Source organism: Hydra viridissima, unplaced genomic scaffold, assembly GCF_058129835.1.
Source record: "Hydra viridissima isolate aposymbiotic clone 2 unplaced genomic scaffold, HvirCarnegie_v1 scaffold_6, whole genome shotgun sequence".
Lineage (NCBI taxonomy): Eukaryota > Metazoa > Cnidaria > Hydrozoa > Anthoathecata > Hydridae > Hydra > Hydra viridissima.
Window position 1 is genome coordinate 15608459 of NW_028324305.1, and position 137096 is coordinate 15745554.

Sequence of the window (137096 nt, forward strand, 5' to 3'; positions counted from 1 at the left end):
ACTTTTATCTAATCGCAAACTTCAAAAGGCTAATCGGTAACTTAGAATTATGGAAGCTTGAGTATATTATATAAAACTTGATTAGAGAAATGCTTGTTTATTCTCGTTCCTCCCTCTACTCCTCCCCTTCCCCCTCTCCCTCCCCTTTCCCCCTTCAAACAACACTAAAATTTTCAATTAAGAATCTGAATTTAGAAACCACTTGCCCTTTAATATTAACTTTTTTCCATTTTAGAGTAACTAAATTCTGATTATTAATGTTTTAAACCACGATACGTTTTGTATACTTCATAATGGAGTGAAATGAATCAAATTTGATATGGATAGTGATAGTATACTATTGAATATATAGATACTTCATTTTAAAAAAGAAAATAAAAGGTAAAGAAAAAATTGTATTGGACGGCTGGTTAAGCAAGGACACGTCAATTAAACAAATTCTAAAAATGTGAATGCCTTTTTTTTCCTGTGTTCAACATTTTTAAACTTAAAACCCAGAATTATTTCAAGTATTAGAATCTTTTCAAGTATTTTCAAGATTTGAATTTGATTCTGTTTCATTTATTCCTCTCAGTATTTTGTTTATCAATTGTTCGACAGTGGCAGTGTGTGTTAGAAAGCATGGCAGGAGAAGATTCATCAATGTAGACAAGTTTCCCTAGTTTTAACATTTTCCCGCCTAATTTGTAACAGAATCACCTGATTTATATTTCACTGGAATTGTGATCAAATGCGCATTATCTGATTGGTAGGAAAACAACCAACGTTTGGGTAGTCGAGCAAAAACAATGTGGTTAGTCCTAACTGGAAGCTTCCATCACTTTCCTTTTGATCTGTTGAAGGATATATAACTGAGTTCGCTGGAGAACTAGGTTACCTTTACTGGATTTTTGTTGAAATGTATGTATCAGTTAAAAAATTCTTTTATACCGTTACCTCAAACTATCTTATTCTCTTTTTTAAAAATACTTTAAAAACTTAAATAAAACTTTAATCACAAATTTATTAAAGTTAATTAAAAGTTATTAAAACTGCTATTTCACATTTGGTATATATTTGTACAAATCGAAACATTGAATGTTCTTACATTTTCATTAACATATTACATTTGCATTAAAATAATATATTTACTTTTAAACATTTCACAAGTTAAGAAACCTTTTTAGAAATTTTGTCCTTGTATTCTTATTTTAATTTTTAAATTAGGGCTACCACAGTACCATTAGTTTTGTGGGCACAAAGAAAAGATCGTATCCTTGTGAGCATTCAACTTGAAGATGTATCCAGTGAACAGATTTTTGTTGACACGACTAAATTAACTTTCAGGTCTGAGCAATAATGTTTATAGGGTTTGAACACTTTAAATTGGTGACACTGTTACTGGTTTAAGATGTTTTAAAATATTGTTATTATTTAAAACAAAATCTTTATGCAAAATAAGTTGTACAATTACCGGAGTTGATTTTAAAAGTAAATTGCTTATGTTTAGTGGTCAAAGCCATGGAATATCTTATGCAATAGACTTAGAGTTTCATAGTAATATTGTGCCAGAGGTAAGAAATATTTCAGAAATAAATTGAAAAAGTGAAGTTTTGATAACATGTAGCTATGATTAAATTGTTACTTTTGTATTGCTCAGTATCTTTATCAATAATAGCTTAAATTTTCATACAAACAAAATATTACTACATGACAGTAAGACATTTAAAATGTTTTTGGTATAAACATAATATATAAACTTAATAAACATAACATTTAGTTGATTTGTCTTCTATTTAAACTCTTACCAGATGCTGTTGTCAAGGAGTGAAAAGTATTTATATTCACATAAACTTTAAAGTATTTAATATATTCGAGTTATTTCTAGAAAATGACCTTGAGGCTTTTGGAGCAATATTATTGTCCTCTTCTCAAAAGACTTGTAAAAGCTTAGATCTTTGAGTGAAGTGCTGGTTACTTTTTCTTCATTTGATTAAGTTGTGTGATTTATCTTGGAAAATGTTAATATTGTTTAAAAGTTAATATTGTTTAAAAGTAGAAACGATTGTATTGCTCTTATTCTCAAGAATATAGGCTCATTAAAAAAATAATAAAAACAAACCTCATACTTCAGTTTGTAAAAAATAAATTACTCAGCCTAGATTCTATTAAAGTAACTAGTTACAAAATCTGTTACTTAATTACTAATTTTTAGTTTTATTCACTAGTCTTTTTCTAGGGAATGATGGAAATTTAAAAGACTCTAAAGAAAGAATCACTTTACTATACCTTGTTTCTCTTTCTTCTTTCTCTTCTTTCTCTTCTTTCTCTTTCTTCTTCAAAAGAATATTCTACTTTTTAGACTTGCACAACAGTTTATAAAAAGCTTAATTTTCTAGATGCAAACAAAATACTTCTTTAACAGAATTTAGTTTACATGTTTTTCTTTTAAAAGGGTGATTGAAAATCTATTATTTCATCAACATTGATAAAATATTCCTTTTAATGAATCTTTTTGCATTATCTTGTTTTTATAGATAAAATTTGAATTAAGGAATAATTATTTAATGAAATAAAAGTTTCTCTCCAAACACTTCTGTGTAGTTCAAAATCCTTTAACGTTCTATGCAAAAAAAAGAGAGAGAATTCAGATTGAAAATTTTCTTCTTTAGATATCAGTTGTACAATTAAATAATATGCTGGAAAAAAAAAGAATTGATGTTCTTCATGGTCTTAGCTAATTCTATTCACAATAATTCACCTATTGTACCAATCACACCATCATACAAGCTTTTGTTTTAGTATGTGTTGTTTAGCTATATTTCATGGCATTATTTCATGATAAAAGATGTTTATATTAAATAGGCAGTAATCCTTTGTGAAAAATAATTTCCATTTGGTACTACACTTCCTCTTGATCCTTCTTTAACATAATGCTCAAGCTATTGATAGTATAAGGTTGGTCTGTTCCTCCATTCCTTTCAGTTCTCTCTCATGTTCTTCTTGGTAAGCTTTCTCATCCTTAGTTTGTGCTCTTAATAATCTTCATTTCATGTATTCTAATTACCCCCCAATAAAATTACAAAGTGAACATAAAGAGTTGCAAACAAAGCAAATTGAATTGCTTACTTTTTAACTTGTATTCTAACACCACTTGATCTCATTCTGTTCACATTATCACTTACTTGTATTTTGCAAGTTGTCTAATTTTAGTGGTGTCAATTCTTTTTTGTATAGATTCATCTAACAGACTTCTTGCTGTGAAAAGACTTTTTCTCTTCTCTCAAAAATTCAGGAAACCAAAAATTCTTTGGTTTTCCTGAATTTTTGTTTTTTTGGTTTGTTTTTTACTTTGTTAAAAGTAAACGTTGTTGAGTATACAGCAGCAGCTGTGCTCATGCTAGTTTTAAAAATACAGTTACAATCTTGCACATACTGCTACTCTTTTCATAATTTAGTTGTTTTTTTTTATTGAAGAAAGATTTTTACAAGTAAATATCAAGTATTTAAAAGATTTATGTGCCAGCAGCTTTTACGTTTGCCTTCATAGTTAGCAAAAAGTTTTTAAATCTTTTTGCTCTGAAAAGCCCACTAAAAATATTTAACAAAGAGGGCGTTAGTTTTGTAATGTTTTTTAAACTGTTTTTTAAACTGTTTTTTTTTTTTTCAAAATGCCTACCTCAACTCTACCAAAAGATAAGATAACAGTGTTTTTATAGAAAATGTTGAAAAGTAGTTATAATTTTCCAGTCTAAACAATAAATATTAGAGTAACATAACTATGCTAACTAAATGTTCTTTATTATCATAGAGTACGAAGTTTTACAAATTTTTTTTAGGAATCCAAACAGCGTAAAGGTGGTCGGGAATTCTATTTTGATCTTAAAAAAAAAGAAATTGGCCCATTTTGGCCAAGATTATTAAAAGATAAAGCTAAGGTAATATTCCTTCAAAAATATTATTGAATAATTTTTAAATTATATTCTCTGTGTTGTTAGTAATGTTATTTCTCTTCATTATTTATTGTCTAATGTTCTCTGCATCATGTGTTGCTAATTTTCTCTGTGTTATGTATTGTCTAATGTTCTCTGCGTTATTTATTGTCATGTGTTATTTGATGTTCTCTGCATTATGTATTGCCATGTGTTGTCTAATGTTCTCTACGTTATGTATTGCCATGTGTTGTCTGATGTTCTCTATGTTATGTATTGTCATATGTTGTCTGATGTTCTCTGTATTTTAATTGAGATTTTTTATAAAATCAGATAAAAATTTTATTCTAGCATGCAAATATCAAAATCGATTTTAACAGGTGGAAAGATGAAGATGAATCTGATGATGATACTAGTCGCTTTGATAATGGAAACTTAGAAGATATGATGCAACAAATGGGAAGCACTTCTCTAGATCCTGCTGAAATGGATGATTCAGAAGACAGTGATGATGAAGGTGAATAAAGTTTTATTAAAAAGAAGTTGGGTGTTTTTGCTGTTTACTGCAAATAACATTAGTTAAAAGAATAAGAAAGCATAATTACTTTTAAAATTTAGATTGATGTAAAATTGTTGTTTTAGGAATACCAGATTTAGAAGATGATTCAGGAAAGAAACAGGAAGAAGGAACACAATGAACCTCAAAATCAAGTAAAATAATCGATAACTTGGAGTCTGCTTCGTTTAAATATGGATTTATATATTAAAATGTTTTTCTTAGGAACTTGTTGAAATTTCATGTCTATAAAATTTTCTTTGTCGTTAATTACAATCCCATTTTTTTCAACTTTTCAGCTGAATTCTTTATGAATAATAGTTTTTAAGTTCCTTTTGCTTATTATGCATGTATATATCCGTTAACGAAATCCTGTAAATAGTTTTTCGATAAAATGTCCTTTATTTTGGTCATTAGGACGAGTGAAATTTTTTCTCTCTCACCCAAATTCTTAGTTTTGTTTCATCCAGTGACTTTTAGTGTTAAAGATTTGCTAATCTGACCTCTCCATATCACTTTTGAAAAAGATTCTGTTTGAAATTAAAGAACTATGCTGTGTCATACTCAGTAGGCTAAAGATGATCAAGAGCAAGTATTTTTGTTATTATATAAATTAAATATTTCCCTTAACACTATTTAAATGAATCCACACTGACCAAGTGATATGAAGTCATAATCCTATCTTCATTCTCGCACTGCATTTAAAACACTGCTCAACTAAATTTGATGGATACGCTCTTTATTTAGACTTGGAAATAAGAGCACTTAAAAAACTTAAATGACATCAATCTTAACCCTCCGTCGGGCGCAATATGCGTATTAGGTTGCTGTTCCTAACAACTCATAAACTATACTAAGTAATCACTGACCTTTATAAAGATGTATATAAAAATAATATTAAATTTTTTATGAAAAAAGTCAGTCTAATGATAAAGTACTGAGTAATACTACAATTTAAGTAATAAAACAAAAAAAAATCTAGTTTCAAAATAACCATATAAATAATACTAAACATCACGACTTTTCAAAATATTCCATTTGTAAGCACTGATCTCAAACATAACTGGATAGCGTATTCAATTGCCTTTTTCAAAAAAAAATTGAAGCTAAAATTGGCCTCCCAAGATGGCGGTGATCGATGTACATTTTATAAGGCTTTTTACAGAAATATTAAAGAAAATAGAGTTTTGAAAAAAAAAACTAGACTATGAAATAAAGTTTTAATGACTTTAGAGAAATGAAATGGTTTCTTAAAAAATCAGACAATTAAAGTAATTATTTAGATACTAAGGTACAAAATATTCGATATACTTTTTAAGTGCAATTTACGATTAAATAATATTTATGCATAATCTATGTACCTTTTAGTTCTTAGTTACCTAATGCAGTGTGTTAGAAGGTTGATAACATAACTGTATGGTAAGCGGCAGTGGTGTCTACTTATAGTTTTGACAAATTTTATATTTTCAATTTTTGTAGCAAGATACCAGATATGTACATGTTGCATGAACTATTAGCTGAGTGCTGTGAGTACACACAACTCAGGGGTTCCTTCTAAGATTATTTAATACATATATGTAATTAATCGATAGTATTTAATAAAAATATTAAGTACAAAGTATCATTTTTTAATATATGTTATTTTACTTATATATTATTCTTTGTAATATTTCAGCTCTCAATCATTGAGTCAATTGTTTTTAACTTGTTATTCAAAACAAATCATTAAGGGAATGTTTTGATAACATATATTTTGTATGTTATCAAACATTATCAACATTATGTATCTTATCAAAAAATTTATGGTACGTAAATTTGCAATAAACTATCTGCATTAAATGTTGGAATGCATTAGTACTTTCTTATCATTTTGAACAAACCAGTTTTTTAAAATTCAAAGACAGAGGAGGTTTAATTAAACCAACTAAAAGTGTTGCTATCATATGCGAAGAAACTGAAAGATGTTTCCAAAGGTTGCTTGCCTCAATAAATGGCAACCTTCCAAATGAAATAGGAATTCAAAATGCCATTTCTAGTGCTGATTTGAGATCAGTTGATTACTCAAAAATATTTAATGAACAAACATCTCATATGTTTGACTCAGCTATAACTGATAACCATTTATTTGCACTGATTAAACTTATTTCAGAAAACTATGCAAAAATATATCTTTATCACCTGGGTAAAAAACAAACTGCCAAAATAACTGGAAAAAAGCTTAGGAAGCAATTAACAAAACTTATCCTATTCAAAAACCAATCAAAAATATTTTTATGATATGATATGATATGAAATATATATATATATATATATATATATATATATATATATATATATATATATATATATATATATATATATATATATATATAAAATAACTCTAGAAGGAACCTCTGAGTTGTGTGTAATCACAGTGCTCAGCTAATAGTTCATGCAGCATTTATACTTTTTTAGTGCCTATCTGATGAACTAATGCCTAAAAAACATTTTATCTTAAAAATAAAATCAGCTGCCTACCATGCTGTTGTGTTATTAACCTTCTAGCACACAGCATTGGGTAGTTAAGAACTAAAAGGTACATAAATTATATAACAAATGCTAACTATTTGAAACTTGAGATTTCTGCACAAGCGAACAAATACTTTTTCTTTACTTTTATTAAACAAACTAAATTTAAGCAAATTTAAATTAAAGTTTGTACTTAGTTTTACTGAGAATTTTTGTTTTATTATATTTATTCTAAAAAACGAAAAACAGAAAGTTAATATAGAGCAACTTATTGTAAGAATATGTTTTGTTAAATAAAAAAATATTTATATTTGAAATTTATGTAAATATGTAATATTCCGTTATTTTTATGAAAAAAATCTTATGTTAAAACAAAAAAACTAGATTTTTATTAGAAAATTATATATTTATCCATATTTGAGCTTAAGATATGAAACTTGATTATCATCAGTTTTTTAATTTTCATATCACCATTCCTTAATTGCGCCGCCATCTTGGGAGGCCAAAACTGGCTTGAAACATTTTTTTCGTATACGCTATCCAGTTATATTTTAAGATCAGTGTTTGTAAGTCACATTAATGTACTTAAATCATATTTGTTCTTAACTGGATATTTCATGTTCACTTAAATTAATGCATTCGTATAAAGAAAGGCATGGTTGACAGACTAAAACCTGATGACTCCTGCAAAGTGACTGGTGGCATTTTCGACATTCGTATTGAGATAACCTTCTTACACCCGTTTCTAAAGTGCACGTGACACATCTACGTCTTTTTGAAGTTGTAGGAGATTGTGATTTTTCTTGATCAATTCTTGGAAGGAATCTTTGTATCCTAATAATCTTCTTCTCTGTAGGTGTTCCAATACCAATTCAAGTGACAACTCTTTTAGAAAAAATTTTCGTTTTTTTCTCGAGGTTATTCCCATTGTAAATTACTTGCAAATTGATCCCAGCAATATTTAGTATTGAATAGAAAATTACCATAGGCCAACGTCTGGTGTTTCGGCTCACATTATAAGAAGCGCACATTTGATCTGCTACATCAACTCCACACTTAGTTTGATTGTAAAAAGTGATTATTTCCGGTTTCATTTGCTCTCCAGATTGAGGATCAATGGCATCATCATCGTGCAAACTTGAAACTAGAATGACATTCTTTTTTTTGCGCGGGATGTAGGAGACCAAAACTTTATCATTATTAAAACCAAACATGTTTGTGTTTGGTTTTCTACCTTTGACATTTATAAATGCAATTAGTAGCTGTTTTTTGTTTTTTCTGACAGTGCCGACATATGAAAACTTCTTAGTTTTTAATTTATCTTTGAGATCGAAGCTAGTAAACCAGTTATCTGCTGTTATATTCCGACCAGATCCAAATAAAGCTTCAGCCATTCTCATCACCACATCATTTTGTTTGTTGCTAAAATAAAAAGGGCCTTGTGGTTGTTGCCCAGCATAAATTTCTATTTTGACAGTATAAAACATCCTGACATCAACTAGACTATAAAGTTTTATACCGTATTTGTTTGGTTTTGAGGGTATGTATTGCCGAAACTGACATCTATATCGAAATCCCGGAAGTATTTCATCAATAGTAAGATTTTCCCCTGGACTAAAACTTTTCTGACAATTATTGAAAAATGTTTCAAAAATTATTCGAACTGGGGCAAGGCGGTCGTTTTCTTTTCTTTGGTTTCGAGTTCTTCAGTCACCAAAACTAACACAACAAATGTCTTAAACCTTTTGAGAATCATAATAAGACAGAATTTTTCAATGCCATCACCTTCTTTTCCCCAAAGATCTTCTAAACTCATTCGATTTGCTCTCTATACTCCTGCTAAATACAATAGTCCGATGAATGCTTTTACCTCAATTATGTCAGTGGATTTGATATCTCTCTGCCGCACAAACCTATCTTTTACGGAGTCAATATAAATATTTGTGTATGTGACAATCAATTCAATTATATTGTCAGTAAAAATATTATTTCAACATTCATATGGAATTTTGGCATTTTTTACATTACCAATGAATCCTGGTAGATGAATGCAGATGTTGTGTGACTTTCGACGTCGACTTTTTTTTAGTGGTTTAGTTACCCACTCCGTTTTTTTTATCTTTGCCCATAAAAGAGTTTCCTTCTTTGTCATCTTCTGTTTCGTTTACAGATTACTCAGTTTCTGAATTAAGAATGTATTGTTCAACTTCATCTTCAGAGTCAATATCACTTTCTCCTGCAAAATTGTCAATTTGTGCGGGTTCTTCTTCAACTTCTTCCTCAAGTAACTTCCTTAGTTCATCAAAATGAGACGTCATAAAATTTTTCTTTAATAAATAAATTATGACATAATTAAACGCAATGTGCATATTAGGCCATTTGAAGATTTTCTATTTATTTTTATGAAATACGCACAGTTAATTTAATATTAGTAGTTTTAAATGTGCGAAATAAACAAATCTGAAAAAAAAAATTAAAAAATACCTACCTAAATAAAATGACTTAATCGGGCGAAATGAGCCTATCAGAACACGCAGGTCAATTAATACTCTTTACGTTATCTGTAAAGTAACTAAGTGAGAGGGTTTTATAAGTCTTATAAAGACAGGAAATTAATAGAAAGATCTAGATTTAAAAGCGCTCCGGTGTGGAGAAAGTAACAAATGAATGAAACATGTGCCTGTTAGATCAGTTGCGCCCGACGGAGGGTTAAATATGAATAGATTCCACAAGATCGTCTTCTATTTGCGCCTTTAGTGAAGCAAAATCTTTGTAGCTCTTAATCATCAACTTTTTACTATTGCAGTTTTTATTTTAAATTATTCTCTATCGTTTTTTTAATGAAAAGGGCCGTGGAAAGACCGGTTTTTTTTATAATAAATACTTGCGCTACGAGTGTAAACTTAAATTTCATTAAATGTCCGTCTACTATTTGTTGTAATAAATTGTCTCTGAGATCATCCAAAGGCTGGTGTTGATATTTGGAGAGATCTAATTCTTAAATGATCCCTGAAGGTTTCGTATTATAAGAACATTTTAATGAGAGAAATTTTTTAATGTTAAAAAAAAAAACTTTTCTTTTCACTAAGCCCAATATTTTACTTGCGTTTAAGAAATTTAATGGAAACTTTAGAGAAGCCGTAAAAGTCTTAGAAAAGTTGTAAAAATCTTATGAAATTTGAATTTTGAAAAATATTTTTAAAAAATCTATATTTCTTCATCTGCAGAGGAAATTCGAAGAGGGCAACACTCAATTAAAAAATCTTATCCTAAGAAAATTCAGATTGAAATTTTTTTAATGTAAAAACGTTTTCTTAAAATCTGTCTTAATTTTAATATACCTCAGCTTGAATCAAACGGAATCAAAATTCTAAAAAAATTATTTCTGTAACAAATTTTTTCCAAATTTTTTCAGAACTTTTTCAATTTAGTCTCGATCACCCATTTTTAGAACAGAAAATAGAAATACTGGTGGTATTATCTCACCATTGGAACTGACCAATCCAAAAACCATGATCTGCGAGGGATGTTCTGTCAAAGGTACAAACTTGACCTCGCCTGGGCTATCCGAGACCTTCAAAGATGAGATTTTAAGACCGGATTCACTTTAAAATACTTTCTATCCGAAAGGAGGATAGTCGGTGTCTTCTTGAGAATAGATCTGATCTTCTTACATTTTTCACAGATTTTCTGACCAAGAAATTACTTAACTCAAGATCTCAGGGCATGCTTTAATTGTCTTAGCTGGGTTGATCCAGATTCCCACGGACCTCTTTTTGATATTATAAACAGTCCTTCTAGCTACCTTGAACAGTCTCAGAAACTGACATCTCCGCGTAAAGAGCTCTGATAACCTCCAGTTTTTTTATTCGTCATTCTTTTTCATCAAAATTAATTTAAGGGTTTAGTTAAATTTATATTGTCGAGATCTTTTGGCGAAAGTTTTTTTCCGGAATATCGGTACAATCAAAAAACCTCACCAAAGTTGAGCGTCAAATTTTAACACGCGTACGCGTATTTAAACATTTAAAGTTTTGTAAATTATCAGAATGTTTTATTAACAGTATACAAGTTTAAATTTACAATATATACAATATTTAGGCAAAACATATTAAAAATGGCGTGTAGACTACAAATACTGACTATAAATGGTACATCAAATAGTGAATATAATTTACACACAAAATGCACACAACGACGAGTATAATTTAATCACACCTTGGATCTTTTTAAATAAATGGAACGTAAAACGGTAGAAGCGAAGATAATCAAAATGGCATGGAAAAATAATTTGAGTAAGGTGACGAGGACGCAATCGAAAATTTCGTCACAAAATCTGTAATAAAAACATTGATTTAGGTTTGATTTCTATAAAAAGTACATAAGTCAAATGATCAGTAATATTTAAAATCAAAACTTATGAACAAGCACTGGTCACAAAAGTGATCCAAAGTCTCAGTCTTGACAGACCTTAAAGGATAGTTAACTCATTCTAACCCGATATCCAAAAATAACATTTGTCATTGAAGAACGTTTCATATTAAAAATATTGCGCAATAGGAACGACCAAACGACTTCAGTCAAGCTACACGCGAGGCGTGAACAAACTTGCACTCAAGGGTTAAAATTCCATATAAGAGTAAGTTCGCTTAGACCACCGTGATCATTCCGTGCAAGAAAACAAAATATAATTATATAAACTTATAATATACCTCTCTAAAACAAACATCTTAATTTAAACATTTACGTACATAAAATACGAACGGTTAAGTGATTTTACGCTATAGTTTACACTATTTACAGACCAACGCAAAATTTTAGGAGGGGGGCGATTGGATAAGATCTTTTCCGAAAAACTCACTAGGTGTGAATGTTCGACAGAATTGTCTTTCGTTCATATTTTTAGAATTGTCTGGTTTTTCATCTGAAGCAGGAGCAGAGAATAAATCGCCAGATACAAACTTAGCACTTGCCGCTGCAAGCATGTCTAAGTCAGGAGAAGATACGGTCCCTCTTTCTTTTACTTTCGCAGTTTGAGGAGATTTTTTATTAATTTTTGTGTTTGGAGTGGCACTATGTGAAGTTTCATTTAACTTGGACAGCATTGCAGACAGCGGGTTAGAATTTTCATTGTCGTTATCGAAGGAAACAGATAAACGAGAAGTTAATCCTAGCAAACGATCCCGTCGTGTTTGGAGTTCGGCAAGTTTCTTTTCCAGTTTCATATTATCAGATTTCAAATATTGCAAGCAAGATAAGAGCGATGCAACTAAAAATGAGTTTTAAACTTTTTTTTTATTCATATCTATTAATGCAATTTACGTTTTACTTGAAAACATACAATAAATATACACACACACATACCATCAAAATGTTGCGCTTTCGATGTTATAAAATGTATGCTTTCATTCCATTGTTGTTCGAGAAAATCTTGAAAATTGTTTGCGGTTGGTTTTCTAAAATAGAAAGAAACCGTAGAAGAAAAAAAATAAAAAATAAAAAACACGAAATTAAAAACAAAATAAAAAAACTTTGTAAACTAAAATATTTCAAACTGAGTTTCATTATTTGTACAAGTTTTATTAATTCTAACTGATGAGAAGCTTACTGATTAGATACAAACTTTTCCCATGATCCTATTTTACCATTTTCAACAAGATCTATTTGTGATGGCTCGAATAAGGTATTTTTTTCTTTCTTAGTTTCTTCTATTTTCTTTTCTTCTTCGCTTTTCTTTCTTTTCTTTTTAACCAAATGTGCTTTAGAATTGCTCGCGTCAGACGTTTTATTTTGAAAAAAACTATCCTCCTTAGGTTTTCTTTTTTTAACAAAACTTTTGGTTTTTTGAGTTAAAGAATCTTCACTGTGACTTAAGGAAGCAGGTGTCGTAGGTGTGTTTAAAGGAGAGACGATTTTTGACTTTTCTTCATTAAGTAAACCATTTATACTAAACAAATGTCTTGAATTAAAGGAACTGGAATGGGTTGACTCATCATCAGGATTTTTTCTTGCTTTCTTTGGGTCTGCTAAACTAGAAGGACCATCACCTATTGAAGGAGACATTTCATCTACTTTCTCTGAAATGTTAGTAACTGTGTGTAATTCAGATAAACGATGCTTAGAAGATTGCTTATTTTTACTAGCGGAGTCAATCGAATTGGTGCTGGAAGTGCTTTCATTTCTAGAACGAGACTTTGTATCTTTGAAGTGTTTCTTGACATCAGATTCACTAACATAGGTTTGTTGAGAAGTTTGTTGCTTCAGCTGAAAACAAATTCAATTTATGGTTTCTAAACCAAGTTTTTCTTTTCATAGATTTTAAAAATTATTTACAACTTTGACTGAATAAGATTTTCATAAGTCTAAATAATTAAAAAAAAAACCCATAAAAAAAAAAAACAACCTTTTTACAGGAATGATTAGAGCAATAACCCACATACTGAACATTGCCATTGACACTAGCTTCCTCACACAGCAACCTTTTTGATTGAGCACTGAATAAAATTACAATATTAGATGATTGCATAATAAAACACTAATATATAGAAGATGGATGAGCTTAATTCAGAAGAATTTAAAATACTGCAAAAATATATATGCAGAATTGTTGATTTGAGATATGAAAGAATACTCTACAGAGTTATCCTTACTTTTGAAAAACTTCTTTTTATTCAAACTTTTTTATAAAGAATAATTTAGCATAATAACTGTTTTGAATACCATGTGACATGAAAAGATAGTTTGCATCCTACTTTATGACATGTCATACAAGCACCGCCTTTGCTTTCTCGCCCACTATCTTCACAGATGTAACATGACTAGAACATAAAAGTGTATAGATTACTTGTATAAAAATAAAAATACAGCAAAGTACATAAAGCAAAAAACATTTATTTTATAAGAAAGAAAACTTATTTTAATGAATGAAATTATAAAAGCACTTTTGATATTCAACAACACTTCTGTATTTGCTAAAACATTGATTTTCAATTGTAATTTATTGAATAGCTTGATTTATACTATAGTTGTAATTTTTCAACTTGTCTATTTATTTGTAACTCATTCATTGAATTCCCTCTATTTACTCAATTTATTTAACTCAATTATTCAAACAAAAAAAAACAAAGTTTACTTTAAGAGAAACTTTGTTTAGACTTGTACCTTGGAAAATCTCTCGTGGGGAACCGAGGTAAATATTATTGGTTCCATTGTCCCAACATCACCAAATCGTACTTCAGGGATATATAAAGCACAAACAACATGTGCCCAACCTAAAAATGTCAAACCAGCATTAAGAAAAAACATTTAAAAAAACTTTTCAGAAGAGAGATTTTTTAAGTATGAAGAAAAACTACTGATTGAGAATCAACACTACTGTTGTAAAGTTTGGCAGCATAAACTTTTCACTATAAGTTTCCTATTGATATAGGCATAAATCCAAGCAACTCAATTTTCTTTTCCAGAAACAAGTTAAATAAAATTAATGGCCTTGCTGACATTTGTGAGATTATATGGGTCAAAAAGCCAAAGAAACCACAATGAAGATATTGGTTGTAAGAGCATTTACAAGTAGCACAGCAAAAAACCCCCCCTAAATACTTAAAACAGGCTTGGTTGGGAAAGGCGTGCGATCGCACTCTGATCTTGACCACGCATACAATATTTAATTGCGAAAACTTGCCCATGGCTTCATAGATGTTTTGAGAACATTCAAGTATGTTTCCATGTTTGTCCGCATAACAAAAAGTTTTAAAAATACACGCAAAAAAAAAATAACTTTAATCTTTACTAATTAAATGATTTTATATTGGCGAATGCTTTAAAAACGTTCGCTAATATAAATTTATTTTATTTTAATACGTTGACTTATTGTTCGAGCCACACACACACAGATATTTAAAAGATTTAATAAAATGGCAGCGTATAAACTTTTTAATAACATATTTTGATCTATATTGTTAAAAAGTTTTATATATACAGCATATGATATACATATATTGGCTTATACGCTGCCTTTTTATTAAATTCAACTTATTTATGTAATTGTATAACAAGAATATGACAATCAAAGATATCATATATATAATGCTATATATGTTATGTATGTATAATATATATATATATATATATATATATATATATATATATATATATATATATATATATATATATATATATATATATATATAACAGTAGGCAATATTGTTTCGTCCCTCAGGACTCTTTAGTAATGTACATAAATATAAAATTATGTAAGATTAACATTTTATAATAAATTGTTTATCTGTCCGATTCAGATATAGAACTTATATCTTCACTGGTGCAGCTTTCTTCGCTACTATAATCAGTGGCAATGCTAGCATTAGCTGAATCAAGGCAAAAAACTCTTCGCTTATCTAAGAAAATATCCACAGCGTGACTTAAGATATCATCGCGTTCTTGTTGAGTGAAATTCGTGTCATTCCCTGCTATGATTATAGCGTCTTCCATTGTTGAGTGGTTCATCTTTAAACGCCTATCAGTCAAAATCACAGTCAAAATACTGAAAACGCGTTCGACAGCTGAATTAGAACCAGCAATACACATCAGAAGTTCAACTGAAAGACTCAAGTTTGGAAACTTAATTTTATGATTAAGAAAAATATTCTGCCATATTTGCAATGGTGTGAGTGCAATGGTGTACTGCGCATTTATTACAAGTTTTGCAGCTCTCCATTCCGAAAGAACCATTTTAAAATCCATTCCTAATTTTTCTAGAGGGTAAAAAAATTCGTTTAGTAACAAAGATATGCTGGCATCACCATACATGCTGTCTGCTGTCCATACTTGCGGATCTAACCAATCCATTGATTCGAATATGGGATTTAACAGCGAATTAAATCTATCATTTATCAATGGCAGAATGATTTCAATTGCTAATTTTCTTACTTTAATGGCAGAATGAATACATTCACAGTTAAGATTAGCCATATTGTTGAGTTCAATCTCAACAAACTCTGGGTTTGATTTTTTCAATTCATTTCCTTCTTTGAAATACGAAGAAACAAGATTGGTTGAACCATCTTTTTCATTGATTATAAACTTGAGCAAATATGAATCAATAATATTATCAATATCTTCATTGCTTAATTCCGCTAAGCTTACCTTTGTTTTATCCACTGCTGGTTTTAACTCATTCACCATTAACATTTGTTTTTCAAAAACCAATGATAATGGTGATAACTTTTCTAAGATGTCCAAATAACCACAAACCATACATAATAGTCTGTAGTCATGCAACCGTTTGGATAATCCAGAAAGTTTAGCACGCATATCTGCTTTAGTATCGCGATCAGCAAGAGCATTGTCGAAACCCACAATAAGTGAAGGCCAATTATGTAAAAGTTTTGTAAAGCCGCGTCTCCTGTGACTTATAAAGCGCGTTCCAAATATTTTAGGTAAGGTGTAGTATGTAATGTTCAAAGCCTCATTTTAGTTTTCCAGAATTGTGAAATAAATTAAATATGGAAATGTAAAAGCGTTCACACTCTTTATACTGGGAAATATCTTTCACAGCATCTTTTATTGCTAATTCTAAACGATGGTTTACGCAGTGAATTTTTATCAGCCACATTCTATCTTTTTTTAATTGTGTTAACACGCCATTATAAATTCCAAAATTAACGGAAGCTCCGTCGGCTGTAGCGCTTACAAGTTTGTATTTGTAAGCTGACGGAGTTAAAGGAACACTACCGGTTTCAATAAAAATGCTATCAATAGCCTTTTTAATGGTATTGGCACCCATACCACCCAAACTGTTCATATCAAGTAAAGAAACTACAAAACAGGCAGGGGTCCCCTCGCGTTCAACGCGCACAAGAATCAACTCTTTTTCATCCTTTGTTTTTCTAGCCTGAGAACCATCGGAAAGAATGGAGAAAAAGTTTGCTTCATTGACAATTTCAGCAACTTTTTCTTTAATGGCACTGGCAATGCATGAGATATATTCACGTGCTAAAAATTAAATTAAAAAACAATAAAAAAAAGAAAAAAAAGATATAACTAATATTTTTCAAATTTAAAAATCAAATGGATAAATCAAAAGGATAAGACCATTCGGATGTAAAATCTTGAAAAAAAAATTAAACTTTCATTATAATAGTAACGTAACTTTAATTTGATTTTTTCATTTGAATTGTTTTATCAAATTACGAAAAAGAAACTAAACCTAAAAATCAATAACCTGCTTTATTGTTGTCTTTTCCTTCTAAAAGGAGTACACCATTAAGTCTTTGGCATTTGATTAGTGTCTTGAAATGGCTATGTGGCATGCTTGGTTTTAGAGCCATTTTATAGGCTGTTCTAAGCATCTTTAATAGCGCTTCGCGGTTGTCTTGTGTAATAGGTAACGAGTTTTCCATATCGAGGTTAGCAACACAACTACTTCCGGGATCTTCTGAGTTACAATTATCAATCAGCACCGCTAATCTATGGCTTTGCCCTCTAAGATGGCGATCAACCTTTATTATTATTATCAAAGAAAAAATCACGGTTCAAATTAAGCAATTCTCTAAAAAATTTATTCACTTAGTAATATAGTAAATTATAAGATAACTACAATTAAAAGTTATATAATGGAAGAAAAATTATGTTTAAATTATTTCCTGGAGTCAAAAATTGAGAACAAGCTAATTATTTTAATTTTACCTGATACTTTGTCACCACACAAGTTCCCTCCGTAAACGCTGTCAAAGAATTATTCGATACTCCTTTAACTAAAGCATCCGTTAAAATTTCAGTTTTGTTCCTGGCACAAATCTTACACCATATTTTGACAACTAAGCCATTTTCTTCCGTGTATCCAATAACTGATTCTTTCCCCCACGAAAGAAAAGTTTTTAAGTTCTTAGATATTGGTTTACTATCTTTAATTATTTTTGCTTCAGATGTCATTCTTAAAAACTTAAACTTAAATTTACTTATTTCTGTTTTAAATACTAATTAAAATAAAAAAAAAAAAGCCCACTCACTTTTCATAATCAGAGGTAAAGCAGTTCCGCTTCCTCCTCATAATTTATTTTTACCTTTTGAGTTTAATCATAAAAAAACACTTTCATATAGTTTGACGTATTTAAAATTTGATTTTGGTTAGTAAAATAAAAAATAAAAATAAAATTCATTTGGAATGTAATTTGTTTGGATACTGATCATTATAGACCGCTAATTCAGGGGTCTAGCGCATTGCGGAATTGTTTTTAACATTTTTAAAGATACTGCTAAAAACGTTCTAACATTGTCATAGTAACTGAATGATTTAATTGTTTCTTTTGTTTGTCGTACTACAAAGAATTGTATGTAATATTAGGGAGTTTTGTCACGTGACATTTTATCGCTGAAAAAATATATTGTACATTTTTGAAAAACTTCGTTCAAAAAACACAACAAATGATTTTATGTAGGTGTCGAAGAATGAAAACCCACCCATGAAAATAAATAGTATATACGTATATATAGATGTAAGTTTTTTTAGAAAAAGTTGCACTACAATATTTTTTTGGGGACGTCGTTTTGCTTTAGAATTGATAAAGTTATTTAACTTTAAATGTTTCATTTTTGTTTATATACAAGTAAAATAAGCTAATTCTTTCGTCCCCACATAAAAATAGATTCTGCAACTATTTATTTATTATGTCAATCAGTTTTTTTTTTTTTTGGTAGTCTAATAGGGTGGGTTTTTTTGTTTTCTAAGTGGAGATTTTATAAATTTCCCCCATCTTTAGATATTTTATTGTAAACGCAACTTTTTACGCAAGAAAAAAAAAAAGGTAAAAAAATTTTTTTTTCGGTGCCAAACGTTTAACGAGATAATTTAAGGAAATATTTTATAAAATGTATATGAGTTGAAAATATTAAAACACGAATATCTATGGAACCAAATAAGCTACAGGAGTGGTTGAAACCATTTTAAAAATAAAATATATTAAGTAATGAAAAAGATTTACATTGGTTATAAAAATTGCCTAAACTCCCTAGTGATATGTAAAAACAAAACTCAGGCCAACTACGCAAAGCGCGAAATGGTTAAAAAAAGATTGACTTTTTTATTTATTAAATAAATCAACATAAAAGACGAAGTTTATCAATTATTCTAAACTTAATTTATAACAATTTAATCAGGCAGCTTTTAATTTTTGTAAGTGTCTCTCATCGGTCCAGTTAAACTTTTTTGCGCTTGACTATTTTTTGAAATGTTCTCAAAACATCTATGAAGCCGTGGGCAAGTTGTCGCAACTAAATATTGTATGCGTGGTCAAGATCAGAGTGCGATCGCACGCCTTTCCCGACCAAGCCTGACTTAAAATGATTAATAGATTGGAAAACTGTGCAAGGTGGAAATAAAGGAACACACCAAGAAAAATGGACAACAAAAAAGTTTATTACTTCGAGTGTTGCTTATATTGAACATTCACAATTTTGAACAAGTTCCTAGAGTTTATTTTAACAGCTATTTTTTGAATATTTCCCCCCTGGTAATTTTTTACTCACTTTCCTTCTAAAGTTTGAAGTTAAGGATGGCATTTTTGCCATCCTTAAATTAAAACTTTTGAAGGAAAATGAGTAAAAATAATAAAGTTCAAACTTTAACTTAATGTAGATCATTTCTGATATTTAAAATATAAATAGTTTAAAGAAATTTGAATGTTTAGGCATTCGAAATTCTATACATTTAAATGCTATGTACTTTGTGTGTGCATATTTTATAAAGCATATATATTTTTAAAGAGCAAGATGTTGGTAGTGGGACAAAAACATAAAAATGCCCACAAAACTCTGCAAGAAAAACTAATGATTGCATTAGAGCTACTTCAAAATTTTTCTTTGTTGCTGTAAACAGCAGAAAAAGTTCAAGCAAAATGTTCAAAGATTGAAAGAAGCATAAATACAGATTTTACTCAAAATAAAATTGAAGAATACATAATTTCATGTCTTAAACACTTTTTATCTTGTTTTTCTGCCCAATTTGTATGATTTTCATAAACCCTTGGTTGTTTCAAGCACTCGCTATTTTGAACAAATTCTTTGGTCCCTTGTGAGTTCAAAATAACAGACTTTTACTGTATATATATTAGGTTAAATTTATTGGTAATAATTGTTTTTAACCTTTGGACAGTTAGCAGTGAATAATGAGCAAAAAAAGAAGAACTTTTGATATAAATACATAGAAATATGCTAGGGTTTAAAATCACATCTACACATGTTATCAAAATTTGGAGTTTCAAATCATAAAAAAAAGTTAAAGACTCTTAATATACACTTATGTGGATTTATAGTCAGTTTTAACTCAAATTTTGAATTCACTAAATCCAAATACCCCTATTTTGGTGTATGACATATTGCATATTTAAAATCGTACACAATATGTATGTATTAAATACAGATATGATGTTTTCAATATAATGCAATAGGACAAATACATGTTTAAAGACAAAAATCATCAAGTTGAATTATAGATATGTGAATATACTAAAAATTGAAAAAGAAAATGTGATTAAAAAAATAAGTTAAAAAAGAAATAATACAAGTTTTTTTAACTTTGAGCTTTGATGTTTATATTAAAAGTCTTGCAGCTTTTTCTCCTAAGACTTTGACAATCGTAAATGGGTACACACTCTTTGCAGAGTTTTTTGAACAATTTGATGGTTATCAGTAACTTTGCAGGGTGTTATCACATAACCCGATACAAAAAGAAACAAAAAAAGTAAAGCCATCAGAAAAGGTTAAAGAAAAGAACGAGAAGCTATAAAGCAACCCAGTAGCAGTGCAATTATCATGAAAATATATAAACCTATAACATAATGAAATATTCATTTTTCATCACTAGGATAAAAACTTTGATAAACCTTATTACCAGATTTGATCATTTTGGTCACCTCTGGCCCACTGAGCTTTCCTTCAGAAACTATTTTAAAAAAAAAGGGCTAAAAAAAAATTAAAAATATTTCAATTATTACTTTTTTATCCTTTTGTTAGTATATAGTCCTCCACATGACTGCAGAAACACAGTCAGAACTATTTTTGTTACTAACATATTGCTGCTTCTATGGGTTTTTTTAAATTAGGACCAGGTTTATGCAATCTGTCACAATTTAGCCATGATCCATTATAAGATTGAGTTTAATATGGTCAAGAGAAATTAAGTTAAACTGTAAATTTTTTTTCATCTTAAGCTTCAATCATAAACTTTATGAAAAGATCCTCCATATATTCTCCTTAAGTCTTTCATTACCATTTTTTTTTGTTCAGATGTATTATGGCTATGAGTATTACTTAGAAAAACAGCTCTGTGATGAAAATTTTGAAGACTGTACCATTTTATGTTGTCAATACCACTGCTAAAAAATTTAGTATTAAGATTATGTCAAGTACTCCTCTATTACACATCACATCTTTTATGTTTACATAGTTCTCTTTTATGTTAAAGGAAATACTTTATTTCTTTAGTTTTTTTTTTTTCCTATGAAAATAAATTGTAACTCTATAGCAGCTTTATTAAATTGTTAACAATAAATTTATTGTGCAAAAAGATGGTTTCCAAACAAAACAAGAGAATCGACAATAAAAATAATAAACATTTACCAACAATAAATTAAAAAAATGTAAAACAATTAACTCACCTCCATTATCTGTTTTCTTTAGAGCTCCTTCTCTCATCGGACATAGCTCACATTTCTTAAAAGAGAAAAAACAATTTGGTTTAATGAACTTTTTTATGAACTGCTTTTCACTTTGATTTACTTTTGTAAAAGTGTATGGTTTCTACAACCAACAGAACAAACATTGTAGGCCATATGTAAAGGAATATTTCCCAAAGTCATTTTATCTTATGAAATTTTCAATGAAGTGGCACCCCTATCTTATTTTGCTAAAATTTTTAAGTTTAATATGTGTATGTAACTACTCCATGTTCAAAAACCTGAAAACTATTTATAAAGCCTTGAATAGGCAATTGACAAAACTGTATTTGTCATCTTTATCAAACTATTTTGAACTTTGTAAATAACTATTTGATTAACAAACAATCAAAAAGGACTATTAGAGTTAAACTTCTTAAGCATTGAATCTTGACAAATTAAGTCACCTCATTTTGAGCAAATGTTTGAGACGTTTGCAAATATGAAATTGCAAACAAAGCAGTTGTAACTTTAGATAATTTTTAAATAATTATCAATACATATTGTTTTTGTTGTCATTTTGATAGATTACATTTTTAATGGTCCCTTACACCTTTTTCATAATTTTTATCTTTTTACCAATAAAAAATTAGAACAATTAAAGGGTTATTATACATTAAGGTTATATTGTATTTTATATACTCAACAAAATTTTATATATTGATGCAAAGAATTAATTCACAGAACTACTTTTTTTAGTTTTTGAACCTACTTCCTTGCTTGTAACTAAAGCAATAGTTGAAAGATTCAAAAGTATATTAGGCAAAAAAAGGGTCATTCCATGTCAGGTGAATCAAGGCCCCCTAGGCTCCACCATCAAAGTTATATAAATTTACATATATTTTTATATTATTTATAAAAATTGAGTTTTTTTTTTTTAAGAATTGTTTAACATTATTGAGCATACACAATGATTCTTAAATCTAATTTTGACATAATTCTTTTCTGTTACTGTGACTGCAAGAAGTTTGTCATTTTAATGAGTCCTGCTCATTATAGCTAATAGTGCACTAAAAAAGCCCTGTTATGGTATTACTTGTAAAGAGCAAAATGAGGCTGGCAAATCTCTAGCATTTCTCATATCAAAACTAACTACATTTGCATTTTAGAACTCGAGGTATATCATTTTCTTTCAACTTCTTTCTGGTACACTTTAAGTTTAAGAACATCATCTAGAATGCACATGTAAACTTAAGAATTGCTGATGCAAATTTTATTAAGATTTAGCTTGCATAGCTCACTAAATTTAATTGGTGCCAATAAAAACTCTCTGGATCTTACCTCTCTGACATGAAATGACTTAATCATTTAAAAGTAATAATGATGTATATTTTAGTTTTGTCATCTTCAGTATAAGGATCATCATTTTCATAGCAATAATTCATCAAAAATCCATCTAGAATTATATTTAAAATGATCATCAAAATGTCCATTGTCATTTCATTATCAGCTATACAATAGTGACACAAAACATTTGGCTCATTTCATTCAAAATTGCTTTAAGCTTTTTACAAAAACTTCTGAATCTTCTTTGAGTTGCAGCTAGGAAGTGTATACTATTACAAAAACAATTTAAAATGAAAATCTTACCACTCGGGCAAGGCGTTCTTGAGATTGACATTTGCAACAAAACCATGATCCACTTGGAACTTTGTTAATACCATAACAAGCTATGGTTTAAAAAATTTAACAGTGCATGAAGCTTTATCTGTGTGTGTTACATATATATGTATACATATTGAATATAATTTTACTGATTTACATACTGTGTTATAACTCATCCTCATAATTTAAAAAAAGTTGATTCCTCTTTTTAATTGACAATTTTTTTTAAGTACTCTGATTTCTGTATCTTAACTAAAACTTATTCTTTGCTACCTTAGTTGTATCTTCCCTATTATTTTAAAAACAGCTATCAAGTTCTTTATCAAAAACTTGGTTTATTTGGTCTTTTATACTGAATAAACCATCCTTGCCTAACTCACTCTTTAAAACGTTTAGACATTCTTAATTTGTCAATTTCTTTACACCTAAAAAGCTCTGTGCACATTAAAAGGTGCAACAGAATAAAAGAATCTAAATCTAAATTTAGGTAACTCTTTAACAAAAAGTCCGGTAATTTGTTTAACAATTTTAAACTAATGAATTTCATGCCACAATTTGGGGATAACAGCTGGTTCTATCAATAATGACACCATGGGTATTTGTAGGTAATACATAAAAAACCAACTTAATAATGCATATTAGGGCAAATTTTATATCATTAACTTGCTTAAGTATGCTACAAAATTACAATCACATGATGTTAAAGAACTCTAATTTAAATTTAGTTTTAACAGGAAGATAGAGAGGAAAACAAGAATAGTTGGTTTTGTGGAAGACAGACCTTGGTGAACGGCAACGTTGCACCCGGCACCATCGCAGTAAACTAAAGGGTTCTCAGTCCATCCTCTCTCATCCAAACACACGCAACAACCTCCTATCATTTCTCGAACCATTTTTCAGCATATTTACAGCTGCGGTAGAACGGAAGAATTACATGCATCATCGCATTGGCTCAACTTTTTAACACCTGCGACTTCTTTCATAGTCACACCAGTCTAAACTGTCTATCATACGATTAAAATTTTTGAATACGAAAATCAAGTATATTAAATTTGTGTATAAACGGCAATTATATGCGAAAAAGTATAGGAAAATATTTCAGGGTGTCAGACATTCAAATATTTTATTGTTATAGTATTAGATTGACTAAATGATAAAAAAGAAATGAAATAAGATGCAAATATTTCTATATTTATACTTACTAAAGTTGTTTGAGTAAGGATAATAAGTATTTTTTGAACCGAATGCAGAAAACATCTTACACTAAAAACTCTTTTTTAAATACATAACCCCGATATTGAATTTTGAAAGGAACTTTAGTGTAGAGCTACTGTACGTATGGTTCTGAATTAGAAATTTATTTGAAGATGAAGAATTAGGCTACTGTGTTTAAAATTTGTATACTAGTAAAGTTTATGGTTTATTACATATTTATTTTTTCCTATTACAGTTTATTCATAATTTACTCTGAATAGTCATTTATCAACCAACAAGGTACGAAACAATGATGGCGATTCCTACAGCAAACGGTAGTTTTCCTGCTTTGCAAGATTTTTACTCAAACTACAATTTTCAAATGGCACAGCAGCAACATCTAGTTGCAAGCCAACAAAATATAAGTAGTACTGTTTCAAATAAAATGGAGCATGATAAGTCTTCAGATAGATCAGGTAGGTCCTCAAGCGATAGAGAAAAACCAAGAAATGGGGAGCAGAGACGTGAAAGGCATGATTCAACATCTCGTGAAAAAACATTTAGTAATCAAGTTGATCATGATAAGCCACCATTCTCACGTGTATTTGTTGTATGCAGTAAATCTCATTCTAGTGAAGACCTTAGGAAAACCTTTGAGGAATTTGGAACTGTTGAAGATGTTTGGGTTGTTAAAGACAAGCAAACAAAAGAAAATAGAGGTGTTGCTTATATCAAATTTTCAAAAATGTCAGAAGCTTGTTTAGCTGTAGAAAAAATGGACGGAAAAAAGCTAACAGAATATGATGATGCAAAACCTTTGAAGGTAAAACATTTTTAATTTTAAAGAAAATATTTTAATTCATTTTAAGTACATTAAAAGGTTTTAAGTCCTTTTATTTTGGTTTATAGTTTTTTTTTGCTAAAACTCTTATACATTAAGTTGTTTTCTTTACATCAAAAATTTTTTGCTTAACTAAATGTATACTGCTCTATTTTACAATATTGAACACTTATGTGTTTGCGTGTGTGTGTAATCTATAAAATTCCCCTCCCAAAAATAAAGTATAGTTGTATAGCTGTTTATGCATGCATATATACATACATGTATATACATGCACAGTGATGCTCCTAAAATGCTTTAAAAAAGAAATAAAAGTTGTTTTGGCCAAATTTCTGCTTCAGTTACTTTGATGCTGTAAAGTTATGAATTTTTTAATCTTATATGTAATCTAATATAGAAACAGACATCTAAATATCATTTATATGTGCCTATAAAAACTATGTTTCTATGTTTTTATATTTCTATGTTTCTATGTTTTTATTGTTTCAGCATTGTTTTGCTGTGAAAATATGAAATGCAAATTTTAATTTAGGTGATAATTGCTCAGCCTAAATCATCTAAATCTACAGAGGATTTTAATGATGAGTCTGCATTGACTCGGCTTTTTGTTGTTATTCCAAAAGGAATGGATGAAAAAGATCTCCAAGAAGCATTTGACAAGTTTGGAGATATAGAGTATGTTCAAGTTGTTAAAGACAGGAAAACAGGAGAAAAGAAAGGATTTGGCTATGTGAAGTTTAAGCATGCTTATAATGCAGCCTTAGCTGTTGAAAGTTGTGATAAGACATTTAGAGCTGTAATGGCTGAGCCAAAATCTGCTAAACTTAAGAGAGACATGGCACATTCAGAAAATTTGGTTGCCTCAGTCAATACAGGAGGCATCACCAATGGTTTAGAGTTTTCTCTTGGATTAAGTAATAGCAGCAGTCGATCAGATATTCCATCTTCTTTTAACAATGTTGGTGCTGTTTTTACTGATGGTCGAACATCTTCAGCAATTGGAAATCGTCTTCAAGTCCAGGTTGCTCAAACTATTACACAAGAACAACTTGCACGTTTATTTGACTTAATTCCTGGGATGGAGTTGTGTGATCTTAAACGAAATTATTCAACTGGGGAATCAAAAGGTGTTGCTGTTGTTGTTTACAATTCAGTTGGTTCTGCCATATATGCAAAAGAAAAGTTGAACAGTTTTGAGTATCCACCAGGTTCTAAGCTGGTTGTTCGTTATGCCCCAGATGAAGATGGTCAGATAGAACTCTCAGCACATCAATCAAGTCTACAAGTTAACAATATTCCATATTGTACAGTACCACTACCAACTGCAAAACCTTTATCAGAAGCAGAGTCATGTGCTGAGCGTTTATTTATTGTATGCCAACCTTCACCACCTCCTGATAATGTCCTAAAAGATATCTTTTCACGCTTTGGAGATTTAATAGATGTTTTCATGTTAAAAAATAAAAACTTTGGTTATGCTAAATACTCCAGCATTGAGTCAGCTGAAACTGCCATTCAAGTACTCCATGGTGCTGAGATATTAGGTAAAAAATTAAAGGTATTGCAAGCTGAGCCACCGAAATCCACTGAAACTGCTAGAAAGCGTCCAAGAACATGAGCTTATAAAATATTGAGCTTGGTTTAGGTAAGACTTTATATTGGTTTTATAAACTACATAAAACAGACACTTCTGATACAGAATCCTGCACAGCAACTGAAACCATGCAAAAGTTATGACAATGGTAGAGTAATATATTATTTGTAAAGCAAAAGTAGTAATAAATAAATATTTCTTGACAACTTAAACTTTTTTATTTTACACTTGTTTAGTTTAATAGTTTTTTTATTTTCAATTTCAATACGTTAAAAAGTTATAGTTTAAATGACTGAACTAAAAATTGAAATTATTTTCAAACACTGAGCAATGCACCTTTGCACCTTTAAAATATTTTAAAAATGCACCCAACAACTTCTTGTAGCAGTTTCCGTAAGGTTTAAATTTTATGCACATGAAGAAAAAACAAAACATGACTGAAAGACATTGCAATACTGAAGCCTGAAGACAAGATGACAACTTACAACTACATCCTTTTTTCTAGTTAACAGGTTAAAAGTTTTTTCCTGTTTATATTTTTTAAATTAGATATATAGGATCAATTCTTAAGTAAGTTAATGATTTTTTGCAAAAAAAAAAAAATTTAACTTTGACTGATTTTTTGCAAAAAAAAAAAATTTAACTTTAAAAAAGCTCTTTTTTGTCCTTTGGCCATCTGTAGATTGTGTTGGATGATTTTTCTTTAAAGAAAGAGTGTAATATTGTTAACCATTTCTTTAGCGTGTCTTAAGTTTCAATTGATTGCCAGAAAAGAGCTTTTTTGCTGGTAAGTAAAACCAGGTAGGTTTTGAATTTTTTTTGTCACCTTTAACTAAAGTTTATTCTTACTGCAGATACGAAGCCACAGAACTCACTGTGATAAACATTCTACGAGGTGATACCCGACAATCTTACATAACAGAATTAATGCTGTAGATTAAAGGAACTCCTTCACTTAAATGACATGCTAACACACATATAAAGGCAAACCCCTAAATATGAAAGCACGCCTCAAGTCACGTACGTAAAACAAATACAATTTCAGTTATGCATAACTGTATAGTATATTAGTTTATGCCTTTGTATTTGATTGCATGCACAGGGATAAATAGGAATCTTTATTTCCTGTTAAATTCTGTTTGTGTGTTGCTGTTTTTCATCACTCTTCCACTTGCATCTTTGTCCAGTTTTTGTTTGTTGTTGCTTTTTCATTGTTTTTTTTGTTTTGTTTGTTTTTTTATTAAAATGAACTTTGTTTTTTTGTTGTTTCAACGCTGTCAGCTAATACTGAATTACCTGACTTTTAACGACTTTTGTATATATGTTTTCTGATAAATGATAATTATAGGATATAAGATTCTATTTAAAAAATAAAATATATGGTTCTGTTTTATGAGCCTTTAACTCATATTTGCTATTTAAGTTTATTTACATTAAAAAAATCCCAGCTGACATGATATCCTTCCAAAATGCTCGGCTACAAACTTACAAGTCAGCAGTAGAAAATCATGTTCACGACTGATGTTGATGTCTCTTTTCCAGGATTTTAAAAATTGTATAATGCAATCGTTAAATTTATCGGTCGCATAATTTACCAAAACATTTTTTTTGTTAAGACTAACTTTTTATATCTTTTAAAAATAAAACTATTGAGGGGAAATTGCAAAATATTCCTTAGTTTTGTTGAGCTTCATCTCTTCGTTTACTTCACAGCTTAGTCGAGTAATGCACCGAAATATATCGACTATTTAAATGTTTTCTGCTGTTTTACAAAACTTTTCTGTTGATATGCAAATGAACTATTTATTTTAAAGGTGTTAGCAGCGCCTTTTTTTTTATATTTTGATTATTTATATTTGCCATTATGTAAAGTTGTGTTTCAAAGAGGCATTGTATTTAGGTATTATAGTATGAGAAGAGTCTTATAGAATATCAGAAATCTTTATGTATATATGCTTATAAATATTAAACTTAATAGATATTTGATTTTCTTTTTTTCCCTCCTCAAACTAGCGAATTGGTCCGAAGTTAATATTCATAGAGAGTAGAGAACTAGTTAGCTTTTGAAATTAATAATTTTGAAATTTGCAATTATAAAAAGCGGTTTTGGACCGCATGAGTATCAATCAAAATTTCTGACAATATTCTGATTTATTTTCTATTCTTGTCAAACAGAAATAGTGTTTTCTTTATGCCTAATGCAGAATGCTTTAAAAAGTGCTAATGGTGTACTAAAATAACTCTAATTGTTAAGAAAAATTACCGAATGATCAAGATTCGTAGTGAAAAACAAAGTTTGGCATATCGATCAAGGTTTTAAGATTTATAAAGAATTCAACAATTTTGAGCCCATGTAACAAGACCTTAGTGTGAACAATAGGTTCCTACTATCACTAATTATTCCCCTCCCCTTTAAATTCGGCTTCGATAACCCCACTAAATTGTTCCATTCTCCAGTTAAAAGTTCTCAAAAAGTCGTTTTTTTTATGTTAGTCATTCTCTAAGTATTCCATGTAACTTTTCGTGTAACGTTTAACATCGCCACATTGAGAAGCAAAAAGTGTTCTCTCTTAACTGTAGACAAATATTTTAATGGAAACATTAAAAAGACCCAGAGAAGCCAGAAAAATAATGTTTTTGAAACTTTTGTAAGGTGCCATTAAAAAATTCTTTCGTTTGATGAGGCCGGGTCCATTAAAAGATAAAAAAAAAATCCATCGCAGTAAACGTTCCTTCGTTTAAACAAATGTCATTGAAAGTTTTTGCAATCAATGTTAATTCACAAGATCCATCTGTTTAGGTGAATATATAAGAACTTTAAAGTAACAATGTACCATCTAAAAATGGATGAGAAGTCTTCTTTTTTTTGTTTTCAAAAAAACTTTTAAAATTTACAAATACACTTCTGTGGAATGAAAAATTATTTAAAAAACGAGCAAAAGTGTTAAAAATTAGCTTTTTGAGTAAAAGTGAATTACTACCTGGCAATCTAGAACAATAAAAAAAAAAGCTTCGTTTATATTTATATCTAACGAAATTGTCGCAAAGTATCCGAATAATTCGGTGCGGGTGATTTGCCGGATGAACAATGTTTACATAAATAACCGGACAATTATTATTAGTGACTGTTGAAAAAAAAACAAACCCCCGTTTATGAAAAAAATAATTACCGAAATGAAGAGTTTTTACAATTATTTTAAAATAATCATACAATGTTATCTTTACATTTCAACTTATTTATTTTTTTATAATATTTGAATGTTATGTCTAACTTATTTAATGTTTTTAAAATTGCATCTTAGTGTATGAAAAGACAATAAATTTAGAAATGGTAAATATTAGCCCATAGGTGCAGATCGTTAAATGCAAATGAATTTTCTGCTTCTGCTTGTGGTACCCTCTATTGTACTATGCTCATTAGGAGACAAAGACACAGTTTTTGTCAGTTGTGTAGATAAATGCATTAAGAAAGAAGGACAAGTAAATAGAAGTAGTTGGTTTGAATGGGAATTAAATCGAGAATGCCACTATAATTGTATGATGATCATTACTGCAGCAAGACAGAAAAACAATTTACCAATTTTTCAATATTTTGGAAAGGTTAGTTTTTTAAAATATTTTAAATATGTTTTTAAATTTGTAACACACACACACACACACACAGATATATATATATATATATATATATATATATATATATATATATATATATATATATATATATATATATATATATATATATATATATATATATATATATATATAGTTTGAAAAGTTTGGGGTCTCATCTTCCAAAAAGTTTCCTTTTGTTGAGTTATGATCATTTGCAAAAAATAAAGCGAATCAAATGATGTTCAGAGGTGCCTCAAAAGGACCAAAGTTTTACATTTAATCTCCAGGCCCAAATGTTTTCAATTGGATTAAGATCTGGTGATCTAACACACCAGTGCATCACGTAAATTTATCAGTTAGAATTCTACAATTAACATAGGATCTTGTCTAACCATTCAATAGAGATGGTGTTCATCTCTATTTGTCAACTTTTAAGGCCTACCAGACCTTGGTGAATCTTTGACCTCGTCTGTCATGTTATAATTTTTGATTTTATTCTTTATACAATACTCACTCATAAAAGTTTTCTTATTTCTCATTTACTCTTGTTGCCTTTAAACCAATAATTTGTCATTTGATGGCTTCACTTGCTCTTTTTCTTCCCATTTTACCACAATATTGAGAAATAAGCTAAATACTTGACCAATGTTATTATTATGCAATTTTTTTAGGCTTTTTCAAGTATTTATATTTATTTAAATAAGTTATAATAACAAATACAAGTATAAAGATTATTCAAAAAAAGACCAACTGGAAGTTTATTTTGAAAAAATTCTGCCAAAAAAAAGTTCAAATATACATGCACTTTAACTTTTTTGTCACTTTCTTTAGCATTATTTTTTATGACTTCAAAAAAACTAAATAAATTTCCTTTTCTGATTATCACTTAGATAAATATTTTTTTAAATTATAGCTTAATGTGATTAGAATACATTTCAAAAGAAAGTTTTATAAAATCTTTTATAGCTTTTATTTTATGCGACTTAATCTCCACAAATGTTAAAAATTAACAAATGCACTTAAACTTTCTTGCACAACTTTAAGTACCATATATAGTTGTTGTTTCTTTGTTTTATATTTATATATATATTTCTCTATTTATACAAAATATTGAGCACTCTTATACACACATGAGGTTTTATATTTGAAAATAATACAACTTGATATATATATATATATATATATATATATATATATATATATATATATATATATATATATATATATATATATATATATATATATATATATATATATATATATATATATATATATATATATATATTGCTATATGTTGTTATCCAATAATAATTACCAATAACTTTTATACTAAAGATAAAAAATGAAACAAAAATTAATTGAATTATCTATAGTAACAGAAAGCATAAAATTTTTTTTTCAAAAAAGTTTCATTTCATTTCAAATAAGCCTGCATTCTATTTCATTCAGTTCTGTAAGCTCAAGACATAATTCTAGAGTTAAAGCCACAAACTCTTCAATAGTTGCTGTCTTTAATTCCATGATGTTTGTGATTTGATATTTGTAGGCATTGTTGCTGTTAATGATGCCATCAATATGAAACATTGATTTATCTGACCAAATTATGTGGTCGATCAGCTGTGGGTCATTATGGAAGAATATGAGGATTTCTTTACAGAACCAAACCCTTCAATCACAATTGTCTTCATTCAGAGATTGTCTAGGTATAAAATGGTGTAACTTAAGCTCTTTAAGAATTTGGTGCAATAAAAAAGAGCTGATGCCCAACTGAGATGAACCTTGCCTAAGTGAAGTTTGCAGGTGATCTTCATAATGATGTTTGGCCAACTAACAATTCTCATTTGTCCTAATTGATAAAGGCCAGCCAGATCTAGCTGTATCAATAACACTGCCTGTTTTTTCCTAATTATCAATGGTTCTTCTTGTTGGGGCAAGCAAATTAAAGTCTCTCTTTCATTTTCTTTGGATTGAAACTGGTTGTTTCAACAAATATTTGTGTTTTATTATCCAGATCTTTTGTTGTAAATTGTAATGCAGTTCACTCATTTTTCAAAACAAGGAATATATTAAAATAAACTTTATATACAAACATAGTGATAAAATTTATTTGATTATTTTAATTTGCCGATCTTTTTTCTTACCAATTGATATCATATAGCAACTTGGCAAACTTTGTATGTACGTATGTATGTATGTATGTATGTATGTATGTATGTATGTATGTATGTATGTATGTATGTATGTATGTATGTATGTATGTATGTATGTATGTATGTATGCATGTATGTATGTATGTGTGTGTATGTATGTATGCATGTTTATTAATTGTTTTTTGCTGCCTCTGTGGTGTGTTTATGTTACGTGGTATTTTATAAAATTGCATTCTATAAGATTATTTGCAAATAAAAACAATCCTTTAAGTTTATATTTAAAGGATTAATTTTATTTGCAAATAAACACCAATTCATAGAGATTACAACTCCAACAGAAGACATTCATATAACTTATCATACTTTTTTTAGAACTCACACATCTATTTTAGTCTCTGCAACAAACAACTAGTAGTTAACTGTACCTTACATACTTTTGACAAAAAATGTTTAGAAAGTATACCACCTAAAACCTATAAGCCTTCTTCTGAACTAAAAAAAAAAAAATAGATAATAGATAAATAGAACCAGTTAAAAAGTAAAAGTAGATGAGCCTGATCAATAAAAGTATTTTTAAGATGATTTTTATTTCACCTAAAACAAAAATGATAAACTTAGTAAAAGTTTTCTTTGAATAATTCTATTTGAATTAAAAAAGATGATTAATTCTGTATTAGAATACATTGCAGAAATTGTAAATGACTAACTTTAATTTTTTTTAGTGGCCCTTTTATCGTGTATTAGGGCTTCAAGAGCCTGCTGCGGTAGTATTTTCCATGCTGAACTGTTTTGCTCACATTCATGGTTGGTTTAAGTACAAGATTTCTGTAAAGAAAAGCTTTCACTTTTATCGTATTGTACAAATCAACACCATAGTAAGTATAAGTGAAAAAGAAAAAAAGGATGAATCTAATTGAAATTTTTTGGGCTTTTTTAAATTTTTTTGGAAGTTCTATGGATAAAGCCTTTAACTCTATATTTCTTTTTTTTTTTTTTTTTTTTTTTTTTTAAACAAATAGGTAAATATATTTGGCTGGGTTTTCGCAGCAATTTTTCATGCCAAAGATACAATATTAACTGAGGTTTGTAAAATATATGTGACTTTTGTAAAATATATGACTTTTATAATTAGATTTATCTTGTAACAGTACTTTATTTATAAGATAAAAGATACTTTCACATTGCACATTGATGTAAGTGTCCAATATGAAATATCTTTTTTTTCTTGATCAATTTGAATGGGATTTTCTTTTAATCTTGCTATAAATGAAAATTCAGGACAATAGACACTCAAATTTACATCACAAATTTTCTGATCAGCTTTTTTGTGATGAGGCCATGTTTGACTGCTTGAGTTTCACCATTGTGAATCGAATTATCTAAAATAAATTGACCCAAGTTGTCATCTAAAATCATCTGCTCCTACCTCTTGTCATTAGTGTGAAAATCCATTGATCATGTGGTTAATCAAACCCAAAAAATTTTATTAACTGCATGATCCTAATTGCATTTCACACTAATGACAAAAATCTTAATGAAAAATAAATTTTTTTATCTCATTATGAGCTGCATGCTTGAAGAGTAAAGATGTTGTTGAGACTTTCGAAGAGTGTCAAAATCATTTTTAAACAAGTAATAACTGAAGATTATGATATTTCTTTAAAACTTTTTTTGCATAATGAAAACAATTTATGTTGTGTTTTGGAAATTAAAAATTCTAGGTTTTGAAAATAAACCCAATTTTCTGTAATATCATGTGCTGAAAATGTTTAGCTCAGTTGTAGTAAAACATTAAATAGTATTTGGGACTGAAAATTTGTCATCTATGACCTCTTGAAATTTCGTTGAAGGATTTTAGGTAAATCATTTCTAAAGCAAGAGTTTTACTAGAAGAATTACTGTACAGCTTCTTTGATTCTCAGTCTCATCTTGGCTAAAATCTTCGTGGCAACATTCACTCTGGCAACATTTTGTTTCGCTCTTGGGTAACTTCATTAATAAGCTTCTTCTTCTTGCCACACTTTCTGGACTTCAATTGATCTGTTGTCTAAAGTTCAATAGGTTCGGTAAAGCAATTTAATCACCAATACACTTAGAGATTATTAAAACAATACTTGAATAGATATCAATTTTAAAAATTCAAATATTTTAGTGAACAGCCTATCTTTTTGAGGCAATTTTTAATATCATGGATATTTTATTAAGTCTATGATTTTTTTTTTTTTACATGCATATATACATATGTATGTAAAAAATTTTTCTTCATTTAGAGACTGGATTATATTGGTGCATCAATGATTATGAGTTTTTCTATTTTGTTAAGTGTAGCAAGGTTTTTATTTTAGTTTTAACATCTATTTTTCTGTAGTTTTTTAACTTTTTAATATATAATTTTTTGCCTCATTATACTTTATTATATTTTTATTTCCTTTTAGATTTGCTGGCTTTCGGAATTTGTTGTAAGATTTTTATTGCTTTAGAGTTAAGTTTACTGCAAATTAATTTTTTTTTCCATTAGTGAATTTTTTTATTTGGAACTGGCATATCATATTATTATTAGGTATATTATTTGCTCAAATAGAATTTTTTATATTATCTTTTAAAATAGAACGTACATATCAGGTGCACTTCTGCTTTTGGTCTTAGTTTATCATACATACACCATGAATTTTGTAGACTTCGATTATAGCCACAACATGAAGATCATGATAATTCTTGGTAATTTTTCCATTTTTCTGTAGTCAAATTTTAGTTTTTAACTTTTGATCTGAACTTGTTAATTCCTCACAAACGAGTTTTTGATTTCTTTTTTGTTTTGTCCTCTTTACATTACTTTTGTTCCCAATAAGTTATGAATAACCCAGCTGGTCTTTCAGTTAAAAAAAGCTTTGGTCAAATTTTTTAGTGAAATTTACCTTTATTTATATTTATTTAGTTTCAGATTCTAAAAAAAATTAAGATTTTTCTTATTCAAAATTATTTTCTATTTAAAAATAAAATCTGACAATCAAAAATATATTTTTACTATTAAAAACAAACTTTTTACAAGCATAAGTGTAAAATTATGTCCTAAGTAAATAATACTTTTACTGATTTAAGCCAATGGGTGATTATTTACTAGATTACTCTTGCTTCATTTATAGGTGTGATAAACATTTTTTTTTGGCTACTATGGTGCTACAAGGTTTGTGCATTTGAAATCCATTCTTTAACCTATTTTAGTTTCTTTTCATTAAATATAAAGTACAAATTCAATAACTCCACACTGTTGCTAAAGACTTATTCACTGTTTTTAATATTTATTAAATTTTATAAATTTTAATATAGTTTGATAAATATTAACAACATATTTTTAGCATGTTTAGTAAAGCTTTTTTAGAAACTGATAGATCTTTTGAATGATTTAGAATCGCCATCGTAGTTATGTATGGAAATGTGCTTTGACTATGATTGGAACATTTTTATTTGCATCTTTGGAGGTAACTTCGCATAAAATAGTTTTTCATAAATTTCTTCTAAGATTTTGGATATAAAAGTTTTAATCAAACTTATCCATTGATGAAATGCAACTCTTTGAAATATGAGTAACTTTTTGCCAAGCATTTTTACAAAGAATTGTATATATGTTATTATGTTATAAATTATTTTAAAAATTTTTTGATATCCAAATGTTCCAAATAATTTAGATTGTTCTGTGTAATTTCGTGTAGTTTTTTGTTTGTTCTGTATAATTTTTTTTATTATCCCATGTAATTCCGATTTGATTTTCTCCGTGTAATTTAGATTTACAAGTGTTCCGTGTTCTGTATAAATATTTTATGCAATCGCTCTGCAGTTTAGTAGTAAATGTTTCATTAAATTAATGTTTCACTTAGTTGCTCCATGTAAATGACTTTTATCTTCACAGTTATGGGATTTTCCGCCGATATGGTTAACCTTTGATGCACATTCCCTTTGGCATTTATCCACTGTTCCGCTTACCTATTTGTGGTATAGGTAAGGTTGACATCTAACCTCTAAATTCTTTTTTCCTTAATTAATTTTTGTGTGCGTGTCTTGCTATAAAAATAATATATTTATTTTTGCTTTATGATTTAAAAAAATTTACAATCCTTTATCATTATTATTGTTATTACCAGAGTGAGGTAAAAAGTTAAAATTTCTTTAATATTAGGACGTTTCTTTTTTTTTTTTTCTTTTTTTCGTGCATTATCAACATGAGAATTTCTCAGGCTTGTTTGTAATTTTCAGATTTTCATGCTATTTTATATTTCTGTCAAGAGATATTTTTTTATGCGAAACATCCGTATTTGTTACGGCTCACGTAAAAATGTGGAAATCCTATAACTTTTTGGATAACAGAGAAAAACATTTGTAATTTTGTTCCTCATTCAATTTTTTTAAACGGATTATTGGTTTATGGAAAATAAATATTCTAGAAAGAATTTATAAAAAAAAAAAAAAAAAAAACTACCGAAAGTCACTAACTATTCATGTAAAAGCAAGCAAATTTTAAAATTTCGGAAATTTTTTTTTCTGGGAACAGAGCCACACATTTGCTTTTTTAAAATATTTGTTTAGGTTTCTCTCTGAGGATGCATGTTATGAACTTTATCAACGGTTTAAACTTGCATAAAACCAAAAAAGTGTTGCAGTTGAATGCAGCATAAAACGAAAAGTGTGGCCGCTGAGTGTGACAAAATATTTTAGACTATTTTCTTAAAACGTTGACATAAAGTGGAGTAGATGATCTGCAAAAGTCGCGAATCTTCGATATTTTTTATAAATAAACTGTTCCTGGTGTATTTTTTAATCAAGTTGTAACTATATTTTTTCTCAAATGAATAACGATTGAATTTTTCCCTGTTCTATTTAAATGTATATTTTAATGTATTTTTTTCCAGCATGTAATTTTAACATGTTTTAAATATTTTTGTAATTATTATTTTTTAGTATTAAGCGTTCAAAACTAAAATTGTCATACTATCTGGACCCCCAGTCGTTTTTTAATTCCCAAAGCTACTTGTTGCTCACAGACTCTTGATACTAATGGATTCTTTAGGTGTTAAAAAAAGACAAAATAAATCATTTTTGATTTTACTTACAGGTTACAAAACAATGAATACAGAAAACATAACAGAAAAAATTGAAGACAATCGCATCGAACCCCCCTCTGGTTTAGTATTTTCAAATCTTTCACCTACAATATTTGTAAAATCGAATCAAGGCGGTTACGAGATCATAGAAACGCCACATGGTCAAGAGACTTATCTAAAGTATGAGAAAAAAAAGCACAAAAGGTTGCGTTTTAAAAATCAGCATGTTTATGATTTATATCACGATGAGAGGCGTTTACGTATCATGGCTAATTCGGATTATGTTGATAATATTAGGCAGTTTTTGGAAACTTGTACTCACGTAGAGCAAATTATAAACGCATGTGACAGTAAGAAGCGAACTGCCCTTCATTTTGCTGCTGCTAGAGGATCGGACGAAATTGTTCACATATTGTTGCAACATGGCGCTGATCCAAACGTGAAAGACTTTAACGGTAACTCTCCTCTCCATTTATCCGCTTGTACGCATCATATACGAGTCATAACACTTCTGCTCAGATTCGGTGCCGACCCAAAAGCATGTGATTCGTTCGGGAAAACGCCATTACATTTAGCTTTATCCAGGTTAAAAACATTAAAGCTTAAAGACTACCAATCTTATAACGCCATGAAAATGAAAGCAGAAGTTGGTGAAATCGTTTTGATGTTGGAAGAATATTTTCAAAAATCTGGTCGCGAAAGTGAGCGCATGGATCTGGATAAGATAAGCACTAAGCTGTGGGAAGTTAATACAAACGAAGATGTAAGTTTTGTCATGCGCGCTTCTCGTTGTTTTGATAAAAACAAAGATATAATTTTTGTCATGCGCGCTTATCGCAGTTTTAATATAAACGAAGGTGTAAGTATGTTCTGTTATGCGTACCTCTTAATGATGTGAGACTGCTTTTTATAAGTAGATTGTACATAAAGTAGAGGGGCTTTTTAAGTTCATTGTGTTTTTATCGATATTTCAGATGGATGAAGTGGGATCTTTGCTTACGGATTTTACTCAAATGACTATTGACGCTGCTGCAAAATCAAAAATGGCTGAAGAATAGCAACGAACTGAGCAACGAACTGATATTTTAGATCAAACAAGTTGTCAATCTACGTTTACGACTTTTTTTGCGTGTCTTTAATTGTTTAAGCTTCTCAAACTAAGTAATAAAATTGACCGCTGTGATGACTACAAAAAAAGCGCCAAAAGTTTGAGGCAGTAAAACTCTCGATTAAGGAAGTTTTCTTGTTTCGTTCAATAAGTCTGATTAAAAAAAAAAAAAAAAATCTTATTATAAACAAGCAATTTTATGAAATAAACAGACGTTTAACGTGACAGAATTGATAAGCTGCTTAGCTGAGATGTGGAAAAAAACTGATATTTGTAGTAGAAAAATTCACCTAAACACTGATTGTAAATTAATTAACGTGTAAATGTAAAGAGCATGATAAATTTTTCTTTGGAAATTAAAAGAATTCAACTCGTAAGGTTTTCACATCAATTCGTTCTTATTAATGATGACGGCATACAATCCTCAATTCTTAATAATTTTAAAAAGATTATATCTTTTTAAGATATAATCTTTTTAAAATTATTAAGGGTTATTTCTATCCAAAAAAAAATCATAAATATATTAATAATATGTAAGAGTGTTACAAGATGATTTGAAATATTTAAAGGCTTTTCCCGAGAGGATAATATCCAAGAAGGAAATTTGCTTTCTTTTTAGTAGTTTTTTGTGTTATGTGATGAACATAAGTGACGCTTACGTGTTAAAAGGTAATTCGCCTCTTGCTTTGACAAACTATTTTATCTTTTCAGCCTTTTGACAAGTGAATGTAATACGAATAGTAACCGGCTTATCTAAGTAAATATTTAAATATGTTGCTTCAGTTACTTTGTGCCGATTGAAGCATTAGCAAGTGGTCGTAAAGTTTTTGTACGGTTTTTAAAACTTCATTTGTGAAAGAATTTGTTTAATGACGAAATGAAGAAATGTCTTTAGTTGATGAATACGATATCATTACAGTTGCAGGTAATCTTTTGTTCACTTTTTTTTTTTTTACGAATATCATTTGTTCTTTTTTTTTTCTTATTAATTCTTTGGGATGTTTTCCTTTGCATAGATGTTAAGCAAAGTTTGTACTTAGAGAGAGCTGAAAAACCTTTTGAAGATATTGCGGCATCTTTTGCTGTTTGTATAGAAAAGATTGTAGGAAACGCATATTTTTGCAAAGAACACTTTAAGCGCAGGGATATATTTCTATGCGAGGCATATTGTCTACTTGTTAACAGTGTTGGTTTAAGAGACGCTTCAAAGTTGCTTCAAGTTGAAAGACAGCTTAAAACAGGTTGACTTTATTTTCCAATACTCCGTTTTTCTTTTCTGGCTCCTACTTTAAAAGTTCGTTTTTTTATCGCAGATTAGTCTCGATTCCAGTCAAAAGTTATTCAGAGAGTTAAGGCCTCTTAAGAAAATTACAAAAATGACCAAAATTCCAAAACAAACTCACGAACTTTTTTCATACTTTGTTGTAAACAAACTTTGAAAATCAAAAAAATGTTGTTTTTTTTTTGCAACTGTTCTTTAGAACTCTTTTAACAATTTCGAGACAAAAAAAAATATCAAAAAAAATTATTTTTTAAGATCTTTTTGTTAAGCTGAAGTCTTTTTAAAGTTTGAATTAATTGCAATGTTTTTAATACCGTGGTTACACGGGAAAAAAACTGAAACATTTTTTGCGTGCTTGTAGTAAATGTGAAAAAAAAATCTCCGAAAAAAAAACTTGTGCAATGCGCTAACCAATAAAGCTTAATAAGTGAAATTAAATATATTTCTCTTTCCATTACTTTATAAGTATACTATATGATAAATAGGAATCTTATTGTCAATAAATCAACACAAAAAGCAAGAACAGGTCAAACTGATTGGAAAAACAACGTTCATCACGTTGAATAATGTTAACAAAGTTAATTGCATAAATTGATCTTACACGCGATAAATTCATCTTACATACGATGAACATTTTCATTTGGTTTGCATTTCTTCCGATTGACTTCCCACTGTTTAATTAAATCTGGATTATTTTCTAAAAATCTAATAAAATGCTTTTCAAGAATTATATATATATACAGGCGCGGATCTAAGGGGTGGCCATTGTGGCAATGGCCATATAGTTTAAATTTAACGGCAGCCACGTTAGTCTTGGGTTTTTTCGCTTTAGGAATATCCCTAAAAATTTTAATTAGTCTGCTGTAATTTACGAATTTTGGCTATAGAGATTCCTGCCATGGCCACAACGGTTCTTATTATACGTTACCGACGTTTTATTCAATCAATAAATGCCGTGAAAAAATATTAAAATATCGATCTTTTATCGAAGTTTAAACCGTGAAAATAAAATTTGGCCTCACAGTTACAAATTCCTGGATCCGCGCCTGATATATATATATATATATATATATATATATATATATATATATATATATATATATATATATATATATATATATATATATTGACTTTATATAACTTTTTTTTCTACTTAATTGGTGTGATTCTTGATATATTTGAGTAATAGCAGGTTTACACTCTTCAAAAAAATACTTAATGTATTTGCTGTCAAACATTAAATAAAGTTAACGGCTTAATATAAAAAAAACACGGTAGAATTATGAAGCTCAAATAAATTGCAAGTATAAACTGAGTAATTTTGATAAGTAATATAACAATTCATCTCCCTCATTTTGTGATGAAGAATTATCACTGTCTCTTCTCAACTCTTTTCCGATTTCATTCACCTATCCTCCCTTCCTCCCTCCCAACCCTTTTTACCATTACGGATTTCCAGATATATTTGTATTTTTTAAAACTTCCTCCCCCCATACACACACAAACACACCTTCCCCTCCTCTTTTCCGTAAATTTTCTTTCGGACGTTGGAAAAAATAAATGTCGGATATGACATTGGAAACGATAAAGTTTGGCGTGCTGATACTTCATTCTTTTTTACGGCGTTAAACAGCTGAGTTTGGTTGCGTGTTTTGATTTGATTTTAACAAGCGTAAGTTGAAGTTTGTGAATGTGGAAGGACATATGCAATAAACAATGTAGAACTTAATAAAGAAAATTAAATTGTTTCATAAGGTATAAAATAAAACGAGATAATTGTGTTTTTATTTTTAGGTGTTTACGCAGCAGTGCTCCTCGATTTGTATGCTGCTGGAGTCATAGATTTTTATTATGACAATAAAAACAAGAGACTTGGAGAACGAAAACTTGGCTTATGTATCCGCCCAACAGATTCAAATTCATCGTTTACGTTTATGAACGATATTGCGTTCAAACATTTATTTCTTCATTACGACTTCTCTCGAGAAATAAACCAGTCTGTTTCTGATTGGCTAACTTCAGCTCAAAACTCGTCTTGTGCAACAACTGCAATTATGAACAATCTAGTTGCACGAGGAATACTTTCAAGAACTGAATGTATGGTTCAAGAAAACTTTTTTACCTATAGAGTTATGAACTTTTGGCCTGGACAGGAGTTAGAACGAGAAATAATATCGACCGGTCTTAGAGAGCTCAAGCCAGATTCCTTCCTACTGTCTTTGCTAACTTTATCACATGTTTGCGATATGGATTTTATAAGTATTCGTCTAGATAAGTTCTTTAAAGGACGCGAAAACTCAGTAGCGAAGGAAAATATACGAACCATTGTGGAAACTCAAGGGCATGTTTTAAAAAGTCCTAAATTTATAAGAAAGAAATTTAGTTTTGAGGTTTCCCCATAATAAACGGGAATATTTAAAAAAGTAGTCCCCATCCCCATAAAAATAGTCACCCATCCCATAAAAAAGATTTTAATGAAACCTCTAACTACGCATTTAATCTAATTATTTTTCCATTAAGCGCGAACTTTCAAGAAAGTTTTATATGATGTTTTGAACACTCGAAAATGTTCTGCAAATATTTTTAATAAATTTTATTAATTTGAATGTAACCTTTTAAGATAATGTAAAATTTTAAAATTACTATTCTATAATAGCAATATTTATGTTAAGCTCATGTTTGTTTACATAATTCCTTTAAAATATAAACGTAGAGTATTAAAAATATATTTTAAATATATTAACCTTTGATGATAAAATTGCTATTACCGGGTAAAGGAAAAAATTTAAGGTCTTTATATTGCTGCGGACAGGTTGCTAGAAGTGTTCTGCGTTGCTAGAAGCGTTACATCAATTGTTCATAATTTAGTTCATACTCAGATTGCTACTAACATAACTATGTTAATTATGTTAACAGTATTTTCTTGCATTTTTATTAAAAGTAATTTCTTATATATCAATAATCATGAATATTTTTTATTGAGTGTACTAAAGAAACCTTCAATTCCGCCCCCCCCCCCCCCCTCATTTATTTTTGAAAGCCCTCATCTTTCTTTCTTATCATCCAGAATCCTGAATGTCTTATACTTAATCCTTCAATTTTGAAAAGTTCAATTTTTCACAACTTTTGATACTTTAAAAAAATAAAATGTATAATTTAAATAATAAACTCGATAAGAGGTATGAAGTTTGAGCAACGCGTCAATATTTAAAGCAATCGCATTTATGCTCAAATATAAAAAAAAATTTTATCTCTGAGAGAAAAATGGCATGTTAATTTTTATCACACTTTCGCTTAAAAATACATTGGGTTCTATTTTAAAATTTTAACCTTCAATCCAAAAAAAAAAAGATTATTAAAAAGAAAATCAAGTGAATTTCTTATGAAAATCAATTTTTTTTTTTTAAAACAATAAAATCAACATTTCATTTGCTGAAAAAAAAAATTATGCGAAGTTAAAACGCACGACTTAAGCTGAATTCAAGACAATGTAGATGCACTTAATTTTTTCTCATCTACTAAAACAATTTCTATTCAATTGTATTTATCATCGTCAGGTAGGTGGGAATAAGTAATCATTTCTTTCGGAATTACTTGGGATCATAAAAGATTCTATTTTTGGCAATTTATATTCGTAATTCTTTGCACAGTGAAACATAGGATTAATGGCGTGCCACTCATTATCATTTTGGAGTAATAAAGTTGTTTCTTCGCGTTCCATCTTTTATGAGTACAAAATAAACTTTTGATATGTTTAATCAAAATTTTCAACAAAATTCACAGAATTTTTTTTTTTGAAACTTTAAATGGGCCTTAGATTCAATCTTCTCTTAGAAGACTGAATCAGTTTTGTTGATCACGAGCTGATTTTCAACACACACTAAATGAGGGTAGGAATTTTAACAACAACTGCGACCCAAGGGATCCTTTCACGAAAAAGTTTCACTCTGGAGCAAAGAATTGCACAGATGGAAGTCAACAAAGACAGAATAAAATACAAAAGATTTAATCAATCAAAATTAAATTTAAAGGTTACTTTAGGTGGTCTCATAGCTTGCATAATCTAGTGCAATAAAACGATTGAGAAGCTGCCGAAACTGCTTTAGGTAACCAATACCGATATTTCGGTGAAAATGGTATCTCGATTCCGGCATTATCGGTATCGGATAAACTAATGTAGAATGACTATACCAGTCATGAATCGTAATGTGTGCGGTTTCTGAATAACTCCGAAAATAATGAAGTGCAGTTAGCAATTGAAATACGAGCTTCATAACTAGACTGATTATAACAGATTTTTATGCTTCCCGTCACCCCTAATCTAATTATGTAATCGTCTTCCGTATTATTAACATAAACCAGTTCAGAAAACATGGAGTTGAAAATCTGAGTGGACTCTATCAACCTATTTGAAGTATTTGTACATAAACATTTATGCATAAATCTGCATAGAAAAATCAATATATCTGTTAAAGGTCAAATGGTACGGTCATGTGTAAAAAATGGGTTCAGTTTTGTTATAGACTTCATAAATGCATTGGAAATCTATTTCAAAGATGGGGAGTGTTTGTTTGGGATCACCCAAAACTTGTGATACTATGCAGTCTTATTATATCATTTATCTTTTGCTCTGGATTTTTACGCTTTAATACCTATGGTCAGTCTGAAAGGATTTACTATCCACAGAATTCTAGAATATTTAAAGATTTAGCAAAGGTAGAAGATACATTTAACTACTTTGTGCAATCTGAAGAGTTTGTTCTATTTTCAATCAACAAAGAAAAATCCATCGTAACAGCTGAAATATTCAAGTTAATGGAAACTTTACATAATGCAGTATTGGAAATACCAGGTTTTGATCGGTTTTGTCTAAGAGTTAATAAATCATGTTTAACCAATAATGCTTTTGATAATTTTTTTCGAGCAAATGATACAACTGCTGAAATTAATAAAAAGCTAGTAGCTGGTTTTTTTAATGAATCATTTCTTATGAACAATGGAATTCCAGCAAAGTATAACTTTCCTGTATTGTTCGGGAATTTGAATATTAACAAATCGAATGTTTTTGCTAATGCTTTACGTGTGCAATATTTTGTTAGATTTGCTAAGACTAGAAAGAACTATGAAGAAAATAAGATATGGGAAGGGAAGATGATGGATTATTTAAAATCTCAAGAAATTTTAGTAAAGAATTATGGATTAAATATCTTGTGCAATACTGTTCGAAGCCTGGATGATGCAGTAGCTGAAAATACTGTTGACAATCTACCACTAGTCAGTGTTTCAATTGGTTTAATGGTTTTATTTTGTGCTGTTTCTGTTACACGCATTGGATCTTTAGTAATGAGTCATTTTGTATTAAGTCTGTTTGGAGTCTTGTGTATTACACTAGGAATAGGTGCAGGATTTGGATTTACCTTTTTAATTGGCCAGTCATTTGCTTCATTTGTGGGTGTTTTACCATTCCTTGTAATTGGTGTTGGTATAGATGACATGTTTATTATCTTAAACAAAGTTGACAATTTACAATCAATGCCTGCAAGCTCTGATAAATTGGGTAAAGTCATGCATAATGTTGGTTTTACTATTACTATGACAACACTTACAGACTTAGTAGCTTTCATTATTGGATGTACATCTTCTTTTCCGTCTGTGAGGATATTCTGCATTTTTGCAATTTTCTCAATATTTTTTGTATTTCTTATGTTAAACACTCTATTTCTTGCTTTACTGGTGTTTGACATGAAAAGAGTTGATAATCATAGAATTGACTGCATGCCATGGATGCTAGAAGAGAAAGAAGTTGATAAAGTAAATGATAGCTATTTCAGCAAGGTACACCTGATACTGTACATGGAAATTCTTTATGCTTGAGATGTTTTTTTTTTAGAATTAGAATCTTGTGTAATTTAAGATAATTAATTTTCATGATAGAGGAGAAAATCTGTCTAGAAATATCAATTAATTATCAGAAATAAATATTTAGATAAAAAAAAAAAATCATTTAGCAATAAAAATGATTGTGGCATATTACTTCCAGCTAAAGTGAGAACTTCATAAGAACTCTATGCACTCAGAAAATAAATATTAGTGAATTTGCTGGTACTTGTGCTCAATTCAAAGATTTTGACAAAGGTGCTTCTATAGAATATATAGATACACTTTGTCCAAACTTTAAACAAGAGGTGTGTTTTAAGTTAATCCAAAAAGTATTTATGTTTATGTTGAGCCTATTTTATATAAGCATGTCAGATTTTTTTCTCTTAAATGTCTCTGGTGGATTTTTCCCTCTAATCAATGAAATTCAGAAGTGTTTCTTGAAAAAAAAGTGAAATATATATTTTTTTTAAATGTAAAATATTTTAAAATTACTTTCAAAACTATGTTTAGAATCTCAGCATGTAATCTTTACTTAGGTCATGACAAAATATGGGATTTGCTTAATGAAGACACATTCAAAGATTTTTGTAGTAATCATCAGTATAACTATGGCTGTATTGGGAATATATGGATGCTATTATACTGATTTGAATTTTGATTTTAAAATAATTGGTCCTGATCACTCTAAATTTGTTAAGTGGATTGATAATATTGAAAAAAACTTTCCTTCAGAAAATTACTTTCCGATTGATGTAGTTCTCAAGAAGCCTAACCTTGATTATTCATCTCTTCAACTCCAAAGTCAGTTTTTCCTTCTTGATCGACTTGCGAAAGAAAATTACTTTAATGCTTCATTAAATTGGTTGACTTCCTATATACAGTGGAGCAGAGTGAACAATTTCAGCAACTTTACGTTTTATGAAAAATTAAATGAATTTCTCTCTCTAAACCCCATTTTTAAAAGAGATATATTGTTTGGCCAAAATAATACAATTATTGCATCAAGAGTTCATTTTTTTACACGGCCAGTACAAAGTTGGGTTTTTCGTCGGGATGCAATGCTTTCATTACGAAAAGACCTGGAAAAGACTGGTGTTGAGTTTATACCTGTTTCTTTTCCTTTCATTTATGCCTCACAATTGGTGGTGATTGTCCAAGAAACCCTTGTCAATCTTATTATTTGCTGCTTGGTTATACTGTTTGTCACTCTTCCTTATTTGATTCATTTTAAAGTCACTTTCCTTCTCTTTTTTTCATTTGTTTTTTTTACTTTTGAGTTGTTTGCTATTATGTATGTTTGGGGACTTTCTTTGAATTCAATAACAATGATAGTCTTAGTCATGGCTATAGGTTTTTCTGTGGACTATAGCTGTCATATTACTCATGGCTATCTTGTATCAGAGAAGTTAACACCTGAGGATCGTATTGTTGATGCTATGGTTTCACTAGGAGGCAGCGTTTTAAAAGGAGGTTGGTGGTTTTTTGTTTTTTTTGTTTGTTTTTTTTTTTGTAAGAAAAAACAAAAAAACTTTCAGCCTGTTATCTGTTTTGTATTTTGCATTTTTTTTTATTAAAATTTTAAGGTGGGAGCACGTTGGTAGGTGTTGTGGTTCTCGCTTGCAGCTCAAGTAAACTTTTCATTCTGTTTTTTAAAATGATGTTTTCTATAATCACACTTGGACTGCTTCACGGACTTGTTGTAATACCAGTGTTGTTAACAAGTAAGGAAATAATCATTTCTTTTCAGGGTTTTTCATGGTTTTACCTGATAACGGTTTGTTTTTTTTAAAACTTTCATAATAAATTTTGATTTTTTTAAACTTCTTTTAGTGTTTTGTCGATCCAACAAAAATTTTAGCAATGCTGAAAATCACCTTATGGAAGATGTATCGTTGGCATCCAATGGAGAAAGATTGAAGATAGCTGATGGAGAAAAATTGAACAGCATAACTTTGTAGGAATGTGAGAATTTTTGCAACTTAGTTGTATATTTATAGTAAAGAATTATTTAAGTACTAATTGTTTGTGAAGATTTAAATTTTATGATTGAATTATTTTTTGCTTTTATTTATTAAATAAACTACTTTCTATTTAATGGGTTGATAATTGTCGTTGATGGTTTTATAAAATTGTCATTGATGAGTTTTGTAAATGTCCTTGGTTAGGATTTTACAATTTTTTTTGAATTTTGTAATTTTTATTGACCAGTTTTATAATTGGAAGCTTTTTTATAGTTTGTTAATATTTACTTTCATAATTCAAACTCATTTTTCCGTCAAAATAACACAACACTTTTTATATCTTATATCCTCATCAGAATCTCTTGGATTTCACATTTTTAAGAAGTAATTTACTTGTAAGTGGTTCGTTTATAACTTCAAAAGCTTCATATTTGCAGTTTTTGTAATTATATTCTTAGGATATTTTAGATGAAATGAAATGTTTTTTTATAAATATCATATATTTATTTTAGCTTTAATCGGAATAATAATCGTGGATTCGCGATTAATAATATTTAGAAAGGGATATTGTAAGATTAAGATCAAGATCCCCCCCTACCCTCCCTTCTCTAATTATTTCTAGATACGTTTTTTTTTTAATAAAGCATATGCAAACAGGATAAAAGTTATTACTGAAAATAATTTTCTGATGTCTTAAAATAAGCTCACTCTTTTTTGTTACAAAACATATGAAAACTCCGTACAAAATGGAAACGAGTTTTTAAAGCCTATCCATTATTAAAAGATTTTTATCTTTTATACATGTCTGCAATATCTAAATTTTAATCTCTTAGTTCGTATTCTTTTTTCGGTTATAATAAAAAGCTGTTTCACTTTTTATTTTACAACAGAAATCGTCGATTTTTTAAAAAATAAAAAAGATCTGCACTACTAAAATAATTTGATTACGTGACCTTCTTAACCTTATTTTAAGCTTAAAAGAGAATACAGCTTGTAAAACTAAACATTTTCACTCGTCAGTCTTTCGCTCAGAACATTGTTCCAAAGCAGACTGTAAATCTTCAGGTGACATTCTCGTGCGTTTACCAAATTATCAGCTTAACCGACATTAACTCATTTCTCATTAACCCTTTCATGCACCAATTATTTTTCCATAACTAACATAACCCATAAAAAGTCATCTACAAAATGACAGCGGTACTATGAAATGTTAAAGTAGATTTTTTCTACAGCCTTTTTCAACTCTCATTTTTAAAATAATATTGTTTTCAATCGGTTAGAATGCACCATTTGATTTGGGGAAGCTTAGTTTAATTTGTTGTTATAAGACAACCCAGCGCATGAAAAGGTTAAGGTAGAGAACCCTTTCATTTGCGTGTTGCTAAGACGTTGCAGAAGAAATATTATTAGTTAAATAATATTACTGAGCCATGATAAAAATTAGTTTGCTTTTAACATATTTTTCTAAGTAAGCATACCCAAACAATTGATTCCAGTTATTATTTCCTTAATTGGTGTAATCAAGGGTTTTATTAAATCTCAGCCTCAAACACCTTTTACGGCAATTCGTTTTGCTATTCGTTAACAGGTTCGTCAATAGTAATATTTTGTTTTAATCTCTTTTTGAGTTTTAAACATTGATTTTTCTGCGCATTTTTCTGCTCCTGTTATAAACTCAGAAAAGTTGACTTTAACAACTTTCAGCTCACGGACTTTTTCTAAAGGACCAATAACAATATTTTGATCAACTTTTTTGCAAAAATTCAGAAACACCACCTATTATTTTTAGTGTGCTATTACACTGCAAACATTAAATTCCGTTACAGAGTTAAAACATTTCAAGATTTATAAAAATATTTTCGTTTCTGAAATTTCATTCATGCATTTTTTTATATTTAGAAAACTGAAATTAAAAGGTTGCAAACATTTTATATATTTTTTATAAAAATATAAAAAGTATAAAAATATAAAAAATATAAAAAATATAAAAAATATAAAAAATATAAAAAATATAAAAAATATAAAAAATATAAAAAATATAAAAAATATAAAAAATATAAAAAATATAAAAAATATAAAAAATATAAAAAATATAAAAAATATAAAAAATATAAAAAATATAAAAAATATAAAAAATATAAAAAATATAAAAAATACAAAAATGTAAAAAACATAAAAAATATAAAAAATATAAAAAATATAAAAAACATAAAAAATATAAAAAATATAAAAAATATAAAAAATGTAAAAAATATAAAAAAAATAAAAAAAAGTTTATCTTTTCATAAAATCTTTTCTTTCAAGAATAAAATCTAATTTTATTTTTCAACTCATTTTAATTTTTATTTGAAATTTAAATTAAGGACGAACTTGTTTACTGATTTAACAGAGATGATTAAGTAGACATCTTTAATATTCCCAAGGAAGTCAATTCTTATAACAGAACAGCTGTTAAATAGAAAGACTCACTATGAATAGAGATTGCTTTTCAACAATAAGATGCGTTTTATAGATACCATAGGTGGAACAACTTTCACATCATAAACCATTTTATTTTCAAATGGTTTATTACAAATGTCACCAATTAATTTGCATTTTTTAGCTTTTCAGAACAAACTTTAAAAATGGTGGAAGAGAAATTAGAAAAATGTACTTAACATGTGGACTTTTACTCAATTCTACAGCCTATATGGAAACACAAATTCTTATTTTTTTAACTTCCATTTTTAAGTCTTTAACACATATTGTAAACAACCACATGAGAAGAATCCAATTTTGTTCACGTGGGTGAACGAAATTTTTAATATTTTCTATTCAGCCTACAATATATTATTAAATGCAATTTTGCATTCGTCTCCAGCTGCTGTTGTAAACTCTCATAGGATTCTAACATAGTAATTATCACGGCAAACTGTTGTTGCTGTTGATCAAGTGTAAAGTTTTTTAAATTTAAAAGATGCTTCATAACTAAATCTTCTTCTTTTAGACCCATGAAGATGATCAGTAATAATCATACATTTCCAAAATCATGATTTTATACTCTGTTAAAGCCATGCAATTTATCTCTCCTTTATCAAAAGCAAGCTTTAAATAAATTTAAATTTCTTACAGTAAAGAGGTTTGGTACAAGTTTAACAGTTTTAGCTTGTTTTAAATTTTTAATACTTACTAATAAACCGTATATTTAAACCACATTTTAACTTCTAAACTAAATTTACATATTTTGGGTTTTTTATACTTTTTATGTTTTCCTATACGACTAAACTAGATTGCAATCATTTTTAAAAATATGTCAACGGAAATATGGGGCTGTGACCATATTACGAATGAACTTTAAACCTATTTACTCGGCTGAGGCCCTCTGTCTTAAATCCCGTTGTTGTTTCTTAAGTTGCATCACTGAATCTCAAAATAATAACCAGTTATAGTATTCGGGAATTTTTCTTAAAACAATTCTCTTAAAACCAGTTTGTCAAAGAAATTATAAATACTCTACTTAAGTAGCAAAATTATTGTCATTCTTCGCTGTATATTCTTTGTAAATCCTCTAAAATAAAGAAGTTGATAAAGAGAATGTTAAAACATAATGACAATAATTAACATGATCAATTTATATATATATATATATATATATATATATATACCCAGCCAACCAAAACATATGGGTACCGTATGGGATTTGTCCGGTAATCTGGTATGGGATACATAGGGGCTTTTTTCGCGGGATCTGTCTGGGACCCGTATGGGAAATAAATAAAAAATTGATATTGAGGCAGATTTGAAAAAGTAATATTTAAAATTAAAATGATTTGGCGCTTACCGCTCTGCAATATGTGTTATTTCTTATTTCTTTTGTTGTATTTTGTTTAAAGTTATCATATTCATAAATTGCTTATGGAATTGTTCATGATTGCATTAATTCTTTTCTTTTACATTTGCAAATAATTTTCTGCAAAAAATGTTTACGGTTTATGTATCGTAAATGTGAATAAATATGTATAAAAGAAAATTGAAAATAATGATATCAATTATATATTATATTTAATATCAAATATAATATTATATATTATATTTGAGTTTTTGTTTTGTTTTGCTGGAAGACTTCCAGCAAAACAAAACAAAAACTCAAAAAAAGGATAAAGTAAAACAATTGTTAATAATAATATTAAATTGCATTGAGGCTAAACAACTTCCAGGCTGGAAGTTGTTAAGTCTTAATGATGGCCTTGAGAAGATTAAGTACTAAATATTTTCTGTTGATTTATAAAAAAAGGTTTTTTTTGTTATACATCAAACGTTTTTTTAATAAAAATGATGTTGTATAGAAAAATTGGAATATAAAACAAAGTGTTACACGATATGTAGATTATATTACAATTTTTTTTTGCAATAATATGCAAATGTAAGTATAACTAAATAAAAACTTCAGTCATTAAAAATACTTTTTTATTTTTTACTTATATTTGAATATCATTTTCATCATACATTAAATTGTTTGTTATGGAATTTTTAACATTTAGTGAAATTTATTGATCAGACAATAAAAGTATTATAACTCTTTTAAATTTTCATTATTATGTTTGAACAATTTTATAAGATTAATATAAAAAAAGGATTCGCGTTTCATAATTTATTATGAAACAAAAATATCTTTTCCACATATTTATATAATGGAAATATATTTTTTTAAATCTACACAGTTTCAGATTTCAATAATGTAAAAAGTACCACCCACCCTTGCTTTATGTATAAATAAACAATTTTACCTTTTCAAAAATTGCAATCTTGGTAAAAAAAAGAAATTTAAAAAAAAAAATGCTTTAAGTGATTTCCTATAACTTATAAAATTTATTATTCACATATAGTGCTACAATAAAAAAATAAAAAATTTTGAAAGTTTGATTTACCCTTCTGTGTAATTAACTATAATTTTTATCATTTAGAAATTTAAATTCAAAGTATAATATTTTTATAGCTTATTTATTTGGAATGAGTTATTTTTATTCAAAACGTACAAAAAACCGAAAGATAGCTGTTGCGGTTTCAAAAATATTGAGTAGTGCATGTGTGAATATACCTAACTTGGATGTATCAACCTCACATTTTTCTCAAGCAAATAATGATAATTTACCAATAAATATGGTAAAAATGTCAAGTTCAAAAGATCCAATTAATTTGCCAATATTTGATAATAATGACCCCAATAGTCAGCTTGATGATTTATATAATACTGAAGAATATAATGACTTTCCAGAATGGGCAACTCAAATTTATGATGACAGTGATGAGGAGAATAATGACTTCACTGAAGAACTCAATGAAAGTGAGACTTTGAAAGATAAGTTAGTTTCTTGGGCAGTAAAATTTAACATTTCCCAGACAGCATGTAGCAATTTGCTTGGGTTTTTAAACCAGCTACATCCTGATTTGCCAAAAGATGCAAGATCTTTGCTTAGTACTCGAAGAAGTGTAAACATTCGAAATGTTGCTGGTGGGGAATATTTTTATTTTAGCCTACAGTATTGGCTGTCTATTTTTACCGAAAGGTATCCTCTCAATAATGATATAAATCAATTAGATTTGCATATTAATATAGATGGTGTGCCAATTTTCAAAAGCTCAACAAATAGTTTGTGGCCTATACTTTGCTTGGTTAAAAATACTGGATGGTGTCCATTTCCGATTGCCGTTTATTTTAGTAAAAGCAAACCAACTTCCCTTGATGGTTATATGGAAGATTTAGTTTCGGAAATGACTATGCTAGAGAAGACAGGGTTTGAAAAAAATAACAAATATTACTCTATCAAATTAAAAGCAGTTATTTGTGATGCACCAGCGCGAGCTTTTATAAAGTGCATTAAACCTCACAACAGTTATAATTCCTGTGAAAGGTGTGTACAAACTGGAGAATGGCTTGGGAAAGTTGTTATGCCTAATCTATTTGCTGTTTTGCGAACTGATAGTGATTTCCGAAATAAAAAAGACCCTGCTCATCATTGTTCCTCGTTCATATCTCCTGTATTACATTTAAATATAGGCTTGGTTAGTGGATTTCCTCTAGATTATATGCATTTGGTCTGTTTAGGAGTTGTACGAAGAATTATAAATCAATGGATACACAGCTTGTCTGTTCGTAGATTATCAAGGGCAGCAATAGATTTGATATCTGATAAACTTGTTGCAATTAAATATTATACTCCTCGAGAGTTTGCACGAAAGCCTAGATCACTCTCTGAATATAAACATTGGAAGGCTACAGAACCTAGGGAATTTCTATTATATTCTGGTGTTGTTGTTTTAAAAGGCATTTTGCCTAAAGAGTTGTATATTAATTTTCTGTGTCTGTCAGTAGCTATTAGAATACTTATTAGCCCATCCTTATGTAACATCTATGTAGATTATTCTGAACAACTGTTAAAGTACTTTGTGTCAAATTTTTGCATGTTATATGGAAATGACCAGTGTGTATATAACGTCCATTCACTGATACACTTGTCAGATGATGTTCGGAGGTTCGGAGTGCTAGACAATGTTTCTTCGTTTCCTTTTGAAAGTTATTTAGGAAGACTTAAGAAGTTAATCCGTAGTCCACAGTCCCCTGTTACACAAATTGTATGTAGATTGTCAGAGGGCCACTTACAATACTCTGAAAAAAATGATGCTGATTTCACTGCTAAATTTAAAAAAAAACATTTCGATGGTCCAGTTCCATTGCCGTTACGCCACCTCTCACAATTTAAACAATATTTTGGTTCTCAGTTTATAGTTTGTAATGAAAATGGAAACAACTGCTTTGCAATAGACAACAAAGTTTGTTTAGTTAAAAATATTCTTGCTGGAAATGATTTAAACGACTCCGATGCTGTTGTTGTTTGTGTAGAGTTTGATCGTCAGGAGCCGTTTTTTACAGATCCACTTGACTCATCTTTACTGTCAATTTTCTATGTTGAAAAACTTTCATACCTTGTAAAAGTTTATTCATTGAGAAAATTAAGAACGAAATATTTTCTGCTGCCGCATAAAAATGGTTTTGTTGTAATCCCTCAAATGCACTTCCACTAAAGCTGATTTTTGTCCGAAAAAACTTGGTTTTAAATTACAAATGTCTCATTTATTAATGTAAACAGTTACTATAAATAGTATTTAATAATAGTGTTGTATTATTACATTTTCAATGGCATATTTTATTTTTATGTTTTTGTGAATATTGTACTTTTCTTTTTCTATTTTCAAGTTATCTGCGTGTTATTTTACAAATAATTCAAACTATTAAAAAAATATAAAGTATTTATTAATAAAAAGCTAACTTTTAAAAACTACTATTATTTCTATTTAATAAAAAAATTCATAATTACTATAATTAAAAGTTTTAAAACATTTCTTATGTTATAACTTATAAAAATCTTATTTAGTTAAAATATGTTTGCAATTGTTGCTTTTGAAAACACTTGCGAAACAGACTATGTTCCGTTGAAATGGCTTGAGGAAGTGGATGCTAGTAATGTCCAGTTAATGATATCAAATCACACATCAGTTAAGTGCTATTGGCCACCATTTAAGAATCCCAATACAATTTCTAAAGCTAAAAATAACAGCCATGATGCAGAGATAAATTGGCCAATTTACATGGCAAGGGTGCTGGGATTAGCTGGTAAATTTATTTTGCATATAGTTTATTTTCTACATTTATTGTACATTTGTATATGACCTTTTTTTTTACCAGTTTTTATTTTGAAACCAATTTTTAGACAGTTTAAACAATGCTCGTCAAAAAGCCAAAATGGCAGAAGACACATCCAGTTTAGAAAATGCATTTGAGGAGATGGAAGAAAGTTCTGGAACTGTCAAGAAAAACAAAAAAAGGCGGTAGGCATTTAATGACTTTTTTGTTTATCTATAATTATGAAAACTTTTTATTTTAAATAACCACAATAATTTTACTTAAAAAATTTATTTTATTTTTTTAAAATTGTCTTTTATTGTGTTGAAGTTAATAATATTAAAAAACGCTACATTTTTTTTTTAAAAAAGTCTTTTGTTTTTGTCATTTTTATATTGATGAAGAGTAACAAAGATTAGTTACGAGAAAGAAACAGAAAATGAGGAATCTGAAAATGATCAATTGTTTAATGTAGAACCAAAGTAATTTTTTTTTACAAAATTGCTCTATATGTTATTTGTTATATGGAAATTTATTTCATATTTGTTACCTGTAGGAACTAACATTATTAAAGATTATTTTTGTATTTTAAAAGAAAGAGGTTGTTGGTAAATTCTGCTCTTCTCATTCAAAAGCCACAGCAACCCTGCAAACTCCCATCAAACAGCAAATCCAGAGTTGGCGATCAGTTGTTACAGTGGTTTCATTATTTGTGTACACACCAGGATTTATTTATATATAATTTAATATAATGTTCTTAAAAAATGGCATAGTAATTCATTTACAAGTTGTAAAAATTTGAATTGAACTTTTCATCAATTAATTTTCATTAAAAATATTAGGAAAAACAGCATACAGCAAGTATGGAGTCATGCGTGCTACATTGTAAATTAAACTTAAAGTATTCAATCTTCAAAATGATTACTGTATTTTTAGTAGCTTGCGTTAAAAAAAATTATCAAGTGTTTTTAGAAAAAATAAAATAGTGATATGGGGCCATCCATAAAAAGTGTTATCAAAAAGGGGAGGGAGAGGGTCAATATTAAAAGGACCTCATGTCACTTGTGAGAAAAGGACGTCACTTCAAAGATTTTTTAAAATTTTTTTTGGAGGAGGGGGTCAGAAATCGACTTAAAAATGGTGGTATCCTTTATAATTGACCCCTATACTGATAACTAGAAAAAATATATGTATAATTAGCTTTTATTACCATTTTGATTAGTGATGAACATTCTAATGACTTCAACATATGGAATAGTGAACAATTTTCACCTCCTATTGCTTCAACTGCTGCAAGGGCAACATCATTGTCAATGTTAAGTTCTACTACTGCAGGTAATTCCCTATAGTAACTACTTAGTTAAATAGTATTCCAATATTAGTATTCCAATCTAATACTTGTATATCAGTATTTGTCATGTATTTATAGTTTTTTTGTTTTAAGTTGAGCAATTTCTTGAATGGGCTATATACAAAATTTTTTTTAACTTAAAAAAAAAAAAAGGTTTGCTTTTGAGTGCTACATTTTTAAACCTCAAGGTAATGGTTAAAGATTAGTAAAAGTTCTAATCTTTAACCGTGTTATTGCATGGTTTGTAGTAAGATTGTAATAATTTTTTTATTTAGGCTCCAGTTTATGTCAAACTGCTAACCTGCAATCAGTATTTAATTTAATAACAACTTTGGTTAGCAATGTCGAGGAGATTAAAAAAACTCTAAAGGTGCATACATCATTATTGCATTCTATTAAGCAAAAAATGCTAGTTAGTGAAGAATTAACATTTGATTTGCCTGAAGATATAAAGTTGCCACTGACATCTACAGCAGAAGTTGAAACATTAGAGGAAAAGTTGTGTTGTGTGGAGAAAAAAAAAATTCTTGTAAGTTTAAAATGATTTTTAAATTCAACATTCAATAATTACAAATAAAAAAACTCAAGTTTAGAAAGAATTAACTGCGTAAAATAGTTTGGGTTTAAGATTGGATGGCATGATATCATTATAAAAGCCATTAGGATGGGTTGAAATCTAATGTTGAAGTATTTATATCATATGAAACAATTCTGCTTCCTGACTGATAAAGATTTTAAACTTATTTTAGCCGCATCACTTACTACAAGATATTAAATTGTTAAATCTTGTTAAATTTTACTTAACTTGTGTCTTAAAATGTGTAAATTTAACGTTAAATCAAAATTTTGCGATTATAGATGTTGCTATGTTTGAGTGAGGGTGACTTGTTTAAAGGAAGTGTGATTAAACGTGACTTTACATGATTAAGAATGACAATTTTTTTTACATGTTTCATTACATGTTATTTCTTTTAGGCAAAACATATATCAGACATTGGAGGCGAGGATCTACGTAATTTCGTCATGAGAGCGATGCCAGTTTTACTTGATGGTCAGCTTGCTCGCTAATTTAATTTGACAGGGCAGAAGGGAAAGAAATCGTTTAAAGCACTATTGCTTTGTCAAGTTTTTTTTAGTAAGTAGTATAAGTTCATGCATTATGCAGCATGTCCCTATAGGGAGATGCTGCATATGATCACTTACTAAAAGATATTAAATTGTTAAAGATTATTTATTACTTTAATACAGTGTTGTTTTATTTGATTATAGATGCTGTGAAACTAAACCCAAATACAAATCAAATCAATAATAAAGATATTGAAACAGAATTATCAAAATGGTTTTCTAACGCAAGAGATCGGGGTCCTGACGGTCGCCGATACACAATTACGAAAACTACAATGAGGGCTCCCAGTTCAGATTGATGGACACAAAAAACAACGTCTTTAAAGAACTGTTTTTGTTTACTCTTTATTTTTTAAGTTTAGAAAAAGTTCACCAAAATCGGAAGTATTTTATGTAAAAATTCCTTTTTTTATAAATTCTTTCAAATATCCAGCTGAATGGCGTAATCAATGATTTTAATATTATTTTTAATTTTTACCTACATCCATTTGTAAATTTTACATGTTAATAATTATTAACATGTAAATCGTTTAACGTTTAAACGATAAAAAGTATAGAGTTTATAATTTTTATTGATTACGTACAGGCGAATTTAAAAATGAATTGTTTATAAATTATGTATTAAAACACGTATTGTATATAAACCGTGTGCGACAAAGTAGAGAAAAAAAAATCGGAAAACTACGGGACCTTCACGGTCAACCCTGTGAAATAACAGATAGCCTATTAGGAATCGTAAGGGCGAAAAAATTGTATGTTTAAAGGATCCCTACGGGCATCCCAGAAGGTAACCGTGTGAAATACCAGAAATGCCTACATGGGAACCATAAGGGCAAAAAAACGGTAAACATATGGGACCCTTATGGGCATCCCAGCGGGCAACCCTTATGGTTCCCAGATGGGGCCCTGGGACAACTCCCGCTGGGATCCCTTAGGGATACCCGTATGGGTCCCTTATATACGCCCGTATGGGTCCCTTATGGGACCCATACTTGTTGGTTGGCTGGGTATATATATATATATATATATATATATATATATATATATATATATATATATATATATATATATATATATATATATATATGTAACTATGTTTATGTATCTATGTATATGTATATATATCTATTGGTCATTTTTATGATCAACTCAGAGAGAGCTCGTCAATTTGGAGGTCTGTGAGTAATATCTTTGCTCTTTTCACAAGTGTTTCAATTTTTCTGATGGTGATGAACCAATCTTTGGTTTTGTCATATGCTCTAAACAAATAAATCAATCGCAGACAATTTTTTTAAAGAATTCAAAAAATATTGCAAGAGCAAAAGAATTTTGAAACGATAGTAGAATTTTTTCGTAGATCGTAGGTTTTTTCTTTAAACGATCCATTGTTTCATCTCGTCGCATTATTGAAGCTTTGATTTAGTTAAACTGAGAGAGTAACAAAAGCTGCCGGCATTTTTTTCTGATGGCTTTTTAACTGATTTGTACAATCTAAATGATTGATTTGAACTTCTAGGATTTAACCAATCAGCGTTCGAAGTAGCATTTTTTCTCCCCTGCGAACTCCATCCTTTCTCACTTAGGTGTTTAAAACTAATTAAATTCTTTTTCGGTTGAAAGTCGGTCCAGGAACGTTTAAAAAATGTTTATACTCAGGCAATCTTTTCAAATCACGTGGATTCATTTTAAGAAAAGTTTCACCGCATGTTTTATTTACTTAATTCAACTTATTAATTTCCACCATTTTGACGTCATATGAGAATGCTCCTTGTGTAATATCACTTTTCGTGCAACAGCAACACCGAGTTTAACATGTTTTGTGGTTCGTTTGTTTTGTTCCATAAATTCGCTAGTAAAATCAATTAACAAGAAAACACATTTATTACCATAAATCCGTATTGTGGTTGCTAAAGTATGCTGCTGTACCTTTCTAATGAAGGGAGATGATAAAAAGTTTTCTACGAAAAAAAAAAAAAATTGTTGTTAGCAAAAAGGAAATCAAATATCAATTCAAAAATATTTTATTCAAATAACAGTTTAGCAGCCAAAACGATCTTTTTTTCCTGAAGTTCGGTACTACACACCAAGTTACATACTACACTCTGGAAACCTTTTAGTGCTACTCCCTGTGGATTCAGTGAGAACTTTAACTCGATCACCTAGCAGAATATTCAATTTCTACCGAATAAAAATTGACTGTTCAAAATAAGATTATGTTGTAGAACAAAGACTTATTAGCCACTTAAAGTCAAATTTTTTTTTTTTTAATTTCTTGATTAATGAAGATGGTGGGGCGCTTTATTTGCTAATTCAGTTCCTTTTGATGTATACTTCGTTCATGTTACTTTTATACTAATAGTGTTTATGTTTCACATTTTGATTTATAACGTCATGAACAAGTGAAGAGAGTGCCCTAACCTTGTGGGGCAATTTACTCCTGCTTTTTATATATGCTGTCTCTGACTTTCGCTAACAAATAATTTTGTTTTCTGCATTTACTTAAGATAATGTTTTTAAAGCCGCTAGTTTACCGTCGGCTTTAACTGAAAATTTATCAATAATCTACCAATCGCATCAATCGCTTTCTATAAATTAAATTCAAAACAACAAAGTTCAAGTTGGTTATTTTTTTTATTAATCTAATTTTTTTTATTTTTGCATTTTCATTTTATTATTCTTTTTTTTTTGTTCATTTTTTTTTTAAATTTTATTAAATGTGTATTCTCTGATTTAAAGAAAAAAACAAAGGTGTTTGCACTTTATAGTCCTCAAAGCGAAATAAACCCACTGGATGCACCTGCACGGTGTTTTGATTTTAACTTGACAAGCTCAATTTATCGAACTGATAAACGCCAAGACCATCACCGCATCTCTTCGCATTTGTAATCAGTTTTGATATCTGGTTAATTGATTCGACTTGCTCATTCAAATACTCCGTTTCTAAGAAGTCACTCAAATGAGGATCATTATGGCTGCTTGCAATTCCATGTAAATCTAATAACGCCTGGTTTACTTTCTTTTCCAACGCAAGAGCATCCTCTAAAGCTGAGATGTGGCTGACCCATTCAATGGCAGGAGCTTTTATGTCGTTTAAAACGATTCGACCACCACGCTTGTTTTGATATTTCATCAGCTATTTAAAACATAAATAAACAAATGTTAATTTTTACCAGAAAAAAAAGCAATCAAGTTTGGTTGAAAAGCTTTTTACAAAAGCCAAACAACAAACTTTGAAAACTTGATTTATAATTTTTTTTTACAAATATCTGAGTAAGAAAGTAAGAATGTTTGACATATCACCTTTTCTGCATGTTCACGTTCTTCCTCAGATTGATGCTTGAAAAACTTGTAGAAACCAGCCAGTGCAACATCATCGCGATCGAAGTGAAAGGCCTAAAAGTAATAAGAGTTTGTTTAAGAACTTTAAGAACATCGATGATAACTCAAGTTCAAATTATATATATATACAGGGGCGTGTCTAGGGGATGTCTGCTACGTCGCTGGACATACCCAAAATATGTATATATACATATTTTTTCACAACTTCAATATTTCGTTAAGTAAATATGATGCGTCGGTAGATAAAAGCAAACAGAGCGAATAATTATAATAAACTAAAGCAATAATTAAGCAAACTATACAAGGTTAACTGTTCGAACGGATGGTAAGAAGTTATTAATCCGGAATAACAGTTAGATTTACGGTTTAGTATTTTATTATACGCCAAGTTAGAATTATTTTGTTCTATCTCCAAGTTTAAATGTTGGAAGAAAGTTTTTGATTTTTTTCTTAAAGTAATAATTATTTAAAAACTTAGTCTTAATTTTTAAAGAAATAATAACTTATGCTTTAAATAATTTATGTTTAAACAAATTAGAAAAAAACTTGTAAAATAGAGCGCATTTTAGAAGTAATCATTACTTACTAAAATTAATAACTCATTTTCTCCCAACTTTTAAAATAGGAGATAGAATTAAATAATTCTAACCTCGCGCATAGTGCTTGTCAAATCGAGAACGGTCTAAAGTTTATTAAAAAAAAAAACAAACGATTTATATATTTAAACGGAGGTTGTTTTAATTTTTGACTTAAACAAATTAATAAGAAACTTGAATGAACATACCTTTTTTTATTAAGTTATAAGGTACTTCATTTTTTAAATATTTTCTTTTGTTAATTTAAAAAAAATAAAAGTAATTATTTCTTAGAGAACAAATTCCGGACTTCCCTTTTCAATTACACCCTGAGTAAAGTTTTAGTCAAATTCTATTGATATTTATCATCAGGAGGAGAAGACTGTAATTAACAACAAGCATATATTAAAATATATCAATGGACATCCCCAACTATTTTATACAAAGCTGTGTATCTTTTTAATTACTTGCATTTTAAAAAATATAAAAAGAAAGAAAGGGTTTTAAACATTAAAAATAAAATTTGGACTTCCCTTGGTACATACACCCTGTTTAGTGAGTATTTATTAAACATTTCTTAAATATAAAGTTTAGACAGTTTTTCAACAATTTTTTTTGCTTCATATAAGAATAGGTCGTGTGTAATTGTTAAGCGTTGGTGCTGACTATGGTTATCATCATTTTCTTCTAAAAATAGATAGCGTGCGAAGCGATGATGTTTGATAATGGTTAGCATCATGTGCGATAAAATATCGGGCGATTGCTAAGCCGTCTTACCTCATATATGCGTTTGTGAATGAGGAAGGGGGGGGGGGGGGGGGAGGGGGATGCTAAAATTTAACTTTTTTTTTTTTTTTTGGGGGGGGGGGGGGGGGTTAAAACTGCGACTTACCCAAAAAAATTCCTGTACACGCCCCTGTATAATATATATATATATATATATATATATATATATATATATATATATATATATATATATATATATATATATATATATAAATTAGAAATATAATGTATTTGAATTGTAATATCAGTAAATTAGAGTAAAGTTTAGTAACACTCTTCTCAAAAATTATGGAAACCGTAGTAAAGTTGTGAAAACAATGAATATAAATGTATCATTCTTTACCATGGACTGATAAACGTAGCTTGCATAAAGCTCCATGTTAATTTGCTTGTTGATGGCCGCTTCGCTGTCTTGGTGAAAGTTTTGTCGGATTGCAGACATCTTTGCTTTTTTCTCGTAAATGATGTAAAGAGAAGAAAATCAAATCTCAGTATATTCAAGCTTTGTCTGTTCTATCACTGTAGAAGCACCACAAAGTTCTTGCTGTTTGTAAAACGGAAAGCGATGCGTTTAATTTATAGTCATGAATCACGTGATACCGAACGAATCAAATTTTTTAATTTACGTAACGTACGTGACTACTTACAAAAACAGGATTTAAATTCCCAAATCTCAATCGATGACTAATATTGAATATTTGTATCGCTGAATAATGAGGTCTAAAAGTATTAACATGACTCTCCTAGATTACTGGTTAGTTTCAACACGAACCAGAGTTTTTTCATCTCACTCAAACTCAAAACCGAATTTATCATCAACCAACTTTTTCGTACGCTTTGTGGAAAATGGGATAACTGTGGATTTTATGCTCTTGACATAATTCTCTCGGTTTTTACTTGATGCAAAGTTCAAATCTTAACATTTATTTTTTTTGACATCCAAAATACATTTATTTTGTTACTTAAAATTGCAGAGTTAAAGAAAAAAAGGTTTTAAGACAAACAGAAAGTGACGAAGTAGCTCTACTTCTTAAAAAGTAGTTCAAAGTGAAATTAAGTTTAAACTCTTCAAGAGCTCTCTTTCTTTTTTTCTTCTGCTTTTGCAATGTTTTTATGAAACTTGAAAAACCTGAAACCGGAAAATCGTGATACAGAGAATGTTAAGAGTGTTGTCGTTAAAATTGAAACACATCACGCAAAAATGATTGTAGAAGCGAAAGATTTAAATTACTGTTTAACACTAAAGCGTCTTTTTGTTTACCAAAAGTTTGGCATCTTATTTCATAATGCTAGGCAGAGAGATGCTAAACATTTGGTAAATAAATTTTTATTGCGATGACTGATTTTATTGAGGGTAATGGAGGATTTCTCAAACTTGAATTCTTCAATTGAAATCAACGTTATGATATCCAAATTCAAAAAAAAAAAAAAGAAATAAAGAATCAAGTTGAATCTAAAGTTTCAGTTTTTTTTAATTAAAAGATCTTCTATTTTTTTTCTATTTTCAAAAAGAAAAAAATAATATTTTCAAGAAGAAAAAACAAAAATAAGTAGGAGAAATTCAGATGAAACTCAATTTTATCAAAAAAAATTTTTAACATTTTGATAAAAAATAAATCGGTTTTCAATCGGGCGTCTTTCTTGTGGATGCTACTTGAGTATCTCAGGTTTATAATTCGTGTTCGTGGTTATCACACGAGTATAAAAGGCCGATGATCCTTCTGCGTCATTGTCTCTACCTCACTCAAAGTTCCAAATATCCTTTCATCATAACGGTTTGCGACACTCTTGATGAGATCTTGTAACATAAAACTAAAAAGTTATGAATTTGTGGTGCAATTGAACTAACCGATTTCAAGGGGTATTTAATTTTCATATTGCAAGTTAACGAGAAAAATCTTACCTGTGTCGCTAGATCCAAATCTCGCTTTGTGAAGTTAACGTTAAGCCCCAAATTTGACAAGTTTTTTAATCTTTTTTAAATCAGCACATCAAAACAAAATTTCGAACGAACAGCACATCAAAGCAATCTCAAGATTTTCTTTCGATGTGCTGTTTGTTTTGAAAAAAATTTATTACTCCGCATCTTCTTAGTAAAACTGTCTAGTACTCGATTTAACAAAATAGATCGATCAATGATCAAAAGATGGTTTTGACAAAAAAAAAAAGTTTTTTTAATGACTCCAACATCTTTGCATTGAATTAGGTAAATCATTTATAGATGGTGCACTTGGTGCATGCTGAACTGATCATAATAACAAAAGTTGATTAAGTCTGAAAAATTGGTTTAACAAACTGTTCTCCCGATTTCTTTAATGGCTTTGAATGAGATATCTCAGTCACATATCCTATGGCATTTTAGAGATGTCGCTGAAAAATCCGTTTGAAATTCAATGTTGCTTGTTGCTTTCAGTATGACTTAAGGAGACAAGATGTGCATCTTATCTCCTTAAAAGAAAAATGTCGCATGTGTCAATTTTGAAATGTTGAAAAATGTCAATTTTTTGGAATAAAAAAATTTTCGGAACAAAAACAAACAAACAAAAAACCAAATATTAGAGTCTAGATGTTTCGCTGCTACACGAGGGATGTTTTCAGAGAAAAAAATAAAGGATCAAATTGCTCCTAAAAGGGTAGGGCGATACTTTTATTAACTAAAGCCCACCAATTTGACGTCATATTAGAGAACTTTATATGACGTTTTAAAAGAGAACTTTGCATGAAATTTTATAAGAGAATCTAATGACTCACAACAGGCGGAGTTTAACTTAATAAAGATATTTCTTGCAGAGAATCTTTCTTCAAAATGATTCCATGTGATTTGAAAAGATCGCTTGAGTATAAACATTTAGCAAATGTTCCTGAGCCGACTTTTAACCGAAAAAGAATTTACTTTGCTTCAAACAGCTTAAGTGAGAAAGAATGGAGTTCGCAGGGAAGATCAAATGCTACTTCGAACGCTGAATGGAAAAAGAGTCCTTGCAATTCAAATCAATCAGTTAGATTGCCATCAGAAAAAAATGCCGACATCTTTTATTACTCTCTCAATTTAACCAAACCAAAGCTTAAACAATGCGAAGAGATGAAACAGTGGATCGTTGAAAGAAAAAATCTACGATCTACGATCCTTAATCAAAACATCAAATCTTGGCTTCGATATAAAAGCAAGAAAACTGAATTAGAAGCTGTTTACTTGCGAAAAAAAAGTCTTTTACCTAAAGAAAAAGTCATTCAGACGATGGTCGAGGAAAGCCCTCCTTCAACTCCATTGAGTATGGACCCTGATCCGTTACAAAAGTTAATTGCTTTTTCAATTTTTTTGGACTTCATTAAAAAAAATCGTCTGAGATTAATTGATTTGTTTAGAGCATTTGACAAATCTAAAGATTGGTTGATCCCCAAAGATAAATTAAAACTCTCACTGAAAGGAGCAAAGATACCACTCACGGATCTCCAAATTGACGAGATGCTCTCTCTGTTTGATGTTGATAACAAACATGATTATTTCAGTTACAAAGATCTTGCTTCAGTAATTTGTGCCTTTCAACAATTCAATAGGTAGAAATATGTCATCCATTTTGTTGTCAATTGATTTTTTTGTTTTATTTTTGTACTGCAGTCATAAAAAATTCTTTACTTTTTCAGAACAAATCTTTCGGAAGAAAATGTCACACAGAGAACTTCACATAAAATCTCCCCTAAAAAGCTCCACAAATTGAGTAACGGTTATGTTAATAAAAAACGTCCTTTTTCAGGCGGGAAATGCAAACAAACAAAACATGGATCACTAACGCATAAAATAAAAAGTAAAGAGGAAGAAGCACTGTGCATTCGAAAACGTGAATATTTTCGAGATGTTTGGGAAGAAAGCAGAAAATGCAGTGAGCTGCTAGCCTCGGTTGGTCTTTTAGTTGACAATAAAGTGCTTAAACGCGCTCTTGTTCCTCCTTGGGAGTTTTCTATTACAGAGAACCCCGAAAGTAGAACAGCAGTTACTATCAAAAAGTCAAATAGTTCTGAGCCTAAAAACATTCCACTACCAAGAGTAGCTAATATAGATCTCAACTCTCGAGCAAAGAATGCTCGCAAAATGCAAATAAAAAGACTTAGTACAAGTCCCAGTTTATGCTGGCCTCAATCGCATATTGAAAAACTCACACTGTACATGGAAGGAGAACCACTTTATGATGGGAAAAACGCTCTCTTCAGTCACGTAAAATAATTTTACAAACTGAGATTCAAGCCCTTCAAAAAATATGTTCATGGCTTCTCTCTCATCCAGGTTTATTAAGTGATTATCGATTTAAATGTTAAAAAACCCGGGTGATGTTTTGTATTATTATTGCATATTTACTAGTAAATTTTTTTAAAACATTAACAATAGCGAATGATGCGATGTTACTTTTATTTTGACATTTGCATTGTGAAAGGGGTTCCGTAGGATTACGAAACTAGGGTATCACAAGAAGTTATCATCATTCGTAATTTTTTACTAAAATATGTAAAAACTAACCATAACTTCTTTTTTTTTTTTTGTTTGTTCACATTTAAATTCGTAAACATTCTAGTTTGTAAAAGTAATTTTGCAGAAGCTCTGTCAAATTTTAATCATATCATAGTTTGGTGTAGGGTTAAATAGTAAGGTAAAATAGTAAAAAAATCAAAATTTTTTGGTAAATATTAGTAAAATCGATAAAATGTAAAAAAATAATACCTCATAAACAGGAGCCCATAAAATGCAGTGATATGTAATTAAAAGACCATGAGGTGTGAGAACTACTTTTTTTTTTTTTTTTTTAATAATAAAAAATGAAATCTAAGGAAACAAAGTGCATCAATTATGTCATCACTCATTCTAAATCAAAAAGTCTCGCTCAGACTCGACACTTGTTTTAGGGATGGTATCCGGTAGATTGAACAAAGTTTTAAGATTTGCAGTTCTTTTTCCAGTTGCTTCATAGACCAACATTTCTTTTGAATCGGCCTTGAACTCCTCGTTTGAATTTTGGAGCTGTTTTTTAGTCGATTGCTGAATTGCTTCCTCAAGTTCGTCCTCAATTGAAATAGAATTTTCCTCAAGATTTTTCGAGTCACGAACTTCTTGAATAAAGTAATCTGGATTCGTTGGGACTCAGCAAGCTTTTAGCAGTCTTTGAAGTACAGCCTTGTAAGGCATATTTGAAAACTTCATGCTCTTTAATGTCGGAAAAGCATTCTGAATTGAAAAAACATTTATACAATCTTAAAAGATTTCTCTGTCTTCTCATTTCAAAACGTCTTAAAATTGCACTCTTCATCGCGATGCAAAGAGTTGAATCTTGTTGATTTAGTCTGTCCACAAGAAACTTGAAAATTCCTTCAGCAGTAAAAAGAGTTGTATTTTGTCAGCAAAGGGCTTCTGCCGCTAATTTGACTGGTTCATGTGCAGCAATAATATCCAGTACTTTACTAATGAATCTTTGACTTTGAGGAACCATTTAATCATCGGCTGTAGACTGATCCGTACTGTTCTGCAATCAAGTATAAGTGAAACCTCTTTTCTGTACTGTTTCTTGTTTTCTTCTTGAAGGAAGTCATTTTTGACTGGGTATTTTCGAAATAACTGAAAAATTTTTCAGACTTTTGCGATGACAGATTGCATGTGGAAAATGTTAGCAGCTATTATAATTCGTAGCTGCTAACTTTTTCCAAGTTGCTTATTTCTTCAAGTTCTCCATCCGTAGCTGAGCAGACGATACTGTCACCATTTTTCATCCCAAGTTCTGCCATTTTTTTTGTAATAACTGCTGCAGGTTTTTTAGCTTTTATAGATCCTGAAAGTCGCGTCAGGCCCAGATTCCAGTGTTTGTTCTTTTAATGAATATCAATATTTATGTATCTTCGATTTTTCAAAGAAGAGTAATCATCCAGTGTAATCGAAAAGTGTATTCCAATTTTCACAAGAAAGTTGAAAATTTTTAAAAATCATTCCTCACCAAAGAAAATCAAATTAATTGACAAAGACCACCGTAAATAAATCACTAGAGAGTAATAACTTCATTCTTAAGATGTTCAGACAAAAAACTAAACCAACAGAACCAGTTTTCAAGCGAAATAAACAACTGCTTAATTGATAGGAAAGTGATAATCAAATTTTTAGCTAAATATTTAATTCAATGCTCAATCTGTTTCCAACATTTTAATACATTTTCCAGCATTTTTGAACGTTATTAAAAAATCAACATTTCGCGAGGTTAGAATTATTTTGTTCTATCTCCAAGTTTAAACGTTGGAGACAGTGTTTTAGCAATTACGCCCTCTTTCGGAATTTTTACTCGTTTCTTGTCTTAAGAGAACGTTCGTAATTCAAAATCTCCTAATCAAGACTATTCGTAACTGGGAGTTTTTTTCGTAATGCAAATCTACTTTTTTACGCCCATAAGTAATTTTAGTTGGCATTAAATGACTAAATGACATTAAGTTAAAAAAAAATTTTGTGTTAAGTTGTTTTTTCATTGATACGATGATTGATTTTTATGTGTAAATTGTAGCTGGTGTACATTTTATCTACTTTGTCATAAATGCCAATTACTTATTTAATGTGCTTCTGTCACATACAAGTGTGTACTCCAAACTTTTCCTGGAAACAAAAACGTTAAAATAGTTATTAACAATTTAACTATTTCATTTGCTTTTAAATGTGAAATATATTCTTCTTTTTAACTGTTTTTTTTTTTAAATGAATACAAAACAGACTAAAAAAATAGTAACGTTTCAAAACAAAGGGAACTTTTATCTTAACGCTGTTAAATTGTACAACAGCACTGCAATTTAATTACAAACTGTTCATTTCGACCCTGGGTTTTAACTAAGGATGACATAATAGCTTTGTATTTATTGTATTTAGTTTTTTTTATGTCAATAAAACACAACAAATGTTGTTTAGAAGAAACTTTTAGTAAAGGTTCAAATGATAAACAAAATGGGAGGAAACCAGATCACTATATCACTTGATATGATTTAGGGGGCATCATCTTATTAAAAGATTTATAGTAAGTTTTTGCCAGAAAAGTAGGGAATGAAAGAGCTGATCATTTATATGGAAGTCGCAGACACATAATACCAGACATTTTTTCGCTAGTTTTCATCTTACACATGCTTTGACAAAAAATGACATTGACTGGCATAGACACCATTAAAAAGAAAAGTGATAAAGGAAAAATTCCTCATAGCTTTCCTTAAAAAAAATTCCGAGGGTGGTGTTATATATATACACACACACACACACACACACACACACACACACACACACACACACACACACACACACACACACACACACACACACACACACACACACACACACACACACACATATATATGGATGCGCACCTTTTCGAAAAAGCAGATCTAAGTGTCTTGGTTCGTAGAATTTTGAAGTGTTGTTAAAACTACTTTTATCAATATTTTTAACTAGTGTGAGGGCGGGGATTTTTTTATATTTTATATTATTTTATGTAGTTATTTAAGTGATGCAAGTAGCTTGTCGCAGATTATAATGACTGTGGCGGTTGGTTATATGTAAGTGTAATGGTAGCATGACGCAGATTAGTGTGATGGCAACTGTGATGTGAGTGTAATGGTAGCGCAAATATAGAATGTGATAGAATGTGAGGTGGGACTGTCAGTGTGTAACTCAGATTTGGTAGAAGCGTGATAGGAGCATCAGACGTTTTAGTAACAATTATAAACGCATAAAGAAATAATAATCATATCAACAATAAAAACATTGCCTTTTACTCAAAATGCAAACAAAAATAAAAATTCTTACGACTGGTTTTTCTTCTCTTACTTATTTTTCTTGATAAATTTCCTCAATTATTTCTCATAAATATATTATTTAATTATATAAATATATTATATAATTATTTCTCATAAATATATCCTCAATTATTTCTCATCAATATATTCTCTTATCATTAACTCATACATGTAACAATACATTAATACTCATATTAACGCATATTGAAAGTTACTAAAATATGTTTCCTTACCAATCCTTCTAATAAGTTTCTCTTTAAAGATAATGTTTCCAATTTTCTCATCTTCCCTCCTCACAATAGACTATCCAAAATGGCTTACATTAAATCAAAACTATCGATAAAACTTACATCATTTACTATAACATCTTTTTTGAAGCTTATATATATTTTTTCATTTGTAAGTTTACAATTGATGTAACCATTACTTTTGCCAATATTCTTTATGGATAAATGTAAAAAGCAACAAAAAGTTGTCTGTATCCATAAAAAGTTCTTTTCATTTTATCTTTTATCATATGAATCTTGGTATCTTTGATCCTCACTTTGTACCACATCAACCAACTAATCAAAAAAACAGTTATTAACTACAATTGTATAGATACACATATATTACCTTAAACACATCACTTAACACAAGCATATTACCTTAAATACATCAGCTTAAAAATTCATTAATAATGAACTGAACAAAAATTAGGGATAAAGAACTTAGACATTTTTTACATCTGATTAACATTACACATTACAATCGTTTTACAGTGGTAAAAAGCAAGTAATATGTACATTACACCAGTTCAAAAAAAATTTTTTTAAAATGTTAATTGGCAGGGTGTTTAATTAATCTTAACTAATGAAAAAAATAGCTCCTAAAAACTTTATAGCCATATTCAAATATTTAATGACAGCTCAATTAACTCTACTTTTCTGCTTTTGTCAACTAATCCACCAAATTTGATAAAATAACTCATTTAGCATACTGCATAGTGTTCATTTTACTTTTGCTTTCAATTTCTATATTTGCTTTGATTGGATTTTAGATTGGGAAAACAAATAAAATTTATCTAAGTTTCAATGTATTTGCTTAGTAGGGACTGAATGTTTATATTTTTATGCGTTTATATATTTGCATAGAATTTGCATTTTTAGTGGAATAATAACATTCACTCCCCGACAGAAGTCTTCAGAATTTAGAGTACCTTTAATAAATACAATGCTTGATTTTTCTCTCTTTCCAAAGGCTGCCCACCTCCAAAATGGCGTCTAATAAAAATTTTTCTTCCTTTCTTAAATCATATCAATTAAACTGATAACCATCAAGCTGAAACATCTAAACCATCTAAACTGATAGTCATCAAGCTGAACATCAAAACCACCTAAACTAATAACCATCAAGCCCATCTAATCTGATATTCTTTTTATTCCAATCCAACCTTGTTTTAATGCAATCATCTTTTTGTCTTTGAGTATTTGCTAGTTTTCTTTTGAATTTCTTTTAATTAATAAATGGATTTGATTTGATTACTCGCTAAATAGTTTGAACACTTCCCACCCAACAACAAGTTGTCTTAAAGACAAATTGAAGACGTCTTGAAATTGGTCTTAAAGATGTCTTAAGCTGGTCTCAGATGAAACACAGTAAGTTGTCTTAACTAAAACGTCTTGAAGTTGCCTTATTTAAGACATCTTACAGCTGTCCTAAACTGGTCTAAAATAAAACACTGTAAGTCGTCTTAACTAAAACGTCTTAAAGCTGTCTTAATTAACACATATTATAGACGGCTTAAACTGGTCTAAAATGAAACACTGTAAGTCGTCTTAACTAAAACGTCTTAAAGTTGCCTTATTATAGACGTATTAATGACAGCCTAAAAAGAAGTGTATATATATATATATATATATATATATATATATATATATATATTACCTTTCAGTCTCCTGCCAATACAACATAAATATATATATTTATATTGTGTTAGAAGGAGATTAGAAGGTGGTGACAGAAAATAGAAAGGTGTGTCCAAATGCAATAACTGAAAAAAGAGACATGATTTACTATAGAAATATACTTCACAGGATCCACAAAAAAATAGTACATGATTATAAAATTTTATTAGGATTTTTGAGTTATTAGTTGGTCTTTTGCATATAGTCAACGCAGAAATCCGGAAACATATTTAATACCAGTAGCTATGAGAGGAGACTTTATATTTCTGATACGACTTCTTATACGACTGGCAATTAAAATCGTAATCTGTTCGCTTGCAAAATTCTTGTTCTTCATTAAACTATTTTAAACTTCATTACTACTCTTCCTTCCCAAGAACCTTTGATAATGCACCTTTCACAAGAATAATATGAGCAACAGTCCATTTTAAAAATGATCTTGCTCGAACATCACAGAGAAAAGTTCTAACTTAAACAGTGTGCACACCTGATTTTCTTGTCAGACCGAATAACTTTAAACCACACAATTCTTGTCATTCTTCCGTAAATGGATATAAAGACGTAATTAAAAATACAGTTAAGGAAGGAATTAAAGCATAGACGTATAAGAATGGACGTGCAATTTATTACAGTTTGATCTTTAAGTATTAGTTTAAACTTTTATAGGATTTGTTCAATAAGACTGTTCATGATAAAGTAACTACTTCACGCGTTGACAAATTACAAGATAAAGGAAATTAGTTGTCGGCACGAACAGATTTTAGCATTTTTTGTAAGATGAACATTCGTAAATTTGGGAACTTTTTTCGTGTAAACAAAGTCTGTGAATGATAAATAGACCTGTAAGAATAGATTTAAAATTACTAAAAAAAATAGTAAAGCTAAAGTTAAAAAAGCTTAAATATACTTTTTTATCAAGATCTGATTTGATTCAATTCCTTGGTCCTTCATTCGCCAGCTTAGTCCTTCATTTACTAGGCTATTTTATAATTCATTTGATAATTCAAAACCTTTTCAAAAATGATTCAAATTTATAATTGTCTTACAAAATGCGGTAGATATTTCATGTTTTCGTTTTTAATATTTCATATATTATTTCATTTATCATAAAAAGCACATAATAACCCATTAGTTTTTGTAAAGTAAAATTAAGGTTATATATAGCTGGTAAATCATATTATGTTAATATTAAATTCTTAGTTATTCTTGCGGTTTGCCATTAATTGGCTTTGCTAAACTCTTTAAAACTGTGACAAATTATTTTTACTTTCTTGTTTTAACATTCATTTTATGTATAAGTTAGAGCATCCTAAGCATGGGAATTTCGGCCTTCGAAATCGACGAAATTAAACGAAATTCGTGTTTCAATTTCGGATCGAAATTGAGAACGAAAGTTCGATTTTTTGGATTGTTTAATTTCGCGAAAAAATTTCGTATAATTTCGGGTCATTGAAAATAACGAAATTGACACGAAATTAAACATAAGTTTTAATTTCGAAATTCGTGAATTTGTAATGTTTAAAAATTTCGTTTTTCGAAATTCAATATAAATTTCGATACGAAATTGAAACACGAATTTCGTTTAATTTCGTCGATTTCGAAGGCCGAAATTCCCATGCTTAGAGCATCCCGCCATCGTACTCGGCGGAAATCTCGTACGAGATTTACGAGATTTACGAGATTTACGAGATTTACGAGATTTACGAGACTTACGATTACGATGCATCGGTTTATACGCAAAAGTACGTATTTGGATTTTTTTCCACTGTAAAAATACGCGACCGATGGTCAAAATAAAGTACGGTAATTAATCGGAAAAACCTTTATAGAAATTTTGGAAAAATAAAAACATCGAAATTCTTACGAGATTTCTCGAGGTTCGATGTAATTCGATGATTTATCACGAGATTTCACTGTAAATACGAACTATTTCTAATAATACAAGGTATTTGATTAAATTGCGATGGTAATCTGTAAAAAGAGTGAACTAACTGTAAAAACCGATTTAAATTTTCGCAAATTCCCTCTGCAATTAAACAATCCATCAAAAATTAATTGGAAATCAATTTCCTAAATCAATTTTCTAATAATACGAAGTATTTCTAATAATACGAGGTATTTGATTAAATTGCGATTGTAATCTGTAAAAAGAGTGAATTAACTGTAAAAACCGATTTAGATTTTCGCAAATTCCCACCGCAATTAAACAATCCATCAAAAATTAATTGGAAATCAATTTCCTATGGAGAGAAAACTAGTAAAGCTATAAAAGCTGTAAATTGATTAAAGTTTTTATATTTAGTTGCTACAAACCCATTAGGGATAGCCATTTTACTTACTTTGATGTAAAAAAGTTACTTTTAAACAAATATTACTTTACATAACTTAGATTAAATTATCAAATATATTTACATTTAAAAGTAATTCATTTTTTAAAAAGTAGCATTGTAAAATAATATATTGCATGTAAAAATTACTTACATAAAGTTAATTTTAAAAATGCGTAACTTTTACTTGTTAAAGTAATTTATTATTACTAATTTATTATTACTGTTATTTACTTTGTCAATGTAAATCAATTTAAAAGTAAGTCATGTGAAGTAATTTACTTTAAAAAGTATTTAGATTTAGATGGTTTGCGAAATGTAAATAAAATGTAAATAAAATGTAAAAAAAAAAAAGATTTAATCTTTTTATTTTCCGATATTTTACAATGGATTGTGGTGACTTGTAAAATTTTGCTATAATTTTGCGAAAACCTCGTAATTGTAGATAAATGCATCGAAAATATCACAATATTACAAGTTTACACTGTAAATACGATTTATTGTGAAATGACGCGAAAATATCGTACGACGATGCGTAAATCTCGAAATATATCGGAGATTGAGTGAAATTCTCCCCATCGGCCTCGATGTGATACCATTCCTCATCATCGTATCACATCGGAAATATATATATATATATATATATATATATATATATATATATATATATATATATATATATATATATATATATATATATATATATATATATATATACATACATACATATATATATATATATATATATATATATATATATATATATATATATATATATATATATATATATATATATATATATATATATATATATATATAGCCATTAAATACGAATTTATCATACTAAAATTCTCCTTGCACCAAAAAACACTACCCCAACTGTAAATCAATAGGTCATACGTGGCAACGCTTAAGCTCGGTGAACAAAAAAAATGAATAATCAGAAGTTATAATAAAAATCATTTTAAGATTGCAATTTACAATTACAATATGAATATTAAAGTCACAATAACTTTTTTTTATTTAAAACAGAATATATAAAATATTAGTATCTATAGATTATTGCTTAACTTGCGTTTAGCGAACTTTTAAAATATAAAATAAATAGTTAATTTTAAACACATCTTTAAGTTTATTTATTCTCATTTCAATCGAAAACTAAATATGCTCGGAAAGCCATATTGTGTTGAAAATCGATTTACGTTGCAGTCTGCAGACTTCTAACATTTACCTGAAAGCAGACAATGATATATAATGAAAATATTGAAACAGTTAAGTTTAGAGCTATTACAACAAAGATAATAAACTTACCTTCTCAGTCCTTAAAAACGTTTTTGTTTAAAATAGTCTGATCATCAGTTATTGACAAATAACTCCAGATACTAAGTTTATCTACATTGAATAAATATAAATTTAATTTTATTATTTAAGCATAATTTAAAACATAAAAACAACAAAAACATTGCTTAATTATATTGCTACATTATCTTAACTAAGGAAACATCTTTAAAAAAAAACTATATAAAAATAAAGTCATAATGCGTACCTTTTTTTAAAAATAAAACTTCATATAAGTAACCTTAAATACTCTACCTGGTATAGCAATTCCTATCAATACGCTTGAGGGGCTAATGAACAATAAAAAAAAATTGTTATTTCATTAAAAAAAATTATCTTTACTTTTAATTTTAAGTTAACAAATAAAATAGTATTTAAAAATGATATACTTACATGCCAGGTTGGAAATCAAACTGTGAAACCCACAGCAACTTAAGGGCAATGGTGAACCTTTTGCAAACCATAGGCCTAAGACACAAGTGCAGATCTGAAAAAGAATGAATCAAAGACAGAACACATCAATAAAAATATAATTTGATGAACTAAAATATACTTTGCACATTGAACATAGTTTTAACCATACAAACAAAAACATAGCACAATATAATATACTATGAAAATACCTTGAAAAAATATAAAGAAAGCCAAATAGTTGAATGAAATAAAATGGTTTAGTAAATAAGTATATAATTTTTTCAAACAGTAGACAGACTCCAGAAATTATATTTTGGATTTCTTTCAAAAACAACATTGAAACAAATAACATTAAAATAATAAAATCTATCTTACTTTATTCACTGGTAACATTTAATATCACGATCAATTTAAATTCTCATTACAAGAGGTTACAGTAAAAGGGAATGAAAATGAAAAACATGGAAACAGTAATATTTATTGCACAAATACTTTACTCCAGTAAGTTTAAAATATAAAATATTTAAAAATATATTAAATATTGTAAAATAAAGATAACAAATTTGTAAATAAAGATAACAACTTTGTAAATAAAGATAACAAATTTGTAAATAAAGATGTTTATTTTGTTTAAAAATGTTATTCATCTTCTGAACTAAAAAATGCCTCTTTATTTAATGGCATTGGAAAACTTGATGTAGGCATCAGTTTTTTCTTGGCCATTTTGTCCAAAAGCTCATTATTGAAACTTATATAAATTTACATAAATTGTTTTATTTACTAAAGCTGGTATATATTAAAAAATACATATAATATAAATCGCTGGGTATATTTGGACATTATAAAAAATAATTTGAAATCAGATGCTGCTAAATTAAGGTTAGGAAATAATTGGATATTTCAACAGGATCGAGATCCAAAACACACTGCTTATGTTGTAAAATCATGCTTGCTCTACAATATTCCAAAACAACTGCATTCTCCTCCCCAATCACCAGACTTTAACCAAATAGAGAATGTGTGGGATTATTTAGACAGACAAGCAGGAAACAGAATAACAAATGTTAATATACTAAAAAATATCTTACTAGAAGAATGGAATAAAATTCCGTCTTCTTATACCAAAAAATTAGTGTCACTGATGAACAGAAGATTAAAAGCTTGTGTAAATGCCAATGGATGCTCAACAAAATACTAAAGATTTTTTAATTTTTCATATTCTTGTTTTTTTTACAAGTTTTATTTAGTGTAGGAAAACTTTTGTGACATTATAAATTCAAAAATTAAACTTTTTCAGTTTTACAAATAAATATTTTTGTTTAGTTAAATATTTTTATTTAGTTAATTATTTTTTATTTCTTGTACAATATATTCTTGTTACTTTGATATAAAATTATTTTTTTGCATTTAAAATGGTTTTTATTAAGTGTTTTCTCTAAATTGTAAGGTGTACGAAAACTTTTGTGATTAACTGTGTGTGTGTGTGTGTGTGTGTGTGTGTGTGTGTGTGTGTGTGTGTGTGTGTGTGTGTGTGTGTGTGTGTGTGTGTGTGTGTATACATAAATTAGTCTTTTTAATTTTGAGTCTTATAAATATATATTGAATCTATATCCATACTTTATATCAATATCTAAACTTAATATTATAAAGTATTGCTATAAGTATAGCTATAAGTATAGCTATAAGATTATAAGAATGTTAAAATCATATAACTTTTAATATTTATAAGCAATATTTATAATATAAAGTATAGATATAGATTCAATAGATATAGATTTTTTTTTACATCTTATTTATTTAATACTTACTGTTTTACTTAGTATATAATTTTATCAGAGTTATAAATATCAAGTAAACTATTGTTAAAAAATAAATGTAATAATAATTTTGAGCATATATTTAAACACTAATAAGTTATAATCAGTTAATTTTTTATAAAACAGTCACAATTTAAACATCGATCAATCTAAGTCTCACCAAAAGCAGGCATTTCAATCGAAATGCCTGCTTTTGGTGTTATAACGACAGCTTACCGCTATCCAAAAGCCAACTCTGGATTTGTGTTGGCAAAACTGTAATGTATCGCCATGTGTTTACCGAAGCTGGCATGCCGATTTAAAAACGTTTCCACAACGAAGCGTTTTGCCGTTTTTCAGCCAAAGGCGGTAAGCCAACACAAAACGAGATAACGGTCCATCATCGGTTAGCCAGCAGCGGCAATCCGCATTAGGCATCACAGTGGGCCAGCAGCGGCATACCGGCGGCGGCTTTACGCATCACGGTCCGCTGAAAGCATGTTTGCTGGGTATATATATATATATATATATATATATATATATATATATATATATATATATATATATATATATATATATATATATATATATATATATATATCTGTTATTTAAATGGAGAAAAACAACATTTTAATAGTACTTAAAGTTTCGTGCCTTACGGCAATCATCAGCTATTAATTACAAATTAAAAACGTAAAAAACCGTTTAAAAACGAATCAAATTTACGGTAGAACGAATTCTGACGTAATGAGCAAAAAGACGCAATCATTTAGTCTTCAGTATCAAAAGAGGATAAAAGGAACTTGTTAGCATGTCGACATTTAGATAATATTTCGCTTCTTTTGTTGAGTAGGTTGTTTTCTTTATGCGATAAAATTTCAAACTTCTCGTGAAGGCAAAGGTTACAGGTCTTGGTTTCAGGGTTGGAAGGTTTGCATCGCTTTACAATTCTCCACTTTATTATAGGTGTGATGGCTTTTTCTTTTAATTTCCAAATTTCCTTTGAAAGTTCTGTATCATTCTTATACCTGACCGTATTAAAAGATTTTACATGGTTAGCATATCTTAGTTTAAATGGTGTCTCGCTAATGCCAAAATAAACTTTTTCTTTGAGTTCAAGATTTTCGGAACTCACGATAGCTTTATAAACGATGTTGCTTAATAAACATTGATTGTTTAAAGGGCAAGTAGTTTTGTTAGTACAGTTGCAAGTGTTTTTTGGTATGCTTTTTTGGTCTTGTAAAATTTTGTGGTTATGCGAATTAATGATGGATTTTACGTTTCGCATACAGCTATAACTTACCTTGATCGAATTTCTATTAAAAATTTTGTGCAATCTATGATTTACCGGGAAGTGAAGGTCAACCAATGCAAGTAAACGGTTTCCTATTTTTGTTTCCACGTTTTGACTGAATGGAGGGTTAAACCATATAATGTTTCGCTTGCGTTTTGTATTTTTAGTGGTGGCAACATGATGTTGATAACTAAGTTTACATTTATAGCCTGCTTTATTTAAAGCCTCTTCGTAAGGTGGAGTAGCATTTTTAAAAATAAGTTCGTTTGATGAAGTTGAAGATAATCTTAGTTCAACAGTGCGAGGTAGTCTTTTGATAACACTTGGTGGATGGTTGGAATCACAGTTGACGTAACTCAGTTCGTTATCACATTTCGAGTAAGGTCGAAAAGAATTATCATTAAGATCAAGTGTCACATCAAGATAATTTACGATTTTCATATTGCATTTGATGGAAATAAGAAAGTCATTACTTTTAAATATTTTCACGAAATGCTTTTTGATTTTTTCCATCTGCTGGCCGTTTTTGTTTTTAAATATTGCTAGCCCGTCGTCACGATATAGCCCGAAATCTTCACTTTTATAATATTGAGAAAGTTGAAATAATAGAAAGATTCCTACTAATTCACATACTTCAGCACCATCGTAAGCCCCCATTGTAACATCGAACTGCCCCCCATTTTTCTTAATCCACGTTTCATTGTTGTTAAAAAGTAAAGATTTTCTTGCATGTTTTATTATTGCTTTTTGCTCCGAGTTTATTAAAAGGTGCTGTTCGGCAAAGTTGATTGCAGCGTTGAGAGTTTTTTCACTTATTGAAGGATAAAAATCATTAATGTCAAAAATTAGAAATTTGTAGAGATGCTTGTTTTTAATTTTTTTAAACCAGTCGGTAACATTTAAGGTGCTTTGCCATTGGTTTACAAGGAGCTTACTTTTGAGTTCATTGTTGATTTGAGATAAAATAAATTTGCTTATTCTTCCTACCTCGTTTTTTGCTGGATTTAAGAGTCGAACAGTAGGGTTGTTGATAAAGTTTTCTTTGTGGTTTTTCAATGTAATAAAACATCCAGAAGAACCGTTTATTTTGATTTTACTATAAACATCGTGGTTCCGCAAAATGTTATTCCCTTCTTTATTTATTTTGTCTTTTAGTTTTGTGTCACCTTTTTTGTAGGTGGTGGTGATAGCATTAGTTAAAAGGTGGTTATATTCTTCTTTAGATAGCTTGTACATATTTGACATTTTGTCAGCCTTTATTAGCGATTTATTAGCGATGGTGCTGAAGTATGTGAATTAGTAGGAATCTTTCTATTATTTCAACTTTCTTAATATTATAAAAGTGAAGATTTCGGGCTATATCGTGACGACGGGCTAGCAATATTTAAAAACAAAAACGGCCAGCAGATGGAAAAAATCAAAAAGCATTTCGTGAAAATATTTAAAAGTAATGACTTTCTTATTTCCATCAAATGCAATATGAAAATCGTAAATTATCTTGATGTGACACTTGATCTTAATGATAATTCTTTTCGACCTTACTCGAAATGTGATAACGAACTGAGTTACGTCAACTGTGATTCCAACCATCCACCAAGTGTTATCAAAAGACTACCTCGCACTGTTGAACTAAGATTATCTTCAACTTCATCAAACGAACTTATTTTTAAAAATGCTACTCCACCTTACGAAGAGGCTTTAAATAAAGCAGGCTATAAATGTAAACTTAGTTATCAACATCATGTTGCCACCACTAAAAATACAAAACGCAAGCGAAACATTATATGGTTTAACCCTCCATTCAGTCAAAACGTGGAAACAAAAATAGGAAACCGTTTACTTGCATTGGTTGACCTTCACTTCCCGGTAAATCATAGATTGCACAAAATTTTTAATAGAAATTCGATCAAGGTAAGTTATAGCTGTATGCGAAACGTAAAATCCATCATTAATTCGCATAACCACAAAATTTTACAAGACCAAAAAAGCATACCAAAAAACACTTGCAACTGTACTAACAAAACTACTTGCCCTTTAAACAATCAATGTTTATTAAGCAACATCGTTTATAAAGCTATCGTGAGTTCCGAAAATCTTGAACTCAAAGAAAAAGTTTATTTTGGCATTAGCGAGACACCATTTAAACTAAGATATGCTAACCATGTAAAATCTTTTAATACGGTCAGGTATAAGAATGATACAGAACTTTCAAAGGAAATTTGGAAATTAAAAGAAAAAGCCATCACACCTATAATAAAGTGGAGAATTGTAAAGCGATGCAAACCTTCCAACCCTGAAACCAAGACCTGTAACCTTTGCCTTCACGAGAAGTTTGAAATTTTATCGCATAAAGAAAACAACCTACTCAACAAAAGAAGCGAAATATTATCTAAATGTCGACATGCTAACAAGTTCCTTTTATCCTCTTTTGATACTGAAGACTAAATGATTGCGTCTTTTTGCTCATTACGTCAGAATTCGTTCTACCGTAAATTTGATTCGTTTTTAAACGGTTTTTTACGTTTTTAATTTGTAATTAATAGCTGATGATTGCCGTAAGGCACGAAACTTTAAGTACTATTAAAATGTTGTTTTTCTCCATTTAAATAACAGATATATATATATATATTGCTCTATTATTATAATATTGAGCACTCTTTTACGCACAAGAGCTTTGTATTATTTTGATATAATACATAACCAATCAATATATATATATATATATATATATATATATATATATATATATATATATATATACTTATACATATACATATATATATATACACACGTCTTTTTGAGTCGTCATTAATAGGTGTTAAATAAGACAACTTCAGGACGTTTTAAATAAGACGACTTACAGTTTTTCATTTGACACCAGCTTAAGACATCTTTAATACCAATTTCAAGTCGTCTTAAATTTGTCTTTAAGACGACTTGTTGTTGGGTGAAATGTCCATGATTAAAGACATCTTAAACTGGTTATTCCGAAAGATGTCTTAAACTGGTTATACCGAAAGACGCCTTAAACTGGTTGTTCCGATAGACGTCTTGTTCAGATGTCTTACGGACGTCTTAAACTGGTTGTCAGAAGATGTCTTAATGAGGTGTGGAAAAGCCGTCATAAACACGTCTTTAACTAGTTGCAGACGTCTAGACGAGTTAAAGATAAGTTACATACGTCTTAAAGCCGTCTCATGTTAGGTGGGTTGCAACTAATGATAAATCACTTTTTATCTTTTCAGCAGTGATTATTGAGTTGCTTACTAGAGTTCTAATCCTTCTCGAATGCTAAGATAGTTCTAAAATCATTTTCCTCCCAATATTGAGTATTATCAGTCCTCACCAGCATAACAACTGTTAGAGCTTTAGTTAGATACTCGTTGAGCTTTTTTAAACGTTGGGAGAAAATGAGTTGTTCATTTTACTAAGTAATGATTACTTTTAAAATACATTTTATATATAAAATTTTTTTTCTACAGAATTTCTATAGATATAAATTATTTGAAGAATAAGTTATTATTTCTTAAAAGTAGGAGTAAAATTTTAAGTAAATTTTACTTATAGAAAAATTCAAAAAACATTCTTTCAACGTTTAAAATGGGAGATAGAACAAAATAATTCTAACCTGACGTCTTGTCTTCTTAAACACATTTCCATTTCTTCCTCTAAGATAATTATGGAAAAGAGTCTTCGATCTATTTATATTTTTCGACATTCCTTTTTCACTTTTGGTTCTTTGAATAATGAGCATCAATTTTACCATGACCATTGCGTTAAAGAAAAATTTCAAAGTAGAAGAAAGAAAGTGATTATTCATTACTCTTTTAAACACTCACTGCAAAACACACTTAAATATATTGTAACATATTAAATGAAACCTTTGTGATAAGAAAGTTTACTGTTTAATCATCATTTTTTTTTTTACAACTTTGAACACCGATGATGGGAAGAACACCGATGATGGGAAGAACACCGATGATGGGAAACACCGCCAGAAGTGCATTTGAAATGCTGAGATTTTTGATGATACAATAGGACTAGTGGTAATTATCAGGTTGAGGACAATCCTAATACCAGTATGCTCCGGTTATGAGTTGAACTCTGAAAGATTTAGCCAGTATCTAGAATGAATGTTACGTTGAAACAGTACCAATACCTCTTAATCAGAAATGATCCTTTAATATCTAACATTAGTTTCAAAAAACACAAATCTGAAAATGGAAAACCACTAATGTTTTGTCTTTATTGTTAACGCAAAAAAATTTGTTCGCGTAAAAGCCGATAAAACACGATTACTCGTGTGTAGTATTCACTTTAGGTACACGTGAAATATAGTTATAAAATACTTGGTATTTTATTTTATGGTATTTGGGATATAAGAATACAAATTTTTTATTTAAATCATTATTTATGAGCGTAAATGAAACTGAAACGCTTACGCGTGAGTAAAACGCCTCTTAGGTACGCGTAAAGTTTATTTCTAATAGGAAATTTAAGTTTTCTTACCCTTTAACGCTAGTATTGATGTATCACTTGTTTATATTGGTCATATAAATTTTGCCATCGGGTCAATAAACGAAAGTCTTCTTTTCGATTTGCTATACCTATGATGTGGAAAGAGCCGAAAGATTGTTACACTGATTGCTACTTTTGTGCTATTAATATCACTAGATTTTTATTGAAAAAAAAAGCAGCAAATTGTGTACCCAAATTTGGACTCAACAGTTAGGCCTGTTCCTCACAATAGCTCCCTAACTGTTTATGCACTGCCGGTTGATGATTTAGTCTCTGACGCTGCCGGTTGATAAATTAGCACCTGATAACGACGAGAAAGAGCCAACCACTAGTATTGCTAAAGCTTTGTTTATGTAGATGGTATAACAATACCAATAGTAGCAGCTGATATAAATGATGGTAATTCTTCTAGGAGCATACAAATATCAAGTAGAGTAATGTACCAAGATGGTGTGTATTGGCTTGAAAATTCTAAAACTTTGATCAAAATTATATTTTACACAACAGCCAACCTTACGGACGTGTGAACGCGTATGCACGCAATACAAATGTCAAAGGTGCGCGTAAAAAATAATTTTGTTAACAAAGTTGAATTCTTTTACCCAAAAAAGTATTATTTTCACTTATAAAATGTTTATTTACAATTTTCATCAAATTTTATTGAATTTTTGCCATTTTTTGATCATCCTGAGTCACTGTGCACCCTAAGTGAGACTCGGAAAGATATAAAAATCCTTTCTAACAAGTTTTATAAAAAAATATATTCAGAAAACCTTTTTTTATACACCTAAAGGTTTATTGGTGGTAAAAAACCTTTTTTCTATTGTCAACAATCTTTTCGCGAAACCATTTTTATCTACAGCGTAGGGCATTCGCAACACATCAAAATGTGAAACATAAACACTATTAGTATAAAAGTAACATGAACGAAGTATACATCAAAAGGAACTGAATTAGCAAATATAGCGCCCCACCATCTTCATTAATCAAGAAATTTAAAAAGAAAATCCGACTATAAACATCTAATAAGATAAAAGTCTTTGTCCACAATCTACCCTGGTCAGACATGATTTTATCTCTGACTTTGGCTAACTTGTTTGTTTTCTGCATTCACTTGAAAAAATATTTTTTTAACCGCCATTTTATAGTTGACTTATATTGAAAACTTATCAATAATCTACCAATCGCATCAATCGCTTTCTATAAATTAAATTCAAAACAACAAAGTTCAAGTTGGTTATTTTTTTTATTAATCTAATTTTTTTTATTTTTGCATTTTCATTTTATTATTCTTTTTTTTTGTTCATTTTTTTAAAATTTTATTACATGTGTATTCTCTGATTTAAAGAAAAAAACAAAGGTGTTTGCACTTTATAGTCCTCAAAGCGAAACAAACCCACTGGATGCACCTGCACGGTGTTTTGATTTTAACTTGACAAGCTCAATTTATCGAACTGATAAACGCCAAGACCATCACCGCATCTCTTTGCATTTGTAATCAGTTTTGATATCTGGTTAATTGATTCGAATTGCTCTTTCAAATACTCCGTTTCTAAGAAGTCACACAACTGAGGATCTTTATGGCTGCTTGCAATTCCATGTAAATCTAATAACGCCTGGTTTACTTTCTTTTCCAACGCAAGAGCATCCTCTAAAGCTGAGATGTGGCTGACCCATTCAATGGCAGGAGCTTTTATATCGTTTAAAACGATTTGACCACCACGCTTGTTTTGATATTTCATCAGCTATTTAAAACATAAATAAACAAATGTTAATTTTTACCTGAAAAAAAAGCAATCAAGTTTGGTTGAAAAGCTTTTTACAAAAGCCAAACAACAAACTTTGAAAACTTGATTTATAATTTTTTTTTACAAATATCTGAGTAAGAAAGTAAGAATGTTTGACATATTATCACCTTTTCGGCATGTTCACGTTCTTCCTCAGATTGATGCTTGAAAAACTTGTAGAAACCAGCCAGTGCAACATCATCGCGATCGAAGTGAAAGGCCTAAAAGTAATAAGAGTTTGTTTAAGAACTTTAAGAACATCGATGATAACTCAAGTTCAAACTAAATATATATATATATATATATATATATATATATATATATATATATATATATATATATATATATATATATATATATATATATATATATATATATATATTTATATATATAAATTAGAAATATAATGTATTTGAATTGTAATATCAGTAAATTAGAGTAAAGTTTAGTAACACTCTTCTCAAAAATTATGGAAACCGTAGTAAAGTTGTGAAAACAATGAATATAAATGTATCATTCTTTACCATGGACTGATAAACGTAGCTTGCATAAAGCTCCATGTTAATTTGCTTGTTGATGGCCGCTTCGCTGTCTTGGTGAAAGTTTTGTCGGATTGCAGACATCTTTGCTTTTTTCTCGTAAATGATGTAAAGAGAAGAAAATCAAATCTCAGTATATTCAAGCTTTGTCTGTTCTATCACTGTAGAAGCACCACAAAGTTCTTGCTGTTTGTAAACCGTAAAGCGATGCGTTTAATTTATAGTCATGAATCACGTGATAGCAAATAAATCTGATTTTTTAATTTACATAACGTACGTGACTACTTACAAAAGCAGGATTAAAATCCCAAATCTCAATCGATGACTAATATTGATTATTTGTATCGCTGAATAATGAGGTCTAAAAGTATTAACACAACTTTCATCGATTACTGGTCAGTTCCAACACGAACCAGAGTTTTTTCATCTCACTCAAACTCAAAACCGAATTTATCATCAACCAACTTTTTCGTACGCTTTGTGGGAAATGGGATAACTGTGGATTTTATGCTCTTGACATAATCCTCTTGGTTTTTACGTGATACAAAGTTTAAATCTTAACATTTATTTTTTTTGACATCCAAAATAAATTTATTTTGTTACTTAAAATTGCAGAGTTAAAGAAAAAAAGGTTTTAAGACAAACAGAAAGTGACGAAGTAGCTCTACTTCTTAAAAAGTAGTTCAAAGTGAAATTAAGTTTAAACTCTTCAAGAGCTCTCTTTCTTTTTTTCTTCTGCTTTTGCAATGTTTTTATGAAACTTGAAAAACCTGAAACCGGAAAATCGTGATACAGAGAATGTTAAGAGTGTTGTCGTTAAAATTGAAACACATCACGCAAAAATGATTGTAGAAGCGAAAGATTTAAATTACTGTTTAACACTAAAGCGTCTTTTTGTTTACCAAAAGTTTGGCATAAAAAAAAAAAAAAAAGAGAATCAGGTTAAATCTAAAGTTCAACCGGTTTTTTTTTAATGAAATGTTTTTCTGAAGCCATTTTTTGAATGATTAAGGTATTTTTAACTTGAGGGCATTTGTTGAATAATTATGAACATTTGTTGAATAATTATGAGCATTTGTTGACTGAGGACTTTGTTTTACTTTTTCCGAAATCAAACAGTATTTAGCTGTTTTTGAGACTTGTTACTCACCACGAGATGCGCCATGGTAATCACATTTTGTTAGATATACCAAAACTGATGCAAGTTTCTGTAGATACACGTTTCTGTTGATGCTTTATGCTTTATATTTTAATACTTTGGATACGTGCATTAGATCATTTCTAAATACTTTTCTATGTTACGACACTTCCTTGTAATTACTGTAAAACATTTTTTATGCAGGAAAAACCATTTTAATGATGTTTTGATGAACAGTGGACAATAACACAGTGGACACGCTTTTTAAAAGTAGAGACGGTATAAAGAGCTTCAATTTAACTTCATGATTTCATGAAATTTACATATGACTTTTTAAAATATATCTTTCAACAAGGCATCTCAATCAACAAAATATCTCCATTAGCATCTCAAGTATCTTTAAAAAAAATCTCCATGTACAAAGTTTCTCCAACAGCAAGGTTTTGAAAAAGTTTCTCCAACAGCAAGGTTTTGAAAAAGTTTCTCCAACAGCAAGGTTTTGAAAAAGTTTCTCCAACAGCAAGGTCTTGAAAAAGGTTATAAAAAAGAAAAAAAAAAAATTGTTTTAACAAAAAATTAAAAGAACTGTCACTCCGTGATCTTTGTGACACTTTGATGAACTTTTCTCAGATCTTTTATGAGTATCACGATATTTGATGATCTTCTCCAAGACGCTGCTGATCTTTTGGTCCGTAAAACCAATTTTGAGAAAAAAAAAGTGTTTTCTGAAGCGATTCAGAAAATTGAATGAGAGATGTAATTACATTGAAATACTAAATATCAAAATTGGAAAAGAATTTAAAAAAAAAAGAGAAAAAAATTAAAAAAACTAAAATGAAACAGAAGTACTAAACAAGATTTTTTTATCAAACCCAAAAAAGAAATATCTTTAATCAATAAACTACGTACATGCATACATGCACGCGCATGCGTGCATGCACTGAAAATCACATTTAAAACTTTTATGATTACTAAATTCCTTTAAAAGAATTTTAAAAACACAAACCATAGCAAAGTCAGTAGCATTGTACCGTGACTCAGGATGATCAAAAAACGGCAAAAATTCAATAAAATTTGATGAAAATTGTAAATAAACATCTTATATGTGAAAATAATACATTTTTAGGTCAAACAATTTAACAAAATTATTTTTTACGCGCACCTTTGACATTTGCATTGCGTGCATACGCGTTCACGCGTCCGTAAGGTTGGCTGTTGTGTAAAATATAATTTTGATCAAAGTTTTAGAATTTTCAAGCCAATACACACCATTTTGGTACATTACTCTACTTGATATTTATATGCTCCTTGAAAAATTACCATCATTTATATCAGCTGCTACTATTGGTATTGTTATACCATCTACATAAACACAGCTTTAGCAATATTAATGGCAACAACTAAAATCAGAGAAAAAAGAATTTTTTAGGATAGTACCTAGCTTTTTTCGCTGAAACATCGTGCAAGAAGGGGAGGAATATGTCTCCAAGGGCTAAGTTTATGATCATTTAATATTGTTTATCGCTAAGATCAGTATTTACTTTTAAATCAAGAGCTTGCTTTATACTCATATTTAAAGAAGAGGCTTTATCCAAAATGTCTTTGACGTTTTTGAATTTTCTGTAAAACATTTGACTTTTTTTAAAAAACGTTTTTCTTGTAGAGACTAAAAATGGAGCAATTATGTTCAACACCTAGTTCTTCTTTTTTCTCTTTTGCTTCGGTCTCTAGGGACCATCCATTGTTTATGGGGTATTCCAGAACCAAAATGGTTGCTTTTATTGGCCATAAGATTTTCTTAAAGCCATTGATATTCTTTTTCTTTTTCTATAAAAAAATCATAATTTCTGCCACATTGTTTCAGTTTTTTCTTCACTTTTGAAATAAAGGGTGCGGCAGCGATTTGCGAACTTTTTAGAACATTTTTCAAACGAATTTTTAAAGTACTAAAAAACTATTTTCATGGTATATTAATAGGAGAAAAGTTTAAGATAAATACTTTTCCCACCTTAACATTCAATTAAGTCTCCTTTTTTTTTTGATCACTGCCTCAAGCCTAGGAAGGAAGGACTGGCAGGTGCTTATTGTATAGTCCCTTGACATTGAGTTCCAAGCACGGTTAATTGATGACTTTAGTGGCTTTAGACTTGAGTGGGTCTTTTTGCAAGACTTACTCTCAACTTCGCTCCACACATTATAGTCAAGGGGATTCAGATCAGGGCTGGATGGTGGCCAAAAGTGTTTGGGCCAGAAATTAGCCATATTGTCCTGAAGATATTTTTGAGTTTTTCTGGACCCATGACAAGGTGCATTGTCCTGTTGAAAGATGTAATTGTTTTCTGGGAATATCTTCTTCAGCCATGGCACCACATAGCGTTTTAAAAAGCGAATATACACATCAGAGGTAACTTTTTCTTTCTCTTTGATGTAGATTGGTGGACATTTCTCTCCATTAGAAGCGATGATTCCTAGCATCATGATGGACTGAGGGTGCTTGGTGTGACACACAGGTGGTGCTTTGTCACCCTTCTGTACAATGAATCTGTCATTACGCCTATTTATCACACAGTCAACACTAAAAAGTTTTTCATCTGAGAAAACTTTAATTGTTGACGAAGCATGGCTTTTTTAGCTGATTCAGAAGCTTCTTTGATCGTTCGAACCGTAAAGTTTTTAGTCTTTCTGTAAAAAGTTGACATGAAGCTGTTTTGTGTTTTTAGAGTTCTTCTGACTGTCCTTTCATCAATATTGAACAATTTTGCTGTCTTTCTGATGGATACAGTAGGATTCTTTTCAACATGCTTAATAAGCTTTTCTGTGAACTTTTTATCAACTTTTTTATTCACTGGAGATGGCATTTTGTCTCTTTCAGCACTGCCAAGTTTTTTCACTTTGTAAAATGTAGTTTTAGATACTCCAGAAACACGAATCACTTCACGTGCAGTCAAACCCGCGTGAATCAAACTTAAAACTTCGGTTCTTTTGGCTTCCATTGTAAAACTTTTAACTAAAATGTTTTCTATTCACAATTTTATTAAAATCTAAGACGGTTATTGAACATTATTCAACAAAAACAAATTGCGGAAGTATTTTATTTACATCACAAAACCTAGCCAAAAATTAGTTCGCGAATCGCTGCCGCACCCTGTAAATGTATCTAAAGTGGTCATTATTTATGTTCTCTTTGCTAATTTCTTCAGTTTTATATGATTTTTTTAAGTTAATACTTTCATAATCCTAATTCACGTATATTCGGGATAAGATCTAAACTTTTTGTTGTTGTTGTTTTTAAAATCATTAATATATATTAGAAACATTTTTGAGTACTTTATACAATTTTTCACTTTACACTGTTTAGAATTTTATGTTATTATTTCTTTGACAAATATCAAATTAAGTTTCCTATAATGTTTAAGTAAATAATGTTACTTGTATATTACAGGAATTACTGAAGTTGTTAAGTAAATATGTAGTATTTATCGAATAGTAAATCGTTATTCAAAATTAACAAAAAACACTTTAACAAACTTTTAAGTAGCATTTGATGACAAAACTATGTTTCTTGAAACTATATTTGATATACTAAATTAAGTTATACAAGTAAAAAACTAAACTGCAAGAAATGGAAATGTCAATGAGTCCATAAAAGCCTTGTTTTCCACCATTTTCATTTGTTTTGATGCAATAAACCGCTAATAATAAACGGCAGAAAACAAGGTTATTTAGGGTTCACTGACATTTGTGTTTCTTTAACAACTCTCTATATCGCTGGTGACCACAGCAATCTCTTTATATTCTAAAAGTAAAAGTGTTAGTTAACTGAAAAAAGTAAATATCTTCTTGGAGCTCGGTGGAACATTTTTTTAGCTGATACTTAAAACAAAAAACTATGCATATATTCTATGCACACTTTTTTGTTTTAAATAGCAGCTAAAAAAATGTTCCACCGTTTTGTTTTAAATATCAGCTTCTTAATTCTTCTAATTTGAACAAAAAAATCAGATTGCAATTTGTTTTTCAATATATTTGAAATATTTAAAGTTAAACAATTATCTTAAAAGTAAATATAGATTTTTATTTAGATTCAAAAGCCTCCATTTTCACTAAATAAAAATCTCTCATTTTTCAGATTTCTTTAAAAATAATGTTAAAATTTTTAACTTATTTTAACCATAAAAAATAAAATATAAGTTTTATGAAAAAATTGTATTCAATTTTTAAATAAACAACCGTTGTAATTTATTATTATTAAAAAAGGGCGCTATATTTACAAAAAAGTTGTGAGGAGTTTATCGCCATTTTTTTGTTGGTTTGAGTCACTGTGAATTGATGCATTACAGGCAGGGTTGGTATTCCTCAGCTTTTTCTTCTTGACTTCTATTCAATGTTCTTCCTAAGTAAATTTTGAATATACTATCATGTAAGGATAATATATCATTATATAAGTAAAGGTACAAGATAAGTAAACTTAAATGGAAATTTTATCTTCTGGGAACTCTATTATTTGTTTAAATTTGATCACATTCAATTTTTTAATTTTTTTACAATTTTATAGTATGTTACCTTCATATTTTGGATCTGTTAAATTAGCCAGAAAATGACATGGAATGATTGCTTTCTTAAACCTCTTTAAAAAATCATGTTTGTACAGAGCCAATTTTTTATCATGTATAAGGCTTTGCCAAATCTCAACTGCTTCAGACAATGTTGTATCATATATATATATATATATATATATATACACACACACACACACACACTTTAAATACAAAAGTTAGCTCACACATCTTTATTGAAGGTTTCTTTTGCAGCTTTGATTGCATCCTTAGCAGTCAGAGTGCAATAATCTGGTGTTTTTGAATGGCTTCCAGCATCAACTGCAGAAATGAGATAGGGTTTACTTCCATTATGGATACTATGAGCAATTGTAGAATCATTACTGACTGTACTCCAACCATCTTGAATTAGGGTAATAGCACAATCACCAGCTAGATCACTTTTCATTGAACTGATTACTACTTTATTTACCTTTACTAAGAGTTCTGAAGATATCTGCTTTCTATTTGGTGGCTCGTTTCCAGGTCTTAGTTTTTTAATTAGTTTGGTAAATTCAAGATTTTCTACTACGTTGAATGGTATACTTGCTGAAAAGAAAAACTTTGCGACTTGCAAATCCATTCTGATTACTTGTTGTTGTGGCAGCAAATTTAGAAATGGATATTTGTTGTTGCACCTTCAATGGATTTGAATGAAAAATTCAAGAACAAGAATCATCACTAATAACACTAAAACAAACTTGTTCTTCATCTTCTGACAGGTTAGACATATTTGATGCTGCAGATGTAGATGGCCTTGACTCTAAAACTGATACACTCCTAAATACTTTTTTTATTCTTCTGCATTTTTCTAAATGGCTCTTAACTCTCTCTATTTTTTTTAGTTATGCTCTTTTTGCAATAATTCACATTACTCTAATTGGTTGATCACCTAATATGGTCACTTCATTCCACTCATTAGCCTTATTTCTTCCTCCTGAATGATACTTTGGCATGTTGAAGGATATGTAACCTACTTATACTTTATACTTAATTAAAATTCTAAAATAATATCTAACAACTAGAAAAGGAGAGTTCTGGGACAAACCCATTTTTGATCTCCGTTTTGTATTTTTTTGATAATTGAGGGGTGTGAAAATGTTTTGATAATTTTTGGGTGTGAGGGGTGAGAAAATGTTTTGATTATTTTGGATGTGAAAATGTTTTGATGATTTTGGATGTTTGGGGTGTCGGGAAAACGTTTTTTCATGACTGTAAAGGTGTTTAAATGTTGTGTGAAGTTATGCGTAATAATATGCTTGTCCGAGAAGAAGGTTAAAGCTTCCGGATTGACCGACTTGAGCGTCGCCGGAGTTGAGAGTGACGACGAGCCTTTTTCCGGCTGCGACTCTGGGCATGGAGTCTGCATTTGCAAAATTTCTGTAAAAGGAGATGGTGGTGGTGGATCCGATAGTGGAGTTAGATTGTAACAGCAGTCCAGTCGATGTGTTGTTGAATGAGGATACGTTTGATCCGTACTAAGAAGACAAATAAAAATCTTCCAATCCAGGGTAACCATAAGCCAACGTGTGTATCCCATCATCCAAAATGATTCTTTTGTCATCGTCGGAGTTGAGAGAGGTTTTGTTGATCTCCTCCGTGTAAACGTCATGCAAATGGGATTGGATGACATTCATTTTGTTAATCTTTTCTTTTTTGGTTTCGAGACATTTTTTGTAATTGTCATGTGTGATGTATTTTTGGACGACATATTTTTTGACTCCTTAGCATTTTTTGTGCTCTTCTTGATGTATTTTGTAAGAGTACAATTTTTACCTGAGACCGACAAACTCTTCAATCTGTTTTCCTCCGGTTTCTTCTTTGAACATCCCGATGACCTTTTTGTTTAAACCCACTTTGAACCCGACGCTTTTAATGGCTGGATGGCTTTTGACGAAATCGCTCGTGTAGAATTTTTTTTCCACATCGTCGGCAATGTCCTTGTAAAAATCGTCCGTTTTTATTTCATAAACTAGTGAGTCCGTGTCTGTCATCAACAGCTTTGCGTCACCAGGATATTTTTTTTTGATGAAATCATAATGGAACTCGAACATTAAGGTTTTGCTCAAATCCAAAATGGACATCCCCAAATAAATTGGTTTGTTGTAAAAAATTTTTGTCCTTTTCATGTGAACGGCAATCAAGTTTTCGTCGAAAATCGTATGCCGGTCGTAATTTGGTTTAGCCGACAACTTGATTGCCTTTTCCTTTTCTGTTACTAGTCTCACGTCCACTCGCTTTTCAATGTTCTCCATGGTTTTTCCAAACACCGAACTTTTCATCAGCTTGAAAAATTCCTTCTCAAATTCACTGGTTGCTTTTGTTCTCAATTCTGTGTTGAGGTCAATGTAAGGTTTCAACCAATCCCGTTGCTCAAATTTCATGCCTCTGTGCACATTTGAAATTTTCATTCCCAATCGTTCATACAATGTCAGGTTTTCACAGTGAAGGACATAATTTTTTTTATCGTTTAAATTTGGAACGAGCTTATCCACTTTTCCGATTTTCATTCTCTCAGGGGCCAACGGATAATCGTTGTGTTCATCGTGAAGGCTTTCCGGATAATCCAAATCAACCTCCAAAATGCACGGATAATGTCTCCAATTGGACAGTTCGTCTTCTGACATCCATTTGAAACCGTGAGTGGGAAGAGGTTTGCACATGGCCCATCCGTACAGGTTGTTGGCGTCCAAGTATTGAATGAATTTTGATGGTTGGCTTGGATCGTACGAGTCACCCATGTATTTGTTGTTCGATTTTCCATGCCGGTTTGAGATCATGCTGATCCCTCCACGTGTTCCTTTTTGGATCATTCGAAGCATGTCTGGGTCGCTCAACAACTCCAATTTTATTTTTGTCAGTTTCAAACAAGCGTCCCAAGCCAACCCGGGAGACGTGTAATACCAGGCTGGGTCGGGCTTGTAATGTTTCATGCAAACGTCCCTGAAATTTTCAAAGACGTCGGCCAGAATCAAAACATCCGACACGTTGTACAAATCGTGATAATCTCTGAACGTTTCGCATTGAAACACGTTCCAAACCGTTTGCGCATGCGCGTAATCTTCGTCGCTTATTTCATTGTGGTTGAGTTCTGAGAAAAACGCTTCTTTTGGAGGCAATTGCGTTTCTTGAAATTTATCGAATCCATCCACCCAACCGTAAGGGTAAACGCCTTTTTTTCGAAGCAAATCGAATTTTTCTCCTTCAAAATATTTTGAGAGGTTTTTGAACTCTTCCGGCTTTAAATTTTTCGACAAAGTTTCCAAACTGGAGGCCATGAATTTAAAACTGTCGATGAACCTCAATTCAATTTTTTTTTCTTTGGGTTTTCCGTTTTTCCCAGTGTACTCTCCCACTTTGATTTTTTTCGAGAAGCTGATGTATTTTTCCTCGTTGCATGGGATGCAGGTTATTTCTCCACCCAATTTTTTGATAAACAAATGGCTGTCGTAACCTGACAGATTGTGAAAAACGACAGGAATGAATTTTGGGACTTTGTATTTTAAATTGCATTCGTTGTGTGCCGCTCCCCGATATTTTCCAGTAAAATGGCAGTGATCGCGCACCTTTTCTGCATCGAGAATTTTTTCTTCGCAAATGTGACAAACCGTCGCTGATTTGAAATTATTTTCATCCTCCTTTGTGAAGACCATATTTTTTTTCAAGTTTTTCCCGAAAATTTCTTTTATTTCTTTTTCCAAACTTTCGACAAAAAATTGAGCCACGTCTTGGTTTTCGTTTTACGATTCGGAAATGGATGGTTCACCATCATAAACGATTTCGTCAAAACATTTGATGTGAAAGGCAAAGGAGCTCGGAATGTGACTTTGAAACTTTTTGGTGTAAGACTGGTCTGGGTTTTGTTCGCACGAGTATTTCGGTTTGACAAAGCTTTCAAAATCCGCTTAAACGATGAATGGAACCCTCATCGACCTTTCCATGTGTCCAAATTTCATGAACAAATTTTCTGGAGGAAGATCCATTCGTGTCGCGCTGTGCTCTCTGCAATAGGTCGAATGTTTTGAAAGATCCTCCTCGCTTTTCATCCCCTGCAAGCAATTTCTGCAAAAATATTTTCTCCCGTTTCTGTTGGATGCTTGTGATGAAATGAGTCGACTCAGATTTTTGATCAGAAAATAATGATTTGATTTTCCGTCTGAAACAAGAAGCAAATCAATTTCATGCTTTCTGTTCAAGCATTTCGATATTTGCAAAGGGTGAATGGATTTTTTTTCGTAACCGAAAACGTTGACGCTGATGTCTGGATTGTTTTTTTCAAATTTTTTGATTTGATCGAGTTTGACAGGAAATTCAATCCCTTCCCAGTTAAAATTTTTTGATTGTTCAATCAAGTCTTTGTCAATTCTTTCTCCAAGTTTTTCTTTCATGTTCAATGCCCTGGTGACGCTCCACTTGAAGCATTCATTGTCTTCGTTCACCATGTTGATGATTGCTTTTTTGCTCGACAGAAAATCGTCGAGAGGGATATACGACCGACCACCTATGGGTTTGTAGTCAATTAAATTGATGTCCATTTTCAAGATGGCTGACACTGTGCAATTCGAGCCCATTTTGTTGTATTTTTCCATGTTTTCCAGGATCTCATCTTTTGCTTTTTCATAAAATTCTCCCAAGTCCGTCGACTCCAAAATAATCCCAGCTTTTGACAAAAAAGGAACGATTCGATGCACCTCCTCTCCAGTTGTAAGGCTGACGCTCTCCATATCGATTGTCAAAACGAGGCTCGCTTTTTTGTTTTTATTCTCTTGAAGAATTTTGATCACGCCGTCTTTTGCTAAATTCAAAAAGTCTGAAGCGTCCTTTTGGTTTCCTTTGACTTGATGTGAAAATTGTTTGGCAACATGTCTCAGCGCGTGATCGGTCAAATGAAAATCAATTGGTGGGTTTGCGAACACGAGCGATTTGAGAGACGTGATTCTTTTTTTCAACTCTCTTTTTGTATTTTTCAATCTTTTTTTCACCATCTCTGGAACGTATGGATCAACAAACTCAAGCAAGCTGTTGAAACTGCTGACAGCAGCATTTGTCACAGACGTCGCAAACCTTGAAAAAACTCCAGGAACCATCACAGGAGACGAATCTGGAACAGGAGCGTCAAGCATATATTGTGATGACGGCTTTGGAGGAAGAGCTGGTTTCAACATTGGAATTGTTGATGGTTTCGGAGCGATGACAGGCTTTTGAACAGTTTGATGCGGAGCAATCGCAGGACGTGGAGCAATCGCAGGACACGTAGCAGGAACAGAGCTTTGAGCAATCGAACGAGGAGCAGTCCTCACATCTGCCGTTCGTCTACGAGGATGACCAATGACAGGTCTTGTTGTTTTTATGGCTTCAACGAGTTGTTCCCTCGTCATTTTTGAAAATCCTTTTATCGCTCTGTCTCGAGCTTGATTTTTCAATGTTGCCATCGAAACTTTTTTTTCTTTGGCGATTTTGCTTTACATTTTTTTATTGCCAAGAAAATTATTTAACTCAAATTCAATTTTTTTGGTTTTTCCAATTTTTTCGGGATTTTCGATTTTTCGCATTTTGCTTTCCATTTTTATTATGCCAAGAAAAAAAAATTTTTTCTTTTTTTCCGAGAATTTTTTCAATTCTTTTTTTTTCCGAGAATTGAAAAAATTTTTTTTCGGACTTTGATTTTTTTTTCATTTTTTTGGACTTGGAGTTTTTTTTCTGTTTTCGAGTTTTTCAGAATTGAAAATCTCAATCTTGATACCATCCTCCACTTTTCCATTTCGACGCTCCATATATCTCCAACCATGCCCCGTCTTTTTCATCGCTTTGTAAAGGGATCCGTATTCAACCACCTCCCCTGTTTTGACGTTGGTTGTTTTCACAGACACAGGTTTTTTTCGAATCGAACCAAGCCTCTCGTATTTTGGGTCGATCGGTTTTTTTGAATTTTCCTCTTTCGCATTTTCCGTTTTTATTTCTTTTTTCGGTCGACCCACCTGTCTGCATTCTTTTGCACCTTCCAAAAGCGAATCTTTGCTTACGAGATTGTTCTCAACCGCAATCATCATCAAAGTCAACAAATTGTTTGAGGTTTTTGTGACACCATTTTCTCTCAGCAAATTTTTCAAGTAATTTTTTGTCAGTCTCATGTTTTATTTTGAAAAGAAATTTTTTTTTTAAATCAATTTTTTGTCAAGAATCTCATGACGCTTAATAAACAGCGTTCATGTTGTTTCCGTCTGAAACAAATTGGATCAATTTGTCGGAAATGATCACTGCGAAAATAACGGTGTTGTCTGGCACAGCCGTTCTGAATTTTAGGTTGACAACCAATTCAGCCGTTTCTGAAACAACTCTCTCCTTTTGCTTGCTGATGTCGACAAAAAACAACGGAAACAAATTTTTGTATTCAAGCAGAGACAAACCTGATTGACAAACAAGCTCGTTTGTGCCATAATATTTTTCATCAAAAGTGAACGCATCGGAATGAGCCATGACCATTTTCTTTTCTCCAAAATTCAAGTCATAATTGTAATTTGGATATTTTATCCCATTGACGGTCACGAAAAAATTGTTGACGTCACAATGATCGAACACGGCTGGATTTGCGGTTTGACTGGAACCTCTGTTTGTCTGAAGACCAAACACGATAAATCTCGGAACGCTTTTGTCTGTGATCCTTCCAAGGGTCCAAGAGAATTCTGTGAGACCCGCTGGAATGACTTGCCTTTCGACTTTGTTTGCTTTGTAAGCAACTGGAACGGTGATTTTCTTTGACATCAGGTTCAAAAATTCGGATTTTTTCAAAACATCAAGCTCAATCCTTGGCATGAAAAGTCGGAATTTTTTGATGTTGATTATTCCTGCAGTAACAGTTCCGGCTCTGTAAATGGCGTCATCGTATTCTTTTTTTGTAAAGGTGATCGTGTGTCTGAATCCGTAAACGACTTTGTCGTAAGTTTCGCAAAAACCAAAAATGTGCTTTAAAGGGATCCTGAACGAAAATGCGCCAATGGATGTGGTGTCTGCAAACAAGTGGTCTCGCCTGACGTTGAATCCTGTGGTTCCAGTTGCGTTTGAAGTATCTTTGTACCACATTTGCTTCAAACCATCGGCAAGCTGAAAACCGAAAGGATATTTCAACAATCCAAGCATGGTTGTTCCCTGACCTGGATACATGACTCTTTCCACTTGCTGTCCTGATAAGTCGTAAGTGACGTCACTGAACAAATACATGATGGCGTTGTTCACCAAGGCAATGTTGTCTGCTGCTGCGTAAGCTGTCCCGTCTTGTTTTTTCAGAACTCCTTCGACGAGGATATAAGCCTCAGACGGAAGTGTCTGCACAGACTGACAATCAATCTCAAAAATGATCGATCCAGAAGAATTTAAATCGAGGTTTGTTGGAAGGTACTCGAAAAAATCAACTTTTTCAATGCCGGTGTCATACTCAGGCATTTCATCAACTCTTAATCTGTTGGTGTTTATCATTTTTTTAAAATGAGAAAAAAAAAATTTATGCCATTTTTGATTCGTCAAAAAATCACGCAATCAAAAGCCCGCTCCCCATTTTGACCAGATCTTGGATTCTGGAAGAGTTCTTTTTTGTCATTTTCTTTTTTACTTGAATGGCGTTCCTGTTATGGCATAAACTTTTTCAATCGCTTTTTTTCCTTTGTCGATGGCAACGTCTCTGGCGGTGGATATGGCTGAAGAGGCCAATTCTTTTCCTGCAGATCTGGCGGCGGTGATCGCTTCTCTTCCAATTTTGCTTGCTGCTGCTTTCCTCAACAAATGAAGAGATGACTTTGATGCGTTTGAAGCGATCATTCTCCTCAAAAAATTTTTAAACGTGTCAACGATCCCTCCTCCTCCGATGACGTTCTTTTTTAAATATCTTCTGTTGTTCACAATGAGCATATTAAAAATGAGAAATTTTTTTTTTTAATTCGTGTTTCACGACTCGATGTATTTTTGAATCGATCGGTATTCCTCTTTGTTGATTTCCCCCTACCTCAAAAGCTCGTCACAAATGGCAACAGCTTCGTTTCTCGATGCGATATTTCCAGCATGACCTGCGGCGATGCTCAAACTGAGTCGCTGCACAAGAGCATTCGGATCGCTCGGAAGAATGATCACTCCGTGACCTTTTTTTCCCCTCGTTTTTGTGTAATTTTTTTCCCAAATTTTTGAAACAATCGTTTCCCACTTTTCGCTTCTCGAAGCTTTTGGTACGGTCGGTCTCCCTTCTCTCTCCATTGCATGCGTTTCAACCAGTATTTTTTCATAATTTTTCAAGTCCTCGTCTGTCACCTTTGTCATATCAGGTCTTGATCTTGTGATCAGCTCCCAAAAACCTAAAGTCCCCTCAAACTTTTCACCATCAATAACGACGTCGTTTTCATCGATGGTGATTTCTTTGTTCCCAATAAACATTTTTCCTCGTTCTTTTGCGTGGATTCCAAAAACTCTGTCTGCAGAAAATTTTTTGGCAGCATATTTTGACAAATATTCCAAAGCAGTATTTCCAACATTCATTTGTCCAAACGTTTTTTCAGCACTTTTTGAACTTTCAAAAGACCTCTCGCTTTCTGGATAAGTCAAAGCCAGTGGACTTCTGTCAACCTCTTTGTATGCGATGCTTTTCATCTCGTTTTTCACTTTTTCGTTGCTCTCGATCAACGGTTGAAAAAACTTGGACAGATCAGTCTGATAATTTGCATCTGAAACGTTCCGGTTGAGGCTCTCATTGTAAAGCTTCTCCCTGTTGGCCATATAATTTTTCACAATCTCATCTCTCTTTTTCGGGTCAGTTATTTTAAGGAATTCCATTTTTTAAAATACGGAGAAAAAAAACTTAAACACAAACGAAAACTCGTTTGCGTTCATTTTCCCTTTTTGTACAGGTTGTTAAATGCTTGAATGGCTTCTTCTCTTCCTTTTTGGATCAACAACTCTTTGGTCAATTCGACAATTCTGCTTTTTGTTTTTGTTCTGATTTCTTCGGTCATGGTTTTAAATTTTTGAAGCTCGCCGAGGATGAGTTCGTATTCGGAATCGCTCACAAAACCGTCCATGAGCGATTTTGAAATGTGATTGCTAATCGTGTTCAATTTTGACTCGGAAAGAACCTTTATTTTTTCGTGCTTTTCAGCCTTCAACAACATTTTTTTGTTTTGATGGTTTCCGAAAATGGACAAAGCCCCCAATCCAATTGCAACCCCCTCGCATGCAATCGAAACTGGAGTGGCAACAACGGTTGACAAAAGTGCAATGCCTGTAATCCCCAAACCAATCCACAACGTTTGCAACCCGTCGTCTGCGAAACGAATAATTTTGGCCACTCGATGGTACTTTTTGCTCAAAGCCATTCTTTTTACTTTTTCATCCTCCATTTCTTTTTGGATCTCACTGATCTTTTGAAGACGATAAGCGTCATCGGATGGTGCCGTTGGAAGAACTGGATAAATTTTTCCAGTGTTTTTTAATATCTCCATCTTTTTAACAAAAACAGATTTTTTTAATTCGAATCGATGTGAATTATTTTGCAAAGCTTTTCGCCTTTTTTGACGATGACGTCATTGGTGCTGTTGTTGCTCACATCCAAAATGACGTCATCCACAGACTCTGAAAAAATAACATCGCTTTTGAAAAAGTTCAATTTGTCACTTATTTTGTTCATCAAAGTGATGACAGCAATTCCTTTGTCAAAACTCAATCCAACAGACAACGATATTGTCGTGAGAGAAAGAGCAGCAAATTTAATGTCTTTCTGAGCAAAAATCTCATGATGGCCTTATATGTCATAACAATTTGGATGATCCAAATCTTTTTTTGCCACAACAATATTTTGCGATGTCTTTTTTTGCAGGTTTTTGATTGTCTCAACCAAATATTCCAGCTCTTTGATCCGTTCCACCAAATTTTCCAAATTTTTGGTTCTATCCGACTCTTTGAATCTCTCCAACTCTTTGATCCTGTCATCCATGTGTCCCAAATACATTTTCGAGATCTCCGTGTTCGAATCGATGTGTCTTTCTGCTGAGGCAACATTTTTAAAAAACTTGTGAGGGGCATGCATTTTTAATATGAAAAGAAAATGTTTTAACTCATTTTATTTTCTTTTTTTTCTTCGTGTTTTCACATTTCTTCGTCAGATTCCATTTCCCCCAAATCCAAATCATCACCCATGATGCTTTGGACTGAAGTCTCATTTTTTGCAATGAGCACTTCTGGAATCCTAACCTGAACGGACTCGATCTGCGCTCCGACAAAAACACCTTCGATTCTCAAAGAGGCGACGACAAAACACTTTTGTCGAACATATGTCAATGGATCTGTTTTCACCAGCTTTTTGTTCTCCTTTTTGAAAAACAAAGAAGAAACTTCAATGTTTTTTTCACTTTTCTTTGTGAACAATTTTCCGAAAAAAATGGGAGATGCATGTGGATTATCGGATTTGTTTTTGAAAATGGACAAATATTCTGTCATTATTTTTTTCGTTCTTCCTCCTTTTTTCAAAGTGGGAATCATTTCCTTTACTTTTTCGCGAAGAAATTTTGATATTTTTTCAGTCACCTCGATGAACTTTTTTTCTTTTTCGCTCATTCCGTTTTTTTCATTGAATATCCCTCCAACTCGTTCGTTCCAAAACTGCAGTTCTCAAACACACCCAGAGAAAACAAAACGGGGGTTCTCAAAACAAAAGGACCTTTTCCAGAGTGGTACTCATAAAAAAGCGGAATCTTTTGGAACTGAATTGGTTTGGTTGCGGAATAAATCTCTCCAACCGATAATTTGCTCTCATCAAAATTATCAATCGTCACGAAATTCATCTTTTTAATATGAAAAGAAAATTTTTTTAAACTCGTTTTTTTCAAACTGATTAATTCATTATTGTCCACCCATGAGTTGAACGAGTCTGGATATCCTTTCCATTTGACCAGTGATTTACTTTTTGTTCTGCGAACGATTTTTTCAATCCTGAATATTTCTTGATGCGTCTTTTGCATCTCCTGCTCATAAAAAGTGCCTTGATTGTCTTCACCGTTGGCGTCTGTGACTTTGTACTTGGGCGGATCCGTTCGCTGAACTTTGGACACTGTGAAAACCTCCTCAGTCCATCTCGGAGTGTACCCTTTTTCAAAATGGGGCTTCTTTTTTGTGATCCTCACTTTGTCTCCCATTAAAAATTTTGGCTCTGGTCTTTCTTTTGGCATCTTTCCATTCAGGTTCATCAAGACCATATTTTTATTCTTTTCCTCGCTGGCTTCAATTGGATTCATTTTGATGGATGAGTGGTTTGTGCTGTTGTAATTTTTCACCATTTCGTCCAAAACATCAATGTATCGATTGGTGCTGTTGGCTGAAAAATATTTAAACTTTTTCTCTTTCATCGTTCTGTTCCATCGCTCGACGACACAGCTTTTTTCCTCGTTTTCAGTGGAATACAATTGAACACCCAGCGCTTTCACGTGCTTGTTGTAAAACTCTTTTCCTTTGTCCACCCACATTTTGACACATTTTCTTTCTGCGAAGATTTTTTTTAACGCTTCAGCCACTTCAAGTCCCGTTTTGCTTTTCAACGGAACGATCCACCCATACTTTGAAAACACGTCGATCACCATGAGCAAATATTTTACTCCCTTGTTGAATTTTGAAAACGATTGCATGTCAACCAAATCGATAGCCCATATTTCATCGATGTCGTTCACAAACACTTTTCTTTTTTTAAAATGACGAATTATCGGTTTGTGAAGCTCTTCTGCAAGCTGATCCGTCCATTTCAGGGGAATTTTTTTTTTTTTTGAGACACCCAGTCCGAATTTGGCTTTGGCTTTGATGATGGGAGCGATAAGTTTTTTTTCGTTTATTTCTTTTTAAGTGGGGTTTGGAATGGAGTTCATTTCTTCAAGCATCATTTGATCTGCCAAATTTCTGCTTTGAACGTCGTTTAAATATTTATATGCCAAATCGTGGTGATATGCCGCATTGTCCACTCTGTCCACCGGTTTGCTCCACTCCTGTTACATGTCAGTGGATGTGAGCCTTTTGTCCAGGTTTGTGCCAGGTCCTGCAAAATTCATTCCTGGAATGTGCATTTCTCCTGGAAATTTTGCCCATGGAAGCTTTATTTTTTTTGAAAAATTGTTGATCGATTCGACCAAGTCACCCCCTTTTGTTGGTGAAGAAACAAACTGGCATTTGGTCGTTCCACAAGAATCGCAAGTCCCTTTGATCATGTTTCTGTTGTTTTTTGTCCTATCGTTTCTCAAATGGGTCGTTTCTGTTTTCCTTTTGCATTTGACACAACACATTTTTTATTTAAAATATTTTTTTTAAACAAAAAAAATGAAAGTGACCGATTTGTCATGGAATATTGGAAAAAACAAAAGGAACAACAATGATCTTTTACCAAAAAGCATTCGAGGAATCATCGTTGGAAAGTCCGGTTGCGGAAAGACAACCTTACTTCTCAATTTACTGTTCAAACCTGGATGGTTGGATTATAACCATTTTCAAGTCTTTGGCAAATCTCTTTTCCAACCCGAGTACAAAATACTGAAAAGCTCGTTCGAAAAAAATTTGCCAAAAGATATCATCCTCGACTTGTTCAAGGTGCAAAAAGAAATGGAAAAATTAAATCTAAACCCTGAATGCGTCATCAACGACCTTTCAAAAAATTATTCCGACACCGAGGACATGGAGTGCCAATTTTTCGAAACGGATGACAATGTGCCAGACCCTTCCGAACTCGATTCAACAAAAAACAATTTGATGATCTTTGACGATCTGCAATTGACCAAACAAAACAAGTGCGAAAAATATTACATCCAAGGAAGGCACTCCAACGTCGACATGTTTTACCTCGCACAAAATTATTTCAATCTCCCCAGACGAACCATAAGAGAAAACGCCAAATTTATTTGCCTCTTTCCTCAAGACAATAAAAATATTAACCACATTTATGATGATTACGTTTCGAGCGACATGAAAAAAGAAGAGTTCAAAAAATTTTGCAGATATTGCTGGTCTGAACCTCACGGATTTGTCGTCATCGATTTGTCGTCACCAAAACACAATGGAAAATATCGAAGCGGATTTGATGATTTTCGATATTTTCTAAAAGAAGCCATTTAAAAAAATTTTTTCACCCATTAAAAAAATGTCAGGCATAATCATCGAGGAGTATGGAAACTCCAACGTAATAACAACAAACTTTGTGGACAAAATCATTTTTGAAAAAGGAAAAACTTATGAGATGGCTTTTCTAGGTATGGAGACGTACAACAGCTTTCCAAACATCACCGACAAAAACAATTCTTTCCAGTACAGCATGAACAACGGAGGCAATTGGGAAAACGTCGCCATTCCAGAAGGAAGCTACGACATCATCGACATCAACAATTATTTGCAAAAGTCCGTCTCAAACACAACCAAAAATTATGCGTCTCTAAGCGCAAGCTACGTCACCACAAATAAAATCAGTTACTCCCCAGAAAACATCAAAATCACAGCCAATTCAAACACTTTAAAATCAACCATCAAACTTGGATTGAATTATTTGATGGACCTGAACGTCGAAAACAGCATCGCCTCCCTTTTGGGCTTCACAAAAAGACAATTAGACCCCAATTCCGAATACGAGTCCGACGACATTGTCAGAATCTCAAGCATCAACACGGTCAGAATCGTCAGCAACGTTATCGGGTAATCATACGTCAACGGCTCACAATTAAATTGCATTTATTCCTTTTATCCCAACGTGAGTCCTGGTTTTAAAATCAACGAAAGACCCACTCATTTGATTTACCTCCCTGTCCAATTACATGAAATCTCCACGATGATCACACGCATCGTCGATCAAAACGGAAATCTAATCGAGTTTCGCGGTGAGGACATCACGATCCGTTATCACATTCGAGAAGTGAAATAAATTTTTTCCGGCATTTTAAAAATGAGCAATTACATTCGTGTCAAATTAAATGTGTCTCAGGGACAGATCGACAAAATAAAAAAATCAATCATTGAAGGAAAACCCGCAAGCATCCGCATTTCAAATGATAATCTTCACGGAAACGACATTTTACTTTTAACAGAAAGCCAACATCAAAAAAATTTTGGACGCTCTCCATCGAGGAGTTGGTGTCACCATTAAAATAAGCAAAACTCAATTGGAACACAACGCAAAAGTTGAAGGAGGATTTCTTGGTGTTCTTTTGCCTTTATTGGGAAGGGTTGCAGCCAAAGCCGTCCCAGTTTTTGGCAAGGCCGCTTTGGGCGGTGTCGCCTCTTCTCTTGGTTCCAATATGATCGACAAAATTTTAGGAAATGGAATAAAATCAGAAGGAGTGTTTCTTCCTCTTCTTTTACCTTTATTGGGAGCTCTTGCGCCCACTTTGATCGAAAAAATTGTTGGAAATGGTATTGCTTACCTCAAAAGCAATGGAAAAGGAATGAAAATTGCCACATACAAAGGAGACGGACTGTTTTTAACACCCTGGGTCACAGGAAGCTCACTCAAAGATGGATTATACTTCAAAAGAGACAGAAAATATGTGCCCATCTTATCTTAATTTCTTCTCGGACCCATTCTCAAAAATCCTTTAAAAAAAATTTTTTTTTCTTGACATAATAAAATGAACGGAAAAACAAGGATCTTGAGAAATGAGGACGGAAAAATCAGAAGCATAAAAACACTTGACCCCATTGAATATTTAAGGAGCAAAGGAGTTGGATGGCACGAAATTGGAATTTACAAATCAATTATCAAACATAAACTTGAAGAAAAACAAGAACAAAAACAAGAACAAATAAAAAAAGAAATTTTTCGAGCAAGATTTAAACACCTTTGCAAAAATTAAATTTTTTTTCATGATGCTTTATCACGTCATGAAAAAACGTTTTCCCGACACCCCAAACATCCAAAGTCATCAAAACATTTTCACATCCAAAATAATCAAAACATTTTCTCACCCCTCACACCCAAAAATCATCAAAACATTTTCACACCCCTCAATTATCAAAAAAATACAAAACGGAGATCAAAAATGGGTTTGTCCCAGAACTCTCCTTTTCTAGTAGTTATCTATATTCAATATTATCTTAATGTATTAGAAAAAAATGTAATCTCATTACTAACTTAGCTATTGTATAAGTGAACATACTTGTAAAAATGAAAATAGCTTTTAGATAACTATAAGTTAATCCAGCTGTCACTACAGATTTGTATCAAACTAGAGATTTGGTTTTAGCAAAAACCCAAAAACCCTAAAAACCGATAACCCAAAAACCCAGCAAAAACCTAGTTAAGTAGGGTTTTTGCTTAAAAACCTGGGTTTTTGCCAACCCTGATTATAGGTAGCAATATCTCATCAGGAGTTACAGGTGTAAATGTGTGGGATATAGGTAATGCCCTCCTTCAGATTAATAAGAGAAAAGAATAATTCATTTCCCCTCATGCAGGTAGAAAGGCGTTGCATTCTCAGTCTTAATTGCACTATGGTAAAGACGAGATATCTGTGATAACTTAGAGGAATATACTAAAGCCATATTTACTCCTATTGACCAAGTATTTTTTTATACCCTGATTCGTACTTTATTTTCATTATTCACCACAAGATTTATGTAATAGGATAGTTTTGCTCTAATAGATGTAGTAAATTATCAATTTGCAGCAGGATTAAAAAGGATCATGTTTTGGTAACTTGTATGGATAATGAATCTTTGAAAATTTAAATCGTTAATTTTTTGGTTCCTTGTAACTTTAATGATTAAATTATATTTGCTTCAAGATTGTTTAACGTGCAGTCTTCCATAAGAACTGATAAAACTAGGATTTTATAATTTACCCTCGACGAGTAAAAATTCCGATCGAATAAAAATGTTAAATTCTAACTTTTATGTGTAAATCTAATTTTTATATAAAAGGTTAAAGCAACGACATAGACGCTTATGGTATAAAAGTTTAAATTTCACTATTCTTATAGCTTCAAGTTAATCACAAGAATCAGCTTTTTAAAAACCAAAACTGCATCCTACGACGAAGCTTGATGTGAGTAGTAGTGATATGAGGTATTTTATTTAAAAATGAACAATCCTCATCATGATCGATCCTTATCATGAACGAGTTGAAATGTAATAAAAGAACAGGAATGCTTAAAGTTTACCTACTAAACTTACCTAAATACTTAATACTTATACTAAAGTTACCCATGTAAAAGTGGATCAAATTTTTCAATGTTTTTGTCAAACTTCCGAAACCAGAGGAACATCTCAATAAAACGAAATCCGAGGAACTTCCCAATAAAAATGAAATCAGAGGAACATCCCAATAAAATGAAAAAATCAGAGGAACATCCCAATAAAATGAAATCAGAGGAAAATCCCAATAAAATGAAAAAAGGTTTAAATGAAAAGAATTTCTCGAAATTTTGTTCTATTTTCAGAAAAAAAACTTTAAGTAGGAAAAAGTACAAATAAAATTCATTTTTATTTAACTTATTAAAAGTTTTTTTTTGTTCGACATTCTGAACAAAGTAAGACATTTTTCAAAAGGTTGTCTTGTGGATGTCACTTGAATACCTCGTTTTTATAACCAGTATTTGTGTTTATCGACACTCTTTTCATGCTTTACAGCAGTATAAACAGTCGATGATCCTTCTGCATCTTTTGTAATGTAATGTTAAGCCCCAAATTGACAAGTTCTTAAATCATCAGAATGTTTATAAGTCACAAAAATCAAAGAACTAATTGATCGATCATTGATCAGAAGATAGTTTTGACCAAAAAAGTCTTTTTTTACGATTCCCAACATCTTTGCATTGAATTAAGTTTCTAAAACAAACTGTTGATAGTAAATGCTTAACATCACTTCATATTGACGGGAGTTGATTAAACCTAAATTTTTCTTGATTCAATAAACTGTAAAGACTTTCCTAAAACAGCTTTGAATGACATCTCATCATCCAAAGGCATTGCAGAGATTACGGGGAAAAAGTCCCTTTGAAATTCAATGTTGCTTGCGGTTTTCAGTATGTGTTAAGAAGACGAGATGTGTATCTTGTCTCGTTAAGTGATCTGCCGCATGTGCGACAGAAAATTGTTTTCCACGCATGAAAATGCGAGCAAGATTGTCAACATCGTCTATAGTTTTGGAATAACTTGGAATAATAATTATATTTATTTGCACCTTTCAACAATCCAATAGGTAGAAATATGTCATCCATTTTGTTGTCAATTGATTTTTTTGTTTTATTTTTGTACTGCAATCATAAAAAATTCTTTACTTTTTCAGAACAAATCTTTCGGAAGAAAATGTCACACAGAAAACTTCACATAAAATCTCCCCTAAAAAGCTCCACAAATTGAGTAACGGTTATGTTAATAAAAAACGTCCTTTTTCAGGCGGGAAATGCAAACAAACAAAACATGGATCACTAACGCATAAAATAAAAAGTAAAGAGGAAGAAGCACTGTGCATTCGAAAACGTGAATATTTTCGAGATGTTTGGGAAGAAAGCAGAAAATGCAGTGAGCTGCTAGCCTCGGTTGGTCTTTTAGTTGACAATAAAGTGCTTAAACGCGCTCTTGTTCCTCCTTGGGAGTTTTCTATTACAGAGAACCCCGAAAGTAGAACAGCAGTTACTATCAAAAAGTCAAATAGTTCTGAGCCTAAAAACATTCCACTACCAAGAGTAGCTAATTTAGATCTCAACTCTCGAGCAAAGAATGCTCGCAAAATGCACATAAAAAGACTTAGTACAAGTCCCAGTTTATGCTGGCCTCAATCGCATATTGAAAAACTCACACTGTACATGGAAGGAGAACCACTTTATGATGGGAAAAATGCTATCCTCAGTCACGTAAAATGATTTTACAAACTGAGCTTTAAGCCCTTCAAAAAATTTATTTATCGCTTCTCTCTCGTCCAGGTTTACCAAATGATTATTGATTTAAATGTTAAAAAGCCCGTCTGAGCTTTGATTTTATTATTGTTAATTTACAAATAAAAGTTTATAGGTAAAAAGTAATCTTAATGATTAAAAAGAAACATTTAAATTATTTTGAAATATTTTTTAAATTTCATGATGTGATGTGATCCTAATGTGGTGTGGCCTAAGGTTGGTGTAGCCTTCTGAAGAGGTTAAATTAACTTCATCATTCTTTATCAAATGTTTTTCTTAAAGGTTTAACAATGGTCGTTATTACGAAAATACTTTTAGCATCTAAAACGAAGCTCCTGGGTAGAAATGCAATTACTCTGTGCCAGAGAAAATAAAAAGGTGCCAATAGATAGAGGAACTCTTATTCTTATTAATAAAAAAAAGATTTAAAAAAAATCTTTAGCTGTGACTATTTTATCATTAAAAAACTTAACCGATATCGTAAAAAATTTGCACTAGTATAAACTTTCTGGACACACTGTACTATTAGTTCTTAAGGGTGGCGTTGACAAATTAGACTAGGTTGTCAGATGACATTTAAGTCATCGAATAATAACCTACAGCAGCCGGCTCGTTTAATACAAGGACAGCAGATTAAACAGTTATCTTTAATAAAAAAAGTATTTGTAAATATTTTCTATAAAGTTTTTGAATTGAGATATTTTCTATAAAGTTTTTGAATTGAGTTCGATACCTCAATTTTAAAGGTTAAACAAACGTGGTGTTTTTTAGCAACTTTCTTTAGAGCCATCAAAAGAGCCATTAAAAGAGTCATCAAAAGAGCAATTGATGGTCTCCTGCAATATTTTGTAATAATTTAGATTTTGCGACGATGATTTAATTTTGTTCTTGTCAATTCATCCAAATTATAAAATTAGGGTTATATATAGAAGAAAAAAAAAAAAAAAAAAATAGTTTTCTAAAAATATTTGCAAACAAAAAATTGTCTGCAAATAGTTGCAAACAATAACCTATAGCAACCAGCCCAATCCATAAAAAGCAGATTAAAAGATGCTATTTTATAAGACTATTGGGGTAAACTACCCCTACTCAAAAGTTGGGGTAGTTTTTCCCAATAGTCTTAAATACCTTCAAAAGTTAAACCTTTAATAACCTTCAAAGGTTAAACCTCAGCCTTTTAAAGGTAAAACAAATGAAGCACTTTCAGCCGCTTATCTGGAAATATCAATTTTAATGCTTAAAATATTTATTGACTACTATATGTTGTCTATAATAATCACACGTAGACGTAACGTGGTGTGAATTAACAAAGCCCTATGCTATAAGAAAGTCCTAATATAACAAATGATAAACTTTGCGTATTTATAAATAAATATTTCGGGAATGTAATTTTTTTATTTAAACAAGCTAGATGTAAAAATATTTTCTAGATATAAGATACAAAAATATTTAGCTAAATATAAAAAACTTTATCATTTAGAGCTTTCTTATAGCGCAGGATGTTGTTAGGTCACACCACAGTTGAAGGAAGCGATGAATCGCAGAGATGCGATTTTATTTGTATTTATAACTTTACACTAGTGAGTTACTTCTATAAAAAGAATTTAAAAGAGAAAAGTCAGAAATTCTTGAAATTTAGTTTTGCCGTTGTAAATTCATTAGCTAACAAAAATACGATTGAAGATACAGCTCGACTTTCTATTTTTTTGTTTTTTTGTTTTGTTGTTCCTTTGATCTTACTTCAGTTCGGCATTATACGTCAAGTTGAAGTATTTCAAAAAATAAATACACTTGTATAATGCGGCAATTATGTTTTGGAACCACGAGAACCGTAAAGCTAAAAGTGATAAGAGTATAAAGAGAATCGAATTATGTAACATTTTACTAATTAGTCTCATAATTGTTATGATGTACAAAAGTAACAGGCGAATGAATATTTCAAAAACCTCTGCGGAGGTTTCCAACTCAACAGAAGACAGTTTTTATGGAATAGAGTGCGCTTACACCTTTCGTGTTGAAAAGCCTGTCAAAGCATGGCACTACACAAAAATTATAATAGAACACAATCCAATAAAGTTCTGCTCCAAAGAAAGTTTGGTTAATGTTACAGATAACGGATCTGTTTTTCGAGTGCAAGCATTTAGCGTTTATGAGCTAGTGACCGCAACCGCTAATTATATTGGGAATAAAACGTACGAAGCTAAAGTATTGTTAACATTCCCAACTAGATACATCGTGATGATTATCTTAACATATGTTAACGGTCAAGCAATGGAAGTAACCCGACATTCTCGCCCCGTGTTACAACAATTGTACGGCAGCCCGTTTTCTCTCGGTGTTTATAGAAGCCAAACTCCAAAGAATTTAGTGAAATATTGTTCGGCTAAAGTAAGTGGGTCTGTAAGCGGTAGGTGGATAAAGTGTGGCGGTGCCATTGCTGGGTTAGAACGATGCGGTCCGTGGCAAGCTAATGAATTTGACTTTGACCGAATCCATGGTTTTCGTTGGGTACCTTATACATGTCAATATCATCAATATACAAACGATGAAATAAAAAAGTGTTTTGCCAGAAACAAATGGAGCAGCATTGTTTTTGCTGGTGATTCTCACATGAGATATAGAGCATACCATTGGGCTACTCGTTTGTACGGGAGTTGTCATTCGTGTGCAAAAACACACATCAAAATGCTTTTTAATAAAATACCCCGAATCGAATGGATTTTTGATGCAAGAGGAACTAGACTACCCCTCTCTTTTCCCAATATTACACTTCCGTTTGAAAAGTACATTCATCCAAAAGTACGGCGCTCAAAGTTTTCTACTCCATTTCCAGTTGAAAGCATTAACAGTAAACTAATGTTGCTGAATTTTGGACACTGGGTTCTAAGAGAAACCGGTAACTTAAAGTTCATGCAGGAGAAGTTAACTGCTTACGCTGAAGCTGCCCAAATCCTTCAAATGTCTGGTACAAAAGTGGTTTGGGTGAACACCGTGAGTTTGCCATGGAGAACTGACAGATCGGTAGTCGAATGGAAGGAAAACACATCTCCGTATAGAGTTAAATTTTTTAACCAACTAGCCGACGATATAATGCAACAGCATGGCATTCCTATTGTTGATGCATTCCAAATATCTGACGGACGCATAGCGGCGACTCATGATCAAACCCATTACACCAAAAAACTTTCCGGAAACGATTTTGGTGGAGTTGTTGAAAATGCGATTTCTAATGCAATAATAAATTTATTATGTAATAAAACTTAAATACTAAAAGTCGCGTTGATCTTTGTACAAATGATTAAGAAAAATTTAAAGAAATGTTGTAATATGAAAAACTTATTACTAATCGAATGTTAATATAACTTTAGTACAAAATAACTATAATGACGGCGAATATATATACACATATATTTATACACATTTATATATATATATATATATATATATATATATATATATATATATATATATATATATATATATATACACATACATATACTAATAAACATATATATATGTATTAATAAACATATATATACACCTTGTACTGAAAGTTTAAAGCACTTATTTTTTTAACGTGTATATAGTAAAACAGGGTAGAATGAAATAGAGGGTTAGAATGGAATAGTTATAACTACGCTTATTCTTTTGCTCTTAACTAATTATTGAATAAACTTTTTGCAAATATTTTTTGATTTTGTTGCAGAGGGTTTTTTTCTGAATAAGATGATATTAAACTTTAACTTTTTTAAAAAAGTTTTTTTTAGAATTTTTTAGAAATTTTTTTTAGTCTTCGAAAGCGATATGATTTTTTTTCTTATATTGAAAAATGGACATAAAACTCTCGGAAATTAAATTTGATATCATCGAACTTAATAAGTATTCTGGTAAAACTTTTTACGTTGGTCAAGAATCTTTTTTCAAAATTATATTTGCTATTCAGGGAAAAAGTTATGAGATAAAAACGAAAACGGATACATGTGGGGTTGAATGAAACACGCAAATTGCTCACTTGTTAAATGCGGCTTTTATTAATTAAATCTCAAGTGACCAATCAATTATGAATTTTGTGGATAAATTTTAAATCGATTATTATTAAATCTATCCTAATATAAAATTTGCCTCAAAAAAAGTTGCTTTCAAAGAAAAAAGAAAAACCATACACAGAAGAGCAAGTTACGCTTGCTCTGGCCAAAGTACAAAGCAGTGAATTTTCATTTAACAAAACTGCTCAATCATTCAACAAACCAGTAGCAACTCTTCACAGGCGTGTCCACAGCATAGGTGAAACAATTGGGAGTAGTTCAAACACGAGATTGTCGCATCAATTTGAATTAATTCGGTAGATACACTCATCAAATCATCCAATTGGGGCTTTGGAAGAACTTATAATGACATCATTACACTAGTTAGCAACTATTTGCAACACCAAGGTCAATCTCATTTGTTTCCTAATGGTACATCAGGGAGAGATTGGTTCTAAGCTTTTCATAAACTGGTGGAGTCATAAGTTGAGCATTAGAGTCATAAGCAATAGTTCAGTGCTCAGAGCCGCTAGAAAAAAATCCACTATACAGTTGGAAATTGCATCAATGCTGCTGGTAATCGTCTTGCTCCACAAAATCTAAAAAACGTATGTACAAAGATTGGTGCTTAAGTGGCCTAGACAAAAGTTTCGCATTCAACTCGTTGACACAAAAAAACGAAAAAATGTAGACGTACCAAGGTTCGAAGGGGAGTGTCTCAATAAACCTGTAATGCTCGAGAGATTGCAAGATGCTGAAAGCAAAAAAGCAGCAAGCTAAAAAACAACGCAAGCTTAGCTTTAATGACGAGCAGCAAATAAACCAGCAACAACAGCGACTCCAACAACATTAATAGCTACAAACCAAATCAAGTGTAAATAGTGCCGTAAAGTTTTAGGCGAAGCTTCAACAAGTCAAAATATAGAATGGTACCAGTGTGAAAATTCTAAATGCAAAGTTTGGCTTTGTCAAAAATGCATACCAAAGTTTTTTTATTAGGTTGTTTTTTTAATTGTTATTATTGGTTGTTTTTTTAATTGTTATTATTGGTTGTTTTTTTAATTGTTATTATTGGTTGCTTTTTGTTTTTTTTAATTACATATAGATTTGCGTATTTCATTCTCCCCGAATGTGAGGGTAGAATGAAATAACTTTTTTTTTCAATTAAATAAAGTTTCTTAAAAAACTAAAAACTTTTTTTTACTTGATTTGTATATATTTAAATACAGCTCAAATTTCTCTACAACTTTAAAAAAAAGAAATAAAAACCTCTTTCCCTTAAAAAAAAAATTAATTAAAATTCTTAACTATTTCATTTGACCCCGTTTTACTCTAATTCTTTTAAGAAATGATAACCCGATAAATTGATGAGATGTGGTCTGCATTATTTATGTTAATTATACTAATGGTTTAGTTTATCGATTTAGAGAAAAAAAAAAAATAAGGATACCATAAAGAAGGTGGAGGGTGATTGGAAAACTCGTAACTCTTATTAATTGATTGATTTTTTCTTACAGTCTTTCGCATTTTCATCGCTCAAAAGCTTGTTATCGTTAGCATATTGTATTTGCATCTTTAATCTTATTTTATTTTGCAAAAAACTGCGTCTACAATTTGATTCAACTTTCAGCCATTTTCAACTGATAAAACTTTGTCAAAAGATCATGTTTTCATGGGTAAAAGAGCTGTCTCATCGAAAACCAAATGGCAAGTCATTGGCATGCATAAAATTAAAATAAGCAATCGACAAATCTGCAAATACTTGAATATTTCTGAATTCAGCGTTCGTACAACAATAAAAAATTACTTATCGACTGGTAGTGTCAATCATAAACCTTGAAGTGGTCCCCCAAAAAATCTTTCAGCTCGCGATTAAAACATGCTTAATACGCTTAGCAGACGCAATTCAAAAGCAGGAGTATCAGCTTTGAGTGCAGAAATCAATAGTTCGCTTATAGAGAAAACAATTAGTCGTACGACAATAAGTAAGTTATTGAGCCAAAAAAGAATTATATTCGTTTCATGCTGTAAGAAAGGCCATGTTGTTGTTAACCGATCGTCTAAAACGAAAAAAAGGTGCAAAGAGCGTTTAAATTATTCAGTAAAACAATAGAAAATGATTATCTTTAGCGATGAGTCGAATTTTTAAATTATCAACAGAAAAAAAAAGAGATTTGTTCGTCGCAAAAATACAGAAAAATATTTGAAGCAACATATACAAAGCCGTATTCAAAAAGGTGGTGGCTCTGTCGGTATATGGCTTTGGCGGTCATAAAATATACGAAGGAAGATTGAACCAGTATGGGTATCGTGACATTTTCGAAAATTCGCTTATCCCTTGTTGCGATTTATTCCAGGCTGATCAAAACTGGTTATTTCAACAAGACAATGCTCAATGTCATACAGCACATTCAATTACCAATTATTTCGTCGAAAGTAATATTCGACTCATGACTTGGCGAGCACGATCACCTGACTTAAACCCGATCGAAAACTTATGGAGCTGGATGAATTATTAGCAAACAAAAAAGCAAATAACTAGTCACGAAGTGCTTAAAAAAGAGCTAACAAATTGTGGCTTGAAATACCAATCAAGATGATTGAAAATTTTATTGAACCAATGCCAAGCCGATTACAAGCATGCATCAAAAAAACAACGGGGGTAATATCCCATATTAACATATTTCCATGACAAAAAATTAATAAGTGTGTTTATTGCCCTTTCTTCTCATCAATTTTTTGATTTCTTGTGTTTGATATTACATTTCAGAAAAGATTTTGCGTTTTTTTCTTTCAAAGTTGTTTTTTTTCTTAATTAATATTTGGTTAAGAAAAAAAAAAAAAGAAAAAGAAGACCCTGCATCAGATTTTCTCTTTGCACCAGTCCAAACTTACCATAACTTACAAAAAAACAAGTGCGTTTAAACTTTCTGTACAAGGTGTATATATATATATATATATATATATATATATATATATATATATATATATATATATATATATATATATATATATATATACAGCTGCGGACAAAACTACGTGAACGATTGCAAATTTTCAATGTCTTAAAATAAGTTTATAGTTTAATACTATATATGGTTGGATAGAGCGTTTTTTGCTCTATAAGACTGTGTAAAGTGTATTCTCTAATAATTTGTTTAAAATTAAACATATTCTAAGAACTTACAATCATTTAAATTTCTCAAGATTATTCTGTTTAACATCAAAAAATTAAAAAAATTAAACTATAATGGTTCGTCAAACTGATTCAAAAATTGAAAGCTTGGTTTTGCGTTTGCGCAAAGAAGAAAAATGGTCCATTGGGCAAATTGCAGCTCATGTGAAGATGTCAAAAGGTGGAATACATAAAATTAAGATCGTTAAGAAAGGTGGTCGTCCACGTATTACGGATAAGCGGTAATATTCCTTTAATTTTATTTTTTTTTAATATTTAATCTTAATAATATTAATGTTAATGTTAATTTTAATGTTTAACATTTTATTTTTTAGTACTGATCGAAAAATTGTGCGAAAATCTCTTGAGAATCCACATTTGACAGCCCCTGAAATTCGTCTGCAAACAGGCATGGAAAACGTAAGCACACGAACGATTCAAAGGCGTTTAAACGAAGGAGGTCTTTATGGGCGCAGACCTGCAAAGAAACCATTCCTTAAGCCCAGGCACGTCAAAGATCGCCTACAGTTCGCTAAAGATCACTTAAACTGGACGGTTGAAAATTGGAAAACAGTTTTGTGGTCGGATGAAAGTAAATTTAACATGGTTTGCAGCGACGGTCGAGGTTATGTTAGGCGTCCAGTAGGTAAAAGATTTGCAAAAGAGTATGCAATAGGAACTGTAAAATTTGGGGGTGGCAATATAATGGTTTGGGGGTGTTTCTCCTGGGCTGGAATTGGTCCGTTGTACCGTGTAAACGGTATAATGGACCAACTACAGTACAGGAAATATTATCTAATCAAATGTTGCCACACGCTTTAGAAAAAATGCCTCACAATTGGGTTTATCAACATGATAATGACCCTAAACATACAGCTTTGACTGTAAAAAATTGGCTCATAAATAATAGTATAACGGTTTTGAAGTGGCCTGCCCAATCTCCCGACTTAAATCCAATCGAAAATTTATGGATTGAAGTTGAGCGACGCTTGGGAGGTCGCAAATTTCAAAAACCGGATGAACTTTTTCGAGCCGTACAGTATGAATGGGAGGCATTACCAAAACAGTTACTAGAAACTCTTGTAGAATCTATGCCAAGACGGTGCAAGGCCGTTATCGATTCTAAAGGCTATGCAACTAAATATTAATGTTTTTTTTTTTTTAGAATCTATTATTTGTTGATGTTAGTAAAATTATTCTTTTACGTTTGTATAATCGTTCACGTGGTTTTGTCGCGCAAAATATTTGATGCTTTTTGAACATTTAGATATGTTTAATTTTAAACAAATTATTAGAGAATACACTTTACACAGTCTTATAGAGCAAAAAACGCTCTATCCAACCATATATAGTATTAAACTATAAACTTATTTTAAGACATTGAAAATTTCATTAAAAAAAACTATTTGCAATCGTTCACGTAGTTTTGTCCGCAGCTGTATATATATATATATATATATATATATATATATATATATATATATATATATATATATATATATATTGCTTATATTGCAAAAGCAATATATATATATATATATATATATATATATATATATATATATATATATATATATATATATATATATATATATATATTGCTTTTGTGTAATATACTTATGGTTTTAAGCAATTTCTGATTTTTTCATGTAAGTTTTGTATCTTTTATACAATTAGTTTCCTCGGTATACTGTATAACATTGGTTTTTGCAGATACTGCTAAAATACAAATGGTGCATAAACTATTAGCCGAGCTCGGTGAGTACACACAACTCAGGCATCCCTTCTAGATTTTTACATTATTTGTATTTCGTTTTGTTTGACTTTACATGATTGAGAATAATTAATGAATATATCTTTATTAAAACATATCAAAGCAGTTTAAAGTATTTTAAATCTTTTTCATGTTTAAAAAGTCTGAGGAGTTTACCAATACTTATTTCATAGTAATGGCATAAAAATGTGTGTTATTTCCATGTGATATAGTCTCCATCACACCTTATGCTATCTTTACAATAGTTATACAAACGTTTTAGTTCCATTTCAAGTTGATCAGCTGGTAGTGACCTGAACTGTTGCAACGCGGCCTCCTTATTTTATTCTGCACACGTAAAATCATGTTGACGGAGAGAACTCTTTAAATCATTAAACACCAACCTGTTGGACTGATTTAGATCAGGTGTAAAGACCGATTCACTGTTCAATGTGAAATATCGGTGGTTGAAAAAATCCGCTGTTGAATAATAGAATCAGGCTGTTGAACACTGTTGAATAATAGAATCAGACCTTTGAACGCTGTTGAATAATAGAATCAGGCCGTTGAACGTGTAAGAACTCTATGTTAACATATCCTCTATGTTGCTCAAAGTTTAACTTTATTTTCAAACGCTGCGTAACTAAACATTACTGATTTGGATAAAGCTACATGCATTTGCATATACAACAATGCCACCCATTCTTCTTATTGGCTGTACGCGTGTTTAAAAACTGATTAATTGAAATAGTCACGCCATTTTTTAAATCAAGCTTCAAACGCATGATGCACTAATTCTTAAGACTATTTGAACATGTCAAATATGCAGTGACAGACTGTACATTAGGCTAACTAGGCTGCAGCCTAAGAGCCTGTGATTTAAGGGGGCCCATGCACGGACCCCTTGGCCTCATGACATATCCTTACGTCTAACATCCATAATTTATGAGCCAGATTCAGGCTTGATCATATGCGGTAATCATGCGAACATTATTTTGTTCCTAAGTTGTTCCTTGATATTTAGTATTATAACAATCTTTTGTGAAGTCGCTAAAATGTCATATCATCATAAGTCAGGAGCTCTAAAGCGTCGTGAAAGAAAACGTGGGATAAAAGCACACACAGAAGTAATGTCAAAAACTGTTAAGCTCACGGAGATGTTTGCGAAGCAACGTTCAGTAACAGCTACAGAACAAATGCCTATTAATGATTCTTCTGCTCAAAGTGCTGCTGTGCACAAGACAACTTCTCATTCTCAAGATGGTCAAAATGTAGAAAATAACAATGGCAATGAAACAGGAAGTAAGTTTGGCCATGACGATAATGGGCCAAATCAGTTTGTTGATGCACTAGAGTTAGACGCCGTGGCTGATGCTACTGCTGATAATAAATCTAACGTTTATAAAGTGGATGAATATCCAACTAATTTTGCTTTGTGGCCAACAGCAGTTACAGATAGTATGCGTGAGTACTGTGTTAAGAAGGGAAGTGAATTATGCCAAATTTAATCAATCTTGGCTATGCTACTCGCCTTCCACGCGAAAGTATATTGTCTCCATTGCAAGCTATTTTCAACGCAGAAAAGAGCTTTTAGTGGTAATGGGTTCAATGACTGGAAAAATGGCTCAGCCACTATCTGAGCGCATGAAAAGTCTACAGCCTACATAGCTTCCGTTCAGAGCACTAGGAACCTTTCAGTGGCTAAAGCTTGTATCGATGAAAAGATTGTCAAACAGTTCAATGCGGAATACAAATACTTCAGATCGGTGCTCGAACGTCCCGTTGAAGTAATCAAGTTTTTGGCTGAGCGTGGCTTAGCATTACGTGGCCACGATGAGTTGGTATCTGCTCATAACGGTAATTTTTTGGGCATTCTGGAACTTGCTAAATTTGATACTTTGCTAAGTGCACACTTGGAAAAGCACAAAACGATGCAGCAGCAGTATCAAAGGTAAGTTTCTTATTTGTCTTCAACAATTTGCAACGAAATCATAAACGTGATGGGCTAGCAACTAATGGGCACAGTTGTTCACCAAATAAGGCGTGCTAAGTACTGCTCAGTATCTATAGATAGCACATCAGATGCATGCAAGGTTGACCGATTAACTTGCAATGTTAGATATCTACCTGAAGACAGTTGCGTACCCGAATCACTTGAATCACTCTTCATGAAGGTAACAAAGAAGAAGTTAGCTTGTCACCAAGGAAGCATTTTAGAATATCCATTTTCCTACAAATTATACACAGCATCTTGGCTGCTTTGTTGAAGCGTCTTATTGCGTATTCAGGCGTTCGAGGTAAGTTCTCCTTCCTACACAATAAAGTTGATCTCCCTGACTCCTGTCTGCGTGAAGCCTGCAGCAAGTTGGTTTGTGCTTATTCAGCGGATCTGGAACCTTCACTAAGTGAAGAAATGATTCAGTTCAAGTATTTCATAAATAGTTAAATACAGGATGGCACGTTACACGAGTGAAGAAGAAAGGCGCCAACCACTACACTGAAGTACAGTATTACAGCGTAACATCCTCCCCGAGTGTCTGCGAAACGTTTCCTAAGTCAACGTTGCATTCCGGATATACCTGATTTTAATGGTTGCCAATTGCTCAGGTGAGTGATCATTCTCGGCACTTGGACGAGAGAAAAACGCGATCTGCACAACAATCAATGATAAAAGATTGAATTTTTGACACTCATGACTATTGAAAAAGATTTACTACGCGATTTGAACATTGCCAACATCATCAACAATTTCCCTAAAGCTAAAGCTCGAAAAGTAACTTAGGCATCCACTAAGTAGGTGTTAATTTGTTCACATTTAACCTGTATTCAACGTGAGTAAGAGTGAGTTGAAACTTGCTGTATATACCTAGCAGCCTTGGCATAGGCCTACTTTTGCTGTATGTTATAAAATTAACATACGCACATCAACATACTACCATTTTTTCCTTCCCGATAGTTAGTTTTTGCATTCGAGGGCCTTAATATGTCATTAGCCTAGGGGCCCCAGATTACTCAGTCCGCAACTATGTGCATTGGGATAAAAAATTTTTTTTACGCATTTAAAATAGAACAAGTTTAACAAGATTAGTTGACGTAGAATAGAAAACAATTTTCTGATTTTTTTTAGCAATAATTATAAAGTTTCGATAATATTCCCATTTTTTATGTTTGGGGTGTTATTTTTGTTTATTCTTATTGGGATGCAATGCGTGCAAAACCTACAACAAATGAAGCAAAAAATGCATTATACGAAATATCCAAAAATAGCACAATTTAACATATATATATATATATATATATATATATATATATATATATATATATATATATATATATATATATATATATATATATATATATATATATATATATATATATATATATATATATATATATATATATATATATATATATTGACTATTTTTAGATAAATTGTTTCAATGTATTTTTACTAACTTTTAAATTAAACATAAATATAAGTGTGTGCTTTTACAATATTTTTGTATTTAGTTCTTTTAACGACGGAATTAATATAATTCTTTTTAAAGTAAGTGATCGATAATATAATATAGCTTTTTTACTTAAATTTTATTTATTTTTACTTAAAGTTTATATTATAAACATTTTTTTGTCATGTCTACAATTTTCAAAAGTGATATACAAATGACAAAAATATAAGTAAATGATAATTCTACAAATGTAAAATACTTTATACAACAAACAACCTATATTAAATGTATTACATAGTTATAATTATTTATTGTAATAATTAATAATATTGTTGTTTTTTTCTTATTTGATTGAGTCTTTATCAAATATAGCTTTATTGGTATACCTTACTATAAAATATATTTTATACATGTCATATATAACTTAAATGTATTTTTTCCGGACAGTTCTTGATCGGCTATTAATCAGCTTATTCATCATAATAAGGTAAGTTGCCAAAGTTAATTTTACGTTTTTGTTTACATTCTGCCGATGAGCAGCCGCCCGTCAAAAATACATCAAAATTACATCTATAGCCGATTAAATGGGGACGTCGCGCTGATTTCATTTTTACGCTTTTGTTTACGTCTGCCGATGACCAGCTGCCCGTCAAAAATACATCAAAACAACATCTATAGCTGACTAAATGCGGACGTCGCTCCGATATCGGGCCGATGCTAGTGTGTTATCTGGGGCGGCTTCATCACCTATAAAGTTTATGTTTTATGATTTAAACTTTCATATACATATAATAAATTTATTTACAACAAAGTTAAGCAAATCATGATCAATAATATAAGGTGGTACCTAACCTGAAATTTTAAAAAAATTTCAAAAAATTATAATTCTTTACTTTCAACTAGTAACGCAAGTTGAGGAAAAATTAATTTCGGCTCTTTAATTTCTGTAGACAAAGATGGTTATAACATTATAATCAATTATGGTTTATTAAAATCTTTAGTAAAAGAAATAGCTAGTTGCTCATTTTGTGGAAGTTATGTTAATTTTGAAAATAATGAAATTATGTGTTAAAGTGTTTACATGGCAAATCTCAAAATACAAATGAATGCTTAAACAGTATGATCTGGAAAAAATATCCAAAGGAAAATTTTGTGTCACGAAAACTTCTTGAAACTTGTATTTGTTCAGCAATCATTGAATTTAATGATGGTAAATCTGGTTTAAGCCCAATAATGCAAGTGGACTGCCAGTTTCACAGTTTATGCATAGTGCATTTAAAAAAAGTGATATAAAGCGTATAAAAAATGTTCATAGAAAGTCATCAATCAAAGGTATAAAACCAGAAGAAAATTAAAAGCCATTAGAAAAGGATTTCTGGATAAAGGATAAGAAAATTAAAAAATACCTGCTTATTCAGCAGGCTTATATTAAATCATAATATATGTTTTTTCATTTTATCTTTATTTTTGCGTTTTTCTCAGTATTTTTTTTTTTTTTTTTTTTTTTTTTTACCAATTTTGTTAACTTTAAAACGTGATATTTCAAGATCAGCATGCGCTTTTAAGTTGAAACTTTTTACTGTTTTTTCTTTAGCTATAATGGCAGGAGTTGAACTAAAACTATTTTTTTATACACAAAACTTGTCATCTTATACTATGCAAAGTATTATCAACGAGTAAAAAATGTCAATATCTTCCGAAGTTTTTTATATTTTGGCTTCATCTTAGTTCAACTCCTGCATTACAATACAATAAAGAACTGGTTAAAATTTCAAGCTTTTGACTAAATAAGTTTTTTAAATATTTTGTTTACAATCTTTCATCAAAATATTATATTTTCAGTAATAATCGAGGCAAAAAGACTTGATTTACTACTTTTTTAATTTAATTATTTCTAAATAATTTTGAATGAAAAAAAAAAAAAAAAAAAAAAAAAAGTTGTGCATCGTCTTATTTCAATTTTTATTTTTTATGGGTAGGTACCACCTTAAATGGTAGTGAATCATTTGGAATTTAAGTAAACGATTTTTTATGCTATTATACATAATTGTTTATGCTATCATATATACTATTAAGCATGTTGTTATTTATGCTTTTACATGTTATATTATATATGCTATTACTTATGCTATGCCAACTTTATACTGTTCAAAACAGAAATAAATTTGATGGCTTTATACATATGCCGTCATTGAAATTATTTGAAGTTACCTGAAATAATAAGTAAATGAAGAGAGAATGTTCAAAATAGCATCATTCGTGTTTTTAAAAATTAAGTTTTGAGTTTCACCACCATGGTTTGGAAAAATCCAGCAACTTACTCAACTGCATTTTCACAGGCTTTACAAGGAAAGTGATAGAGATTCGTTGAATAAATATTACCAACAGCATCGAGTAACTGGTGTTAAAAAAAGAAACAGAAGAAAATATGTATATTCTAGATTAATTAATACTTCGAAAAAATAGGTGAAACTTAGCGCTGATTAAGTTTCCCACATATTCGCCACTTCCCATATCGGTCGGGTAAGTGTCTCTCTAAAACTACGTAATCGATAACTGAGCGAGGGTTCTTGGGATCCCCAGTAACAATGCGGTTTAAACGATCTCGTATTGCTAAAATCTAAAAACAAAAATATAATAAACAATTTTAAATATTTCTGTTTTACAAAATTTAAAGTTGAAAGTCGTTAATTTTAAAAATATTCATTTTAGTATAAGTACCTGCTCAGTATGCAGTCGTACAGTAACTTGGGCGTACATGTTATCTTTGTCACCTGCTGCACTTAACACGGCATTGACTACCCGTGGTCTTTCGATCTCTTTAACAAACCGCCAATATGGTTTGTGAGCAGGATTGTTAAACTGGTTTTGCAAAGCCTTAAACAAATCGAAGTCAAACTTAGTATAAATTATTAATTATTTAACAAATGGGTCCCAAGAAAAAAAATTGGGAAATAGTAGCTTGTCACAGCACATAAAATTACCATATATGGAGTGAAAAGATTCAAGCAGAATGAAACTAGATTAAGATTCTCCAGTGTTTTTTTTTTTCAACTCTGAAGATTTAAAAACATCATTTTATGATTTGTTTTAAAAAAGAAAATAACAGGTACTAAGTAAAAAACGCAAATAGGCAAGCAAATCCTAAGCTATCTTTTTGAAACAGCTTATTGGAAACTATATTTAAATTTCCGATTAAGCACAATGGGAGCGTATCCTTGAAACAGGTAGCCAAAAATATTATCTTTGTACTCCTATCAATATTAAACCTTAAAAGAGTTAGTGTTAGGATAACATTTTTCAACTGCGTATTTTAGACCCACTAGATGAAGTCACTTATAGAGCTTTTTTAGCAAAATAAGTAAAGAAAAATTTTAAAAAGCTTCAAAATTAATTTTTCAAAATTGTAATCAGGTATATGATACATATGTGGACTTTATGATTCAAAATTATTCAGATGGGAGAGGCAATCTTAAAGATTTGAAGGATCTTTGTAGTTAAAAAATCTTTATTAGCGATTTTTGTTATAATTATCTGATATGTTCAGTTATGATTACTTACAATACTTACTTACAATGATTACTTACAATATGTGAGTACAGCTGACATAAATTAAAGGGATCACACACACACAACAAAAACATAAAGAAAAGCAAAGAAAAGCAACTACAAAACAAACCTATTTTTAGTTGTGTGACCTTTTAATGTAAGCTGTAGTAGCCTATCAATTATTTTAAATTGTTCTGCAGTATTTTTTAATACAAAACCCAATATTTCTTGATTTTACTGCTTATTTACCTAACATATATCATAAACAACACTTTAAAATTTTTTTATCCTATATAGTATAGAACTTTAATCATCATGATCAGTAGATATTCTTGATTTTTTATGGCCCAAAGGTGTGGTACTTCTTCAAACATTAATGAGTGAAACACCATGATAGACTCTGAGTCTACCTGACTTTATGCCAATGTTTCAAAGTTTTTTTTGCTTTGTTGCAGACTTGGGTCAATTACTATAAGCAGACATGGGTCAATTACTTTAAGCAGACTTGTGTCAGTTACAATTGTAATTGTAACTTAATTTTAATTAAATACATTTTCATGAAGTAATTGTAAGTGTTATTGTATTTTATAAAATACAATTTCAAGTTAATGTAATATAATTACTTGTAATTCAATTACAAGTAATTATAATTCAACTACTACTAAAATTTCAAGTAATTGTAATTCAATTAAAAAATTGAAACAAAAAAATTTGTAAATAACATAATAAGTTATGACAATTATGTGTGCTTCATTTGAAATCTCATGGATTGAGAAAGTAATTATGTTAATAACCAAGACCACTATCAAACATTCTGTGTGTAGTTCACTTTCTCAATTTTTAGTCATGTTGTTTCCAACTGCACAAGAGAATCTCATAAAGAAATTTAACTGACATGTTTAATCATATCAAGCTATAAAAATAACTAACCTTGACAACCAAAAGTGTTGCATTTTCTATCATTATCATTTCTGAAGCTCTAAATTGATAAATATGATTTAATGCAATACTTATGCAGGAAAATATCACATTCATATATATCTATATCTATATATGTATGTATGTATGTATGTATGTATGTATGTATGTATGTATGTATGTATGCATGCATGCATGCATGCATGCATGCATGCATGTATGTATGTATGTATGTATGTATGTATGTATGTATGTATGTATGTATGTATGTATGTATGTATGTATGTATGTATGTATGTATGTATGTATGTATGTATGTATGTATGTATGTATGTATGTATGTATGTATGTATGTATGTATGTATGTATGTATGTATGTATGTATGTATGTATGTATGTATGTATGTATGTATGTATGTATATATATATATATATATATATATATATATATATATATATATATATATATATATATATGTTCACTATCATAATACAAAATTAAAAAAATTTGTTTTAAAAAATGTGAAAATTAAAAAATTTATTTATAAGTTAAATAAAGTTAAAAAACAAAAAAAAAAAATTAAAATTATAAAAAGATAAAAAGTTAAATTTTAGCCAAAAATAGTTTTAAAACGAGTAAAATTTTAGTTATTATTTTCTCATATTACAGCTAACATTTTTGCTTTCATAACTTTGTGAAGCTAAATTTAAAGCTAGTTTATCAAATTTACTTTTCTTTAGCTAAGTATGGGCTAAAAACAAAAGTATTTGAACATTTCATAGTTAAAGATGTTATGAGTAGTTCAACATATCAAGACTTTGCTGAAAAGTATAATATATCGCAGCAGGTGTTATTAAAATATGAATAAGTTCAAAAGCTCTGGTATTGTAAAAAAATTTAGAAGTTGAAAGCCATGCTCTACTATTACTCATAATGAGTGAACAATTTATTGATTTGTTTATGACAACAATTTATTGATTTGACAACTTAAAAGTTACTTTAAAACTTTTACTAAGAATAGCAAACATCTAAAAACTCACTTTTAAAACTGCCATATTTTATTTTTCTAAATGCAAATGAGTTTTACAGCTATAGAAATAATATTCAATAATTTGAAAATTTATTAGGACAATCAATAAAACAGCAGCTTTATTTTATATTTATTTTTAAACATGTCAAAAAGAAAAAAAAAAAGAGAAGAATTTAATACTTATCGCTTTTTTGTAAGGCTGTGTTTACATCAATAAATTTTTTTTGAGCTTCTTTTGCAAACTCTACAGGTTTGAACTTGGCAGGCTTTAACTTACGCTTCATAATTCCTATACTGAAGAAAAAATTTATATGAGATGAACACAAAAAAAAAAAAAGAAAAGAAAAAGAGTTTAATATTTATATATGAGCACTATCATGAAAAAGTTTTAATTGCGTTAGGAAAAAATTAATTCAAGTCTTACGAATACGTAGTCTTAAGAAATTGCTTGAAGTTTAACCATCTTTGAGCTAAACCCTATGAAAAAGCAAGCTTTAAAAGATTCTTTATTAAATTTGTACATTTATAAGTATGGCAATTATAAAAAAAATTATTTACTTTAATGGTGAAGATAAATTCCATTTTAAGAGGAGGAACATAAGTATTGAAAATCTGTCCTAAACAAAGATCATTCAAAGTTTTAAAACTTAATGACCTGAAAATATAATTGTAAGAAACATAGAAGCATAGTTATGGAATAAAAAAACAACTTAGAAAACTAAATTAAAACTAAACTAAAATTAAAAAAACTTTGGCATGACATACACTCAAACATACATTGGGTACGTTGTAACCTCAATGATTTAACAACTTTTAAAGCAAGCTCTTGTCTGTCAATCTTTTAATTAGTCTATCAAACTATTCCAAAAAATTTGGTTACATTTGAACATGATGCAGAGGGTCCACCAACTGATTCAATTTACAAGAAATATGATGATATTGTTGCTTTCCAAGTACTAGTATAATGTAAATAATGCAATTAAATTTTGTTCTAACATCATTAGATGAACTAATCCTATTACTCCACAGCAGTTGTCAGTTCTTGGTCACATTGGATAGCCTGGTTTCTGTCTTCACATGAATTACAGCAAAATGTTCCAATGGTAGTTTAAGCAAATAAAGTTTTGAATGACTAAGATGCAGAAGTAAGCAAAAATTCAAGTCAAGAGATGTTCTTTATGAAAACAACTTTTCTTCTTTTCCAAACATTGAGATTCCATCTCTATCAACTCCTGGCAAATGTTCTTCAACAGATTTTCTTTCAGTACAAATTCTTCAACAAAGATCCATCAGTATAGAAAGATGACCTTGGTTACAAAAGTGGAGTGAAAAACTTAAGAAAACAGTTGTTGTGAATGATGTTGAAATGGTTGTTTTGAATGATGTAGAAAGAAAAATGAAACTGATTCAAGGTTACAATAACATTGTCATCAGAGATGAAACTCCAAAGCAAGTTGTTTTACAGATTGTTGCCGGAGACCGTAAAAAGTACCCAACAAGTGTTAAATCCTGTCTTATGAAACAGTAATGTTCAAGGTTCATTAGTTATTGCTGCTTATGAATTGTTTTACTAACACCTTTGCCTTGCAGCTTTTTGGTGTAATAAATAAGAACATGGTCAATATAGAGAATAGTATGTCACTTTTGAACAGAATTAATAAATAGAATAAAACTTTTAAAATTAAATAATTATTATATAATCCAACTTAAAGAGGGTTGTCAAGAAATTGTCTGATTGAGCTGAAGTTTTGTACGATTCCTTATTTGGGTCATTGAAAGAGAATTTGAGATTAGAAGATGAAACATTTTCATTTTTGAAAATTTAAATACAGCTAAGGGCCACCCTACCAATTGCACTGATTTATATGTAATTATTATATGATTATAAGTATATGAACATAATATATATAAAATAAATAGTTAGATTAAAATAACTAAAAGGTTCAAGATTTGAACTTTTATTTTGTTTGCTTTGCATCAACAAAAAGATAATAATTACCTGTTGAATCTAATTTTACTCCACTGTCATTAGGAATATCAAAAGGATTCTTGCTGGGAGGAACAGGGTGAAATCTATTTGACATTTCTTCAATTCTAGTTAATGCATTATCTGCTGGGAACTTAGATGTACTTTTTCTGATATTTCTTTTAAAAATATAAGCTGAAGCTGATGGACAAAGACATTTGCCAACAGGGAATGGGGAGATCTAAATCAGAACATTAGAACTAAATTTGACAGAATAAGAATAAAATACTTACTATTAACAAGCATGAAGTAAAATTTTATATAACACAAATAAGCAAAAGGCTTTAACTACATATTATTACTACTATATTATTACTATATTAAATATACTTTGTGACATTTTTACAATCTGTAAAATACAAAGAAAATTAAGCAACTTACAGTATTGGGCCTGTGAAGTAAAATTAATGTCACTAGTCTGACTGCCATTTCAGCTATAAAAACTTATTATTTCATTAAAAAAAAAATTAATATATAAAACAGCTAAAAAGTAGAAAAATTTAAGTTACCTGGAATCTAACATTTCAATTAAATATCACCTTTTTTTTTTACATTTAAAGGTTTTCTCAAATATTAAAAATGAATAATTTAAATGAAATTGTAAATTGGACTTTTTTTTGTAAACTTAAATGGAAGCACTAAAATTAAAATAGTTTGCTTTTACCATACAAACTAATTATTAGTTTGTATGGAAAAAGCAAATAAAATTATTTGCTCATACCCCAAATTTTAAATCAAATGCTATGTTTAAAAAATATAAACAAACAAGAATAACTATCAACATAAATGATAAAGAGAGTTTACATTTGAAGTAAAGATAGCTGAAATAGATACACATCTATATTTTAAAATGTTATAAGTCACTACCAGATTATTTTATGGTCATATATTGAACATAGACTAACATAAATGTATGAGGTATTAAAAATTCTTAAATGATTTATGATCATTACTCAGTGAAACTGGAGCAACAACAGCAAATCAATTATGTTAAAACATTAGTTATGTTGAGAAATCTGAAAAACAAAAGTAACTCTAGCAATTATTCATTTTGACAAGAAGTCTCAGATCAAAGAACACCACAATAGAAAAAGAAATTCCTTTTTGTAATTTTCAAAAAGAAATATGCAACTTATCATTGCTCACAAATATAACTTTTTAAAAAATTTTCCAGAGAATGTTATAGCTGAAGTTGCCAATCTATCTTCATTCTATTTAGCTCAAAATTGTTTGGAAAAACCACTTGATGTGACATTAAATGCATAAAGTTATTTTTTTGCATATTTAATGTAGAACAAAACTACAAAAATTTATGAACCATCAACCAATTCAAGAAATTAGAAAAGTTTTTTTATAAAAAAGTTTTAAAAATTTTATCTTGTCATAAAACTTCAACTGTTTACTGTCAACAAGTACTTCAATTTAAATCCTCACACATGGGATTTCGAACTGTTAGACTTTAACTTATCTGGATTACTTTAAGTAACTTATCTGGATTCATTTACAAAATTTTAAGTGCTGCTAATAAAACATGGCTGCATATTAAGATTAAAATACTTTTATTACTTAAGTCGTGACAATGGATGCTGCCACTCATAGGATTAGCACAATTATAAAGAAATTTAAATTTAACCCAGATTAGAAGGCAGTGAACTGGTATTGAAAATTCACATTTCAAAAATAAATAAGGAAAATATTTATGTACTATAACCTAAATTTGTAATAATGTATAGTGTAATAATATAAGCAATATAACTATAGACTCACTCTTAGGCTAAAATTACATCCAAATTTGGTCCAAGAGATTATATCATTGACTATTTTTCATTTAAGATAGAACAGTTATAACCAAATGTTCCAATCTTTCATTTGTACAAAATATGAAATATAGCAGTATGTTTGCATGGACCATCATAGATGATTTCACTTATAAGGCCTGCTTTTTGTGTCACCTGTTCAGTATGTACAAGTTTTCTATTTTATTCTTTTTCTTTATTTTCTAATCTTTTTCTTAGCTGTATGTTTAGCCTATGTAACTTTCCACCTACTTTGTCTACCACTGAACTTGTAACAACTACTTCTGGTATTCAGGCTTAAAACCAATTTTTTCTACCTTATATATTGTAATGGAAAAGGTTATGATAATTAAGCGTATTTTATTTGTGTTTAGAAATATTTGAAGGTATTTACACACTTGCAGTATTTTTAATTTTTATTTATTTGCTGTATTTCATGGACTTAAACACAGTATCATCATGTGTTAAATTTACGATCTGTTTAGGTGTACAAGGTATGACAAAAAAATTTGCCAATCTAGTTAATAGCTTTAATAAATGCTAGACTAGATACAAAAGAACATATTAATCGCAACAATAAAATGTATAATTATAGCAGTAATAATATAAGAATGTTCAAATAATTTCTCTTTAAATAGTACATTTCATTTATGTCATAAGCAACCATTAGGCAAAATAGCACATTTTATAAATGTGGCTTGCTTAACTTGTTCAAACTTGGGATAATCTTGTCTCACTTAGCCAAAATAATATTTTACCTTGAATTCCTATTTAATCGCTTTTGGTTTGTTTAATATAAAAGCGAACAGAGTGTCTAAAGATCTTGCCTTATACTCTGGAAAGTTCAAGCAATAATTATGAATTTTCGAAAGCATCTTACGCTACCCGAGGTTTTTATGTTAATTTTATGAAAGTTATATGAAGATTTTTTGTGCTTTAAATTAAAGTATTAAACTACTTTGTATTATTAGTACATGTTCTACTTACAGCTTGGAAATTTTTAATGTAAAGTTTTCTGCAATCATCTTTTACTTTTTATTTGAATCAAATTCAATTAAGTAGATTTAACTAAAAATTACAAAGAATATCTTGTAGTGTTTCAATTTTGGTATTTCCTGTCAGGCTGTCTAATTATATAATAATTAAAAATAATAATACCTGACTTGCTGCTCTGTATAATCTTGGATGATAGTAACTATATATTCTAATAATCTTCCTTATTATTAAATATTAAAGTTACATTTATGCAGGACTAAATATAGTAGTAATAACAACAATAGCAATAATATAATGATTTTATTTTTGTTACTATTTATATAATGTGTTTTAATACAGTATGATGTAAAAGTATTTTCAGCTGCAATCTTTGTGGTATATCTTAGAGATCTTTTAGTCTTTTTCTGGTTTAGTTAGTCCCGCTTTTTGTATGTACTGGTGCTGGAATGTTCATGGCTGGTGCTTATCTTTTTCGTCTTGCTACCAAAGGTCCAGAAGTCACGTATGTTTCTTTTTTTACTATTATGAAAATTCTATTTCTAAACTCTTGTAAGGCTCTAATGGTATTTCAATGGCCTTGAGTATAAAAATATTGTTACATTCTTACTTGATCTTATAAAATCCTACCAGGTCTTGTCCCCAAGTTCAATTCATTTTTTTTAAAAACTCTGCTTTTAATATCACCTTTATTATCTCATTATTAAAAGTATAGTTTTTACTTATGTTAATCAAGGTTTTCAAAACACAGATTTTAAGAAATTTCGATCATACTTATCTTTTTAATAATTAGATGGTCACGAGTGAAAAATCCTGAACCTTGGCAAAGAATTGGTACCAATCAGCAAGTCAAGGTATGAAACAGCTATTAATATGTTATTGTGTGACTTTTGAACAACTATTTGCAAGTTCCATTTGTTTTATACCTTGCTTAAGAGGTAGCATGAAATATTTTTTACTATAATATAAAAAAGGCTTCAGGATTTAAGTTAAATCTAGCATCGAATTTGACAAAATTTAAATACATAAATGTCTAAACATATTTTCCATCAAAATTAAACCCCTCAGATTTATTCGCTTTTTTTTTACAAGTCTGGACATTTCACCTACCATACATTATTTTTTATGAATTTAAGTAATATATTGTCCCAACAACCTTTTAAGATATTCCACATATTCTCCTTTAATAATGGAAACCAGTTGCAGACTTTTCTGTCTAGCTTGTCCCATACAAGTTAAAATAGGATTGAGATCAAAACATTTTTACCAATATTTTGTTTTAAATAAACTCTGCATAGTTTGAAGTTATGTGGGGATAATTTCTGCTAGAGAATGAATCCAGCACCATTTAATCACAATCAAACTTTATTTTGTTCAAGAATTCTGTTGTATTTTCTCATTATATTATCTATTTTAACTAAATGTTAAACTTCAAACTTGGAGAAGCAACCCCAAATCATAACAAAGTCCCAACTGTGCTCCATTGTAAACACTCTACACTCTAGTAACACCTCTCTTTGTTGTTTTGGCAAGTGTACACTCTTCCTTTTGAACTAAATATTTTAAACCAAGATTTATGACTACAAAGTAATTTTTTACGGTCCATTCATGATGAGCAAGAGTTCATCCTTATCTTTTTACCTTATCATTTTTCTTTGAGGCCAAAGAAATGGTTTACTAATAGCAATTTTACCATCTTTTTATTGAAATATTAAAATTTTATTTGAATTTTGTTCTCATCAACATGTTTCTGGTGCTTTGAGTTGTCTTTTTTGCTGGCTGCAACAATAAACTGGTCTTGTTTTTATAGCTCTGGCTTTCATGATTGAGAAGATCTTGATAAATTCCTCTTTGTAGGTCTGTGTGAAAATTTTTGTCTTCTATCACTGTTCAGCATGATTACCACAAATCTTTGATATTTTTACGCAATAGTATCTTCAGATCTTTTTCATTGTGTAATGTTAAAGTAGAGCTTGACACTAGTTATACAAACTTTCCCCATTTTATGATGTCTTAACTTTAAAGAAGTCAACTAAAGACTATAGTTGTACTATTTTTAAAAGCCATGTTTAATTTTTATTTTAAATTCCTAAGTGTCAAGTAATAAACAATTCATACATTTAAACATGACCAATAAAAATAGCTTAAAATTAGTTTAATTAGTCATTAAAGTCAATAAAGCGGAGTGGTCAAATTGCTGGCTAAAGACATTTGGATATTTTACTCTTTGTTTTCCGTATTATAAAAACATTGTTTATTAGCGTTTTTTTCAACAGACAACTTCTACCAGTTTCTAAAATAGTTTTTCTCAAAGAATCTCAAACCTTTGGCTGGTAGACAGATATTCTTTGATATATATATATATATATATATATATATATATATATATATATATATATATATATATATATATATATATATATATATATATATATGTATGTATGTATGTATGTATGTATGTATGTATGTATGTATGTATGTATGTATGTATGTATGTATGTATGTATGTATGTATGAATGTATGTATGTACATATGTATGTATGTATGTATGTATGTATGTATGTATGTATGTATGTATGTATGTATGTATGTATGTATGTATGTATGTATGTATGTATGTATGTATGTATGTATGTGTGTGTGTGTGTGTGTGTATGTATGTATGTATATTTCAAAACGTTGTAGTTGTACTGATTTTATTGTTTTAGCTTTTCTCTGTGAATGATTACTCAAAGCTGAGTCCTGTTGCTCCAAAAGAAGCTTTCGAGGCTTTAAAGGAAGCATAGAATGTTTATTTTTTTTACTTGTCAGTTTGTATTTATTACTTAAAATGACTAGTAAATATGTGTTTAAACTTATATGAAATTTTGACTTAAAATCTTGCAAAAAGACTCTTTCAGTGTTTTCACGTATTTTTGTATTTGTTTTGTAACCGAATGTTTGTTTGAATGAATTGCATGATCTAAGTGATTTGAATCTTTATACTAAAGTTTGTCAAAAATAGTCTTCATTAAGTCGCGGAAAAGTTGCAGACCTTGTGTAGCATTTGTAACAAAAACCTGGGCACCAACAATGCATTTGAAGCTTTCATTCTTCAAAGTCTTCCATCAACTTTTTTGCTTGCTTTAGCTCATATTAGTTAAGACGTCTTCTTACTCCGTTACCTAAATGACAATAAGTTATAAATACAAGTAATAGAACAAAAATAAAAGATTTTTTAAGATAAAATTAAATCTTCTTTTACTATGAAAATCATAATCTAGAACATATCTCTTCTTTATTTGAAACTCCTGATTATCCTCCTTTAATATTAAAATCTTTTCTTATTTTATTCAACGGCCTGTTAAATTGTTCATCAAATTTTTTTTCTTTTCACAATATTCTCTCTTTTAAAATTCTTCTTAAAACTTTCTTAAAACTTTCTCTTTAATACTTCGACTTCTTTTCTTCTTCTCTCCTTCCAAAGACGTTCCCCCGAAACTTTATTTTTTGTTGAGCTTTTATAGTTTTTGGTCGTTTTTCGGTTGGTATACCTATTCATCTTGGCGGACATGTGAACGGCAAACCCCCCCCCCCCCCGCATTTAATTCGGTAAAACCGACAGTTTACGAGTTAAATGTGATTTGCTTTAAATCCTAATAGTTGACAAAACAAAAAAACGACTGATGGGAAATATTTTACAATCTTTTTAATCACGTTTTAATATTTCACCCAAGCTTAACCTCTCAAACTTTGAGATGTCTCTTCTGACATATTTTATTGAACGAATTAATGAAGAAAATTTAACAAGATTTCTACAGCACCATAAGATTTCTAATCTTTGTTAACTTTTATACAAGTGTTTTTTTATGAATAAAATTTAGTTGAAAAATGAGACTGTTTTTCTATTGAGTTTTTTCTTCGTTACCGCGAATAGAAACCCATCCGATTCTGTAAAATGCTCCAAACCAGCATTCTCGTAAACTGTCGGTTTTAGCGAATTTAATAGGGGTGCGCCATTTACATGTCCACCTTCATCTTTTATTTATGTTGCAGTTTGATGACTTTTTGCGTTTACGTCTTTTCCCAGTTGTATTTCACTTTTTTTCTTACGCTTTATCACTTATTTATATAAAGAGTTGATGAATCATTTTGTGTACTTTTTTTTTTTTTCTA

The 137096-nt window shown here is 30.3% G+C and overlaps 17 protein-coding genes, 1 long non-coding RNA gene and 3 pseudogenes across 29 annotated transcripts; 11 read left to right on the top strand and 10 right to left on the bottom strand.

Moving 5' to 3' along the window:
- Positions 1-574: 574 nt before the first annotated feature.
- Positions 575-4886, top strand: LOC145190115 (prostaglandin E synthase 3-like). Its single transcript, XM_090091874.1, has 6 exons — positions 575-900; positions 1207-1326; positions 1490-1553; positions 3819-3917; positions 4263-4428; positions 4554-4886. Coding segments are annotated over exons 1-6 (507 nt in total). The 5' UTR covers positions 575-898; the 3' UTR covers positions 4610-4886.
- Positions 4887-11007: 6121 nt separating this feature from the next.
- Positions 11008-24268, bottom strand: LOC145190090 (uncharacterized). Its single transcript, XM_090090259.1, has 9 exons — positions 24073-24268; positions 23277-23356; positions 21630-21684; positions 14137-14246; positions 13696-13793; positions 13379-13469; positions 12584-13239; positions 12340-12431; positions 11008-12244 (listed from the first exon to the last, which is right to left on the bottom strand). The coding sequence occupies exons 1-9, from the start codon at positions 24182-24184 to the stop codon at positions 11793-11795; spliced, it is 1746 nt and encodes a 581-aa protein (XP_089946385.1). The 5' UTR covers positions 24185-24268; the 3' UTR covers positions 11008-11792.
- On the bottom strand, positions 15590-18037 carry LOC149887220 (zinc finger protein 862-like; annotated as a pseudogene). The gene is made up of 3 exons (XR_016453312.1): positions 17662-18037; positions 17198-17474; positions 15590-16968 (listed from the first exon to the last, which is right to left on the bottom strand). The product of XR_016453312.1 is annotated as a zinc finger protein 862-like (transcript).
- Positions 24269-24572: 304 nt separating the features above from the next.
- On the top strand, positions 24573-28901 carry LOC149887221 (RNA-binding protein 45-like). 4 transcript variants are annotated; one of them, XR_016453101.1, is made up of 4 exons: positions 24592-25308; positions 25859-26971; positions 27662-27707; positions 27775-28296. XR_016453101.1 is itself a non-coding variant. In XM_090089580.1 (3 exons), exons 1-2 carry the CDS (start codon positions 24796-24798, stop codon positions 26942-26944), a joined length of 1599 nt encoding a protein of 532 aa, XP_089945706.1. In that variant the 5' UTR covers positions 24592-24795; the 3' UTR covers positions 26945-26971; positions 27662-28901. The 4 variants fall into 4 exon arrangements, 2 of the variants coding, with proteins under 2 accessions (XP_089945706.1, XP_089945705.1); XR_016453100.1 differs by lacking the exon at positions 27662-27707 and having other exon boundaries at positions 24573-25308; positions 25859-27432; positions 27775-28901; XM_090089580.1 differs by having other exon boundaries at positions 27662-28901.
- Positions 28902-30040: 1139 nt separating this feature from the next.
- LOC149887222 (GPI-specific phospholipase A2-like PGAP3) lies at positions 30041-37657 on the top strand. Of its 2 annotated transcripts, none has more exons than XM_090089582.1 (10): positions 30041-30520; positions 32079-33557; positions 33702-33764; positions 34953-35014; positions 35118-35141; positions 35291-35400; positions 35826-35866; positions 36090-36161; positions 36590-36678; positions 37264-37657. In XM_090089582.1, exons 2-10 carry the CDS (start codon positions 33459-33461, stop codon positions 37316-37318), a joined length of 615 nt encoding a protein of 204 aa, XP_089945708.1. In that variant the 5' UTR covers positions 30041-30520; positions 32079-33458; the 3' UTR covers positions 37319-37657. The 2 variants fall into 2 exon arrangements, with proteins under 2 accessions (XP_089945708.1, XP_089945707.1); XM_090089581.1 differs by having other exon boundaries at positions 30183-30520; positions 33405-33557.
- A 97-nt stretch (positions 37658-37754) lies between these two features.
- LOC149887223 (ankyrin repeat domain-containing protein 54-like) lies at positions 37755-39277 on the top strand. The gene is made up of 2 exons (XM_090089583.1): positions 37755-38541; positions 38753-39277. The coding sequence occupies exons 1-2, from the start codon at positions 37801-37803 to the stop codon at positions 38834-38836; spliced, it is 825 nt and encodes a 274-aa protein (XP_089945709.1). The 5' UTR covers positions 37755-37800; the 3' UTR covers positions 38837-39277.
- A 315-nt stretch (positions 39278-39592) lies between these two features.
- On the top strand, positions 39593-42574 carry LOC149887224 (uncharacterized). Its single transcript, XM_090089584.1, has 3 exons — positions 39593-39811; positions 39903-40127; positions 41963-42574. The coding sequence occupies exons 1-3, from the start codon at positions 39772-39774 to the stop codon at positions 42568-42570; spliced, it is 873 nt and encodes a 290-aa protein (XP_089945710.1). The 5' UTR covers positions 39593-39771; the 3' UTR covers positions 42571-42574.
- Positions 42575-44338: 1764 nt separating this feature from the next.
- On the top strand, positions 44339-48502 carry LOC145190084 (patched domain-containing protein 3-like). Its single transcript, XM_080066847.2, has 4 exons — positions 44339-46003; positions 46585-47518; positions 47632-47769; positions 47879-48502. Exons 1-4 carry the CDS (start codon positions 44660-44662, stop codon positions 48004-48006), a joined length of 2544 nt encoding a protein of 847 aa, XP_079922973.2. The 5' UTR covers positions 44339-44659; the 3' UTR covers positions 48007-48502.
- Positions 48503-52943: 4441 nt separating this feature from the next.
- Positions 52944-55211, top strand: LOC149887225 (uncharacterized). The gene has a single exon (XM_090090654.1). The coding sequence runs from the start codon at positions 52999-53001 to the stop codon at positions 55069-55071; it is 2073 nt and encodes a 690-aa protein (XP_089946780.1). The 5' UTR covers positions 52944-52998; the 3' UTR covers positions 55072-55211.
- A 172-nt stretch (positions 55212-55383) lies between these two features.
- Positions 55384-58523, top strand: LOC149887226 (uncharacterized). The gene is made up of 8 exons (XM_090090655.1): positions 55384-55660; positions 55758-55875; positions 56074-56151; positions 56265-56366; positions 56892-57004; positions 57296-57549; positions 57996-58155; positions 58290-58523. Exons 1-7 carry the CDS (start codon positions 55429-55431, stop codon positions 58086-58088), a joined length of 990 nt encoding a protein of 329 aa, XP_089946781.1. The 5' UTR covers positions 55384-55428; the 3' UTR covers positions 58089-58155; positions 58290-58523.
- A 2234-nt stretch (positions 58524-60757) lies between these two features.
- LOC149887227 (soma ferritin-like) lies at positions 60758-63429 on the bottom strand. Its single transcript, XM_090090888.1, has 3 exons — positions 63189-63429; positions 61446-61538; positions 60758-61278 (listed from the first exon to the last, which is right to left on the bottom strand). The coding sequence occupies exons 1-3, from the start codon at positions 63285-63287 to the stop codon at positions 60961-60963; spliced, it is 510 nt and encodes a 169-aa protein (XP_089947014.1). The 5' UTR covers positions 63288-63429; the 3' UTR covers positions 60758-60960.
- Positions 63430-65527: 2098 nt separating this feature from the next.
- Positions 65528-67236, top strand: LOC149887228 (uncharacterized). Of its 2 annotated transcripts, XM_090091290.1 has the most exons (3): positions 65567-66117; positions 66212-66403; positions 66491-67236. In XM_090091290.1, exons 2-3 carry the CDS (start codon positions 66312-66314, stop codon positions 67065-67067), a joined length of 669 nt encoding a protein of 222 aa, XP_089947416.1. In that variant the 5' UTR covers positions 65567-66117; positions 66212-66311; the 3' UTR covers positions 67068-67236. The 2 variants fall into 2 exon arrangements, with proteins under 2 accessions (XP_089947415.1, XP_089947416.1); XM_090091289.1 differs by having other exon boundaries at positions 65528-66403.
- Positions 67237-67700: 464 nt separating this feature from the next.
- Positions 67701-68486, bottom strand: LOC149887229 (uncharacterized; annotated as a pseudogene).
- A 7465-nt stretch (positions 68487-75951) lies between these two features.
- LOC149887230 (uncharacterized) lies at positions 75952-78967 on the bottom strand. Of its 6 annotated transcripts, none has more exons than XR_016453077.1 (5): positions 78704-78967; positions 76650-77669; positions 76512-76546; positions 76230-76310; positions 75952-76149 (listed from the first exon to the last, which is right to left on the bottom strand). It is a non-coding gene; the product is annotated as an uncharacterized LOC149887230 (long non-coding RNA). The 6 variants fall into 6 exon arrangements; XR_016453076.1 differs by lacking the exon at positions 78704-78967 and adding an exon at positions 77759-78697 and having other exon boundaries at positions 75953-76149; XR_016453079.1 differs by having other exon boundaries at positions 75954-76149; positions 76646-76743.
- A 6538-nt stretch (positions 78968-85505) lies between these two features.
- Positions 85506-86846, bottom strand: LOC145190114 (soma ferritin-like). Its single transcript, XM_080066891.2, has 3 exons — positions 86590-86846; positions 86194-86286; positions 85506-86023 (listed from the first exon to the last, which is right to left on the bottom strand). The coding sequence occupies exons 1-3, from the start codon at positions 86686-86688 to the stop codon at positions 85706-85708; spliced, it is 510 nt and encodes a 169-aa protein (XP_079923017.2). The 5' UTR covers positions 86689-86846; the 3' UTR covers positions 85506-85705.
- A 5675-nt stretch (positions 86847-92521) lies between these two features.
- On the bottom strand, positions 92522-93293 carry LOC149887231 (uncharacterized; annotated as a pseudogene).
- An 816-nt stretch (positions 93294-94109) lies between these two features.
- On the bottom strand, positions 94110-95615 carry LOC149887232 (uncharacterized). The gene has a single exon (XM_090091487.1). It carries the CDS (start codon positions 95613-95615, stop codon positions 94110-94112), a length of 1506 nt encoding a protein of 501 aa, XP_089947613.1.
- A 4714-nt stretch (positions 95616-100329) lies between these two features.
- On the bottom strand, positions 100330-101151 carry LOC149887233 (uncharacterized). Its single transcript, XM_090091488.1, has one exon. The coding sequence runs from the start codon at positions 101149-101151 to the stop codon at positions 100330-100332; it is 822 nt and encodes a 273-aa protein (XP_089947614.1).
- A 10856-nt stretch (positions 101152-112007) lies between these two features.
- Positions 112008-113560, top strand: LOC145190089 (uncharacterized). Its single transcript, XM_080066858.2, has one exon. The coding sequence runs from the start codon at positions 112035-112037 to the stop codon at positions 113487-113489; it is 1455 nt and encodes a 484-aa protein (XP_079922984.2). The 5' UTR covers positions 112008-112034; the 3' UTR covers positions 113490-113560.
- Positions 113561-125046: 11486 nt separating this feature from the next.
- On the bottom strand, positions 125047-132623 carry LOC149887234 (large ribosomal subunit protein mL45-like). Its single transcript, XM_090090867.1, has 8 exons — positions 130533-132623; positions 130125-130332; positions 128684-128742; positions 128550-128602; positions 128306-128419; positions 127107-127155; positions 125349-125504; positions 125047-125247 (listed from the first exon to the last, which is right to left on the bottom strand). Exons 1-8 carry the CDS (start codon positions 130578-130580, stop codon positions 125101-125103), a joined length of 834 nt encoding a protein of 277 aa, XP_089946993.1. The 5' UTR covers positions 130581-132623; the 3' UTR covers positions 125047-125100.
- A 57-nt stretch (positions 132624-132680) lies between these two features.
- Positions 132681-135911, top strand: LOC149887235 (cytochrome c oxidase subunit FA4-like). Its single transcript, XM_090090868.1, has 4 exons — positions 132681-132837; positions 133357-133445; positions 133734-133794; positions 135650-135911. Exons 1-4 carry the CDS (start codon positions 132805-132807, stop codon positions 135725-135727), a joined length of 261 nt encoding a protein of 86 aa, XP_089946994.1. The 5' UTR covers positions 132681-132804; the 3' UTR covers positions 135728-135911.
- The last annotated feature ends 1185 nt before the right edge of the window (positions 135912-137096 follow it).

Coding starts and splice junctions, on each gene's coding strand:
- LOC145190115 (XM_090091874.1), top strand. Junction 1,327..1,489: donor ACGACTAAATTAACTTTCAG/GTCTGAGCAATA, acceptor GCTTATGTTTAG/TGGTCAAAGCCATGGAATAT. Junction 1,554..3,818: donor ATAGTAATATTGTGCCAGAG/GTAAGAAATATT, acceptor AATTTTTTTTAG/GAATCCAAACAGCGTAAAGG.
- LOC145190090 (XM_090090259.1), bottom strand. CDS start 24,184: ATGGTTCGAGAAATGATAGGAGGTTGTTGCGTGTGTTTGGATGAGAGA. Junction 14,247..21,629: donor AAAGAAAACAGATAATGGAG/GTGAGTTAATTG, acceptor TGACATTTTTAG/GTTGGGCACATGTTGTTTGT. Junction 13,240..13,378: donor CTAATCATTCCTGTAAAAAG/GTTGTTTTTTTT, acceptor ATTTGTTTTCAG/CTGAAGCAACAAACTTCTCA.
- LOC149887221 (XM_090089580.1), top strand. CDS start 24,796: ATGATGGCGATTCCTACAGCAAACGGTAGTTTTCCTGCTTTGCAAGAT. Junction 25,309..25,858: donor ATGATGCAAAACCTTTGAAG/GTAAAACATTTT, acceptor ATTTTAATTTAG/GTGATAATTGCTCAGCCTAA.
- LOC149887222 (XM_090089581.1), top strand. CDS start 30,284: ATGCAAATGAATTTTCTGCTTCTGCTTGTGGTACCCTCTATTGTACTA. Junction 35,015..35,117: donor ATTTTGTTAAGTGTAGCAAG/GTTTTTATTTTA, acceptor ATTTCCTTTTAG/ATTTGCTGGCTTTCGGAATT. Junction 35,867..36,089: donor GGCTACTATGGTGCTACAAG/GTTTGTGCATTT, acceptor TGAATGATTTAG/AATCGCCATCGTAGTTATGT.
- LOC149887223 (XM_090089583.1), top strand. CDS start 37,801: ATGAATACAGAAAACATAACAGAAAAAATTGAAGACAATCGCATCGAA. Junction 38,542..38,752: donor AAGTTAATACAAACGAAGAT/GTAAGTTTTGTC, acceptor TCGATATTTCAG/ATGGATGAAGTGGGATCTTT.
- LOC149887224 (XM_090089584.1), top strand. CDS start 39,772: ATGTCTTTAGTTGATGAATACGATATCATTACAGTTGCAG. Junction 39,812..39,902: donor CGATATCATTACAGTTGCAG/GTAATCTTTTGT, acceptor TCCTTTGCATAG/ATGTTAAGCAAAGTTTGTAC. Junction 40,128..41,962: donor TGAAAGACAGCTTAAAACAG/GTTGACTTTATT, acceptor TTTTATTTTTAG/GTGTTTACGCAGCAGTGCTC.
- LOC145190084 (XM_080066847.2), top strand. CDS start 44,660: ATGTGTAAAAAATGGGTTCAGTTTTGTTATAGACTTCATAAATGCATT. Junction 46,004..46,584: donor ATGATAGCTATTTCAGCAAG/GTACACCTGATA, acceptor ATCTTTACTTAG/GTCATGACAAAATATGGGAT. Junction 47,519..47,631: donor AGGCAGCGTTTTAAAAGGAG/GTTGGTGGTTTT, acceptor TAAAATTTTAAG/GTGGGAGCACGTTGGTAGGT.
- LOC149887225 (XM_090090654.1), top strand. CDS start 52,999: ATGAGTTATTTTTATTCAAAACGTACAAAAAACCGAAAGATAGCTGTT.
- LOC149887226 (XM_090090655.1), top strand. CDS start 55,429: ATGTTTGCAATTGTTGCTTTTGAAAACACTTGCGAAACAGACTATGTT. Junction 55,661..55,757: donor AAGGGTGCTGGGATTAGCTG/GTAAATTTATTT, acceptor ACCAATTTTTAG/ACAGTTTAAACAATGCTCGT. Junction 57,550..57,995: donor TGGAGAAAAAAAAAATTCTT/GTAAGTTTAAAA, acceptor TATTTCTTTTAG/GCAAAACATATATCAGACAT.
- LOC149887227 (XM_090090888.1), bottom strand. CDS start 63,287: ATGTCTGCAATCCGACAAAACTTTCACCAAGACAGCGAAGCGGCCATC. Junction 61,539..63,188: donor GCTACGTTTATCAGTCCATG/GTAAAGAATGAT, acceptor TATTACTTTTAG/GCCTTTCACTTCGATCGCGA. Junction 61,279..61,445: donor AACGTGAACATGCAGAAAAG/GTGATATGTCAA, acceptor TGTTTTAAATAG/CTGATGAAATATCAAAACAA.
- LOC149887228 (XM_090091289.1), top strand. CDS start 65,652: ATGATTCCATGTGATTTGAAAAGATCGCTTGAGTATAAACATTTAGCA. Junction 66,404..66,490: donor GCCTTTCAACAATTCAATAG/GTAGAAATATGT, acceptor TTACTTTTTCAG/AACAAATCTTTCGGAAGAAA.
- LOC145190114 (XM_080066891.2), bottom strand. CDS start 86,688: ATGTCTGCAATCCGACAAAACTTTCACCAAGACAGCGAAGCGGCCATC. Junction 86,287..86,589: donor GCTACGTTTATCAGTCCATG/GTAAAGAATGAT, acceptor TATTACTTTTAG/GCCTTTCACTTCGATCGCGA. Junction 86,024..86,193: donor AACGTGAACATGCCGAAAAG/GTGATAATATGT, acceptor TGTTTTAAATAG/CTGATGAAATATCAAAACAA.
- LOC149887232 (XM_090091487.1), bottom strand. CDS start 95,615: ATGGCCTCCAGTTTGGAAACTTTGTCGAAAAATTTAAAGCCGGAAGAG.
- LOC149887233 (XM_090091488.1), bottom strand. CDS start 101,151: ATGGAATTCCTTAAAATAACTGACCCGAAAAAGAGAGATGAGATTGTG.
- LOC145190089 (XM_080066858.2), top strand. CDS start 112,035: ATGTTTTGGAACCACGAGAACCGTAAAGCTAAAAGTGATAAGAGTATA.
- LOC149887234 (XM_090090867.1), bottom strand. CDS start 130,580: ATGGCAGTCAGACTAGTGACATTAATTTTACTTCACAGGCCCAATACT. Junction 128,420..128,549: donor TTTCTTAAGACTACGTATTC/GTAAGACTTGAA, acceptor TTTTTTCTTCAG/TATAGGAATTATGAAGCGTA. Junction 125,248..125,348: donor TACGACTGCATACTGAGCAG/GTACTTATACTA, acceptor TTTTGTTTTTAG/ATTTTAGCAATACGAGATCG.
- LOC149887235 (XM_090090868.1), top strand. CDS start 132,805: ATGAATTTTCGAAAGCATCTTACGCTACCCGAG. Junction 132,838..133,356: donor AGCATCTTACGCTACCCGAG/GTTTTTATGTTA, acceptor TTTCTGGTTTAG/TTAGTCCCGCTTTTTGTATG. Junction 133,446..133,733: donor ACCAAAGGTCCAGAAGTCAC/GTATGTTTCTTT, acceptor TTTAATAATTAG/ATGGTCACGAGTGAAAAATC.